This window comes from Pseudonaja textilis, chromosome 4 (assembly GCF_049901715.1).
Source record: "Pseudonaja textilis isolate UNSWEBS1 chromosome 4, rPseTex1.2, whole genome shotgun sequence".
Lineage (NCBI taxonomy): Eukaryota > Metazoa > Chordata > Lepidosauria > Squamata > Elapidae > Pseudonaja > Pseudonaja textilis.
The window spans coordinates 71,218,965-71,327,420 of NC_141993.1; the positions used below are offsets into that span (position 1 = coordinate 71,218,965).

Here is a 108,456-nt window from a genome sequence, read left to right on the forward strand (position 1 = left end):
GCTTTTGTGGTGGTCATAAAGCGAACATGGCAGTCATAAAGTGAACGCAGCAGTCTGCAGTGGGCATTTTTGCCAGAAACTGGAAATAAGCTCTGGTTTCCAGCAAAAAATGTGATGAATTATGGTCACATGACCATGGGATGCTGCAAAGGTCCATAAGCAGTTGCCAAGTGTCCACAATGCGACTATGTGGCTGCAGGGGTGTGTGGGTTTCCATTGAAATACGAATCCAGGTCCTAAGTAGCCCTGGGGAGGTCACTAAGCAACCAGTTCTAAGTCAAGGACTACCTGCATCCTTATAATAAGAGATCTATTATCTCTCCCAGGGCTGAGCCTATTCTGACCAAAGCTTCCTGAGACAGTAAAAATCACACACTGTTTCCAATATCCTTTTTTAAAAATTATTTCAATGGCTGTGAATTAAATGCATTCACAGCCTGTAATGAATCCCAAACAGTTTATGAATAGTCCAACAGAAGGCTGTCACAAGTCTGCCACAAGGCTGATAATCACCCACCTTTATCTCCCTTGAAATGTTGCCAATGACCAAAGGGAGCACAAAGTCAACACAGAGCGTCAGATTTTAAACCAACCAGAGCGAACAAAATTGCTTCCAGCAAAGGCTTATTTCCCCTTGCTCCTCCTTTATGTCATCATCTCCAAGCCTTACTCCTGAGTTGCCCCTTTTGTCTTAACTGTCTTGCCTTCTGACAGCTCTGCACAAGCACGTACTGGGAACCGGCTCCCCCTGTTCCTCTGCCTCGCTGATGTCAGGTTCTGGAGGCTCCGGAGTCAGCACATAACTCTCAGATGGCTCTGGCCCCAACTCTGTGTTGGACGCAGATCCCTCGTCCGAGCCCTCCCCAGACTCCAGAACTGACCCATGTTCCTTTCCACTATCCAACTCTGTTGCCAGCTCCACATGCCACCAGCAGACCACAACAGAGCTGTACTGAATGATTTCTTATATGACTCAGCTGTCCTGAATAATTCATACCCATGAGGAAGGTAGCTTATAATTCTTACATGAAGAAAAATTAATAACCCTCCTATGCCTTAATGTGCCTGCTTTTAGCCTAACATATGAGGGAATCCATTGGGCTTTTGAAACTATGCTTTTGACTTAGGGTGATGTTTATTTCAGTCATTCTGGCTAATTTAAAAATTGTGGCTTAGCATGATCAGTGATTCCAACAAGCATAAATGAAGATCGTTGAACTGAACTGATATCTCAGTAGTATTACATTTCATTTCTTTTTTTTTTTGTCGCATCATTATTTATCATGGTTGCCATGAAAAGCTTGGCAAAGGATGGACAATTTAAAAGTTGCATGCAGAGGCCCAGCAGCCTGCTCACTTCAGACAGAACTACCAGATCTGGCCTCCAGAAATCTGGATGATTGCTAGATGACAGAAATGAACTACAGAAAACTCTCACTCTCTGCTGCCATTTATGGATCTCTAGATTTTGCAGCCCATATCTACTTCAGCCCCAGAATCTCCCTGGAGCGGGCTGAAGTAGACTTTTTGTATGAGCTGGGAATTTCATTTACCCCAACCCCAAATATGATGGATTCTAAGGAACAATCCTTACATCTCAGCAATGATGAAAGAACTTCATTTGCCATTTAAACACTTCCAACCAAACACCAACCGTGCATGCACATGCTCAAAAAAATAATGCTAAAAATTATAACTCTGTCCATTATTTTCTTATGTTTCATCAGCTTCTATGTTTCTTAGCTAACTGTTTTGGATTTTTAATTAAATTTAACCTATTTAATAGAAATTAAAATCTTATAAAATTTAGTATTAAAAACAGTAAGATAGTTCACAATAGAGTATATTTATTTTTTATTTTTATTTTATTTGATTTGTCAATTGCTTACAAGATAATAGATATAAGTATAAATATAGTTATGAATACATGTATATATATAAGAAAAATAATAGAAACAATAGGACAGGGATGGTAGGCACGTTGGTGCGCTTATGCATGCCCCCTACAGACTTCTTAGGGATGAGGTCAATAGTAGATAGTCTAAGGTTAAAGTTTTTGAGGTTTGGGGAAGAAACCACAGAGTCAGGTAGAGTATTCCAGACATTGACCACTCTGTTGCAGAAATCGTATTTCCTGCAATCAAGTTTGGTGCGGTTAACCATGAATTTGCATCTATTGTGTGCTCTTGTATTGTTATGGCTGAAGCTGAAGTATCCTTTAACAGGTAGGACATTGCAATATATGATTTTATATACTATACTTAGATTGGACCGGAGGTGATGTAGTTCTAGGTTTTCTAGGTCTAGAATTTCAAGTCTGGTGGCATAAGGTATTCTGCAATGAGTAGAGGAATGGAGAACTGTTCTTGTGAAATATTCAGACAGAATAGATGGATTGCTTTTAAGAAGTCTTCTTTGAGCATGACTAAAACCCAATCAGAAACCTGCATGGTGGAATAAAAAAAAATCACAGTAAATCAACAGATATATAAAATGTGAGCTGCAAAATTCCAGATGACCACCAGATGGCCAGAAAGAGACAGAAAACTCTAGTTTTTTGCTCCTTTGCAGTAGTCCTTCAGTATTTTGCAGGACCAAAGTAGCATGCCTAAAATTAATACAGATAGAATAAACATATCAATCACAATTAAATCTCTGAAGTATAGAATTTAAATATACTTGTTTTGCAGAACTTGATTGCACATTTGTATTTCAATTTATTTAATGTGTGTCTTTTGCATGATGGCAGTTTGTAAATTCAGATCTGCTTTAATAAAAAGGATCTGTTCGGGAAGGTCAAAAAATGCCTGCATCAGCTAAGCCCTAAGAATGGACAGTCCTTTATCATGATGTCATTTATAGCAGAATAGCTGAGCTCGTCTAATGAATCAGATCATGTTTCTGCTGCTATTATGGGAACTCAATATTTAACTTTCACCAGGTTAATGGGAAGGGAAATTGTGTAACATGTCTTGGTTACAAAATGTTGGAATAACTTGAATAAATAGAAGACTGATAATCAGAGCTAGCTCTCTTTTCCAACAAATTTCGTTCTACTGACATATTGTCCTTTACTATAAAAGTTATATGCTGGGGCATGACAGTATAATATAAACACTTTGTGTTAAACACTTTGTTCCAATGAAAATAATATGAAGCAATTCAAGAGGGCTGCCACGAAGCAGGTAGGAACATGGCCTTTCTTTTAGACACAATGGTCCACTCTTTTTGAAGTAAAGACGTATGTGTTTCAATTATGTAGCTATGTTTAGAATAATTTTTTTTTTAAGTGATACAAGGCAGGAGAAAAGTGGAAAAGAACAGTTAGCATTCAGAAATTAGAATTGATTTTCTGTAAAGAAGGGGAGATAATTGGGTTTTTTCTGTTTATCAACAGCACGATAAGAGTACTTTAGACAAAAATGTCTGATGGAAAAGAATATTACTGTTGGATAATCCATCTGGTTCAGTTCCAAGCTGGGAGAAAGGTACTAGAGACAAAATGGTTGCTGGAAGCTGATTGGAAAGAGGATTTAATGAAGCAAAACCACCAAGCACATGATTCTGGTACAGCTGACCACATGGAGCTGAGAGTGGGTGGCTTTTATATCTTCTCTTGGGCTTTGCACTTGAACTTCCTGTTCTTATGCAAGGATATGTATTGTATTGGCTGTTACCAGACTCCCATGTGGCCCCTGTAGGGGTTATGTAGGGGTCATAGCTGGCTCTGTACGTTGTCTGAGCTCCCAGGTTTGGCTGAAGTTTCTGAGGGTGATGCAATGTCCTTAGGAGATGGAGCTCTGTGTCTTAATGGGTTAATCCTATTAGTCCTGAAGGGTCATGTCTTAATTCTTCACCCTGGAGCTGAAGATCTTTTGTTTTGTGGATAGGCTGGCCCAGTCTTTCTTAATGGGCACAAAATATCTGCTGGGGGCAGGGAGCTGGGGGTCTGAGTTTCTGTCTCTCTCAAGATTTTTTATTTCTCTTTTAGGGGAAATATTTTATCCTGCCTTTTAAAAATATTCCTCAAAATATTTCCTTCTTCTAGGGAGTGGGGAGGGGTGGCTTCCCACATTACAGAATAGGTATTTTGATTGTACTTCAGAGTATTAAACTGTCAAAGTAGTTTATCAATACAGTGTCAAAATTTAACTTATAACTTATCAAACAAATTTAAAATGGACATTGAAACAACTTTCACTGATATAATTTATTAAAACTCAGGGTAAAAAAAACAGTAACGATGAAAAGCAGAGTGAATATATTTTGCTTTTTCTTCTGTTGCGTCATGGTGACAAGTTCAAGATTTCTGGACAAGGCTTTTGTTACCATTATTATGTGTTAAGTGTTTTGTGTTTTCACTATTGGTTTTAAACACCTGAACATTGCTTTGAATGCTGTAATTGGAGAGAGAAAAGCCATACAGAAATGCTTTGAATGAACATACAGATAGATGTTTAGATGGGATCCCCCTGACACAACTATCAAATCACAGACCATGCTGCCAAAACATGGATTCCAGACAGGAATTTGTCTTAATTTTTACATTTTTACTCCAGAATGTCAGCACTATAATTATTATAACAGATTCTACAGCACACAGCCAAATTGGAGCCCACCTCTCAGTCTCAAGATGCTTTTATTAGCATCATAAAGTGCCCCCGATTATTGTCTTTATATTCATTGCAATTTAGTAACTTAATCGTAGTCGTAAATAGATCCCATCACATATCAAACCAAATCCAAACGTTCCGTTATTTTCAGAGAGAGAGAGATGGGCGACTCAATGAATTCCGTTTCATTGCGCACTTGCTATTTCTAACGTGGTTATCTAGCCGCAGTTGTGTTGGTGTCTTCTTTTAGAGATTGCGCAGAATGGCTTTTCTGGGAAGGTAAAAAGGGATAAAAAAATAAGGAATAATAAAGGGAGGCCAGCGGCCCCGAAGTACGGCTCCGCACACAAACCGACCCCCTCTGGCCAAAAAGCTCATCCAAGCCGGAGGACTTGCCTTGGAGCCAGTTGCCATGGTAGCAGCAGCTCTGTTCTATTATCGTCCGTCGCCATACTGCGTGCTCCCCGGAGCCAATGGGAAAAGCGAGGCGGGATTCCAAGGGGAAAGGGGCGGGGCGAGAGCGGGGTAGGAGGTTCGTTTCCAGAGGCGGTCGTCGGGCGGCCTCAACGGAAAGATCTGGCGGTCGAGCGGCGTTGAAGGAGGAAAGAGGAGGAGGAGGAGGAGGGCAGAGGCCTTTTCGGAGCAGAAAATCATGTTCGGGCTCTCCAGGGTATTCGAAGACGATCCCTTCTTCCGGTGAGCAGGCGCGGCCTGGGTTGACTTGCGGTGGGACTGAGCGGGGAAGGCGGGGGCCGCGATTAGAGCGCCGGATAATTTCCCTGAATGAAGCCTTCTGGGTTTCAGCGGAGGGGGAGCCGCTCTGCGGACTAAGAAGCCGGTGGCCCCTCCGAGGACGGCCGCACCTGCCTTCGTGGCCTTTTGAGAGCCGGGCGCATCGAACTATGTATCCGCCGTATACCTGGGATGCGGCGTGCGGAGGATGGGCTTGCAGGGGGCCGAGGAGGAGGAGCAGCAGGGACCGCCTTGCACAATGCGCCAGCGGAGATGCAACCGCTTTGCCCCTGATGCTCCATCTTCAGTCCCCCATATTATTCATATATTATGTCTGCATGTTAGCGGGATCTAAATAAAATAGAATATTTCAGGAAGGGACCTTGGAGGTCTTCTAGTCCAGCCCCCTGCTGAAGCAGGAGACCATTTCATACCATTTCAGACAAGTGACTGTTCAGTCTCTTCTTCAAAACCTCCAGTGATGAAGCACCCACAACTTTTGAAGGCAAGCTATCCCCACTGGTTAATTGTCCTTACTGACCCCTTGGTCCACAGGCCAGCTCCCAAAATGGAGAGGATTAGAATTCAGAGTGGTTTTCATTCTCCTTCCCACCATCGGAACTGACGAAGCTTCTTGGATGAGAAGCAAAACATTATCTTCTTCCTTAAGTAAAAAAAAACCAGTCCAGTTGCCTTTTGAAAAAGCACCTTTGAGACAACTATGACTTGAATGACTAAGAATCTCCACAGACATTTTCGTTCTGTTTTGAAGGATGCTGGAATTTACATAGGCTGAAATGGGCATTTGAAGCCCCTATGTTTAAGTATATATTTTGAGTCTTAAAATCCAGCTGCTGACCCTCCCAAGGCAAGCAAAACTGTAGGCTAAATTTCTCAGGATCCCATGAGGCTGCAAATTGAATGATGGTAGGCCAAGCGCAAACCTTACGTTTTGCATCTTTGGTGTAAGTCAGAAAGGGCTTTAGGCAATGAAGAGCCTACTAACTTTCTAGAGGCCTCTTCATGTCTGCTTTGAAGTAAGCATCTCTGAGGTACATAGTGCTTATTTGCATATAATTGTATATAGAATGTAACTTGGTTTGCTCTTCTGCAACCTTCCCAACATGAAACTGTCATTGACCTTCTTGTACGGAATGAGAGAAAGCTACTCTTGCTGCGGCATGTTGGAGTTCCCTTGGAGATGTTTTACTCTTGTGTTTAGATTTCTGGCTTATATTTTGGTGAGCAATGTTCTGAAACACTACCAAAATAATAACATTTAAAAAACAACAACAACTCCTTGTGGCTTAGATTTTGATTATTACATTCTGAAAATTCAAAGATAAAATTGAATTCTCATATATTGTGCAAAAAAGAGGCAATTTTTTTTTATATTTTAAAATAACTCCTTTTATTAAAATATTTCATTAATTTTGCTAAAAGTATTTGGAATTCTCAAAGTTTTTGCTGCTGCTTCATATATGTTGAATGATCTATTTTTAAAAGTCTGTTTTTAGCTCAAAATTTAAATTTTTACCCTGTAACAATAATCACTGACTCTTAATAGAGAGTTAGCCATTGTATGTTTCTGTAATGTTATATTCTGCTAAATGCTCACTATATACAGACCTACTGTAAGTATGAATCCCATTAGAAACTTTGTTTAGTATCAAATTGTAAAAGTAATATTTTAACATCTAAACTGCATTTAAATCTGTTTAAAACTAGATTCCACTAATTTATGTTCATGTAAGCTTTTTGCTTTCACAACAAAGCTTACATGAACATAAATTAGTAGAATCTAGTTTTACAACAATCTGTGGAATCTGCTTTCACAACAAATCATAGCATCAATGACAATCCATTGTCGTATTTCTGAATATGGGTTACTAATTGTTTACAAATATTCTTAAGTTGGGTATTTATAAGCAGTCCTGAAGACTTTTACCATACTTGGAATTGTATGGTGATGAAACTTTTTATCTGTATGACCTGCTTTAGCCAAAGATAATTTTCAGATGCCATTTTTGATTTATCATTTGAGTACTCAGTCAGAAAATAGTTTCTAGTTATTTGAGAAACTGCCTGTCCACTGTAGTTTCCTGCAGTTGTCCTGTTCTGAGTCCCATTGATCAGTGTCTTTTGTGGAACTCAAGAATTGGGCCTTCTCGTCCTAATACCTCCTTTTGGGAACAACATTCCCCTGAAATTCTTATTAGCTTCCCCACCCCACCCCCACGGGACTTTATTCAACATGCCCTCAAGACCAGCTATTCCCCCAGGCCCCAGATTACAGTAGATGCTGACTTTAAGTGCTTTGATTTTAGTTTGACTAGTTTCTCCAGTCTTTTTTAGGTTTTGTACCATTGTATATTTTATTTTTCTTTTGTTAGCTTCCAAAAGTTATAATAAATTCAATTATTGTATATTTCAAAGAAATAATACATACATGCACACACACACACATACACATGCATATTAAATTTTATGGATTAATGTAATATCTATACCCAAATCAGGCTTCTATATTAATCTGGCTCATTTCCAACTTTTTCTAGGAGCAGTATGTTTGGCTATTAATTTTGCAGTACTGTAATTTCTCTGCTTAAGGTACAATTTTACGTTAGTTACAGATTATATGTAAGCTACAATTACACAGTAGTTATACAACTTTTGAAATCAGAGGACAATTTTACTCAATGTCAGCAGCTGTTTTGATGGCTCTGACAGGGTGTTAAGACTTTATGTCAGTTTTGTTGCCAACTTCTAATGTAATAAAATCAGTGGCATTAATCCAGAGACTTGCATGCTCAGACAGGCTGTTTCCTTGGTATTCATCCTTTAAAAAAATTATTTAGTCAACATGTAGAAGTCAGAAAGTAACTTGGTTTTTTCTTTAAAAAGATTAGTAGACTGAAAATGAGCAAAGGCACATGTGACTCCACATTAAAGAAATGTAGGTTGTTGGGTTAACCCATCGTGCTGATCAAATCACTTTTGCAAGTGATATTGAAAAGGAGGACAATTTCCTGTCATTCTTGCTGTTGTCCATGCACCTTAAAGCTCTGCTCTAAAAGTTGGAGAACCACTAAACTCAGTTCCAAGAGGCCATGGAAAACATATAAAGGAGAAGAGACGGAAATTCCACTGGACAAATAGATGCCCTCATACACAATATTGAATTAACCCTACTGTTGTAGATTCATTGTGAATAAGGAATACAATACTGAGAAGAACCATTCTTATTGGAACTTCCATTGTGTGCCTCCTTTAAAAGAAATAGGGACCCCAACAATGGAGAAGGAAAGGTTTTCATAAAAGTTTGAGGTTTGAAATCCTAGAAATCTGATTTGCTACCGACTAGGCAGGTCCTTGTCGGTATACTTGGGATGAGTTCAATTGTTAGATAAAATGACCTTTTAGAAGAGCAGCATCTCTTGTTGTGGAAGGAGATGAAATTTTAAGGATGGAACTGATTGGGGATAAAACATTGGGGTTTCTTTAAGTTGCAATTCCCTTGTATGGGCTACTCTCTTAGCTAGTGAAGGGGCTTCTATTCTTTGATTCAGGGAACTTTATCTGAGGGCAGGAAGATTCAATATGGGTCTGATGGGATTAGGCAGCAATAAACTGAGTTTGACCCTGATCACATCTAAAAAAGGGAGGAAAAGGGTATAGCCTCCATTTTGTTTGTTAGGTTTATTTTCTCTACCACACTACATTAGCCCTTCCGGATTGTGTCCCCAAAGTTCTAAACCTCTAATTATACTACATCTGGTTTCCTTGTAGTATAATTATCATCCCATTCTTCTCCTTATTTCTTTGAATTTAAAAATACATAGCATGCATTCCCTTGAGCATTTTGGGAAAAATATAAGCATGGCATGGAGAAGCAAAGCAGGTGTTTATATTCGTATAAATGAATATGCTGGAAATTTGGTTAAATGTAACCAAGAGTTAGATATTGTTATAATAGGTAGTAGTGGGTATATATATATACACATATTTTTTAAAATAATAAAATATAGTGGGGTTTGCATGACATTAGTCATAGTGATTGTCAGAAAATGTTTAAATATAAATACTAATTCTCATTTTTGAGAAGTACTATTTTGCATTCTGTAGATCATGCAAATTGCTAAGCACTACTTCACTATGGGAGTAAGTTCTAAAAGGGTAAACTAGTATAAAAGCTTCCTCTGCCTCACAAGGAGAGGATTGGAATTGACAGTCCAGAAATACTGTCTAGGATAAAATTGGTTTTATAAATGTCTCCTTGATTACACAGCTGGGAAGCTTTACTAGATCTCAGACTGTTTTCTGGTCCTGCCAACTTTTTTCCTGAATAGTGTAGACAGCTGCAGAAGCAATTTCCCTTCTGCAAAAGGCTGCCCTATTTTTGTATAGTCCACTACTGGGACAGAAAGCTGTACCAAATCAATGTTCTAATAACTTTTTTTATAGAAAACACTATAATATAAAACTAAAATATCAAATGGCAGCTTTCTAATATATGTATAAGCGCCACCAATTAAAACAATGTTCTGTATTTCAATTTAAGTAATGAATTGGAATTCACTGATGTAACTTGTATGGTATTAGTATATTGCAAGGTAAATATACTCAATATATTGCAGCAAAATATACCTTTCATTCTGTTGATTTTGAGAAGTCAAATCTTCTGTCTTTGTAATTGAATGAACTTATGACAGTGGATACATAGATCATGCACACTCCCTGTTTTACTGATTTACTTGTTTTAAATATTCTGTCTTTTAATCTTTCTTGGGTATCATAATGTAATATGCACCAGTTAACTCTGAAAAACAATGTGATCAGTGAAAACTATGTAAACTCTCTGTAAATAGTTGCTTTTGTTATATGTTGTATTTGAGAACTTTGCATGTTCTCTAATGCAGAGATAAATATTTTCTAGCTATCCTATTTTATTTTCAGGGATACATTTACTGCCCATAATGAACATGTACAACATTTATTTTCTGAACCTTTTGGGCGAGATCCATTTCTTTCAATTGAAGACAGACAAGGGGGTATACATCACAGAGGACATCCCAATTCTCAAATGGCCTTGAGAGACAATGACAAGGTATGTCTTTTAGATAATGTCAATTTCAGCTTTACTTCGCCTGTGTGTGAGGGGGTGGTGGTCATGTTTTGATGGAAAATATGGAGATTACAAAATTCTTACTTGATTTTTAGTTCTGAAGGATTACATTGATTTAAACCATTATTTTAATTCTGAATCCTTTTCTTTTCTCACAAAGTGAGATAACTGAATCTTTGGAATTTATGTTCTACTTTAATACTACAGGGGTTGAAGGACAGTGCTAAGTTCTGTAATCTATGCACTGGAAACTGATATAGCTTACAGCAGCAGAAACTGTCACTTGCAAGTCAGAAGGGTAACTGCCAGATTTTTTTTTATTCTTACATTTGTACTCAGGGACATCCTTTGAAATAGAAATACCCCATCTGCCTTCTAGGCTAGAGTTACTCTTTTTTTTCCTAGATATAGAAAGACCACTATGCCTTTGGCCTTTTGCTGTTTTGTTCTAATTATAATTGTGGGATTATATACCTGTAAGAAAAGTAAATAAAAATACATGTGATGCTTCTCCAACTTGGTTTTTTTATATTATATTAAATAGCTGTTTAATTCCAGAAAAGACTATAAATATGATATATAAATGTGTCTTGAACAATACCTGCAATTTATCTGGCTTTTAGTTGTCATTAAATGACAATAACAAAAATCCAAATGTCTTGCTGGTATGCACTTAAATAATATTATTACATATGCATCACTGTCTGGGAATGAATGAAACAAATTATTTAGCAGTGAAGTCTACTTTTTCGGTGGATCAGAAATGTTGGAGCCTTCTAATCTAACTAAGTTGGGGAGGACAATACAATAATAACATCCATTTTGAATTGCTCTTAGTATGAATGGACTGTAAATCAGTTGCTAGGAGCACAGAGTTGCTTTTAATGAGTTATTTCTGATTAATCATCTCTGCTGACAGATTGACTTTGATCAGTTTAGCAGAGAGGCAACTTCACTCCTTCCTGAAACCATGTGCTCATCTTCAAAGGTCTATTCCAGAGAGATGCCCCAGCCCCAGGAGAAGATTTGAGGAATGGAGAAAAGGGCAAAGAAGCAAGAGGGATGTGTTGAGTCAAAGTCCATGATGTGTACGAGTATTAACGCTACCAAATTGGATTTTGCTCAGCATCCAGAAAGAAAAAATTCACAGATCTTTAATTGAGATAGAACATTGTTGGCACATGTTATCATTGTAACATTTTTACCTGCCTTTTCAGTTGGAAATGGCACAAATTTACTTTATATGTTTTCACAAGTCAACTCAGTTTCCTCTATAATTAAATTTAATTTTGGTAAGGCTTTAAAAAAGTATACATCAATTATCATTACATCAGCTCAAAGCATTTTATAGTCAAAGCCTTAATAACATGTTCCTGTAAACATTATATTAGTTTATAAGATTTGGGAGAATTGGCAAAATAGGCTAAACTGTCACCAGCATGGAACAGGCAGTTTTGGACAGTCTTGCCTAACATGTAACATGCATGTTTTGTCTGGACTGAAACCCAAAACATGCATGTTCTGGGCACAGGTGTTCCAAGGTGGGAAGAGTAGGAAAAAAGGGAAGGCTATTGATGGAAGAAATATGTGTGGCTAAAGGAAGCTAAGAGGTAGAAGAAAGATCTGACAGGAAGATTGGGAGATGTGCAGGGACACAACAATATGGAGAAAGTGACCTTGCCCAGAATATCCCCACCAAACTTCCTTGCCACAATGTGATAGATCATAGAGCTAACATAGAAAAAAACATTATTTTATGCCTATCCCTATAGATTCTGTGGGAATCTATATTTATCATTACTTTTAAAATGCATGTCATATGTTTAAAGTATCTTGGCATTTTGATTATTATATACATGATTTAATGCTCCCAGACAATTAATTTTTGTGACTGTGATATTTTGTGTTATGATAAGGCCACTGAAGAGCATCTCAACCTTTCATAAAATTATGACAGAATGCAAACATGAATGTGGCTATATTAAGAATGCTATTCTTTCTCAGGAACTAGGGGAGGGGATGAGATCTCCTATTGTTTTGATGAATACAGTCATTCAGAAGCTGAATGATAGATAGCATCATGCAGCCAAAAAGCTATCTATTATAGGAAGTAGAATTGTTCTAGTGATGATAGGCTATAAATCTAAATTTGCACAGTCTTTGCAGTACTACATTAATTTACCTAAAAAATTACAGGGTTCTATGTTGCTATACAGTTCTTTGCTTTCCCCCATTTTTGAACAAAGGAAGCCTGTTCTGTTTCCAGGGATTATGGTGCTTTTGTGCATTGTTTGGTTTTCTACATTTCTTTCCCTTAAATCAGCTCAACATTTTCACACACCTGCACAGCTGCCACTGGGCTCTGAGTCCAGTGCAGATGCCGATCTGTGCCAGGCTTGAAGCTGCCTCTGATGATGCTGATCTAGGTGCTGATCTGCGCCAGGCTCTGAGCCGCTGGTGGCATGGCAGCAGCGGTGGGAAGTGTGAAAATGGGAAGCCCCCAGCTGTCCTCCCTGACGCACTTTGCATTCTGCTCACCTCTTGCTCGTCCACCTATTTGGCTCTCCCTCTGGCCACTCATGGTGAGTTGTCCGTGCAGCACGTTGGCCATGTGGATTTGTCCTGTGGTGACTTGGCACCTGTGAGTTGGCAGAGGCATCTTGGCGGTAGTGAGTTGGCAGCAATGAGCTAGCCACGGTGAGTTATGCTAGACCCATGGAACAATCATTTCCTCATATTTGTTGCAGTAATATTCTCATTGGGCTTAATTACAGTAGTGTTTAAAATACCCTTTCATTAAGAAATTAGATATTAATATTCTCCCAAAAAGTATACACTGGCTTTGGCAAGTTGATTGCCTTCAGACATTGTTGAATACAGATTCCATACGTTCTAGTTAGCTACCATTAGAGTTACTGGAAACTGCTTATACTTTGACAGCAGATTATTGCTACTACTAAGTTCCTAGCCCATGTATTAATAAAAAAAATTAATATACCCCAATATTTCATAGGTACCTAGTAGAGTACCTGGAGTTATGCCTAGGCCTCAGTATATGCTCCATGTAAATTCTCCAGTTTGATTGTGTGTAAGGAAAAATTTTTCAATTGTATGACTAAAATTTGTATTTGCTTCAAATTTTAATTGTAGAAGTCAGTTATGCTGTGTAAAATGAGATTTTTTAAAAATATGGGATGAGGAGAATATAACATGAAAGTAGAAAGTAGAAAGGAGTAGAGGTAAGTAGTGTATGCTTTGCAAGGGAATAGGCGGAGATAAATGAGTCATGAGATAGAAAGAATAAGCCATAAATGAGTAGAATTGTTGAGTGATTCTGCTTGTGAACAGGGATCTTGTAAGCACGTTGTATATAAAGTACTGTAAATTTGCTGAAAACATGCGGAATGACCAGTATAAACACGTTTTTCATGTGATGCTTTTAGTATAACTGTATCCTTCACCCATGTTTTTGGACATTCTGATGTACTTCTAATTTATTTTTTAAAGGATTTATAGACAGCTTCAGTTGCATAACTCTAAGTGGCATACAGCATTCTCCTTACATAAATATGAAGATTGGCTGTGCTATCTCTATTCAACTTTCCACAACTACTCCTACTAATTTCTTCTGAAGTCTCAGTCTGTGCAGTCATTTAGTCTGACTGATAGTTTTTCCATTCAGTCATAGTTAAGTCTGTTCTCTGTGTTGTGAATGTACCTGCATTCAGTAGTATTTATAGCCTCATCTTTTTATATGTGTACTGGCAAGTAACTTATCCGTGGTGGATTTATAAGCCAAAATATTCTGTATATTGTGACAGATTTACTCAATATGTCTTTTCAATGACCTTTGAATCTGCTGACATTGTTAGGATTCCATGACTATTTTTGTATTTTACATAATCTTTGATTTTACAACATAATTTGCTTGCCTGCAGACTATTTCCCTTATTTATTTTAATTGTTGTGGTCGGCAATTTTTCTCAGCTTGCTATAATTTATTAATTAAAATTTATGCCTTGAAGAGGAACAAGTTTGTTGATGTATTCAAAGTTTCTTTTTGAACTGGATAATCTCCACTGAATCTACATGGAATTGAATATTTGGAAACATGAGTGATGTTTATAGTGCTTAACTTGATACTTCAAAGCTAGTTAAAAGTTTTTTTAATGATAGATATAGAAGCTTAAAGTATAATCATTCATTAAGCATGTCTATTTCAGTTTGAAATTAGATGTGGCAGAAGCTGCAATGTTTGTTCATATACCAAATGAAAGTATAGTGCAAGTTGTAACTATGATTTGAAAAGAAGCACAATGATGAGAGCTGGTAACTTTCCCTTCCTTCACACCTGGCACATAACAAACTGCCTGCATGAATGCCCTAGGAGTTGTTCTGTCCCAGGGTGTCTGAATTCAGATGAAAACAAAAATGAAACTTGGCTCCTGGATTATAAGAAGGCTGGGGAGATCTATTTGTTTGTTTGTTTGTTTCTTCAATTTCTATGGCTGCCCATTTTAATCAATGATTCTAGTCTAGGATGCTTACTATTCAAAACATATATGTTACTGTTAAAAATATTTGAAAACATTTGAAAACAATAAACAATAAAACCAATATAAACACCCAAAACATCCAAATTAAATACACATAGGAGCAAGATACTTGGTCAGTTAGCAGTATAGCCAGTAAATAGGATCCTTGACACATTTGAACACCCAGGCCTGGGAACATAGCCAGGTTTTTAGGACCTTACAGGTTTGGGGGCCATTCTGATCTTTGAAGGGAGAATGTTCCATAGTTTGGGCTACTGCAGAAAAAGCTCATCTTCTATCTCCACTAGCCAACATTCTTTGACTGACAGGATATGCACCATATCCATTCTACTCAATCTGGTTGGAAAGGTAGAGACTCTTGAAAAAAAATGTGATTCTATCAGGTACCCTGGGCACAAGCCATATAGTGCTTCCAGCATCCTGAATTGCATCCAGAAACACATCAGTAACCAGTGCAACTCACATATGTGTGCTACGTTATGTGTGCTATGTATTTGGCACCATCTGCACAGTTGCATTCTGCACCTGTTGAAGTTTCCAAACAGTCTTCAAGGGCAGCCCCATGTAAAGGGTGTTATTGTAGTCTAACTTGAAGGTTACACGGGCATGAGTTACTGTGAGCAGGGTCCTCCCAGTCCAGGTATGGGAGCAACTGGCACATATGAAGGTGTGCAAAAGCCCTCCTAGCCACTTTTCCACCTGTTCTTCAAGCAGGAGCCACAAGTCCTGGAGGACACCTAGATTTCACATTGGGTCTGTCTGGGATTGCTCAACCCATCTAGAATCAAAGTTGGAAGAACCTTGTTGGGAGGGGGGGGGTGTTGTCCAAATACTCACAACACTTGGTCTTGCTAGGATTGTCTCATCCAGTCCCCAAGACCCTGGAATAGTATGTCCACGGCTTCACTCAAGAGAGGCCTGGGGTAGAGATATAAAGCTGGGTGTCATCTGCATACTGATGACATCTCACCCCAAACCGATGGATCATCCTACCCAGCAGCCTCATATAAAAGTTGAATAGGAGAAAGAACAGAGTGCTGAGGCAGCCCACAAAATAAGGGCGCAGGCTAGATCTCTCTCCCTCTGTGAACATTGACTGGAACTGGCCCTGGAAAAAGGAAAGCCAGCACAGAAATTGTTCGCCCTCAGTTCCCTCAGCTGGCCCAGAAGGATTCCACGATCAAGGCTATTGAATGCTATTGAGAAGTCAAGAAGAACCAGGTTGGATGCACTGCCTCCACCCCACTCCGGCCAGAGGTCATCCATCCATGAGTGCGATCAATGCCATTTCAGTCCCAAACCCTGATCTGAACCACAAGAAAAGGGACCAAATAATAATCCTCATCCAGGGTTCTCAAAAGCTACTATGTGACCATATGCCATGAAACAATAATAGATTCATGATTTTCCTATCCCAGTTGTTACATTGTTCCCTATTGCCCCTTTTATTTAAAGAGGTTGTATGGATGATCTCTTTGCCCTCACATTTTTCATGTTTTAAGATTGATTTGGAGAATTTCTTGATTTTAATCTATGACATGTGTATCCTTCTGCAACAATTATTTTGCAGCAATTTACATAAATTGATATTTTTCTTACAGGCGATGAGCTGTTCCCTTATGCCTTTTAACAGTTTTGGTGGCATGGTTAGTATACAAATACAACACACATTTAATCTGAGCATGCCTTTGTTCCCCTTGAATTTTCTAAACCATAATAATTTTTAAACCAAGCAACAATTTTGAATGGACTGGTGCTTCTCTTTCAGGGATCAAGTTTTCCATGTATACCCTTTGGCACTTTTGGTGGCATGGTCAGTATACTAACAACAAAGATTGCTAAGATTTGGTGCTATGGGCATTGTGCATTAGCATTTTTGTTACTTTTCATTTTTTCTTTTTGTCCAGAAATAAACCTTACATTTATCTTATTTTTTTTCACTTTGCTAAGTGAATCCTTTTTTTAAAATAAAATGCTATATATATTTATATTATTATTATTATGAAAAATAGGATATAACCCTTCCAATTGTAGTATACTTCTCCCCCCAAGGGATCTTAAGAAAACTTTGGAGTGCATTGGGATTATGAAGTAGTAAACATAGTTTAAATTTAGTTTATGGTAAAATATATATGTAGGTGGAAATTTTTGAATGTTTGAAGCGAATAGATGATTCTTTAAAAAAAAAGAAAAGGTGAATAGGAAAATTAAGATTTCCATAAAAAAAAAGATGTAGAAATGAGGACTGCAAGATTCTTAGCTAGCTTAATAATACAAAACTTGCTTTTTTTTGTTGAAGGTAATAAGAAGTACACTTGATAGAAAATGTGTAGGCTTCTTAGTTATTTTAGTAGCAGATTTCAAGAAAGTTGAGTCCAGGTGCACTTCCATTCAGTTATATTTTAAGGCCATAATATTAATGCTGCAATTTATATGATCTACAATTTTTCTTTTAGGCCATGAGTTTTCCGCTTATGCCTTTTGGCTGTTTTGGTGGCATGGTTAGTATATTACACACACATATTTATTTATTTTTTTGGTGATGTGGACATGTCTATTTCACTTGTTCTAAAGCTAAGCATCTTGCATTTTGCTTTATACGTACATTTTAGTATGCTTGTTTCATTTTGTGAAACTGTTTTGTGTTTTTTTTTCCCCCTTTTGGGGAAATCATTGTTAAAATACCTATTTAGTGTCTGTGGAGATTAAAATGATGCTATAATTTCCAAAGGGGTCTCTTTTATTATCTTTTATTTTCCTTTCATATATAATAAAGCTATGAGAGGAATAAAAACTCAACTTCCAATGCCTTTCTTTGTATTAATCTATATTATATAGTGAGACTATATTAATAAATTCATAATATAGTTATTTATGTCATTCAGCCGTATCTTTCTAAATCATTTAAACAAATGTAAAACAAACAATATATACTGAACAGGTAGCAATTAAAATTGGGGTCAGTTATATACTGAGGTCATGAGCTCTTTGAACATATTTTGGCTCTTTTGTCACAGAACAATTCAAGCAAGTATATTTGCTGTAGGGAAAATATGCTTTTATTTGTCCTTTTTGAATCAAAGTAAGCTCCAACTTTTTCTGTCCAAGGCCATTATAAGAATGTGTGAATGATGCTGTACCATGATTGTGTTTGAAATATATTACTTGATCAGAAAGATCTTTGTGCCTCTTTCTTTTGGACCTGCTCAATGGCTTTTAGCATGGAGTTAAATATAGGATTTATATTGTTTGAAAAACAAAGCAGTGAAAAACTGGCAAAGTTCTGCATTTCCTATTACAATAATCTAATTTCTGTGAACATTCCTGGCATGTACATTACTGTACATGCTGTATTGTACTGTAGTTTCTTTCCAAAACTACTTTCTAAAAACACGTCATATTAGTCTGTTTTTTCCTCCATTGCAAATATCAAAATATTAATTTCTTCTTCCATAATTACTGTATGCAGTGTATATTGGCCTATACCTTTTAATGGAGACTGGGGGAAATTAATTAAAAATGGCCAAGATATCATTTGAATATCTCTGCAGGCCTTTTGCTTCCATCTTTAATTCTTAAATTCTTTTCTAATGAAAACATTTTGCTTCAGTTTCTATCAATGTTTTTTTCTTGGGCATACCATTCATATAAAAATGATCATGTATTCTTTATGTAGTATCCTATGAGGTTTGCTAATTGGGAAGTACAAGAAATATAGCACTTAGACACAACCAACATTATGAAAGCATTAATGCTCCGTTCATTAATTGGGTTTTCCCTCTAACTGTATTAAAGTTTCTCAAATTTTAGAGCAGGTTTAGAAGAAGGGACAATTTGTTGTCTCAGCAAAACCATTCTGCTGTCAGAGACACATCATTAGATGCAATTCCATCAATGGATTCCTAAATATAGCTTAACATTTATAATTGCAAATGATAATTTAAAAGGTAGAGACTTTATTGCCTAATGAAGGTTGGGAAGTCGGTTATAAATCAAAATTACTATTTATGATTTTTATATTTTCACTGTCAGGGGAAAAGGATTGTTAACATGTCTGCTGAGGTCCTGGAATAATTCGGCCAACCGAGCTATTGTATACCTATATTAGGAATGGGAGACATCATTTTTGTTCTAATAAAATAAAAATAAAAAATGACTTAAATGCTGTAGTCATGGTTTTTAAATTTCAGCCCTTTGTTACCTTTTGTAACTTCCTCTCATCCAATTTTGAGAACGTCCAAATTCTATGACACTCTAGCACTGGGTAAATATAGAAAGAGAGGGAAAGGGAGAGAAAGAGAGAAAGATCAAGAGCGCACATGTCAGATATTTCAATGAGTTGGATGTTCTTTGGTTTCATAGAATTAGAATTTAGAATAGAATAGGGTAGAATGGAATAGAATAGAATAGAACACAACAGAATAGAACAGAACAGAATAGAATAGAATAGAATTCTTTATTGGCCAAGTGTGATTGGACATACAAGGAATTTCATTCAGTTTTCTCCATTCTTGCTTTCTTGCTTGTTTCATTTTGTATGTGAGCCATACATTTACATGCTAATATTTTCGGTGAGTTTACTGGTATTCCTATAACATTTTGCCTGCTTCTATAGCCTTCTCTGTGGTCTGTAAAGGTGTTAATGCTCTGGCTGGAATGTTGGTAACGTGATAGCAGTCTAAACAGAAGTCATGGTTACTGCATTCCCATTATAGATGATGGAACTGAGTCAACAGTGTGCCATACAAGTGTTGTGTTCTGTCATTAGTCTGTATCTTTTTTCACATATAATTGTATTCCTAAATTGCATATTCCAAATCACAAAAGAGAACCTAGTTTATGGAGTGATTAATCAGCTTTTAAATTGACCCAGACGTAGATAGCCATTCAAGAAATCCACACAAAAAGAAACATTTTTTTTCTGCACATGGCTAATCATAGCCTAGTGAAGATTTCATTTTGTGCTTTTTAGCTTGATAGTAACAAGCATAATCAACAAGCTTTGCCACTCTATTCTAAATTTTCTTTTTCATAAAACAGATTACAGTGATATTTCAATTTACCTAATGATATAAACTTGTTTTTCATATGTTTGTGAACTAATTATTGTTGTAATAACTTGTTATTTCATTGAAAACTTAATGACTGAGAAATGAGTTTAAAATCTATGAAATCGTATTTTGATTCAATTTTACGTAAAGTTAATAAGGAAAGCCTTTCGGATACTTCTATAGATATGTATTTGTATGCCTGGTCCAACAATCTTCTCTAGGAACATATTTGACTAAGGGCCAAACTAGATGTGATGTTGGCTGTCCCACGGTTTGGAATTTCACCTACTGACAAAACTTGGAAGTGACACTTTAGGAGATGTGGTTTAACATATTCTGGCAGTCTATTCTTATACACTACCTTGTATATTAGCTTAGAGAAATTTCCGGCGGTTTGTCTTGTTTTACTACAGCTGAATTGAGAAGAGTATAATAGAAAAAGAGAAGTGTTTCATAAAACACCAAGCATCACCTTCATTTTCTATTTTTTTAAACTGTTGCTCTTAATTGCTATATCTTTGTCCTATCTTCTGATGTCTGAAAAAGTAAGCTTCTTCCCACCTGTGCGTGAATGAATTGTAATAAAATTTCTGAGTTTTGAAGCATTTCATTGTTTCTTTTTCTTCCCCTCTGTTGAAGCAGAACATGAATTTCAGAAATCCGTTCTTTGCAATGGACAGAATGATGTCAAACATGAGAACTGGTATGATGGAAATGCAAAGAAATTTTGTAAGTTGTTAAATTTTTATGTCAATTTTGTCATGAATATTATTCATTAAAATAATAGGTAAAAATAGATTTCGTTAGAGTAAAGGTCCCAATCCCAGTCTGTGGCCTGGTCTGGGGCCTAACCTGTTCTGAACAAAGCCATGGAAGTGGTGAGAGCACACATGCGCGCACAACCATCCCCTCTCTCCCCCCTCCCCCCACTGCTGCCTCCGCCAGTTTGAAAATGCTGCCTTAGAGAAAGAGGTTAGTAGTGCGTTATTATCAATTGATAGTTTTTAATTTCAATCTAAGTTGTGTGTTCTATAATGAAGGAACTGTAGAGCTTATCTACAGTTAGAATCATTTTCACAATGTAATGTGGTGCTTTCTTTGGTTTCATATCCCACCCCCTAATGCTGGCCTTAGATATATCTAATTGATGCATTTAAAAAGTGGATAGAAATGCCTGTCCTGCCATGAAGATACGTCTTTAAATGTGCCTAACTGATTGGTGCATATTTGTGTTAGCTTTTGACTGTTTGCCAGAAAGAAAGAAATTAGTTCGGAAAAACTTTCTTTCAAACTGCACGAGAGTAGACTTTTACTCATTTCCAGCATCTGACAGTTCCAAAATCAGTTCTTCTGTTAAATTAAGCCTGTTTGCCAAGTGAATGGGTAAGTTTGAATAATGCTTCAGAACGTTTTACAGGCCTGGGATATTAAGTTTTGTAGATGTGATTTCATTTCCTAAGATTCACTTTTTATTGTCTTAAGTGCAGCTTTAATGAAGTCAACTATGCCTCACATTTAGTTTGATGTGCATAGATACATGTTTCTCTTGGCAGTTACAGAAAAATAGGTTGCCATAGTATTCTCACAGGATCTTTCCACCCAGTGTAATCTATAGTCTTGTGGTAGAGGACTGCAAACATCCATTAAATATTGGCTTCCATTCTGGACTCTAATTGTGTAGTCTTTGCTTGTTTTTAAATTATTTTCTTCAGGATAAGATGGCACTTGATCCAAATGCTCACTCCTACAGTTCTTCCTCAGTGATGACCTATTCCAAGAAGGGTGACGAACCGCCAAAAGTTTTCCAAGCTTCAGCCCAGACACGGACTGCTCCAGGAGGGGTACGATAACATTTTGGGAATCCTCTCCTAACTAATAATAGTATTACTCTAATTTGGTATGTGCTTCTAAATGTATTATTATAAATGTATTATTATGCAATAGAACAAAGCATTGGAAAATTAGTATAAACGTTTGAAATTAAAACTTGAGTTTGAAGTGATGGCATGATGTTTAAAAAGCCCCTTCATTGCTGTGCTCATAGGTGCTGCCATCTAATTTTGAATTTGAACCTTAACGTCAAGTTCATGAAATAGAGCATGCAAGCAAGATAAAACTGTTGAAAATAGCCCACAGTAAATCTCTTTAGCGGCTCAGCCAGTACTTCTTTATCAAAAAGCTTCTAATAATATACTTAACGGGCATGCTGATAAGTAGTAGCCAAGATTGTCGAGATAGTTAGTGTTCCTTTCATGTGGCAAATAGCAGAACACTCTTTATCTCTGTAGCTGAAAAGTTCCATTCACTGGCTATATTTAGATAAGTTATGATAGTTTTTGAACCATTCTCATGAGACAATGTTGAAACCTTAAAATACTGGAATTCATGCCTAGTTTCTCTATATGTGAATCAACATACATGCCAAGGCCATAATTCAGAGACATGATTGTGCATGCAACTGAATTGTTTTATGTGTGGTTTTTGCTGCTAGAACTGCTCTCTTCCACCTCCGCCCTAAAGTATAACTTCCGCAGCATAGTGAGTGATATGTGCTCATAGTGTAGCCTTCTGCACTTGTCATGTTTATTCTGTGATTAATTTAGGCTTCATATATATGTTTCCATGATTTGTAGAAAGTTTACTTGAAAGGAGAAATCCAGAAAACTAATTAGGATGTTTTCTTCTTATTACATTTTTTATTTGTTTGTTTTTGCTTTAATTCAGATTAAAGAAATCAGAAAAGCTTGTAGAGATTCTGAAAGCGGGTTGGAAAAAATGGCCATTGGTCATCATATTCATGATCGTGCTCATGTAGTTCAGAAGGCAAAGAACAACAAAACTGGTGATGAAGAATTGAATCAAGAATTCATTAATTTAGATGAAGGTAATTAGCCATGCTGCTGGCTTCTATTTCTTCTATTTCCTCCTCCCTCCCTCCCCTCTTTCTTATATGATCAATGCTGTTTAGATGGCACCATAAGCATATACCTGCATACATATAAAATGGTGTATTGTGCATTTTGTAGATAATTATGTATTTTTTATTAGTGCAAAACATCGAGAGAGATATACACACTTTCAAATGAAGAAATTTATAATTTAAAATTGCAATTGTTTGCCAGGAGAAGCTCATGCATTTGATGAACAATGGCAAAAGGAGATTCTGAAGTTTAAGCCCTCTGGAGGAAGATACAATATAGATTCCCCAAAACATAGAAGCATTCATCATGTAAGCAAGGAGGATGCTCCAAGGAGGTATACAATGTAATCTTTCTTGTTTTGCCTTACACTATTTTAAGAGAGAGAGAGTCAGAATTCTTTTATGATGTCATATGTGTATAAGGATTCTATGCTTATTTTTCAGGAATGCATTCAACTACTGTGTACCTTAAGCATCCTAATATAAAAATACTGGCACTAATTGTCTGCTGGTTAGTTCAATTAAAACCTACAAAAGAAAAATATCAAAACAGAAAATCTGTGGGAAAACAGTACTGCCCAAGATGGGGATAAGGAACATGTCCCACAAACATTGATAAATTACAACCCTGGGTATCCCTTAGTATTTAATAGCTAAGACTTTAGCAACATGTTGTGTCTCACAAGTTTTCTACTCTTGTATTGGTGCAGTCCTGGTCCCCTGCATGTTTCTTTTCCCCAGCTCTGAAGGACTCCATCTTCATAGGATTACAGGTGACGCTAATTGAGGTGGGACGTTGCACTTTAGCTTTGCAAGCCATCTGAAAAACAGTTTCTAGATATAACAGTTGTTTCTTTATGCACAGGTGTCAAATTTGTGGCTTCACAAATTTTTCCCCCATTTGCAGAACTAGGGTGGGCGTGGCCTGCGTGTGACGCATCCGGCCCATAGGCCGCCAGTTTGACACCCCTGCTTTAATGAATGGTTAAAGGTTTTCCCCTGTATATTCTGTGTTTAGCTGATGTTACATTGTATAAAACAAACCTCAAAGTATTCCCTTTTTGTTATCCTTGTTTTTTCAGGGAGAAGATGCACCCAAGAACAGCAATAGAAGGACCGAGGAGACCCACATCTTCTCTTGAAAAACTCAGTGTCAAGGGATCACATGTTCCTCTCAAACCCAGCAAAAAATAATTGTGTTGCTTTTCTTGTTAATATGGTTGTCTGGAGAGAGGACACAATAATTCTGGATCAACAAATAAGACCAAGCTTTCTGTTCCTAGCATTAGTGACTCTTTTTTTTTCTCTTTTGACTACTGAATGTTTATGTCGGTTTCAGCTTCTTGGTAAGACTTGGCTCTGAACAGTAAATGAAAAACACTGATACCGAAATGTACTTTATGGCTTTTTAAAAGAAAATGTGGAATGTTACAGCTGTTTTCATTAACACCCAACTGTTCTAACAAATATGGGGACAAAGTTAGCATTACAAATATAGTACCAGGTTTCAAGGACTTTAAATTAAAGCATTGTTACAAGCATTGTAACTCAAGAAGCAATACTGGTGTGTATGCTTTTGGCAAAAGGCCAGTCTTTCAAAGTCTGGGTTATAGCTGAACTGCAAAATCATTAGCCATTATGTAATAAACATGTCAATTTTCTTATTATTACTGAAGTCTACCCAAAATTAGTTTCCCCAATATATTACATGAACAGAATTAGTACCTTAGTTATATTTTGGGTAGAGAAAAACAAAACAAAATAAAAACATGAATCCAAACTAAAGCATTTCACTAAGGGGGGGTTCTGCCATCTTTGCGTAAAATATTTAACCCAACCCATTTTATTTTCTTTAGATTTGTAAAAAAAAACACATTCTGCTTTGATTGAAAGTTGTGTTCTAAATGATTGAATTCCACATTCTAATTATTATTTTGATGGAAAAAGTAATAATTTTTACAAACAATGATTTATAATAGGAAAAATGTGGTTTTTTTAATTAGGATTGGGTCAGGTAAATAGCAATGTAACGTTCATAGGGCAAACAGGAATTCAAAGAAAGTGGTAACTGAAGCTCATTTCAGTTTTCGTATTCCGTACTGGAGCAAAAAGGGTGCACAGCTGACATCAAGTGATGAAGAATTTCTGAATTATCAATCCATTTTAAGACAGTTTTTAGTGCCACTCTCCTTCTTTCTCTTGAAGATATTTTCCTCTTGTTCATAATTATTTTGTTTGTTTACTGATTAATTAGTTCATTTTCATGAAGCTGAAGGGTAAGCTAGAGATGCAAGTTTTGCAGTAGGGAAAGTACAGATTTACTGAAAGTAGTTGTCAACATGACGTTTTAAGCAATTCAAATTGATAAAGCATCTTATAATGCAAAGTCACATTAAAACACGGATATTTGGATTCATTGTTTATCAAGGCTTGTCAGTTTAGATATTGCTGCTCTATAGGGATAACTGGGAAATATAGTTTTGATATCTGAGCTTCTGTGTTGAAAGTTCTAATATTGTGATATCTTATTAAACATTTACTAAGTAAAATATATGTACCTCTGCTCTTTCAAGGTATGTAACTTAAGGTATGTATATGTATGCCATTCCTCTTATTGAATAAACACTATGCTATATTAGATTGACAATTTTAACTTAAATCAATCTTTCAAATTTCAAATAGTTCTTCATTAACATGCACTTTTTTGATAATAAAGAACTATTCAACAAAATGTGTGTGTGTCTTGCAGAAGAAATGGTACAATGCTGTGCTGAAATTATAATCTATAGCCTACTTTCTTAACTAGCATTTATAAGCCTGTTAACCCTTTCTATTCTCAAAGATCTCTGGCCAGAGTACAAAATATAAAAGAACAAAATATTGTAAACATATTAATAAATTATTTAAGGTTTTTTAGCTTTTCAGATTTAATAGCTGTTGCTGAAAACATAAGTCTTTTCTATGGTTAGGGAATATTAAATTGCAGCACAGGTTTATTCAGACTTTAAGATTATGTACAGGGAGTCCTTAAAGCCAGTTTGTTTAGTGATGATTCAAAGTTACAACAGCCCTGAAAAAAATGATTTATGACTGTTTTTCAGACTTATAACTGTTGCAGCATCCCCCCCATGGTCACATGATCAAAATTCTGGCGCTTGGCAGTTGGCTCATATTTATGATGCTTGCACTGTCCCTGACCTTCTGCAATCTTCAAAGTCAGTGGGGAAGCCAGATTCATTTAACAACCGGATTATTAACTTAACAACTGCACTGATTCACTTAACAACTGTGGCAAAAACGGTAGTAAAATAGAGCAAAACTCACTTAACAAACATTTCTCTTAGCAACAGAAATTTTGGGCTCAATTATAAAGGACTACTTTATATCCTGGGGTCAAACCAAGAATTGCAATAGACAAAGTGAGATTGCCACTTATTTCATATTTTCCTGCTGTTATTATGGAACTCAGAAACTTGTGGTTCTCAGTAAGAAAAGTAGCAAATCATTTTACAAGTTTCTTTTAAGCAATTAGCTGAATAGTATGATACTAATATTAATGCTTGCCAGATATTTGTATGGTCATTTGGGAAAAAATGTTTAAAATTGTCTGACTTGAGAAATATTTCAATATATAGCAGGGAGTAAACTGTTGGCAAAAGTTTTAGATACATTTCTGTGTCTTTGGCAGCAGTTAAATATGAAAGATGCTCAAAAGGCCTATCAGTTATGTGTGCTGGTGGCATTCCACTTTCTCAGTTTAGAAGTTCCAAACATAGACTGGTGTGGCTGATGATTCTCTGCCTGAAAAAAAATATTTGGCTCCTGTTGCCTAGCTACACTGCTCTCTCTGAGTTAAAAAAAAAATCAAATATGAACAAACTCAAAATATAACCCTTTCTTCATTTTGAAGTCAACAGATGCAACATAGTCTACATCTATGTGGCTCTAAATCACATTGTGTCTTTGTCATTGTAAAGAAGAAAAATCTACCTTGGAATAAAATTAGAATTCTTCTTAGTTCGATTACAGTATATTCTCATGATTCGTTTTGTAATGGAGTCACTGATGGGAAGTCTTTGGAAAATTTCATTAAAATTTAATATGATCTTAATCCATCATCAAACAAGATTGCTGAGTTAATCCTCTTTTCTGAATACAGTGTGGCTGACTCATTTGCAGTGTACGCACCTGGATGACTAAAGTGGGCAAATCACCCACTTTTAACTTTCATCACATGTATATGGTTATTGGATAGATAAAACAAGATCCTTGGAGTTGTACTAGTGATTTGATAATATAAATAAGGACTGACTCAAGTCAAATTCAGTTTCTGTGACTTTGTGGATCTAGTAGTTTTCCTAGCAGTGGTATAATTTCCCATCACCTTTTTTCCAAGGCTCACTTCTTTTTATACATACAGGTAGTCTTTGACTTACAACAGTTCATTTAGTGACCATTTGAAGTTACATCATCACTGAAAAAAGTGACATGACTTATGACCGTTTTTCACACAAGCATTGTGGCATCCCCACGGTCATGTGATTTACATTGAGATGCTTGACAACTGACTCACATTTATGATGGTTGCAATGTCTCAGAGTCATGTGATTGCCTTTTGTGACCTTTTGACAAGTCAATGAGGAAACCAGATTCACTTAACAACCATATTACTGATTTAACAACTTCAGGGTTCACTTAAGAAATGAGGTAAGAAAAGTCATAAAATGGTGCAAAACTCACTTAACAAATTTCTCACAACCTAAATTTTGGGCTCAATTGTGGTCATAAGTTGAGGACTACCTATACTTGCCATTCATTTTAAATGTGATTTTCCAAACTGGGCTTTAACCAGGGATGGGATTCTTCCAGTTTGCACTGATTTGCTAGAACCTGTTGTTAACATTCTAAGCAGTTCAGAGAACTGGTTGTTAGAAGAAATTACTGGCCTAATCCTGTAAGGAAGGCAGGAAGGAAACATTCTGGTGTTGCTTACAGAAACTGCCTCTCCGTTAACCCTTATTACATTCTTGGCAGGGCTAGACTTGCTGCCTCAGGAACTTCTCTGGAGTTTTTTCCCCCTCCTTTGCTGGTACTTTGCTTGTGTGGAGTGACCATTCCAAGTTACAATGGCACTTTAAAAAGTGACTTATATCCATTTTTCACACGACTGTTGCAGCATTCCCACAGTCATGAGAGGCCAGGCGAGATGCGTGCCTCGATGTGAGTGATATTGAGTTGGCCACACCCAGCCAATAACATGACCAAGCCATGTCCACCCAGTCACATGACCATCAAGACACGCCCACCACCTAAGCCACGCCCACAGAACTGGTTGTTAAAAATTTGAATCCCACCCCTGGCTTTAACCCTGAGGTATGTTTAACTTGGAGGTATCTCAATCAGAGTCTAATCAGGTCTGCCCCCTGCTCAGCTTGTTTCTAGACCAGCCAAAACTACTAGGGCATAAGTAACATTGAGAGGATGTCTAGTAAGGGTGGGGTGTAAGGAAGCATCCTCGACCGATGCATCTGTCAGGTAGAATTCCCTGGATACTGAAAACAGATTTCGGGATTAAAACAAGAAAATCAGCCTCATGCTGTCCATTTTAGAAGCGCATCCAAGATCACAAATGGCCTTTTCTTCCATGCAAACTTGCTGTCTGGGGAAAGCAGAAATGATCAGCCTCACCTTTAGAAATTGTGTTTTAGTTCAGTAGAGATATAGTCCTCAACCATTTGTTTAGTGACATCTCTGATTTAGTGACATCTGTCAGTTACAGCGACACTGAAAAAGGTGACTTATGACCATTTTTCACACTTGTGATTGTTGCGCCATGGTTACCTGATCAAAATTCAAACACCTGGCACATGGCATGTATTTGTGACTGTTGCAGTGTCCTGGGGTCATGCAATCTCCCTTTGGCCATCCCCTGACAGACAGGGTCAATGTGGAAGCCAAATTCATTTAATAACTGTGTGGCTGGCTTGGCAACTGCAGCGATTCACTTGGGGGCCGGCCTGGGCAGGAAGGATTGTGGGGTGGGGCAAGACTTACTTGTCTTGCTTGGCAGTGGAAATTTTGGGATCAATTGTGGTTGTAAACCGCGGATGATCACTGGGTTTTTTAAAGAAAATACTGGACAGCCACTTGTCTGAAATGGTATAGTTTCTCTTGCTTGACCAGGGGGCTGGACTAGTAGACCTCCAAGGTCCTTTCGAGTTTTATTCTGCTTCTGCTTCTAATTAGCTCTTTCGAAGCGCTTCTTTCCTCCCAGATGTTTGGGGGCGCTGTAGAAGCTGGCTTCCGGTATGGGGAGGTGACTCTATGATCCGCTCCCATGCTCCGGAAGTATTTACTCGGCTCAGACCGGAAATGGAGTTGTAAGAGTCGTGCCCGGCGTGACTTTTGGAAGCAGAGGGAGCGGCGTTTTCACGATGTTGAGGTGTCGGCGACTCTTAGGTTTGGCGTTGCCTCGGCAACAGGTAGGACCAGGGAGCTTCCGTGGGGTCAGAGCGGCCCCAGCTATGCTGCAGGTTGAGTGGGAAGCGGTGTCTACATTTCTGCGCCTGGTTTGGCGGGGGTGGTTCAAAAGGCTCCGCGGGGAAGCTTGATTTGTCATTAAATGCAGAATCTCTTTGTTACGGGGAAGCTATTCGATAGGTTAAAAACCCGACAGCTGAAAACTTATGGTAATGCTCAGCTTGCTGTACGCCTCTTGAAATGAGATGGGTTATTGGAGAACAAAGTGGGTCAGTTTAGATTGATATTAAATCTTTTTCACCTGTATTTGGGAGGGATTAAAATGTGTGAGAGTGATCTGCTTTCAAGGCGTCCTGCGAGTTGATTGGAAAGATCTTAACATCGAGCAAACTTTAGGTAATCTTAAAGAAGTTAAAGCTAATTTGTTTCTTTTGGAAAAGATAGTTATTGATTCTGAATGGAAATGCGCATGTTATACACTGCTCAAAAAAATAAAGGGAACACTTAAACAACACAATGTAACTCCAAGTCAATCACACTTCTGCGAAATCAAACTGTCCACTTAGGTAGCAACACTGATTGACAATCAATTTCACATACTGTTTCGCAAATGGATTAGATAACAGGTGGAAAGCATAGGCAGTTAGCAAGACATCCCCAATAAAAGAGTGGTTCTGCAGGTGGTGACCACAGACCACTTCTCAGTTCCTATGCTTTCTGGCTGATGGTTTGGTCACTTGAATGCTGGCGGTGCTTTCACTCTAGTGGTAGCGTGAGAGGGAGTCTACAACCCACACAAGTGGCTCATGTAGTGCAGCTCATCCAGGATGACACATCAATGCGAGCTGTGGCAAGAAGGTTTGCTGTGTCTGTCAGCGTAGTGTCCAGAGCATGGAGGCGCTACCAGGAGACAGGCCAGTACATCAGGAGGCATGGAGGAGGCCGTAGGAGGGCAACAACCCAGCATCAGGACTGCTACCTCTGCCTTTGTGCAAGGAGGGACAGGAGGAGCCCTGCCAGAGTCCTGCAAAATGACCTTCAGCGGGCCACAAATGTGCATGTGGCTGCTCAAAAGGTCAGAAACAGACTCCATGAGGGTGGTATGAGGGCCCGACGTCCACAGGTGGGGCTGTGCTTACAGCTCAACACTGTGCAGGACGTTTGGCATTTGCCAGAGAACACCAAGATTGGCAAATTCGCCACTGGTGCCCTGTGCTCTTCACAGATGAAAGCAGGTTCACACTGAGCACATGTGACAGATGTGACAGGGTCTACAGATGCCATGGAGAACATTTTGCTGCCTGCAACATCCTCCAGCATGACCGGTTTGGCAGTGGGTCAGTAATGGTGTGGGGTGGCATCTTTTTAGGGGGCCGCACAGCCCTCCATGTGCTTGCCAGAGGTAGCCTGACTGCCATTAGGTACCGAGATGAGATCCTCAAACCCCTTGTGAGACCATATGCTGGTGCAATTGGCCCTGGGTTCCTCCTAATGCAAGACAATGCTAGACCTCATGTGGCTGGAGTGTGTCAGCAGTTCCTGCAAGACAACGGCATTGATGCTATGGACTGGCCTGCCCGTTCCCCAGACCTGAATCCAATTGAGCACATCTGGGACACATGTCTCGCTCCATCCACCAATGCCATGTTGCACCACAGACTGTCCAGGAGTTGGGGGATGCTTTAGTCCAAGTGTGGGAGGAGTCCCTCAGGAGACCATCCGCCACCTCATCAGGAGCATGCCCAGGCATTGTAGGGAGGTCATACAGGCACGTGGAGGCCACACACACTACTGAGCCTCATTTTGACTTGTTTTAAGGACATTTCATCAAAGTTGCATCAGCCTGTAGTGTTTTTTTCCACTTTAATTTTGAGTGTAACTCCAAATCCAGACCTCCATGGGTTGCTAAATTTGATTTCCATTGATAATTTTGTGTGATTTTGTTGTCAGCACATTCAACTATGTAATGAACAAAGTATTTAATAAGAATATTTCATTCATTCAGATCTAGGATGTCTTATTTTTGTATTCCCTTTATTTTTTTGAGCAGTGTATTTAATTATTCCACATCCTATGAAGTCCAGCCAACAGTTGTGCAAATTCAGAATGCTAAAAACTCATGATGGCATCCTGTTAGGATAAACTTTGGAATGATAACTGAGCAAATTATGGCTAAGTTCTATCATTTTAAGAGCCTTCAAGAAAATGTTTTTTTTTACATTATGAACACTAAGAGTACATACAAATATTGAGAAACATTCTTTTACAGATTTTGTAACTCTTCTGGCATTTAATCTGGCATTTATTTGTGCCAAATGAAGTAAATAGTATGAGAATATGAAATATGGCATTAATTCCTACATGGCTAAATGCACTATAGAAAATATAATTGGTTGCTGAAGCCCCAAATTGCAGTTAATGCTAATGATCATTTCTTACAGTTGCCATTCAAAATTATATATTTACTATATTTGATAAGCCATTCTAATCAAGGAGTTTCTCACTGGCTTATACAGCTGATACAAAAGAACAGTTAAAATAAAATAAAATCCTGTCCCTACAAAAATAGATCATAGTATCGATAGTCTTCCATCTCATCCCTAAATGCTTTCTTTGAAAGCTTAATTAAGGAAGAGGCAGTTTGAGTATCTGAAGGTAAGTTATTCTAGAAAAGGTAAACAGCATTTGATAACCATTAATAAAAATTAGTATAAAAAATATGCCACCCTGATATATTATTTAAAAGTATTCAAACATGTCAGTAACATGTTTGAATAAGAGATATACATACTGCCTAACTGAGTGGTTAAAATGAGAAAAAACAGGAATAGAACAATGTACAACTGTAGAAGGCCTAACAAGCACATTATTAAAGGATTCCCCTCCAGTTCTTTAGCAAGAATTGTTCCAAATTAACCAATGAATTGGCAACTTCATTTGAATGAATGTTTTAACCATTTCACCTTCTAAAACTCATCTGAAGTCTTAAATTATGATATTAATCTTTTTTCAATGGACTGCAACTTTGAACTTGCAACTTCAATTTTACTTTACAGTTATTTGCTAACATTTGTTGGCTTTTGTTTATTGTTGCAACATATCGTTCTTGCCTCACAGTGTATTTGATTTGTAAGGAATGGTTGTTACAGTATTGCCTGAAATGGTTGAAATGATATATTCAGATTGTTAAAATCAACTTTAATCTATTTTTTTCTGTCCAAAATTAATATGGAAGCATATTTGTAATTAAGAGGTTTAAATTTTGAATTTTTCTTTTTCCAGTAGCAATATTTTCTTAACAACAAATGCTGCTCAGCAGGAATTTTTCTTATACTATTAATATTTTTTTACTCGGGGTACATAATACATTATTAGATGTATTATGATAAGTAGGTCACAATTCCATAAAAGCTTTCATTATGGGAAATCTTTTATAATTTGTTTTCTAGGCTTTTATTATTTGTTAAATTCAGCAATCTCATCTGTCTCACTAAAATGCAGATTTTAAATTTATTTTCATTTTACCTGAAAAAATGTTAAATGTTTATAAAATGTATAAACTTTTACTTGATAATTAATTATGATTATTAAAAATAATTCCTGGATGCACTGCTAACAGGCTAAGTATCTTGTCCCAATATATATTTAATATGGATGTTTTTTTTGTTTTAAAATATTTTTACTATTTTTAATTATATATATTTTTTGAATTGTAAGCCATTCAGAATCATTGACTCAGATGGACAGCTATAGAAATTGATTGATTGAATGAATGAATGAATGAATGAATGAATGAATGAATGATAGTATATTGATTTCTTGCCCAACCCTAACCCCAGTGAAACTAATATTCATTGTAAGGGTGGAAGCTATCATACCAGAACTACTGAATAGACTATTACATTGAAAATGTATATGAATCCTATTATGTATTTAATATATATTACATTATTGTTACACTTCATGTTTTTTTCCCTAGCTGATGCTATACAGCTGTAGATGGTGTTCTTCAGGAATTTTTCCCAATGAAAAAATTCGGAACATAGGCATTTCTGCGCATATTGATTCAGGAAAGACTACATTAACTGAACGTATTCTATTTTACACAGGAAAGATAGCAGAAATGCATGAGGTATTTATGAATATATTGGTACCAATGGGGAAGATTGGCATTATATTGTTGTTGTTGTTGTTGTTATTTCATGGTTTCTGTTTATTGTCAACTTTTGGGAATACTGTTCCTGTAAATTTAAGATAACGTACATGCAGATGGCATAAAATAAACAGAACAGATAGGAATTTTGAAGATTATGGTTGACTCTATTTTGTTAAAAATATAACAAATTAATAAAGGTGGATTTTGAATAATATCTAAAGCTCTGAGGGTCTATCAATTGAGTCAGGGCTATAGTCTTAAATGGAGAAGATTTTAAACACTAATCTTTCCAAGCATGGTTGCCTATAGGAATCATTATAGGGATATAGTATAAGGCTATCCAGAGCAACATCCAAGAGTCTCTGTCCCTTTGGCTATAGTCAATATTCATGGCTCCATCTTCTCAAATTCCTGGGTGAAAATGAAACCTATGTGTGAAAAACATTGTTTGTGAACTTTGATGCTTGCTTCAGAAAGCACCTGTGTGGGTCTCTAGAGTGCTGGAGAAATTTTTCTTTGGACATATGAATCGGAAGTGGAATTTGAGAGAAGAGAAGCTGCATGGGATGTTGTTAAATCTAGCGGAAGCCAAACCTTAAATTCATGATTTCTTATCAAGTGACAAACATGGAGACAGCATTAATATGATATTGGGGTGCTGTGCTGTTTCAGTAGGTGATTTGCCATAGCTGAATAAACCATAAGTTCATATTTTTAACCAGATAACTTTATAGAAGATTATCAGCTCGTTTGTCCATCAGCTAAAACTAAAGTGTTGGTGGTACCTTTATAAGAAAATGGATGAAAAAAGTACAAACTCAATTTTTTTCTTTCAAAAGTCCCAGATCATAATTTCATAGAAGTGTAGCAGCACTTCAACACATACTGTATTTTATTTTAGAAAATTGCTGTTTTTTCAAGTTGCTGTTGAAGTGAAGCAGTTCAACATGGAGAACAGACAATATTGGGACAGGCTGCTCACCAAATATAGAGGTGATTTGCAGATTACATTTTGGATGGCTGCTTATGAAATAAATAAAATGGGCATCAAATTTTGATCCTGTTGTTCACATAGAATCCTTTCATATGTCAATTGGACCCACATAAAGCTTTGAATTCAGTGACAAGGGCAAAAATTCTAAAAATCCGAAAGAGTGAATATGTTTTATAATAATATAGAAAAATTGGTAGTATCTGAAAATATGAGAACGAAGTGCATTATTTGTGTCTGGGTATTCTTGTTTCATTTAAATCGAAGTTTCTACCCAAATTCAAGAATGAGCTGAAAAGATTGACTTTGTAGGAAAAAAATGTTTTTTCTGAAGGAGACCTGAACTTCAGGCAAGACTATCCAGGTTATCTAGAAATAGTTACACTAATGACCTGTTTACTTACAAGTCCAATTTAGTCTATAAAATCTTATGTGGCCTGAGTTATACTTCCATTCCTTATTAATAATCTGGCCATTATGAATAAATGTATAAAAGTCTTAGGCTTAATTGGCTTATTCCCCATTTGACATAAAGTATTTTGGGGTGTATCAAAGCTGATATAATAATCATTGCACCACATTTTCTTGATAGCTGAAAATCAGACATGAATTATTCATTAGTTTATGACATTTTAAAAAAATCATTTAAAAACATTTACCTTTTGTGATTTTTTAAAATATATATCTACTCCTTCCCTCCCTCCCTCCCTTCCTTTCTCTTGTATTTATTAGTTTTTGATCTGGAGAATTGAAGTAGGGCTAAATTAAGTTATTTTCAACAGCTTTATTCTATATAAAAGAACAGAAGTGCACATGCAGATATATTGATTTGTTTTCTTTCCTCTTAGGTCAAAGGGAAAGATGGAGTTGGTGCGGTGATGGATTCCATGGAATTGGAACGACAACGAGGAATCACTATTCAGTCTGCTGCTACATACACCATGTGGAAAGATACAAATATTAACATAATTGATACCCCAGGTAGCGTTGTCCTTGCATACCATATTTAGTTTTCCACATGTTTCATTTCTATTTGCTGTAAAAAAAGAATACCTATTTGATAACTTGCAGATCTAGTTTGTGATCTTTTTGTTCAACTGATTAGCAAATAATTGGCAACATGAAACTTCACACTAGTCTTGTTTTTAAGCAGAATTCTTTTAAATATATAAAGTGGAATTTCAATTAGCCATGTTCATTTCATTTTTGTATTGCCTGGCTCATCAGTCACAGAGAGCCTGATTGTGATAGACTTATATGGCCATCATATTATTCAGCAAACTTTCCCAATCTGATGTCCTCCAAACTACTGGCTGAGAATTTAAGAGTTGTGATCTAGACTAGGGGTCACCAACCTTTCAGACCTCAGGGACCACTAAATTCATAATTTTAAATCCCAGGGACTACTAATATGAATTTTTTAAAAAGAGAAATAGTATTTAGTGCAATATAAAAAATGCAATTTTCCTCAGACAGCCAAAATTTTCTTGTAGACCACCAGTTGTGATCGTTGGTCTAGACAATGTGTTGTAATGATTAAGGTATTGTTTAGGAACAGACAGGGCCAGGTTCTAGTCCATTCGTAGACCCAGAGTTCACTGGGTGACTTAGGGCCAGTCAGACACTCTCAGTCTAACCTACCCACAAAATTATTATGGGAAAAAACAAGAGGAGAAAATGCTATATATGTTTTCTTGAACTCTCAAATGCAAGGTGGGATAGAATAAATTCATTCTTATGTTTAAAGGGCATCAGTTTGGAGTAATTGTAAGATATTTGTGAAAGGGATTTTGAATGCATTCTTCTTAACTTTAGTGAATATGAATGAGCGTATGCTGGCATACAACTATGAATTTAGATTTAGGTCATTCTCTGTTTTATTCAATGTGTCTGTGCTCCCCTTTCCCAGCAGCACTAAGGCACTTATTACATTGAAAATTAGATATCAGAATTCATTGGTAGCATGCACACAATACTTCCTATAGAAATCTATTATGGTTGGTTGCATGACCATCCAGGTGGTTAGACTTGGTTTGGTATTTTTATGTCCATCCATTGAGGAACTGGGATAGGCAGATTTGATGGTGTTAAAGGTGAGGGGTACTTGGCGCTGTCTTAGTTGCTAGGGCTGATGATGTTAAAATGGCTGGTAAAATGAAACATCTGCAAGAAAACAACCAAGTTCAGAAAGCACCAAGGACCGCATTTCCATCCTGTACTCTATCAGTGTTAAATTGCAGGATATAATCTATTCCTGGATATAATCTATTGCAGGATATAATCTATTCCAAGAAAAGCTGTCTTTGCGTTTGATTGATGGTTTTGTCAGTTAGCCAATAGTGTTCGAGTTTCTCAGCCAGTTGAGAGATTAAAATCTCTCTATAGAGTATGGTTTTATGTAAGTTTTTTGGACATGCTTAATTAAATGTTGGTTTAGCTTGAATTTGTTGCTTGCCATTTCTGAAAACCATAAGAATTGGGAAATGTGTGAATTCAGTAACAGCAGTGAATCTTAAAACTTTTATATACAATTATTTCATTTATAGGGCATGTTGATTTCACAATTGAAGTGGAAAGGTCACTGAGAGTTCTTGATGGGGCCATTCTCGTGTTGTGTGCTGTTGGAGGGGTTCAGTGCCAGACAATGACAGTCAACAAACAAATGAAGCGATACAATGTTCCGTTCTTGACCTTTATCAATAAATTGGATCGCACGGGCGCAAATCCAAACAGAGCCATACAACAATTAAGGTAGGAACTTCTAAATTTAAATGCATCCCACCTACCTGTCACCTGACTTGTGAGTTGCCTTCTCAAAACTCTAGTAGATAAAATGATTAAATATCACTGCCATTTGTATCAAGGCTATTGTAAGTTGATACAGAAATGATTTCCTCATTCTATACAAATAATTTCACTATAAAATATGAAAAGACCCTTAAAGTCAGCTGCTTAATTTCACTGTCTAAATCTTGTAATTAAGATAAACTTTTTGAATTAATGATCACTAAATGCAATAATGTGTTCTTTTTATGAAGTCAACTGGACAAAATTGTGTCTCTGAGACCGTAACTATGAATATAAATATACAGTTTCTCTAGTTTTGCCAAGGCTGCATGAAATAAGATTGCTGATGATCACCTGATATAAATGCCATAAAATCATAATGAAAACATCCTAAATTTCTCATCCGTGATTTGACTTGTGATGGTTGCATTGTTTGAAACTTGTTGAGGATTGGGCACTGTACAAATTTAATAGTAATAGTAGTGTTTGCATATCTGACTCTTACAATTCCACTAACAGGTGATTATGTTTTTCTGAATAAAATACGTAAACATTTAGAATGTTCTATCAGTCAAGAATTTTGCAGATATTTACATTGAAGAATGTAAATATATCTTGTTTGTTTTAAAATAAAAGCCTAATATTTGTGCACATCTCTTCCTAGATGGTATATCTCAGATTCTTAATTCATGCCAAATATGCAGAATTTGTACCAAAGAGATTGCTCAGCTGCAGTCAAAAGCTAGAGAACAAGTCATGAAGATGAAGTCAGAGATTATCTCTACCGTTTTCATCTTCAACTTTATAATTTTTACAGAAATCCACAATCATTCTAGGCTCAATGGACTTCAAGTTGGAGAAGTATAGAAATTGTATATGTTTTTAATTTTTACAGAACCAAGCTAAAGCAGAATGCTGCTTTTATTCAGATTCCCATGGGACTGGAAGGGCAACTCAGAGGAATTATTGATTTAATTGAAGAAAAGGCTATATACTTCGATGGTGACTTTGGGTAAGGTGCTAAAATTTCCTAATGCAAACATGTTTCATGTCCCTGAGGTAGAGTTTTACTTCTAGAAGGAAACTTCAGTAATTTTGATTATTCAGGAAAGACAAGCTAGGAATAGAACAGCAATAATATTTCTTATCTCTTAACTATAATGTATTACCTGGGTTCACACTGTGTTGAGTTCTAATGTAATTTGTTGGCTTTGCCTAAGCAAGAATCCATATATAGTGATTTCTATTGTGATCGGGGTTTATAGATTAAGATAGAATTTGAAGCTTGCCATTCTGGTGATTACAACAAACTCTTCTGTTATATTGAATCTAGCTATCCTCCAGCCCACCTCTCATTGGGAATTTCTGATGTTGATTTTAACCAACACGGGAGGTTGCATTGGAACCTTCCATGGGTTACCAATATAAAGAAGGAGTCTTCTCTTAATCAGATTTTGAAGTCTGTTAGAAAGTCTGTTAGCAAGCTCTGTGTTTGTATTTGTTCTGACCCGGCCATCGCAAGTAGTGATAAGACATATATTTGTGAGTAAAACAAGCCCCTTTTTATAACAGGACAGTAACAGTCTTTTATTCACTTGGATAAACAAAAAATCAAATGTAAGTAGTCCCAACAAACCTGGGTTTAGCCAAGAAATCCGAATTGCTTACCGTAGACTAGAAACGAATGATTTTTCTGTAACAACCGGCCACTCCCAACCCCTTCCTATTTGTTTCCCAGCCAGGGAGGAGCTAGCTATTGTCTGTGTCTGCCTCTCCCTGATAGTTGGCCTACTGTTTTCCTTTGCTCCTCTCCTTTCCTCTCTGCGCATACACGCATCTGGGATGGGCCCCATTTGTTCCTCCCCCTCACTCAGCTCAGGCCCTGAAGACAGCTTCCTCTCCACCTGGGGAAGATGGAAGGCTCCCCTGTGTCTCTGATGCTGTTTCCTTAACAGAACCTTCCAAAGGCTCCAAAGCTGACCCAGACTCTCCCTCCACCACCTCCTCATCTGGCTCTATAGAAAAGCTAATGGATATGTGTCAATGAAGATTCTCAGTCATTCAGGATAAAGTTGTCTGTCATGGCAATTGGACTTATTTTCGTATTAGTTTGAGAAGTTTTTCGCAGCTTATCCAAGCAGTTTCATCAATTAGAACACATTACTTTGGGAAGGAAACCCCTGAGGTTGGGGTGGGAGGAGTTGGTGCATTTTAATGGATCTCTCTGCCTAACTAATTTGTTCTGATTGATGAAGCTGCTTGGATGAGCAGCAGAAAGTCTCAAATAAGGGGAAAAAATCAAGTTGCAATGACTCAACTTTCAGACATAGTTATGTGCTTCCCGGTTTCTTTTTCTATTGGGAAAGAAGAGTTAAAATATTTTGGTTACCTTGTTACATTGTTCATGCTAACTGATTAACTGTGGCTAGTTTTAAACAAATCAAAATTAATATTAAAAATCTCAACAACGCAGTAAACCTTGTTTAGCAAAAACAAATAATTCCTGATTCTTCATTTTAACAAGAGGGATATGGACCTAGTCATGGCTCATTATGTAGTTTGATGCTTTTTAATCTAAACCTTAATCCATTTATCTTTGGAAAAGTGAGAACTTGGAGGAAAAGGCAGACTACCCCATGTTCTAGATGTCTTAATTATAATAGTTTGGTGCATTGCATCCACATTGGCTTTAAGATCTGTGATGTCTTACTGATTAAATCCTGGATTTGGGTACTCAGTAATGATTTCTTTTTACTAGCTAACAAAAAAGCAGCAGGAAATCAGAAGAGCCGAGCAGCTGGAGCAGGCAGAAATTAGTTTGCAGATCTAAAGCTTCCTATTAATTTCCTTTAGATAAAATCACCAAAGGCTGTATAGCTGTAGATTTGAATAGTTGATAATTTATAAAATCACATTCATAGTTCTGGGGTTTCCTAAACTGGAAAAATTAAATGAAGATGAAAATTAAAACTTATCACTATGTGTGCTGCTAGGGACCATAAATCTTTTCAAGCCAGCTGTCCAAAACACCAGATCGTACAGCTGAAGCTGAATATTGATGAACTTTTCATTTTTCCTGTTTCTGCAGCCAGATTGTTAAATATGATGATATCCCTCCTGAGTTCAGAGCAGAGTCCTCAGATCGCCGCCAGGAACTGATTGAATGTGTTGCAAACAGTGATGAAAAACTTGGAGAGCTTTTTCTGGAAGAGAAAATCCCAACAGTGACTGATTTGAAAGTAAGAGAATTTAATCATTCTTTTTCTTTTTTGAAAACTTACTAAAGGCCTTTGAAGTAAGTATTTCTACTAGTAGTGTAGAGCTTCATTGTGCCTAGACAAAAGCAAAACAAAATGGATGCTTTCATAGGAATTAGTGAAGAATAAGGATAAAAATGATTTCATACTCTACAATTTACTTAAATTTAATGTTTAGTTTAGTTTATTGTCAACAACGAAATTAAATGCTATCTTCAGTATACATTATAACTATAAAAATAAAACACAAACACACATCCTTCACATTCTATACAATTGAATTGAAAACCCGATATTGCATTAATCTTGCACTATATAGTAGAATTCAATATAGTTACTACCCTGGGATAGAAGCTGTTTTTCAGTCTATTTGTCCTTGTTTCTGTATCGTGCTAGATGGTAATAGTACAAAGAGAGGGTGCCCAGAATAAGATGGATCTTTGAGAATGTTTTGAACTTTCTTAAGGCAGCGGGAGCTATAAAGCTCTTCCAAAGAGGGGAGAGGGCAACCAATGATCCTCTGGGCAATGACGTTAACCCTCTGGAGAGCTGTCCTATCTGCCACTGTGCAGTTGGCAAGCCATTCATAGGTGCAATAAGTTAAAATACTCGATGGTGCAGTGGTAAAAGGTCACCAGCATTCTATTCATAACACTTTCTAGAACAGTGATAACATAGAGCAATTTGAATATTTGAAGAATTTTTTATTTTCTCAATCTCAATAATTGAATCAATGCACAGGCACTCAAATAACTGTAGTGATAAAGTTTTTGGAAATTGTGATATATAAAACTAATAAGTTATTGCACTTAATGCTGGTGATACCCAGTGATTTTCCATATGGATCCTGTAGTTTATTTCTGTATTCTGTTGGGCATGCTTTGCCTGCCATTCGCAGTTTAATCTGCTTCACTTGTTTATATTGAGTGAATAATTATCTGTCTTAGTTTCAGCTATAAATTAAGGTTGCCAGTTGGACTGTGAATTGCCCAACCAGCAAGAGGAAGCATGACTGGATTGATGTTTGAAAGTTAAGCTTTCAAGTTTAACACTTCTTGCAGGTTAATTGTAAGGGAATATATATGAGAACTTTTCTTAAAATTCTGGAAAAATTTAGCAGAAAGTTACGACTACCGACTTTTAATACTGCAGTAAATAACAGAACAGAATAAAAGAGTTGGAAGGGACCTTGAAAGTGTCCTACTCCAACTCCTTACTCAGACAGAACACCCTCTACCATTTCAGACAAATGAATCTCTTCTTAAAAACTTAGTGTTGGAGCATCCACAACTTCTGGAGGCAAGTTGTTCCATTGGTTGATTGCTTGCACCATTAGGAAATTTCCACTTAGTTCTAGGTTGCTTCCCTTCTTGATTAGTTTCCATCCATGGTTGACTCTCTCTTCTTTGTGGCAACCCCTTTGATATTGGAACACTGCTCTCATGTCACCCCTAGTCCTTTTTCCCATTGATTTAGACATACCCAATTCCAGCAACCATTATTTTATATGTTTTAGCCTACAGTCCCCTAACTAATAATCATTGTTGCTCTTCTCTACACTCTTTCTAGAGTCTCAATATTTTTCTTACATTGTGGCGACCAAAACTGGATGCAGTATTCCAAGAGTGGTTTTACCAAAGCATTATAAAGTGGTATTAACACTTCACATGAAACTGTGGGAGGTTGATACAGCCAGCATTCGTTTGTTACTGCTTTGAATGTAGGAAGTATTGTATTTTATTACTTTTAAGAGGTGAACTAAATTGCAGCATTAGAAAGTATCTGTGTCTGCAATATCTTTCTCATGACACTTTGCTGCTATCCAGGGAAGCATTAAGCTTTTACAACCAGTAGTCATTAATAGCTAGAAATGACCGGAGGGTAAGAAAGCTGCCTGAAGGAAACCAGCTGTTTAGTGTGATAGACAAGGTTGTGACAGATCTTAGAGGTCATTTCCAGCCTTGCTTTCCTGTCTGAGTATGGGTGTGATATTGGAGCTTAACTATTTATTGATAGTTGTTTCCCAGAAAATAAGTACTGTTCCGCTGAAAGACTATTTTATTGCAGGTTTATCCTTGATAGACTCAGTTGCTTCCTCTAATGTATAAATTTAGTGTAAATGGAAACTGTGTCACCGCAGCTGAACTTGCTTAGTTTAGGACTGGGTTTGGCTTGAAGACTTGATGAGCCTGGAAAATACAGGCTCTGCATTTGGAAGTCATCTCATGTTATCCTTCTTAGAATTTGATGACTTATAGTCTGGGAAAATGCTGCATGCTGGTTATTCAGTTTGCTGCTTGATTCTGTCTCTTACATAATTAAAAGGTTACAATCCATGTTAAGTGCTCTTACATAATCATTTAGTCCCAAGGTCGTATTATACTCCAGGATTTCAGTTGGAGAATTAATTTGGAATCTCCACCTCAGTTGGGAAAAACTTCAATATTTGAATACTTTTAAAATCCAGCAGAAATATGTTCAAGCTGATCTTAAATATTTTAGTGTAAAAGTAACTATTTAAATTCAGTAAAATCTTCAGTGGAGTGAAGTCTTTTGTCTTAATTTAGAAAATGTCCACATGTTCACCCTACTCCCTAAATTACTTGTGCCTTTTCATCTATGTAAAACTAAAACTAGTGCAAAATAGGATGAATTCCCTTCAGCCTATTTCAATTTTAGACATGTTTTGGTTCTTCACATAATGCACAACTAGCTTATAGAATTCGTAACCACAAAGACAGAAATGGATGTTTTGCTTAGGTTACATTAAAAAGCTTAAAGGATTTTATGAAGACTGAAGGCCTTTGAATTTGGAAGGAAAATGGGTTCACTCAAGTATCCATTTTTCTACAAACTCCGGTAATTTCGTAAATTCTCAAGATTATATAAACTTGTGATCTGTATTATTTTAGTTCCAAGCATGGGATCCATAAATGCCTGTCAACTTTCACATTGCAAAGAATGTTGAACTGCCAGTTGAGAATGAAATAATTAAATAGGAAAACACCATGCCGATGCAAAAATGAAAAAATGAAATTGTCCTGAATTGGTTTAAAATAACATGTTCTACCATTCTTCAGTATGTAGACATTTTTCAGAAGGAAAGTAAGAAAAAAAAGATACAATTTTCTGTTTCCTACTTTCCAGCGTTGTCATTGCTGATTTGATGGTGGTAATCATAAACTTGAAACTTGACATTATATAATTAAAACGTATCTAGTCTATTTTCAGCTCTGACTAGTAATTGCTGTCCATTATTGAAATACAGTCTTTTCATCACCTGATCTTTGCTACTTTTAGCACAGCTATGGCCTGAATAGGACCATATGTCTCATCTTCCTTTCCATATGTAACCTTTAGCAGGATTGTTCCTCTTGGAGCTAGAGATAACAAACATTTTGCTATGGCTTCATGCTATTTGTGTCTATTCATGTTACCTGGGTGCTGTAAAGACCTCCACATTCACAAGTCTTACAATGCTTGCAACAAAATCTAAGCAAAATTATAGTCCTTTTGTGCTGTATTTATAAATTGCACCATCATAGAACTGTAGGATATAGGAAGGTAACGTAAGACTGTTGTTCGGAACAGAAGCATTTCTTATTTTAAGCAGATATTTCTTTCAGATCAGTTTATTAAAATAAAAGTACATTATTTTAGCCTGAGCTTTGAAGTAGTATAGTAATTATGTTTTCCTTCTTAGTAGATGAAAAATACTTGGGTCTCTCCCCCAGCCCAGCATATACAATAGCTAGCTGATTTTACATTGTTTAATAGATTTGAGAAAGACCAAAGATTGGGCTTGTTTGAGCTAGGTAATTTGTCCACAGTGATTAATGTTTACACTGTGGCAGCCAGCCAGGTAGTGATCTAGATTTTTTTTATGGAGAAACTTGCTGGATGTTTATTTTTAGCAAGCCTCACAGGAGGTGGCAGCACTAAAACAATTTTGGCTGATCTAAAAAAGCTGAGCAGGAATTTTCAGGGCTATAGACCAAATTTGGAAAATAAAAAATATGAGATGAAAGCAGTAGAAACAGTTCTGCATTATTGCCAGGAAAGTAACATGGCCACTTAGTCATCAAGAACCAAGCTCTCCTTGTTTATTAAAGGTCAAATGCTTAAATTACTGGCTTTTTGTTCATATTATATAATTTGCTGCTGAAATGAAAGTCTGGCTATTGTGCTACATCCTCAGAAGGAAAACAACAAAAGTAATTTGTCAGAATATAAGGGCAAGGTTGGGAAGTTGAAACTGATGGAACAGGAACATATTTTTCTAGTTGGGAGAACTGTCCTTTAGTAGATATCTTACACAAGGGGCAAAAAGAGTTTGAAATTTAAGAGCTTAACCTGGACAGTTTGAGAGTTAGCTCTCCTGGTAAAAGGAAAACAACTGATGTATCTGTTATCAGAACAAGAGACAGGTAGAAAATCAGGCCTCCTAGGACTGAGCAAGCCTATATTTAGTGGGTCAAATTTTGAGTTTCTGAACTGGCTCTTTTGTTTCAGTTCAGCCTCTTTTATATCACAGACCAAGGGTGTCAAACTTGCAGGCCAAATGTATCATGCGCTGGTCATGCCCACCCCAGTTTTAGTGAAGGGGGGGGGAATCATGCTATGTCACATGATGACAGTATGACTCGAGTTTGACACTCCTGTCATAGGCCATTAAGATAGGATATCTTGCTCTAAAACCCACATCCTCTCCGTTGATACATTCACGGGTCCAGCCATGTTCTGAGCTGAAGCTGAGCTCATTCTTCAACTTTTATTGTCTCCTTGGTCCTCTGTTCAACTTACTGAAGCCCAGGACTATCTGTACAACCCAAAGGCAATTCCATCAAGAAGAAGAAAGGGGTAATAAATGTATTCTGAATAGACTTAGCTACATCTTGAGAAATGGGAAAAAAAACAACTCAGAGAATTGTTTTTGTTTTTGAAATGAACAAACACCCAATTTAAAAGATAAAGAACTTATTGCCAACCATGGTGAATGAAGCAATGTTTCTGCTATATTTTTCATATGCCAAGATTCAGATGTTTGATTTGGTGGGACAAATGGATACAAGCAATTGTTAATAACGAAGTATAAATGTTGTGACACTTTCTAGCTTGCAGTAAGAAGAGCAACACTCAGTAAGACCTTCACACCTGTACTGCTTGGAAGTGCTCTGAAGAATAAAGGGGTGCAACCTCTATTGGATGCTGTTCTGGCATATCTCCCAAATCCATCAGAAGTGCAGAATTACGCATTATTGAACCAGAAGTAAGTACTAAGAATGAATAGAGGAGAAAACATATCGTATTTGATATGGTTCCACTTCAGATGGGATTTCATGGTTAGGAATCTGGGAATTTGTAATTCTAGTTCATCTGGGAGAGCACCAGATTATGGAAAGCTAATCTAGTTTTCATAGACCTTTTCCTGAACAAACAAACATCACCGTTTATATACCACTGTACCTGGGAGATGATAGAAACTACATAAAGCAGTGTGCTTTCTTCTAGGATTTGGACTATTAATATTGCTTAAATTAAAATATATTACTCCAGTTATCATTGACATTCATACATCTAAAACTATTTTCCTACTCATATTTTGGGGGAAGCTGCATTAAATTTCTAATCAGTGTTAGGGCATTTGATGAATAAGTGGGTTAACCATTTTTCTGATAATGAAGAAATATGCAGATGTTTGGATCTAGTAATGTTTTATAAAAACCACTGTTTATTTTCTCAGGCTCTAAGAAGTCCATGGCATAGAATCACTTATGCAATGCTTTGTTTCACAGAATCAGTTTCCTTGGCACAGAGACAATCATTTTATGATATCCCAGGCATCTTTATAGAACATCCTACCCTGCCTGCAAATTGACAGCATGGCATGATCTTGTTTCTACCAGCTGCTCAAAATAAGAAAAAAAAAAGTTAAGAGTCTGAAATTCCAGGCAGTACTGTAGTACCTATGGTTCTCTCTTTTCTGTTAAACATAAAACTAAACTATACATAAGAGATACCCTTACCATCTGTAGTACTGCAGAATTTCTTGCCTACAGATAGGTGATATGACCTGGATAGTTTAGCAGGAAATAAGAAAGGCTAGATTTGTCACCATCTTTTTTAAAAAGTAAATTTGAGGCCCATTAGCATTGTGGCAGATCCAGATTTAAAGCATGCTGTTGACTGAAATTTCAAACTGGTCCCAGTTTAAAACTGAAGTGCCTATTACCAAAACCTGGAAAACCCAGCCAAAATACCTATAAAATCATGTCCTGAGCTAGTAGATAATCAGTGTAGCCTATAGGTGGGGGCAAATAACAAAACTGAATTGCTGATGGTGATTGAGCTTAGTGATAAATTAATGAAGAGGGATATATGGAGCTTCGTATTGGATTCAGAATGTGCTGGAAGATAAATGCAACACCACCCTTGATTCATTAAAGCAACACATTGGACTTCTACTGAAGTCATACCCTCCTGGAAACAGATGCAGCTGCTTTAAGGAATGACAAGCAGGTGTTGTATTTATGACGCTGTATGGTTTGAAGCAGCCCTTCTGAATCAAATCAAAAGCATTGCACAACCCATTCAAACAGCCATATCATCTGCTGTTGCAATGGTAGCTAGTATAGATGAAGCTTTTTATAACAGTTCATTATTGGCCAAGAGAGTAGATTACATTGAACCTCCTGAGTTGATGTTCTTTCTGTGAGTTACAATGTAAGGCACTTGTAGATGTGTACAAAATGAAGACATTGTTTTGGGAAGGCATCTCCAGAACACCGGCTTTATAGTTTTTCATTGTTCTTTCATATGCAGGATCTGTCAGACGCTAGAATAATTGGTGTCTGTTGACAATACTTCTTCCATACCATTTCCAGCTCTCTTATGCTACCATCGTCCAACTCTACAGAACCTGATAGTCCAAGCTACATAGTGCTCAAATGCTAATTCTTTATCTTACATAGGTCTTTATAACTTGTGATAATGTGCATTAAGTTACTACGTACATTAAACCTCCACAACAATGATAAAATACTTTTAAAATACTGGCATTTAAACTAAATTTTATTTTGCTGAAGGGATAATCCGGAAAAATCCAGGATTTTGCTAGGTTATTCCCGAGATGATTCCCTGCCATTTTTGGGTCTGGCGTTTAAACTTGAGGTAAGTTTGTATTTTTATTTAATAAAATACTTGCCATGATCAGAAAGGTATTTCCTCTATGAAAATCAGTGTGGCTGTTATACCTACTACTGTAGATGTTTAAGGATACGTTATATTGTTTTGAGTGAAAGTCTTAACTTTTTTTTTTTTTTTTAACCCTCTGAGCTTTTGGTTTTTGCTACTTCCAGGCTGGACGTTTTGGGCAGCTGACATATGTTCGTGTTTATCAAGGGATGCTAAAGAAAGGAAGCTATATCTATAACACCAGGACTCAGAAAAAGACACGGGTACAAAGGTTTGCCCGCATGCATGCAGACAAGCTGGAGGTGAGTGAGGTGTTAGGACATGTCATTTCCAATTTATGCAGCCCTTTTTTTTTTTTTCAGAAAGTGAACGTTCCTCCTTAATAAGCAGAAGTAACTCGGGATGCTGTAGCACTGAGTCTGTTATCAAATCAAGGATATTGAAGGCAAAAGTCCCTTATCTGCACAGTGGGGACTCCATTCTTATAACACTCACCTTACATTTTCTTTTCTAACTATGTGGAATATTCTCAGTTTCTCCTCTGGTCACTTCTGTCCTAGAATAATAAACAGCCAATGCCCTGAAAGATGGGAACCACTTTACTTTCTCTTGGTTGTCTTCTTCATCCTTGTTTTGGTTCTGATCAAAAAGAAGGATACCTCTTTCTAAGCTATTCCCCGGTGTAAATAATATATATTATTTTACATATATATTGTAGGCAAAAGATATTCCAAAATGTAGAAACACAAAAGGAGCTGTATATTATGTTTGGGGTGTAAGATTCTTTTGCTCTGATTTGCATAGTTGCTTTTTTGGTGCCTCAGTTGTTCTCCATGGAGAGGAATGATCCAAATGCACTTTATTTCTCAGCTGAATAGAAGAGGAGGAGCAGGTGATTCATCAGAGAGTTGGCAAGAGTTTTTAGTTTGTTTATTTAACAGAGCTTCCTGCTGCTCTCGAAAATCAATAGATGCTTCCTCAGTGATCATCCTCTTTTTCTCAAGGGGAGTTCATCACTTTCCAAGAGAGTCTGTTCCACTGTCCAGTCTCCATTAAAAATATGGAGAACTTGCCTATCTAAGAGTGTGACCCCTTGAAGACCTAAGAATTATCTTCTCCTTGGCTTGTTCTGTTGTATCCTGTGCTTCTCCACCACCCCAACCCTGATCTGGGCCAATGCACTCTCCACATTCTCTTCTTTATGGCTCCTCCCCCCCCCTTTTTTTTTGCACATCAAATAAATGGAACAGCTTTCAAGAAATAGCAAAAGTCTGTTGGTATGCAAGACCATTTTCACCTAAATTGCTGGGCCTTTACAAGGAAAAAAAGGAGAGAGGAACAACATTTATGTGGATAGAAGAGTGTAAACATAAATTTAAGAAGTGCCTTGTACTTTGGAAAGTATAAATAGAAGAATCTATAATTCTTCCCCTTAATAGGGATCTCTGTTAACTTAGTTTAGCTTGAAGAGTTTGTTTCATGAACCCGGGATGGTAATTAACCTTTCCTTGAAATTGTTTTCCTTGTGTAAACTATCAGCTTTTCACGCTGTTGGGAATTTCTTGCCATTTTTTCAGTCTTACCAAATTTTCTGCTGATAAACAGATCATTTATGATGGGCTGAAGACTCTATGACAGCCAGTTTATGGATCAGGCGACCATCTCCACAAGGCAAATGCTTTCTAAGATGGCCCATAACAGGGTTTCAAAATGCACTAGCAAAATCATCCAGATTCTTTGATATAGTGGTACATTGTTTCATTGTTCTTGAGAAACAGTGCATTTACTTATGTAAATAAATTTAAAATTCTGAAATTTTATTTCATGCTTAATTATGTATGTTTTTCTATCTATCTATCTATCTATCTATCTATCTATCTATCTATCTATCTATCTATCTATCTATCTATCTATCTATCTATCTAGACACTAAAATTAGTGGAGCCAGTTTCTGTTTATTAAGGTCATAGTTTGTCAACAGCATCTCATGCCACATACCTAATATAATATCTAAAACATAGTTTTATTTTGCTAGGATGTGGATGAGGTTTACGCAGGGGATATCTGTGCGTTTTTTGGCATCGATTGTGCTAGTGGAGATACATTCACAGAGAAAGACAATATTGACCTTTCTATGGTAAGTTTATATATATATTATGTTTCACTCAGGTCTTATATTTCTATCATTTCTATCATGTGTCTCAAAATTTGGTATATGAAGTTCTTGTATTTTAGCTTTCATTTGAAGAAGTTGTCCTTCCTATTATACGTTGTGTTCAATTGATTGCAATAGAGTGATATAGCATTCTGCAGATGTACTTTTATAGGGTGAAAAAAACAGTCTCGTGAACTTTTATATATGTGATTTATTTTATACATTTTAATTAAGGCAGGACTGTGTGAAAAAGATTCAGTGACAAACGACTTTTTCATTGACAGTAGTAAAACTAATCAATAAGTTGCACAGCTGTAATTACAACAGAAGGTGGAGGCAAAAGAAAGAACATCATTTTCTATCTGCAAGCATTATTTCTATATTTAGTTCTTGAATATATATATAACAGTAATTCTATTATTAATTCATATATGCTGCAGATTTGCAACAACACTTACGGTTAGTCATGAATGTCCCAGATTCTGCAAATTGCCGTGTCCTATTTATTTCTCCAATGACTGCCACAGACTTGTTTTAAGATACAAGTTTTGTCCTTGTTAATGAGCAATCCTGACATAATTTTTTTTGGCTACTTTTACATTTGGTTGGTTGTTGGTGAATACAAACTGCGAACAAGCCTCAAATATCAGTAGCAGCCAGTGGTTAGGCATATTGGAGACATAGAAAAGACAATAGATCTGTTCAGGCACATTCATGGCCAACTGTAAAGTAGTAGCCTAAAAGCATCCAGTCTCTTTCATGCATGCCATAATTGAAAGGTTTTGGTGTCTATTTAATTAAATTTTCCCATTTCCCACTCCCTGAAATGCTCAGATTTGATCCTGTAGTACAAGTGGGGTAGAACCCCAAAGCAGACCCACCAAAATAGTTGAATTTCAGCAGTATGATTTCATGTTTTAAGGAGTTATGTAATATTTAGAGTTGGAGCAGTTTCCATCTTAGAAGCCTTTCCCCTTAACTTCCCCAAAGCACAGATAAAAATAATTAACCCTATTGTTTCTGGTAACAATATAAGCATCATCCAGTGGGCTCCAACTCTCCAACATTACATAATCTTGCAATAATAAGGATCTAACACTGGACATTTTGAATTATAGAAGATGCAGGAAGACAGTACAGCGATATTCCAAAACTGTAGTCTGTTAGAACAATATAATGGGTATGAAACATATTCAAGAAGATGCATGTTTATCTTATAATGCTTTTATCAATTTGTTTTTAATCTTTGGAAGAACTTGTCTAAAAGCAATGATGATTTCTAGAAAATTTATACTGAGAAATTGTTTCTGTGGATTCTCTTTATAGGAACCCATTCATGTGCCTGATCCTGTTGTTTCCATAACAATGAAGCCAGTCAATAAGGTTGGAATCTGAAGTTAAAAAAAACCTGATGGAATAAATAAATTATCTGACTGGGGCTTTTTGATAGTAGTAGGCAAGAGTCCGGTGGCATTTCTGCCATTAAAATGTAGTTGAAACATTTTAGCTGGAAACTGAACAATAATAACTGCAAGTGGAATTTCCATTGCTAAGCAGTGTAGTCATAAAACACAACCTTATATGACCACATTGCTTAGCAACATGAATCGTGGCAGTCCCTGTTGCTGTCATTATGCTGACTCTGTAAACTACTTAGAGAGGGCTGTAAAGCACTGTGAAGCAGAATATTAGTCTTAAGTGCTATTGCTATTATGTGAGGATTACAGTTCCTTAAGTGATGACCTCATGTGACTAGGACTAGGACAAGCAGTGGGGAAGCCAATAGGAAGCTACAAATCCTGCTCACAAGTCCCAGAGGTGCTTTTTCAGAAGGCAGCTGGATTTTCTTGGTTTTTTTTTTCCTTGAAGACTTTTTGCTTCTCGTCCAAGAAGCTTCAGCTCTGACTGGATGGTGGGGAATGGAAGGATTAATATTCCTTGCAGACAGCTAGTCATTTGCGTTCTTTTTGGAGTGTCGCTGAGACCACTTGTGTCCTCTGTGTCATCTGAATAGTGAATAAGAAGCATCCTGAAAAAGCACATTTGGGATAACCATGACCTGAATTAAAGAGTATGAGATCTCTGTACTCCATAGTAGAGTTTCTTAGTAGAAAAAACAGTTGGACCGACTTATGGGAGAACTTGCAACTTTTACTGTTAGCTTCCTTTTGATTTTGCTTGTGGGAAGTCAGCAGGGAAAGTTGCAAATGGCAATCACATGATGGCAATCACATGACTCCAGGATGCTGCAAGTCTCAAGTGTGACCCAGTTATCAAGCACCTAATTCGTGATCGTGTGACCACAAGGGTCCTGTGACCAGAACTTGGAGGATCAGTCAAAAGGACCACTTGTTCAGGGTCATAACTTCAGTGATGAGTGGTCATTTTGAGTACTGTCTATAAACTTTTGATAGGTTTGATATCTTAAGTGTCAGCATGAGATTTTTTTTTTTTTACATTCCTGATTGTGTTCCTAGTTAAGTTAATCTGACCCTGAGTAAGAAGTTCTCCATTTGTAGCAAGTATGTTGGTGTCCTCTTCCAGAATAAGCCTTGATTGAAACTCAGCTTTTTGAATTGTTAACTATTCCGTGAATGGAAAAATGTGAACTCTTTTGGATTTTGTATTGAAGAGGAATGCCTCACAGATAACCAGATTCTTTATCCGTTGAGATTGTTACTGCTGTGTTGGCTTTCCTGTTACGCAATGGCTTTTCTGCCTGAACTCCTTAACGCTGATGGTGATATTTGCCACACGCATGGAATTTGGAGACTTTTACTTGCCCACGTTTGGTCCTAAATTTGACATAATTTGGCTCTTCATGGCCAGCATGACAACTATGAACCTTCCACAGGCCTTCAAGATCTTGACATACTAGATGGGTTTGTTGTCATGATTTGGAATAAGCAGGTAATGATGGCCCTGAATTGGACTGCTCCTAGCCTATTGACTGATTTGGCCTACTTCAAATGGCTGAACCAGTGTCATGTTGTGGGATCTCTTGGGTGTGCCTTCTCTAGTGCTGCACCTAAATTTGGAACTCCCTCTGAGGTTTGTTTGGCCCTAACCCTGTTGACCTCAGCAAAGGATGATCGATTTTAATGTTTTCTCAGCAGGGCAATTTGTGAATCACCCAATTGTTTTTTATTTAACTTTTGTTGCATTACTGTTAGTGAATTTGGTCAAAGGACTTCTTAAATCATGTTTTTAATCCACTTTATAGTACTTTGAGTCACTTTAAGCAAGTAACCATATAAAAAAATGGAAAAAAATATTCTTTCTCCTTCTAGAATGATGACAGGTTTTCAAAAGGCATTAACCGTTTTGTAAGAGAAGATCCCACTTTCCGAGTCCATTTTGACACTGAGAGCAAAGAGACAATTGTTTCAGGAATGGGAGAGCTACATCTGGAAATCTATGCTCAGGTGAGTATTATGGTTACACTGGGAATGGTGCAATTGTACTGTCACTTGACAAAAACATTTCTTTAATCTGGCCTGTCGGAATCTAGTACAGTTACCAGTTCCATATCTCACCAAATAAATCATTCAGCTAGCACTTTCTTGTATTATGATAGCTGAAGTCCAGGTTTCCATTTTTGGAGTAATGCATATTTACTAAAGAAAAATATACTTACACATTAGGAGACAAGGTTGCATCTGTTACATAAAATATTCTATTTAGGGAGAAATTGGAGTATCTTCTTTCTGCCTCCCCAATTTTGGCTTGCATTTGTTTCAGTGGTAGCATTGTTGGGATTCTACTGTTTTAATGCATTAAATTAGGGTGTTTAGTCAAGATGTGGTTCGCTGGCAGCAAGTGCAGATGGCTGAGGAGAGCGAGGACTCAGATGAGGGGCCAGGGCCATTAGGGAGTGGACTGCTGCCTTCAGAGATTGTGGGGGCTGGCAGCAGCGATGAGGAGGTTCCCGAGGAGCCTGTGCCAAGTGTGCGTGCAGGGCAGGGCTGCTCGCAGGAAAGAGCAGTTGCAGTAGCATGGGCGACTCGGGAGTAAGGCTGAAAGGTAATGGCCCCTCCTTCAAGAAGATAAAAACCAGCTGTGAATCAGACATTCTTTGCAGGAAGCAAAGACATTTTGAAACATTGCAGTATCTTAGTTGGTATTTGAAAACTCTTGTGTTGTAAAATATCTCTAGGTAACCTTAGCTGTTATTCTTGGCAGCCTCGCATAGTTTTGGCGAGTCTCGTGCTTATCAAAGTTAATTAGTTTGCAGCAGCCTTTTAATCGGGGATTCGTTAGAATCATTAAAAGGTTTCTGTTCCCTTTGGTTCGTGTTGGTTTTATTGGAAAACGGTTTGGGTCAGAACAAGATGTATCTATTTGGCAGTGTGTTTAAATCAGTAAAAACTTTGTGTCCTTTGTGTTTAGAGAATGGAAAGAGAATACGGTTGTCCTTGTGTGACTGGGAAGCCTAAAGTTGCATTCAGAGAGAGCATTGAGGCCACTATACCGTAAGTACTCAGTCTAATGAGTAAGTGCTGCCAAACCAGGATCTGAGGATATTTACTTTACTTTATTGTCATTGCACCTCGTACAACGAAATCAAACACCATCTTCAGTGCACATCATGACCATGAAAATAAACACAAACACATTTGTTTCAGTGTGTAAATGTGTAACATTTTATTTAGGTTCTTGGAGGATATACAGAATTGGAAGTGTATCTAAAGCCTCCATATAATATTTTTATTAGCTGTATGTAGTTGCTATCACCTCACCAGTTTAAGAACAAGTAAGATTTAATTAATATCACTTTGACTGGCAACTATTCTGTGCTACTTTCACTCCATGCTGTGGATGCCATAGAACTTCCATGTGCCAAGGAATAATTTCCTGCAAATAAAAAACACCAAATATTAGAAATATTCAAGTTTTAGGGAAATCTGGGAAGTATTATTTTATTTCTAAGTATGGCACCAAAACAAGGTTCTGCTCCTTTTTTTCTTTTTGGTACTTTATGCCACGTTCCATTTCTTTCCTCTTTTCCTATCTCTTTTTCCTATTCATAAAGGTTATATCAGCTATAGACCTGGCAATTCAGAATGTGGATCACAGAAAAACATTCTAAAACATGGTCTGCTGTACTTTTATTTGAAAGCCAGATCTGTAATGCTTGTGAATTGTGAAACAAAAAGTTTGCAAGGCTGCTGAAATTGCTTCCAGTGTAGAAATAGAGAGGAACTTCAGAGCCCCAGTAAGTTGAACTTTGTGGATCATGAGATTCCAGTGAAAATGTGCACCTGTGTTTGCGTATGCATCTCCAACCTTGTCCTTTGTACTTCTGCTATTTCAGTTCCCCCACTGCCTTTCCTGTATGATACGCGGTACCACTGCTGAGTCTTCCCATATTTCAGATTTGCATGAAGATGGGTTTCCTGGCTAGCATTATCTTGTAGTGCTAGGGTGTTTTTAGGAAAAGTGTAGGAGGCAGACTTTGCTATAACCTTGCAATTAACTCACATCTTGCAAGAGGGGTCCACCTGCATATGATACTAAAACAGAGTGAGCGGCTAAAGCTTTAGAGAGCAAAGCCACATTTCAAAATGTCCTTGACAGGCTTGAACAGTGGGCTAAATCCAGCAGGATGATTGATTGTTCTGGCTTATGTACCACTCCAATATGTTCAGTTCTGAATAGCAGCACTCATTCTACAGTTCAGTTTTTAAGCTAGGGCCAAATGGTTATACTTAGATAAAATATATGAGCATATCCAGCTGGCAGGATTGTAATTAATATAACTAAGCCACTACCTGTACTTGGCTGAAGAGTCAGTCAAGCACAGGTAGTCCTCGACTTACAACAGTTTGTTTAGTGACCAAAGTTTTCGGCACTGAAAAAAGTGACTTATTACCAGTTTTCACAAAACCGTTGTAGCATCCCCATGGTCATGTGATCAGAATTCAGTTCTTTCCACCGCTCTGCTGTTGGGCCCACCCAGGCTCCCATACTCACCTTTATCCGCTGAATTTGAAGCGCAGCTGCTTTGCGCAGCACAGAATAGTGCTGCGCAGCAGCTCCTGAAGTGACCGAGGTCATGCGGGCTTGCAGGAGGTGAGTTAGAACGCCCCTGTGCCTGCGCAAAGTGTTCGTTTGGCACGCGGTTGCATGCAAAGTGAGTGCACGCGCGCAAAGTGTGCCCACCAAGCCACGCCCACCGAACTGGTGGCAAAAATATTTGAATCCTACCACTGGTGACGTGATGCCACGTGTTTCACACCCCAAATTATAGCATTAAGCCATATTCCCATTCTGGAAACAAAAGCTGGGGTCTGCTTTCGACTAATTTAATAGTGTTATTTGTTCTTCGGGCTACCTTGCTCTTAATGTTTTGCTGGACATGAATCAAAGCAGGCTGCACTTAAGAGTACAGGCTACAGGTTGTAGCCTTACGACCATTCAAAATTATAACAGCACTGAAAACTGAGCGATCCACACACTTATGACCGTTGCAACGTTCTCCACGGTCACATGATCAAAATTTGGATGTGTGGCAACTGGCGTATATTTTCAATGGTTGCAGCATCCCAGGGTCATGTGGTCACCGTTTGGGACTTTCCCTATTGACTTCCAACAAGCAAAGTCAATGGGGGAAGCTGGATTTGCTTAACAATTATGTGAGACTCCCTGCAGTGATTCAGTCCAGACCATGGCAACCAGGTTTTAAAACTGGGCATGACTCGCTTAACACCAGAAATTCTGCTTCCAGCTGTGGTTGTAGGAGTCGTGGTGGCACACTGGTTAGAATGCAGTATGGCAGATTTAACTCACTCTTCACTGCCAGGAGTTTGAGTTCTGGTTGACTCAGCCTTCCATCCTTCCGAGGTCGGTAAAAATGAGGACCCAGATTGTTGAAGGCAATAGGATGACTCTTTAAACCTCTTAGAGAGAGCTGTAAAGCAGTGGTGGGATTCAAAAATTTTTACTACCAGTTCTGTGGGCATGGTTTGGTGGGCATGGCTTGGCTTGGTGGGCATGGCAGGGGAAGGATAATGTAAAATCTCCATTCCTATCCCACCTCACTAACCTGCTTTCCAGTTCCGTTCTCCTGTGCAGGACAACAAAGAAGACCCAGCCGATCAGCTGGGACTTGGGAGGCAGAGAATAGATGGGGGCGGAGCCAGTCAGAGGTGGTATTTGCCGGTTCTCCAAATTAGTCAAAATTTCCGCTACCGGTTCTCCAGAACTGTCAGAACCTGCTGAATACCACCTCTGCTGTAAAGCACTGTGAAGTGGTATACAAGTCTAAGTGCTATTGCTATTTTAAGTCGAGGATTGTCTGTATAGCACTACTCCCTATTTTGGAACCATTTCTGATATATCCACTTTAGTGTCCTTGACTGTTGCCTGGACACACTCCAGTGTTGTCATTATATGAAAATAAGATGTAAAGCTTCCACTTTGCACTTAAAAAAACTGTTTTCAAAATATTGCTTACCTGGGAGGCAATATCATGCAATAAAACCTCATAGGAAAATTCAAGATAGTCATCATTTCTTTTCTGAAATCATAAAACGGAAAATCTTTCTGCAACTACAGTCCTTATTTAAGTACAGATAATTAATTTTATGTAATATACAGAATGTATATTTAAGAACTGAATAATCAGAAGAGATTTAGTTTCCCTTCCTTTTAATCATATTAGCTTAGATTCAAAGCCACCACATCAAAAAAAGAATTCTACTGGCTCAAGCAACTATAGTTTGCAACTTTTCTCTTTTAAAAAATCTAGAGGGTTATATTCTCTCCTGAGAAGAAACATTCTTGTCTTATCCCAGCAAATTGTTTGCTTATTTTATGACTCTTTCCTTCTTTTCCCATAATATTAAATCATTAGGAGGTGACTCCATAGCTTACTGGATTTTTGTGACCTCACATTCCTTATAACTTTCAGGGAAAAACAGAAGACAAGATTGTTGGTTTTTTTTAAAGGCAGCATACTGCAGGAACTGATTTATACTGTGCTATAATCTCATGTTTGCTTTTGGTATTATCCCAAAATTCAAATAACCTGTTACCAAATTGTAAAAAAGAATGTGCAACCATTAGTCCAGGAAATGTCTGGCTTAAGGCCTGGATCTGGTCTTCAAGATTTCTGCAACTAACCAGTAAAATAGACCTCTCTCTCCCTTTTCACCTTTCCCTCTCTGGCATTTGTGTTAGTCTTACCTGAGCTGATGGATCTTGTAATTTGTGGAGTCCTGATTTCTCAAGAGGGGAATGCCAAGTAACATGACTTCTATTATTCTTTGGCCCCTGTAGTTCTTTATTGCTTATTTTATTAAATTTATTATACCGCCCATCTCACTGTCAAGTTACTGGACAGTTGCATTATATAATTTTGCTCTGGGGAAATGAGTTAGCAATTTTTGAGTCATAAATAGTGAGGTTGGCGTTCTTAAAACAGTCATAACGTAGAAGTAGGAAGAAACTCTAATTGAAGTTGGTTAAGGCTTTTATTTACCACTTGTTTGACGTTTTGAATTTGAATCATATTGTACCAGGTGTTTTCTGTCGAATTCTGCCATATTATATATCCAGAGGCAACCTTGGCTAAGTTGAAAATGGGCTTCATTTCTGCTGGCATATTTCCATCATTATCTGATAATATAAGTAAAAGTTGTACTGAAATAAATCTTGAGACAGAGAAATGCAGGGCTAGGCACAGTATTATTAGTATGCATGCTTTAGTAAAATTTATCTAGGTATGCAACATCCATTCTTTCTTGTGTATCTGGAACTTGGACTTTGATCGAGGAGCTATGTAGCTGAAATAACTATTGAAAAAAAAGGAAAAAAAAGTCTGGATGGACAGAACTATGTGGGCAATACTGGGCATGTTTTAATCTATTGCAGGTACTTATATTTCTAATATGGTAGCTACAAACATCCTATAGCCAAATACGATTATTAGTTTGCATCATTGCTGGGACCATTAATAATTTCGATTGGTTTATATGGCTGCCCATCTTAAATGTATAACTCTGGGTGTTGAACACTTTACTAAAAATCCAATATTAGTAAAAAAAACATTGGAGAGAAAAAGATATCCTAAAATTTCATAATTCACAAAAAAAGACATTTAATGGGCACTCACACACATATCCTGGTCTAATGCATGATGTGGAAAAGGTTTTCTCAGCCTTCTGAAAGACTGAGAGGGTCAGGTCTCTCCAGATCTCAAGGGTAAGTTTGTTCTATAGGGCACCAATCATGACAAAGAAGGTCCTGTAAGATTATAGTGTTTAAGAGAAAGGATTTTGATCATTCCAATTCTATTAGATCTTGAACAGCCAGAAACCTTAAGACAGAGAGAGAGAGAGAGAGAGAGAGAGAGAGAGAGAGAGAGAGAGAAACAGCAGAAGCAAAAGAAGTCTTTCTTTCCCCCAAGCTCCTCCAGAAATGAGTTTGCGGGAGAGAAAGAAAGACTTTTGCTGCTTTCCTTGTGTGCAGCCAAAAGCAGAAAAAGAAGCAGAAAAAAAGCAGCCCGGTGGCCAGGCAAGGTGTGTGGGATGAGTGGGGCAAGTTCTCCCTCTCCGCTCTTTCCCCCCTCACCTCACTACCTCATGATGTTCGCAATGCAAGCAACGCAAGCCTTGTGTTCCCGCGAACCATGTGGACAGCGCAGCCTTGTGTTCCCGCACAGCCTGAATTAATTGCTTTGGGGTGGGGTGGGGGGGACATTTCTCTGCAGACCACCAAAACTTTCTCGTGGACCACCAGTGGTCCCCGGACCACTGGTTGGCAACCACTGCTTTAAGAGACCAGCAAGTAACCTGGCCCCATGGCAGCTTTAAGGGCAACTCAACGTAGAGCACAATGCAGTTATCCAATTGGGAAATGATTAGGGCAGGAATGACAGTGAGCAGAGCCCATTCCACCCTGGTCTAGGAAGTGGATTCAACTTGCACACAGGACAAATTCTTGCAAAGGGCCCTCTGGTTAACGCTGCCATTTGCTTTCAGAGGATGGCCCCAAGATACCGCACCAACTTTATCTGAGTGAGTGCTACCCCTTAGAAATGAAACATCCAACAAATCTGGGCAATATAGTGTATAGCCATGTTAATCTTCTGGAATTTAAACGAAATCTGGTATTTTATACTAAAGTAATAGACTTACCATGACATAAGTACGCATAGACTAGGATTCACTTTTTAAGACTCCTGGTTTGTTATCATTATGTGTTTCCAATTAAAAAAAATTAAAAAACTGTAGACAGAAATGCAAGTAATATATTTATCTATCTTTGCTTATTTATGGATTTTAAGAGAAGGATGAGATATGATATCACAGTGCAAACTTTACTTTTTCTGTGTTTCCATATATCAAAACACAGTTTTCAAAATATATCAAAACACAGTTTTCAAAATAACTGTATCATGATGACTCTGACTGGTTTTAAACAAAAGTCAGATCTTATTTTCACCTTATTTAGGTGGTGAATGACAGAAATGAAATAAAGCAGAACAATATTTTTTTAAAGGATGCAAAAATCTCATAAATATATTTAATATAGTTATTCGCCTGCAGGAAATGGTCACACATCCCAATGAATAGGAATATGGTCAGGCCTCTAGAACTTTTCCAACTTATGTTGGAAAAGAAAAATGGAAAATCTGCCATAAAAGGAAGGGAAGAATCTCTGGAGTTCCCTATCAGTTTTTAGGTGGGAAGATACACTGTAATAGATTAAGTTTAGGTCTCCTGTCACTGGTTATTTGAAAACACAAATAGATACATAGATGTTATTTAACTTCAGAATGCAACACTTTAAATGGCAACATTTAGTTTACCTGGTATATTTTTGGTCTCTAATGGTTCTGACAAGTGCTGAATTCTGTTGTAGAATAGGTTATCTGCTTCTTTGGAATGTGTCTCAAACTCCCCTTCCATAGTATAATGTATTTCAGGAGCAACAGGTGTGTCACCATGATGATAAAGTATGTCGGCTGTGCAGTTCAGGGAGCTGCCCTGTTGCAGAAATAATTGGACCAGTTTAAACTTCTGTAGGTATTGCTAGCAACATGGAATTACCATTTGGCTTTATTTTAATTCACAGTAAACCTGATGCCATCTGAACGAGATAGATCCAAATCTCACTTTACAGCAATGTTGCTCAACCTTGGCAACTTTTAAGGTTTGTGGGTAATAATAATGGCTGAAAGGTTTACAACTCCCTTCAATGATGTTCTATTTCTTTCTGCTCTGTCATGTCACCAGAACCGTTTACTTAGAAAAGATAGGCGTCATTTCGTATTTATCCTCCACGTTGTATTGTGGGATAATTCATTAGCAAGAACTTGATAGTATGTAAGGTCTCCATTAAAAAAAATTGAATGCAATATCACAATAAGTCCTTGTTTTTTAAAGTGGTTTTACATTTTATTTAAAGCTTTTTCTGGGAGTCAGTGTATGCTTTTTTCCTCTTCTTAGGTAACATAAACATACATACACACTAGCATCAGATGTGTATTAGATGGGAATAGAGATTTGGGAAGGGTGGAATGGCTTTAAGCCTTTACTTACTAGATTGTGAAGAACAATGAGCTTTGTTTTTGTTTTAATTGCCATTATATAATAAACCACAGTTGCTGGGTTCATAGTGAGCTTAAATCATAAAACATGACTAATAAATTACAATACCCTTGAATTTGTTCTCTCACTCGCAAACAATGTTTCATCACAATTATTGCTATCGGCAACCATGACAAGGTGGATGATCTGAGGATTCCTGCTCTAGACAGGTAGTTGGATTAGAAGATACTTCTAAGCTATGATTATGAGGAAATTGGCTTAGAAAAGAGGAAGGGTTTTAACCTCAGCCCCTACAGACATGCATCCATAAACACATAACCCAGCAGCTCTCCCTTTGCCTTTCTCAAAACAGCTTCCCTCATTCCTAATAATAGCCTCAAAAATAGTGATTTTGGGCAGGGCTGCCCACATTACGGATGTTTGTTTGGGGTGGAGATGCAGATTAAGGCCTCCAGATCTATGTCAGTCTCTAAATGCCATCCAGCTTATACTAAACAAAAAACAAAACCCAAACTTACATTCTGTATACTTTCTTTTACTTCAAACTTAAGGTGGTATTTATGCCCAGTATCTGGAATGTCCTAAAATAAAAAGAGAATTATTACATTGCCTGCTTTGAATATTCTGGTAGAAGTTGCTGTTGTTTGTCTGTAACGGGTTTGGTACTGCAAACAGGAAAGGTGTAAAAGCCTTAACTTAAGCTGTTTGCTGGAAAACATGGCGAACTGTCATATTGCCATAAAGTGATTCTTTCAAATTCTGTTGTCTTTATCAAATTCATGGTGTGGCAGCCTTGCAAGGGTAAACACAGGACACACTTATTCCATCCTTTCCAGCTTGTGTTCAGGTGTTTTGAGGACTACAAGTCCTATAACCCCAATAAGTATGATGAGGCTGTGAGAGTATATATAGTCCCAACTTTTTCAGTGATTTTCAGTTGCTATTTTGACCAGATCAGTATTGTTATTTATGGAATGCAAACAATTGTAACAATCTTTTTTTTTTAATGTTTCCCATTGATATTTCCACTTTTAAGAACCCTGGTGGAGCAGCTGTTAGAATGCAATATTGCAGACTAATTCTGCTAACTGCCAGCAGGTTGGGCAGTTCGAGTCTCTCCGGCTCTCCTGCTTGGGCAGGGGGTTGGACTAGATGACCTATAAAGTCCCTCCCAACTCAGATTATTTGTTATTTGTCTGGCTCCAGATTGACTCAGCTTTCCGTCCTTCCGAGGTCAGTGAAATGAGGACCCCGATTGTTGGGGGCAATAGGACGACTTTGTAAACCGCTTAGAGAGGGCTGTAAAGCGGTATATAAACGCTGTATGAATATAAATATAAGTGCTGTTACTATTGACCCTGTCTGGGAAATGCAAGGATCGAGAGCCCGGGAAATCCCACGAAGGGGTGACATCCTGAGTTGAAGCAGATGCAGTTCTTACGGTGGGCGAGGAGACCAGTTTGGACGAGGGGAAAGTCGTGTTTTGTTTTTAAGCAGGGGGGGGGGGGGCGCGCCTCGGGGTCCAAAATCCCAATGCACCCCCCCGCTTTTCTCCCCCCAGCTCTGCTCCCTCGAGACTCTTCCCGCCTGCTCTTGGCAAGGGCTGTAAGCTCTGCCAAACCAAACTGCTGGCTTCGGTGCTCGCGGTAGGTAGCCGGGAGGGAGGCGCGGTGCTGGCCTGCCTGAGCCCGCGCGCCCTTTGCCTGGAGCCTCCCTCCCTCCCTCCCTCCGGGGCTCACCTCCAGGCTGGCTTGGTGCACTCGCTCCATTTCGAACAGGCTGTGCGGGCTCCCGCGCTGATACGTGGCGTAGTGGAGCACCACGCCGGCGGCTCTGTTGGCCTGGTAATGGGACGGCGGGATCTCCATCGCGCTCGGGGGGAGTTGCTCGCCGCCGCCGCCGCCGCCAAACTTCTTGAGGAGCGGCTGGGCGGAGCCGGTTGCGGCGCGCAGTGGCCACCCCGGGTCCGCGAGCCCCAGGGAAGCCGGAAGCAGCAGCAGCAGCAGGAGCAGCAGCTGGAGGAGCCGAGCTGGGGCTCCTGGGCCGCCAAGCAGGCTCCGCATCTCCGCACGGGGCTGGAGGAAGGCGCCTGAGCCGAGCGCGGCTTGGAATCGGCCCCGGCTAGGAAAGAGGTTCAGAACCCATTGGAAACCCGTCTTTGAGGTCGGGTTCCCTCCCCAAACTTCTTGGGCGGCCTCGACTCTAGCAAGAAAAAGGCGGCGATCTGTTCCGGCTTTATGGACTCCTCGGTTCTTCCGGGCCATGAAAGCGCCTCCAGGGGGATTTGCAGCCAGAGGGCAAAGAATAACGTCCCATCCCGAAGAATGTTTGCTTAGGGGGCAGAGTTCGCTGGCAATCCAGAGAAAGGGTGGGCCGGTGCTGCTGCTGCTGCTGCTGGTGCTTCCTCCTTCCCTGTCGGTTCTGCAGCTACATTCGGCTATTTACCGAGCGGAGCTTGCAAGCCAACCTCGATCCAGGGGCTTTGTGGGTGGGTCGGGCTCCCCCTTAGCCCGATCCACCTCACAGAGCTGTCGTGGGAAGAAGTCATGAGCGGAAGGGGAGGATTGGCTGCTCTGCCTTGAGAAAAACAAATATTTGGCTTCTTCCTTTGAGGCAATCCCGGACGCAGGATTTGCCTTTTTTTAACCGAAGCTTCCCCAGAAAGTCATTGCAGTCTGTAGTCGCCCTTTCAGCGCATTCATTTAGCAAGAGCAAGAGCACTTCGACTTCTATACCGCTTTATAGTGCTTTACAGCCCTCTCTAAGAGCTTTTACAAAGTCATCCTATTGCCCCCAACAATCTGGGTCCTCATTTTACCCACCTTGGAAGGATGAGTCAGCCTTGAGCTTGGTGGGATTTGAACTGCCAAATTGCAGTTCACCCTTCCCTTCAATTCTACATTGTGTGCAAAGAGAGAAATTCTGCTTAATTCCCTATTCGCTTCTCACACAAACCAAAGGCATTGTAAAGCTATAGTATAGTTATTTACAGCTTATAATAACCTATATATATAAATATCTCCCTGGTGCCCCCATAAAACAATGTCTTTAAAATGAAATGTCTTAATATAAAAATACAAGAGTCCTTCAGTGCAACAGTCTCACATCCAGAGAGGGAACCTGGGCTGTTCACTTGTTAGTTGTGAAGTCGTGTCTGACCCATCCCCATGGACCTTCCTGCTCCGTACCATCATCTGGAGTCCATTTAAGCTCAGTTCACTTGTATAAAAAGTTTGTATTTGAAAATTGTCTGCAGGTTTGAAGTTCATTGCTGATCACACCCAAAGCTGCTTGTCATCCTAACCATGACACATAGTATTAAACAACAGGAACGGATGTGATTTACATGTGGCATAATATTTTCATTTTTTTTTTTTTGCAGGTTTGATTATACTCATAAAAAGCAGTCTGGTGGGGCAGGCCAGTATGGAAAAGTAATAGGGTATCTGGAACCTCTAGAACCAGAGAATTATACGAAAGTAGAATTTGTTGACAAAACAATTGGGACGAATATTCCAAAGCAGTTTCTGCCGTCTATTGAAAAGGTAATATATATTTATTTTAGTTTTATTACATTAAATATGAAGCAGACATGATTGTAGATAGGGCCCTGTACTATTATAATTTTACTTTTAAAGCACAATTACTTTGAGTTACCATTCTAGTGGATGGTGAGATTTCATTTCAAATCAGAATGATGAATTAGATCCCAAATTTTAAGGAAACACCAACACTTTTTGGAAGTTGTAGATATATGGGGGGACCATCATAAGGCTTGAGTTCATCCCTCACTGCTTAGGATTTTAAAACCATGCAAGGGCATCTTCAAATGCCTCATTTCTTTTTTTTGCCATAACCTAATTTTACAATACTTTATGTGGTCTCTAAGAGTCTGCAACCACTTGATGGCACATAATTATTTAATTTACAGTATGTCACTATCTCTAAGGTTTCTTTTTATTTTCAATGCTGGGTATGTCTAATTATGTTCTGATTGCAAATCACTGCTTTGAATCATATTTCCTGTATGTATATTTTCAGTAACATTCTGCCTGTTACAGTCTACAGTATCGTTTGGGTCAGAAACCACTAATGGCCAGTTATGTTCTTTAGGGATTCCGTGATGCATGTGAAAAAGGCCCATTGATAGGTCACAAGGTTTCAGGGATACGGTTTGTCTTGGAGGATGGAGCTTCTCACATGGTGGATTCTAATGAAATCTCTTTCATCCGAGCTGCTGAAGGTGCCATGAGACAAGGTACGAAGAATTTTTTTTTCGAATGCTTTCTCTCTTGCTTTTACTGTTCTTTATCATTTATCCATAATACTTATACAGGTAGACTTCAACTTATGACCACTCATGTAATGATTGTTCGACGTTACAAGGGTTCTGAAAAGAACACCTGATCCTTGCGCTTATGACTATCATAGCATCTCTACCATCATGCGATCAAAATTTGGGTTCTTGGCAACTGGCATATATTTATAATGGTTGTAGGATCTTAGAATTGCATGGTGGCCATTTGCAACTTCCCAGGCGATTTCCAACATGCAAAGCCAATGGGGGAAGCTGGATTTGCTTAATGACTATGATTCATTTAATGGCCAGGGTGTTTCACTTAGTGACTGTGAAAAAGGTCATAAAATTGGATGTGACTTTTACTTTTACTTAACAACCCTATCACTTAGCAATAATAGTTCCGATCCCAATTTGTATCTTTATATCAATATTTAAAAACAAGAATAGTTCTTTCTATCCAACCCACCCACACATCTTTCATTTTATTGCTGTCCACCACTTATGACTTTAGATGTTCTGAAGAAGTTCATTTATTTCCTATTTATATCTGCTTATCATGATTTTCCTCATCTTGTTGTAAACATATTTGGGCTTTATATTAAGAAGTGAATGCAACTTTCATGAAATGATTGAATGTTTGAATGATTGAATGTGTTAGAAAAGTTTGTAGATCAGCATCAGCCCTCTAAAGAAACAGGAATCCACTAAGCCACAGATGTCAAACTCGTGTCACATTGCCATCACATGACGTTTCACAACCTTTTTATCATTCGTGGAGCTGGGGTGGGCATGGCCTGCGCATAACGCATCTGACCCGCAGCTGCCAGTTTGACATCCCTGCGCTAAGCAGTGTTTAACAAGCTGTCACTTGATGCCCATTTCAAAATTTTCAGCAAGGGAAATCCCTCTTGATTCTAGATGGACAGTTTACTATTTATATTCTGCTTCCTCCAACTGGAGTGGCCATAAAACTGCCTGTCTTGGGGTATATCATGCAACTGTTTGTTTTTTTACAACTGATGTTTACACTGCAGTTCTATATAGATGTTCATTCATTCATTTATATTAAATTTACTTGCTTCCCATTTTATCACAAGATGACTCTCTGTGATGATGTGTGTTAAATAGTAAATATAAAAAAGCATACGTCTGTATAGGTGTTGTATCATCTCTTCCTTTTTAACTCAGCTCTGAGAGAGGCAAGTTCATGTATTCTTGAGCCCATTATGGATGTGGAAGTCTTAGCACCAGTTGAATTCCAAGGACCAGTCATGGCTGGAATTAATCGCCGTCATGGTGTTATCACAGGGCAAGAGGCAGCTGAAGACTATTTTATTCTAACTGCTGAGGTATGTGTATACTACTGTCATCTAAAGTTACTGTTCAAATAATGATTTTATTCATATCTATTTACCAAAACACTTTCTGTAACAAATCTGAACAGTTAAGTCATTAAAATATTAACTGTGGATTCTGCTATGGGTCATGGCTGACTGAAGACATCTCCATGAATAAGCAAAAACCACAATTGCTGTGAAGAATGAAAGACCAGTGAGTAAACTAGTCTTTTGAAGCTCTCCAGAGAGTAAGAGTGGGAGATCGGTTATGAGTGCTCTCATGGCAGCTTCTTGTGAAGAGACCATAAAGAGCAGTCTCTTGTGAGTTTGACTACCAAGAACCAAGGAATACAATGTCTTTTCTCTCATCAGTAGCCCAGCATTTACATAAAGACATTAAGCCGTACCAATTCACTTTCTAATCACATTTGGAAATGTTCAGTTTAACCACCTTATCAATATTAGAGACCTTCAAAATGTCAGGCTGTTTTTATCTTCTTTGGGTTTAAGAAATTTTAAACTGAGAATTTAAAATATAGTAATATGTTATTGGCAAAAAAGGAGGGAAATTAATTTTAAAAAGTTTTAAATGGATTGAGAGACCAGAGAATATACAGGAGCCTCTGTGGCACATTGGTTAGAGTGCAGTACTGTAAGCTACTTCTGCAGCCAGCTGCCTACAATTTGGCAGTTCAAATCCCACCAGGCTCCAGGTTGACTCAGCCTTCCATCCTTCCAAGGTGGGTAAAATGAGGACCCAGATTGTTGGGGGCAATAATGCTGATTCTGTAAACCACTTAGAGAGGGCTGTAAAGCACTATAAAGCTGTATATAAGTCTAAGTGCTCTTGCTAATATTGGTTATTTTTGCTGAAATATTTGAAAAGCATATGAAAAATCATGGTTTTAGGAAATTATTGAAATGGAACTAAACCCATATTAGGAACTGTGACTTAATAAAAGTTACAGATTGACCCTTGAGGGAACAAAAGGAGCAGGCAGAAAAGAATTAAAATGGCTAAGCCAGTTATAACTTTTTCTTATCTTGAAATTTTTTTTGATAACTGGACTGAGATACTGATAATTAATATTTCAGAATGAATACAGATTTCAATGGATTTTTTTTAGAAGATGATGAAAAAAGTTAAACTTTTATTTGATATAGATATTATAGAGTTTGAAGGTATGGAAGACAACAAAATTAAGTTCACCAAAATGTGAATTCAAAAGATAAATGAAGAAAAGGATCTAGATATGGAACAGTTGTGAAAAAAAATATTGGATGATGGCTCTTTACTTATTTTTCAAAGTAAGCTCATGAAAGCTTTGAAAATTCTACTTGAATATTAAAGATTGATGAAAGATCAAATCTTGTAATGCCAATGGAATGATTTAAAGATTAAGATTTGTGAAGAACAAAATGAAGGAATATACAGTTGGACTATTTAATCAGAGATAAATTATTTGTTTTGTATTTCTGATAACTCCTAGTAGATTTTTTTTTTACAGAATCAAGACTAAAAAGATGATTTCTGGGTTTCATATGGGTAAATATTAGGCTAGGAAGGGAAGTGTTGTTTTTTATTTGTAACTTTAAAAGGGTGAAAAGTTGTTAGCTTATACTCAGTGTAAGGAAAGTCCCGTATTTATTATTGGGGGAGGTGCCTTTTTCTTTCCTTTTATTTTTCTTTTCCTTTTTTCTACCTCTTCTAATTTTTTCTTTTTCCTTCTTGTTTATGTTAGTTTTTACTATGCTTATTAAAAAGTTTGATGAAATGGGTGTGGGGGCTCTATGGTTGGAGCTGAGGCTTAACAATCAGCAGGCCTGGTTTTAAGACCAGGGTACTTTAGTAGCTGGGTGAGCTCCGGCCACCTGCTCCAGCTCTTGTCCACCTAGCGGTTCAAAAGCATGAACAATGCAAGTAGATGAATACAGTGGTGGGATTCAAAAAATTTTTACTACCAGTTCTGTGGGTGTGGCTTGGTGGGCGTGGCAGGGGAAGGATAGTGTAAAATCCCAATTCCCTCCCCACTCCTAGGGAAGGTTATTGCAAAATCCCCATTCTCTCCCCACCCCACCTCACTAACCTGCTTTCCAGCTCCGTTCTCCTGTGCAGGGCAACAAAAGGAGACCCAGCCAATCAGCTGGGACTTGGGAGGCAGCAAATAGATGGGGATGTGGCCAACCAGAGGTGGTATTTGCCGGTTCTCCGAACCACTCAAAAGTTCCACTACTGGTTATCCAGATTTGGTCAGAACCTGCTGAATACCACCTCTGGATAAATAATTACCATTTTGGTGGGAACCTGGGCGGGGACGGAAGAGGGTAGCCCCCATTGGGCAATCCTCAGGCAATGGTGATTCGTTGGCTAATTTGTCTCAACCAAGAAGTATGCTGCTTGCGAGTGTCATTGGTTGCCGAACATCTACTGCTTTCAATGCAGAAGACTCCCAGCTTTCTCTACATTGCTATATGCTAAATAAACAAACTTCAGTAAAATTAGACATTAACTGTTCATTTTGGCACTTTTATTATTTAAAGTTCATTTGATAATACTTTCAAATGAATGATGTGTGGAAAAGAGCATCAGGTTGTAGTTTTATGACACAAGAAATTCAGATCTCCTGGATTGGTACATACATGGTTGAGTCTGAATCCTTGGAAGAGGAAACTATGGAATTGCATCTATATCTTACAGTTCATACAACAGGACATATAAATAACTTGATGTTTCAGGTGTCATAGGATTCTTTGTTGTTAAGTTAACAGATAACAGATAATCAGAGTTGGAAGGGACCTTGTAGGTCATCTAGTCCCTGCCCAAGAGGGAGACCCTACACCATTTCTGACAGATGGCAGTCCAATTTCTTCTTGAAAGTTTCAAGTGATGGCGCTCCCAGAACTTCTGAGAGCAAGGTGTTCCATTGGTTGATTGTTTTCACTGTCAGAAAGTTTCTCCTTATTTCCAGGTTAAATCTCTCCTTGTTCAGTTTCCATCCATTATTCCTTGTCTGGCCTATAGGCACTTTAGAAAATAGCTTGACCCCCTCCTCTCTGTGACAGCCCCTCAAATATTGGAAGACTGCTATCACGTCTCCCCTGGTCCTTCTCTTTATTAGACTAGCCAAGCCCAGTTCCTGCAACCGTTCTTCATATGCTTACAGGGAATGAAGAAGGTAAATTTTACTATGCATTTAAGGGTAGATGTGTAAGTGACTTGCAAACCCCGATTCGTAATTTTATGGATGCTTCTTAAATTAAGAGAAACAATTATTATCAATTCTCTCTCTATCACTTTTACCTTAGGTGCCATTGAACAATATGTTTGGATATGCTACAGAACTAAGGTCGTGTACAGAGGTTAGTGAGCAGATACTTTCTGAATTTGTTAAAGCAATGTTATAGTTTTCCAGCATTTATCATTATCTCATTCAGGTCATTTTTACTATAGGACATGCCATTTTTTCAATGTTTGTATAAATGCAACTTCTGAAAATAATTAATTTTGTTTAAACTAATAAAGTAGGAATAGAACTGGGAGGGGAGGGGAAGGGAAATGGAAATGGAAGGAAAGGAGAAAGGAGAAAGGAAAGGAAAATAAAAAAAGAAAACAAAAGATCCAGAACGTAACCTAGCAAAAAAAAAAAAATGAAGGAATATCTAGGAAATGAGACTGAATAATTTAGGGAAGAGTTGATGAGTCTTTACCCTAAGTTCTGTCTGCCTGAGATTTTCGTCTGTCTGTTAAGCAAACCCATTTGACTAATTGTGCTCCACATTACTGCCACTGTTAGCCGCTCCAAGCATATTTTTCCTTTGCCTCTTGCTTCCTCTTCAAGAGAGAAATATGGATTTGGGCAAAACTAGCATAAACAGATTTTATGTTCATGCAGAAGCTCTTGCTTTGCCTACAACTTTTTTTCCCTTCTGTGTTGACTCTTGGTGAAGAACAGTTTTGGTTGGTTCATTTAAAACACAGCTATTCTGTGCCAGATGATCCACCAGGGCAGATAAATGTTTGTAAGCAACCCAAGGTGGACTCTAGACAAGATGGGCAGCACATAAATAAATAAATATATAAATAATTAGGCTCTGCCTTTGGTTTAAATCTTTTTTTATCAACCTCATGAGAAGAGAAAGTGAAGGAAAAGGAGTACAGACAAAGACGTGAATAGAGAAAGGTTGCAAGCTGATTTTAAAATCTAGCTTTTTATCTCTAGGAGTGTATGTATTTCAAAGAATTGCTATGCCTTTTCAAATTGTGAAGTCAGTTGCTAGTCCAGTTATCAGTTATTTATTGTGTCAACTGTGCTTGTAACTTTCTCTTAACACCATGCAATGCATGTAAACTAGCACTGTACCATTTTGACAATTGATAAATGGTTTAAATTATTCATAACATGACAATGTTTTCTCTTCAGGGAAAAGGAGAATACACAATGGAATACACTAAATACCAAGTCTGTTCAGTCAATACACAGGAAGAATTAATTAACCAATACCTTGAAGCAACAGGACAACTTTCTGGGAAAAAGGGCAAGGTCAAAGGTTAAAGCATCTTCAGATCAGTCATGTACAAGAAACTGCCCACAGGCTGTATTTGTTTCAAGGCTTACAATTGAACAAATGAAAATTCAGAGCAATTTCATCCTGAATCAAACTTTTGACTTTATGAAGTCATAAAAAGACTGTTTGTACAGAAATTCCATGAATGAATCACCATCTTAATTTATATTAAAAAGTTTTATTTTAGGGGCTTGATATTAAATTAACCTGACAATGTTCTTTTCACCTTTCTGTCTTCTTCAACCTCACCATAATGCTCTCTGCGTACCTCTTTCCAATTTTTGAATACTTCCCCTAATTAATCAAGGAATCAAATGTAGGAGAATTAGCAGACCCCTACCTGAGTTTTTTGATAATTGCTCCCAAATCTGAACTAGAAGACTAAATAACCTTACCCTGAAGTTGGAGTATGCAAGGCATACCTGTAATGTAACAGGAACATTTGAGAGATATGTAGTAAGTTTTAACTTTCTTATATGTGAAGGTAGAGTGATTTCCCCCTTTCCCTTCTTCTAGACATGCAGCAAAGAATATATTTTAAAGTTATTGACTATTTTTCCATACCTTGGAATTCACTTGCAATAAGAATCCCGCTTATTTTGATGCCTGAGCAAAATTTGAGAAATGATTCTAGAGAACCAGACACCTCAATTACTGACTGAAATGAGCCCAAGGCAGCATAAGGGTATGTTATTGGCCATATATTGGATATTACTAAAATGTCTGAAATGTCCGATTTCTCAGAGGAACATCCACCCCAAAATGCAACCTACTTGTACTAAGAGAATGTTGTCCCTCCTCCATACCTCCCATATGAAGAGAGCCGTGAAATATTTACATCTACTTACGTATTCAATTATCAGGAATGGTGGACTGCACAGGCCTGCAGGGCCATTTGAATAAAACTTAAGTGTTCAGAATGGTATCTTATTTGCCTCTTTTAACGTCTTAAGAGCAAAAAGCTTTCTCATAACTATCCAAATGTGATGCAAGGAGACTGAATAATTTTGGCTTCCTATGAAGTAACTTGCATCCTGGAGGCCAGAAGGAGATGTCTGTATCGTTTCCTGGTAATAGTAGAGAAATGATTTGCCAGCACTACTTGTAGGATCTGATTTCAGTTTGACCATGGTACCTCACAGAGTGGTGGTTGTAGAGAAAATAGGATGAAAGTGTGTTGGATATGTTTGCTGCTTTGAGTTATTTGTGGAAAAAATAACGGCAGGATATAAATAAATGCTATCGTTTATGGGCTTGCAGATAGTTCTGATTGATCTCGCATATGCTGCAAGAACCGAGTACAGTTCTGGGTTTTGGTTTTTGCCACCTCATCAGTAAATTTTGAGTTGATTTGTCCGTCCTTATTGAATTATTTTTTTTCCCCTTTTGAATTTTCCTTATTCTCTCAGCTGTTGAAAGTAAAGACAAACTCCCCCCCCCCCCCCCCCCCAAAAAAAATCAATAGGATTGTCTAGGATATGAACTTGGGCACTTCTGGTTTAGATCCAGGCTCATCCTATCTCCTTTGGGTAATCATGTAAGCTGTGAGTGTCTGGATTAAGAAAATGGTCAAAATTTCCATATACTGCTTTGCCTGTCTGGAAGAAAGCGGTCGTACACTCTTTCTTAAGCCGCCGCCTGTGAAACCAACTGTTTTGACCACTTACCCAGTCTATTTCTGGGGAATATTGTTGAAAAGATTCTAGATATCCAACTATAACAATTGTATTAAGAATGGATTATCTGTGTCCCTTGTTTGGAACTGTTAATGAGATGGAAATGGCACTGGTCACTTTGGTAGTTTACTGCCTGAATCTAGATGTGAGTATTTGATACCATTGACCATAATAAATTGCAAAGATTGGAAGTCAGGGGTAGTGTTCTGCTTCTACCTGTGAGTGTGATTCCATAGATAATCAAGGGAAAACAGCGGTCAAGTATTATTCTGGGGTAAATTCGATGGAAATTAAAGTGTTAAAATCAGCTATTCGTTCTGATCTAAGAAACAAAGTGTATACAAATCCCCATTGCATGCATTAGGTTGCTTTCAGTCCAAGTAGGAATATAGTTTCTGCAACTAACAAATGTGTGTTTTTTTTATAAATTAACCAGCCTCAGACTTAGGGATTCAAATTGTAATGTATGTGTTTCAATGATCTCTACACCTTTTGTTCCAATAGAACTCCAAATTCAGTTGTAATTTGTCTTCAAAAAACAATATATTATATATTTGACACAGACATTTTATTTATTTGCTTTTTTCTATCTAGCGAAGGCACTCAACTCTGCAAAATTTACTTGTAAGTTCTTTTTTCCTGTACGTTTTAAAATATTAGATATGAATTTATGATAATTTTAGTTCAATTAGGTGAAGAGTGTATGGTAAATTTTAGTTTATTCTCCCTAAAATTACGTACTTAAAAGGCTGCTGGCAGAGGCTTGCAAACTCTTATATCTCAGAAAAACTTGAAGTAATCAAGCTTCATTTTCTACCCTGTTTAAACATCCTTATATAAAGCATCAAAAGGAAATTTTGAAATATTGTTGCTCAGGTGGTACAATATGAAGTGACACAGACAAAATATATTCTTTCCCTTTTATTGAAGCTAAGTTAAATCTCAGCATCAAATATTTTCCAAAATTTAAAAATATTTTAACAAATATTTATTTAAAATGGCAGTTTTTAAATTTCCAAAGATCCTTATTCATATATATTTAAAAATGCCTTATGAGTTACTTCTAATGCCAGAAACTTAGTGACACATCAGTTTTTTCATACAATAAAAAATCTGTAAAAATGAATTTCTATGAAATTAAGCAGCAAAGAGATATTTATGATCAGAAGTGACTAGTGCAAAACTTCCAGAAAGATTGCATTGATTTAGATGCAAGATTGTCAATACTGAATTTGGAATATTAACAAAAAATGTGCTACAACTTTGCAAAAATGTTTACAACTGCATCATATGGAAGGTTTTTCCTCCATACTTAAAAATTAGTTTGAAAAAATTCATAGGAACCTGACTCTTCCCCAGAGCCATCTGCGGATTCTGCAGAAGTGTCTTCTGAAAAACATGTATATTTCACTTTTATTGGCAGCTCCAAGTTCCAGGTAATACGCATATGACAGGAAAAATTCTGTAAAAATAATCAATGACAGGAGTAAGTCTACTTAGAGGAAATCCATTGATTCCAGTAATTTTTCAGAGTGTGTATGTATTGGCTGCAATCCTAAACTTAATTCCCTGAGTATTACTGCATTTAGCAGGATTAAGCATGTATTGAATTATGTAATAAATTATTTGAATACATTTCTTCCCTGATATTAATGTCCTTACAAAATAGATTGGAATTATTATTATATAGTCACTGGACTTAATTCACCTAATGAAAAAATACTTCTAAAATAAAATAAAAGGCTCATTATTTTATAAAAACAAAATGTTGAATACTGAAGCTTCCATACCTTTGAGACGTCACTATCAACCAAAATGGTGTAGTCAAATTCAAGTGTGTTGTCACGTACCTGGGCAGGAAGGGGGAAAAAAGGTTGGAATAAAGAAGGCTGGAGAAGATAATATTTTAAGGAGCATCTTGTTAGCATTCAGACACGTTATGCATGCTGAAATACTGTATTGAGAGTACAATATTATATTTGGATATTTCCTAACATTTTAGTAAAGCCATCTTTCTTTACAATGAATGGTGCGGTGGCCTAGAGGTGGAGCTCTTGCTTCACAACCAGGAGGCTGTGAGTTCAATCCTAGGTAGAGGCAGATATTTCTCTGGGTATCGTTGAGAATATATTTGCTGAGTGTAACTCCGCACTGGCGACAGGAAGGACATCCAGCCAGTAAACATATCCGCTCCATTTAGTTGCCCAGACCACCCCTCATGGGATTATGGGTTCATTCAAAGAAGATGATCTTTCTCTACAATGTCCCATACCATTGAAGTTGTCCTCCAGAAGTTCTGTCAAACCATCCCGATAGGGGTTTGGCAGTATTTGAACCATTTTGGTTTTTGCAGTTTGGGGCCAGAACAAAACCCAGAATTTCTTTAAGGAGAAAGTAGGGCTGGTATCTTCCCTCTTTTCCCACAGAGCCTGTGAACTTGCACCATCATTATCTTCAGGTCTTTCTAGCTCTGTCTTTACATTGTGTTTCAAGATAAAAACATTGGCAGCTAAAGAAGGCTGCCCTAGAGAGTTTGGGGAGCAGAAGAACATGTGGTGAGTGTGGTATACTATGCTTGAAGCCAAGGACATTAACAGTAGCTTTCTAACTGGCCCATCACCAACTCAAAACCCTTCCCAGTGTCTTCCTTACCTCACCCCTCCTCCTTCACTGTCCATGTCCTTAGCTTTCTTAAAATATGTGTTTCATAGAACATAGAATCATAGGGCTGGAAGGGACTAACTCCTTGCTCAAGATAGGAGGCCTTATAGCATCCTCGTCAAGTGGTTGTCCCATCTATTATTGAAAACCTTAGTATTAAATCTGAACCATGCCAGAGATTAAAATTATGAACTTAATAGGCCACCAGTGTCTTAGAAAATGAGGTGTCAAACTCAATTTAATTGAGGGTCAGATCAGGGTTGTGTTTGACCTCGGGGGGTGGGGGGGCTGGGATGGGTATGGCCATCTTGATGTCACTTGTGTCGGGGGTGCTTGTGGAGGCCTGGACACTCTGCCAGCAAAAACGGGCTCCTGAGATCCGTTTCCGGCTGCAACGGCCTCCTGTAACCCGCTGCCAGCAGTTTTTGTTGGCAGAGGCAGGTCCCGCAATGGCGCTGCAGGATCTAAGGATCCTTGAGTTTGACACCCCTCATTTAGGCATTTATTTAACAGGAGCATTCCCTGAAACACACTGAACCAAAAAGTAAACATACAGGTTCAGTTTAAAAATGGTAGGCTAATATGTGATTGTTGTTCAGTGTTACATACTGATTAAATTGGCTGGTGATAGCTTTTCTGGTCACTTACCCATCTCTTTGCATCTTTGATTTCCCTCGTGACGTAACCGTCATATTCACTTGATTCCTTCCACGCAATGTAACTGCTACCAACGTTGGCAAAATATTTTAATTCATCTGGTGATGATGTGGCTGCAGGAAGGGTGAACAAAAGAGGGAGAGAAAAGAATAAAGGAGTAATATTACTATAAAGAAGCCCACCTTAGTAGGAGTCGAGCTAGATTTGAAGGGGTTGTTAACCTGTTTTATGGAAGCGGAAGTTTTTCTCATACAGAGTCAAAAGATAAATTTTACCAGCAAACATTAATATGTTTTAAGAGGCAGAGGTGCTACACCGGATTTATAAACATCCACTCACCCCTTTGAAGAAGTTGGAGATACATCTTGGTTAGCATTTATATCATCTCCAGTAAGTGTCACCATTGCAAAACTCCAATGGAAAAAAAATCAGAACTGTTCATACTTTACAGAGTTAAAGTACTACACACATGGATGTGGTTGCATCATTATATATGTGTTGTTTTTAAAAGGCTAGACTGCTAATAATTAATAATCCAGTACAGGAAGTCCTTGACTTATAACCAGTCACTTAGCAACTGTTCAATCATACAACAGATCCTCTCCAAAGGTACTTATGTGACCCAATCCTGAAGTTATGTTCGTTGCAGTACCTTGTGGTTGTTCACTCTTACAACTGACTGCATAGATGCAGCATTCCCTCCTTCCCCCCTCTCCCCCCCCCATATTCCATAACCCCATCCTGGATCGCTGGGTCCCCCAAAATGCATTGGGCCTGCTTTGCTACCCCGTTGGTGCTGCTCCCAATTCTCCATCACTGATTACTCACCTTTTTGAAGATCTCCAGAGCTGAGGGAAGGAGGACAAGCCAACCCATTGCTGAGCCACTTGGCACAATCCCATTAAGTGGCCGGCTTTTTCCAAGTGAGGTTGGCAAAGCTAAGGTTACCGTTAGTGAAAGAAACCAAGGGTTTTGCCAGCATTATTTTTCCCTCAGAAAAAGATGATTTCTTGTGGGATTGTGCCATGGGGCCCAGGAACAGACTGGCCTGTCCTCCTTCCCCAGCCCAATCTTCTGAGCTCTGGAGATCTTTGAAAAATAACTGAGCAATAGGTGACAGAGGATGGGGAGGAGGCCCACATGGTTGTTGGAACCCTAAAGGGTGAGAAGTGGAGCATGGTTTATATCAAAGTGTAGGGAAAGGCCTTGGGAGACCACAAGTAGATGGGCTTATGCCAGCATTAGATTCCTCAGGGTCTTCCCCACACGAGGCACCTCAGGCTCTACTTAACACATGTGCACTTATTTAACAAATGCATTGGGGAGAACAGGGATTGGGGTCATTAAGTGAGACAGTTCGCTTAACGGACCTCCTGACCATAATGGGCAGGTTCCATTACAGTCATAGCTCAAGTGCTACCTGGGCTTTTGGATATTTACATTTGCCAGATCAACACTGAAAGTAAGGGAGCATCATAGATCGAGAACCTGTTGGCTGGTTTTACACAACACAAGTAAGTGAAAGACACAACATGCTAAGTTTGCTTAGTTTTAATGTTGCTTCAATTTTTTTTTTTTTTTGCAGTTTCGTGCATTCTGCAAAACCAGGTCATCGGGTAAATTCATTGCTCAATGTATCGTGCGAATCTAGAAATGGGTTCATTAAGGGAGAGGCACGCAGTCCTGGGTGGTTATGAAAAAGATTCCCTCCCCAGGACGTACCTTTAAGTTTTGTATATAGGCTGTAGTCATCCTTCATGATTTGGTCTGCATCTTTATTGTCTGTGCAACTGATATCAATCAGTGGTTTAGACATTTTCTTCTGGTAGCGTACCTTTGCATTGCATTTTCCTAAGTATTGCTTTAAAACAAAAGAAAATAACACGGGGTTGTTTCTTCCAAACTTCCTTGCTGTGTTGTCCTTACCTACAGTAGATCTAGCGGCAGACTGTGAAGAAGAAAAACTGTTTACAAAATGGACAATGCCACTTCTAAGGTGGAAAACCACTTGAGGGCAATGGAAGCGATTTTTGTGAACGTTGCAGAGAGAGAAAAAGACACACCTAGGATAAACATTTATCTGCTGTAGGTATAGAAGCTCTTGCCAGGAGTAACCGGGGGGTGTTATTTGCACTTTATCTCTTCCAAAAAAAATGTCAAAGAGGGGGAAATTCAAGCATTATGTAGTGAGAAAAACATTGCTTGGTCAGAGATAGATGTCAACTCTGAAGCTGACCTGACAGAGGCCAGTCTGAGACTTCAGCGTTGCCACACTGGAGATGAGCGATAGGGAGTGGGGAATAGAAATAGTTGGGGTTTGTAGCCAAAACAAAATACTTTCTCCTGGGAGAAAGGACATTCTCACAGGGAGTCAGGGGAGGAGTGAAGTCACCAGGCAACCGGGCGACATCTTGATTGGATCATGTGATGTGATGAGTGTGGGAGGGAGAAAACTTTTAATTAGGTGAAAATGGTGGGAACATTAAAAATTGGTTTTCACCAGCCTGTGCCAATATGATATATCCAAATAAAACTATTCTTTGAGGAATCTACTTGCCTTGGAGTTATGTTTGCTATAGGTATATTACTTGGAACCCTGACATGGAAGGGATGGGAAGCTTTCATAGAATTAAATCCTACAACTTCTTCTTTGCTATCCCATATTTCAGGGCAGCAAATACTGCTACAACAGTATCCCCACATGGAGAAATCTAACTAGGTGTAAATCACCTAGTGGATTGGCACGGACTGCACTCCTCCAACCGGTAGGGGCACAGAATGTGGGTAGACATATCTTCTGCCCCTTGGAGTGGGAGGGGAAGGGGGAAATGTGAAGTAGTTCCAGAGTCTTTATCTAGGCCACAGCTCCCGCTTTGCTGGGTATCTCAGAATCCAATGGAGTGCTAAGGATACCCTGCACCACATATCTGCCCTTGGCTGACCAAATGATTCATTGGAGGGCCTGCCTTGGTGTCTGGAGGCTATGGGGGTCTAGATAGGGAAAGACAGGTTCAAATCAATCCTAGCAAGACTCTGGTTCTGGATATTAAGGTCCCATGGAGCCAAGGATTTGCCATCTCTTGTTCTGGATGAGGTTCCACTACCCGAAACAGAACTGATTGCACATTCTGAGTATCCTCCTGAACTGGCAGATCCTGTTTAAAGAATACCTGGCAGCCATAGCCAGGTAGGTTCTTGCACAACTTCATCTTATGTATCCTTTCCTAGCCCCAGAGTTTCTGCTCAAAATCACCTCTCAAGTGGACAACTTCAGTGCCTTCCACATGGCTCTCCTGCAGTTGTGCAGATGCTATGATAGAGGCAGCTATGAATGTGCCTCTGCACGAACCTGTTCAAGCGCTCCTCCATGAGCTACATTGCTTGCCAATGTGTTTTGTGCCAGTGGTCATGAACAGAGCCTTTCAGGGTATAGAGTTAGGTTATTTTGGAACCACCTCTCCCCCACTTGTGTGTTCTCATCCCATTAGATCCAACAGAAGAGGCATTCTGCAGGTCCTGTCATTGAAGAATGTCATCTCTGGAATGTTTCTCTCACGTGGAACGCCATTCCTCTCAAGATTAGATTTTTCTCAACCTTGTCAGGTTTTCACTCGGCCCTTAAGACAGGGTTGCATTCCCAAGCATGGGATTGGAGTGGGGGTGAGAACCTGGGTTGTACTATATGGTTTACATTGATTTAGTTTCTGAGCTGCTGCCTGTGTTGTGCTTTATTTACAGTATTTATCAAGCTTGCATGGCGCCCATCTCACCAGAGGCAACTCTAGGCGGCTTACAGACATTGGATAAAATGCGGAATAAAACAATAAAGATCTTAAATTTAAAAATTGAATGAAAATAAAACTAAGCAGGGCGGAGAGGGAGGGCACAAGGGCACAGAGAGAAGATTGGGGGTTCTCTACTTCATTAGCCACCTCCAAAATGTCACATGCCCATTAGGGCCACAGACCAGCATTGTTTTTACATATTGTAAGCTGCCCAGAGTTGCTATATGAGATGTGTGGCTATATAAATTGAATCAACGGATGGATTTTGGTCAGACATACTATAAGGAACCCACTGTATCCAAGCACGCTATGGAATTTGTTAGATATGATGCTGAAGAAAGCAGATATCATAGCTGGTTTCTGGTGCATTGATGACAGGAAAGAAAAATTCTATTACAGAAGTTGTTCTACAGAAAGTAGAACAGTTCACTTACCCCAGTTTGAATGTGTTTTGTATAAAACTGCAAGGAGTACTCATGTCCAACTCCTGGGATGTTCTGCAAGACATACAAGCTAAAGTTACACTTCACAATATGCATGGCACACACAGCACAAACACCTTTTAAACCGACAGATCATTAAAATACTATATAGCATTTAAGCAGTACTGTTGGGTATGTCTTTTCTATCATTTCAGGAATGTTAGCAAAACTGTACGCGGTTGGGATGTAATGCGTCTTTTCTGCTTTGTCATTCTAGAAAAAAAGATATTTCAGTTTTCTCAAACAAGTCATGCATTAATCTTATAATGAAGTTCAAATGATGAGTATTTAATGTAAGCACTTACTTCTATGTAATGAATCCTACATTTGTTCCCTACTAGTTTTTCCTTCTGAAAAATTCCTGGGACTTTGTATTCAAGGAAGTGGTCTCATTTTTACAGTCTCATCTAATATTTAGGGTTGCTTTAGCATTAAAGTACACATAATCCTTGACTTAAAACCGCAATTAGACTTGTGTCCTGGTGACCACATTATGAAAGTTTTTTCATTTTTTTTAAGCTTGCCAATCTCATCTAAACCCTGGAACTCCTATATGGTTTCCTATGTATACCCACATATGTCTCTGCTTAACGTTAGAGAAAAGTGAAGGAAACTGTTAGTGGCAGTTCAGTGGGTTCGGCTTATGCAATCGGATTTCCTCCCAGTGGAAACAATTGAGGGAAACCCTGCCCAGATTAGATAGAAGCAGATTTAGTCTGTTGCAACAAAATCAGTCCAGGGCCTTGAGTCAACGTAATAGCAGTAGCACTTAGACTTGTGTACTGCTTTATAGTGCTTTACAGTCCTCTCTAGCGGTTTGCAGAGTCAGCATATTGCCCCCAACAATTTGGGTCTCATTTTACCTACCTTGGAAGGATGGAAGGCTGAATCAACCTTGAGTCTGGTGAGATTTGAACTACCAATTGCAGGCAGGCAGCCGGTAGGCAGCAGAAATAGCCTGCAGTACTGCACTCTAACTGCTGCACCACTGCAGCTGTTAAACATTAACACAGGGCTGTCCAACCTTTGGCTTGCCTGGGTTGCACTGAATGAACAGGAATTGTCTTGGGCAGCATATAAAATACATAATTAATGTCTATAAATATTGCTCGAAATCACATAATGATGTTAAAAGTTTACGGTCTTATGGAGGCTGCCTTACTAGCTGTGCAGGGCCACAGGTTGGAAACGCATATGTTAACATTTTTATTATTATGGCATGAGGTTTTTGATGTCGGCTACATACACTCCAGGTTGAAAGGATAAGCCACTGACATCATAGTTGCCTGGAGCAGGGGTCCCCAACCACCGGTCCGGGGACCGGTACCGGTCCATGGAACAATTTCTACCGGGCCGCCGGTTTGCTGGGCGCCGCCATCTTGTTTTGATGAAAAAGTGCTTCCGGTGAGCTTTTCCGGGTAGAAAGCGGCGTTTGGGTGCTGAAAGAATCCTTGCGCCTTAGTTTCATCGAGGGGGGGGGGCGGCTTTGAACAAAACTAAGGCACGAGGATTCTTTCAGCACGCATGACAAGACGAGCCGAGCGACCATCCCGAAGCCATCGCGAAGCCCATCGACACAGATACGAAGGAGGAGTTGAAGGTGGCGGGGAGAAGCGGGGGTCGGCTGGCTGGCCGGTCACTCAGCTCGCCTTGCCATGCGTGCTGATGCTGGTACCGGGCCGCAGATGATTTTGTGATGCCGGTACCGGGCCGTGGCACAAAAAAGGTTGGGGACCACTGGCCTGGAGGACACCCAGCTGGGGGTTTCTTTCTTGAACCTGGCAGAAGCTAGAGCGAAGGATAGGAGTTCACCCTGCCCCATGGCAGCACTCGGGTCTCGAACAAAGGCTTGCTGCTTGTTAACCCAGTGTCCTAACCACATGAGCCACTGGGCTCTTTGTTTGAAGTCAGTAAACGCACCAAAATGAATCTCAATAGTAACCAAAAACAACTTTTTTAAACAGATGAAATGAGTTGAATAGTATTGTGAATAATATTTTGGACAAATCCTTTCCTGGTGAGCCAAGAAATATAAAATAAAGCAAGGCTCAGCCAAAAAACGTCCACCAAGTTTTTTTGCACCCAGCAAATATTATACAGAACTTTTATACTTCCCAACAATTCATGCAGAACATGCATCAAAGAAGCAGCCGAAACTCAACAAGTATTTTGAACCCATAAAACTGTAATGCATTTACTTTTTGTTTTAAATCAAGAAATTGCATTTTCCTCAGAAGAATAACTTCAGTGCACATTGCATTCAAAAGCAATATTTTGGCCAGCCAGTTGGTTTATTTTGTAAAACATTTCAGAGATTGCTTTCTTTTATCTTTTGTTCTTCTGTAAAAGTAAAAGGTAAAAAGAAAATACCTCAAGGTATTTGCTGCCTACTTCAAAAATGTTTCTACAGAGAGTTTATATAATATTGTGTAGGTTATTGAAAAATAAAAAAGATACATAGGCAGAGATTACAATCTGAAAGTGATTTTAAATGCAGCATTTCTTAACCACCTGAGTAAGGTTGGCACCTAGACCTTATATGAAGGATGAAGCGATATGATTAAAATTCACAATTATTTTTCTGGTTATGGTCATACTGATTAACCCATAATGAAGTCTGCTTGTTTGGGGTTGGTGTATTTTTAAATCCAAGCAAGTAGCATTTTAAACCATAATTAAACAAACCATAGCTTAACACAATGTGTGAACCTATCTTTCTGCCCTCTGACTTTTAAATGACAACATTTTTGGAAAATTTAAGAAACACTAGGGACAATCTGCTTTCTGTTGACATCACAATATTGCTTTACTATAGTGTGTTGAATAAACACAATGTGTAAACCTAGATGACACCTTCATATGTGGTACAGATTTGCTGTCTCTTACTGGTAGGGATATCTGTTTATGGAATCCTACGAAGATAAGATTGCTGATTTATTCTGCTTCTAGAAAAACCTTTTTTTTCCTGGACAGAATGGAGATAGAATAAGTCTCTGCATTAATTACATCCCACAAATCAAGTTTAATGCTTAAAGTTTAATCTTTCCCTGTGTTCCAAGTATTGTTTAATCATCAAAGGAGATAAAAAAAACATGTGACTGACTGGCTGAAAGGCTAGTCACACTATTCAGTCTTCTAACTAGTCACTTTTAGATGAGTGTTTCTCAACCTCAGCAATTTTAAGATATGTAGGCTTTAACTCTCAAAATTCCCTAGCCAGCATTTCTGTTAGAATATGTTAGGCCAACTGTGTTAATTAGATTACAACTCCCTTTGGCCAGGGTAGCTGGGAATTCTGAAGTTACAATGGGTTGGAAGAGTTCAAATAGTGTGGCCAACCAGGAATGAACTCAGACTAAAGAACTTGGTGATCTAGCTTTTAATAAGCTGTGGGAACTGGTCCTAAGGTGGCTTCTAGAGCTTGTGGTGGCTCACCTAAAAACTAAAGTCCACCCATTTAGGATTAAAGTAAACATGGCCATAAGGATCCTTTATAGATCAGTAGTATTATCAATGCTTAGAAAAGAGTAGCGTTCTCAGAGTTGAAGCTCAGAATGAAGGGAATGCCATCAGTCTGTGTTTATTGCTTCTGGACCAAGGACAGAAGACCTTCTTTGAACCCATGAAGCAGTAAACCATCGTGGAGCAGTAAAGGATGCCAGCTAATTTTGATAGTCTTAAGATTTTATCCGAGTCTCCGGACTGTTTGGTGGGAATTTCAGCAAGAAATAATTACCTCACCTGCCTTCTTACCTCTAATCTGCTGAAAACAAGATAGGACTAAGATTTGAAGATTAAATACCTTCAAGAGAAAGACTTCACTTTTCCAGTGAAATGGGGAATGGTTATTTGTAAGAGTAATTATTTTATTTGAATTTATTGGTCACCTAACAGCAGTGGATTATGGGCAGGGTATAAAACTAGGGAAAACGTTTTTTAAAAATGCAGGTCTTAACATCACTGCACATGTTGATGGTAATTTATGCAGTAAATTTTTGCAATCACTGTCGTTAGCATGGTTATTCTACGTATTTTGATGTTGTTGTTTTTTAGTAATGTTAACCACTTAAAAGCCAAACACAGGACTCAGATTTAAACATGATTTTCATCAGGTGACAAAATCTCTAAGTTTCACAAAGTACTCTTTTCTGCCTTAGCCACCTCCATTTCCAAGCATATTGCTTGCAAAAGGGAGTTTAATGAAAGGACACTACAATGTTCTTTGTATAAGAACTCAGTTATTTGAATAAGCAGATGTGCTTCTCTCTCCCCATCACCCATGTCTACTTTCCACTTACAGAACTGTGTTGCTTAAGACTTGCAAATGAAAAGTCAAACAAGGGCATTTAAGCCCCCCACTGATGAGTGGATACAATTCTTCTCAAGGGCATTCTGCATTTTCTCAGTAATGAATTCTCTAAGGCAATCAACCCCATGGCTATTTTACATATTAAGGCAAACTGGGCTGGAAGAAGATAAACATGATTTTATAACTAAAGGAAGAAACAACCTGTGATAAATTGAAGAGACTGTCTGGATAGTTGTAATTGCAAAAGATCTGCAATAATAAAAGTAATAAAAGTCAAGGAGCATAGTAAAAAAATAGGACTAAAATGAAAGTTAAAGAATACCAAGCTAATGGCAACAGATGGAACAACCAGCCCAAGAACTGAAATGGAGATATCAAAGTGGTTGGCAGCTTTTGCTTTTTAGGATCAACCATCAACAGAAAACAGAATCTGAAGAACATCAACAGAGCCGAAAAAGCTTCTTGGATGAGAAGCGAAACATTTTCAAAGAAAAACCAGTTGCCTTTTGAAAAAGCATCTTTGGGACAACCCTGGCCTAGAGGATTTCCTTCCCCGCAGATATTAGCTCCAAGGCGGGAGCTTGGACTCATTTTTTGTTCTTACCTACCCTAACCGAAGTCTTCCCGAGCTGCACGACCTTCCGGAGCAAGCTGGGTGAGCCCTGTCCGTAGTTGAGATAGTTGACGGCCGCCCTGGCGACCCGCAAGAATTGCGACTTGGAGGCATGGAAGTTGCCCGCGGAAAGAGGCCGCAGGTACTCCGGGTAGCGGCCGATGCTCGGCCAAGCCGAGCAAAGCGCGGGCAACAGCAGCAGGAGAACGACCGCCGCCATCCGAGGCATCCTTAGCGACGAGACAGGCTGAGGGGCTGACACGGACTTGGACCGGCGCGGACGCCACCCAGATTCAAGTAGCGCCCCAGAGGCTCGGCCCCTCCCTGGCCAGCCTCCAGCCCCGGCGAGGAGGCGCCCTTGTGGGAAAGCGCCCACTCCTTCCGCTGGCCCTTCGCTGCCCTTTCGCTACTCCTACCCCGAGCCAAACCGAAGCCGGCTGTCCCCCGGCCCTCCCGCGGGCGATCGTCCCAATTTTTGTCTCCCCCACACACCGGGAACCGAGAAGAGCGGCTGAGGCAAGTGGGCTTAAGCTTGCTCAGCTCTACTTCCCCGGCCAGATGTTCTCCAGATGTGTGAGATTTGTGCAGCCACGGTTCATAGCCCGTGGGGGGTGGGGGGGTGGCGTCTTAACAGCGTTATGGGCCTCCAGCAAAGCAGTGTACTGGGGGCCCCTAGGACGTCTGCTCACAGGAATAAAAATGTAAAATGATGGATAAAATTAAACACATCTTTGCATGTTAGTATTAATTTAAAAATGCATTAAAATGTAATAAATATGTTGCTGTGTTTATATGATGCCAGGTGCATTGAAGGGTTAACACGTACAGATCTGTATGGTGCCCCTTCTGGTCGTGGGGCCCCTGGGCAAGTGCCCATCAGGCACAGGTGTTAAGACAGCCCTGGCAGGTGCCATTTATCACCCCCCCCACACTTGCCCCTGCTTGAACGTGCCACTAGCTGGGTGTCAAGAGGTTCACCTGCCTGGTTCTGCCAAAAGTGCTTTTTTTTTTCAAGAGGCAACTGGACTTTCTGGTTTTTTTCTTTTGAAGACGTTTTGCTTCTCATCCAAGAAGCTTCTTCAGCTCTGACAGGATAGTGGGGAATGGAAGGATCCCACTTGGAGAAGCTTCTTGGATGAGAAGCAAAATGTCTTCAAAGAAAAACCAAGGAAATCCAGTTGCTTCTTGAAAAAGCACTTTTGGGACAACCATGACTTGGATCACCGAGAATCTCCATAGACATTCTGCCTGGTTCTAATGCCATTTTTTTTTTCATTTTTTTCCCCCAAAGGAAAACTTTAGAACAGGGGTGTCCAACCTTGGCAACTTTAAGACTTGTGGACTTCAAAGCTGGCTGAGGAATTCTGGGAGTTGAAGTCCACAAGTCTTAAAGTTGCCAAGGTTGGACACCCCTGCTTTAGAACTTCAAATAGGCCTCCTTTTTCTCACATCTTTTCTGTTTTCCTCCTGGTTTATTAGAGGTAGTCCTTGAGTTACGACCACAATTTAGCCCCAAGTTTATGTTGCTAAGTGAAAGATCTGTTAAGTGAGTGTGCCCCAGACTCTTCTTGCCACAGTCGTTAAGAGAATCATTACATTTGTTAACTTAGTAAGATGGTTGTTAAGTGAATCTGGGTTCCTCATTGACTTTGCTGGTCAGAAGGCTGCAAAATAGCAGTAGCATTTAGACTGATGTACCGCTTCACAGTGCTTTTACAGCCCTCTCTAAGCGGTTTACAGAATCAGCCTATTGCCCCCAACAATCTGGGCCCTCATTTTACCCACCTTGGATGGAAGGCTGATTCAACTTTCAACCTGGTGAGACTCGAACTGACAAACTGTTGGCATCCGGCAGTCAGCAGAAGTAGTCTGCGGTACGGCATTCTAACCACTGTGCTTAAAATTGATCACATAATCCTGGGACACTGCAGCCATCATAAATATGAACCATCTGAATTTTGATCATGTGACCGTAGGGATGCAGCTACGGTCATAAGTGTGAAAAATGTCCATAACTCACTTTTTTCAAAACATTTGTGACTTTGAATGGGTCACTAAATAAACTATTGTAAGCCGAGGACTACCTGTATTGATTTGTGTCCCACAGACAACCACATGTTCAGACTAGATTTGGTATTTTTATCCACCTATTCTGTCCTTCTCATGATGATGATGATTTAAAATCCAGTTTGAAATAAAACCCAGTTGAGGTTCTCTAGTGTACCTAACACACTATAGATTTATACAAGATTACTGGTGTTGTGGCCCGCCAGTGGAGATGGTGGTAGACTTGGACAGTGAGGAGGTTGGGGGGAGGAACATGGGCCAGTCCTGGAGTCTGGGGAAGGCTCTGATGAATGCTCTGTGTCAGAGGCAAAGATGGGGGCAGGGCCACCCGACAGTTATTATCTGCCTTCGGAGTCGGAGATCAGTGGGGCAGAAGAACAGCTGGAGCCTGTTCCTGATGTGCGCATGCACAGAGCTGCCAGGAGAAGGGGACAGTTAAGAAACAAGTAAAGCCACAGGTGGATGGTGGATGGTATCAAAAGCTGTTTTCTGTTTGACCAAAATTCGTAACTATTCTATCCTGAAAGTGCCTCAGTCTCATTATAGCTGGTCTTTGAAGACTTCAACAATTACTTTTCTGGCTGATTATAAGTGTGTAAAAGGAGCTGTTGGATGAGGATACAATTATCTTCATGCAAGAATCTGGAAATTGAGTCAATTGAGCAACTTGACTTTTTTTCTTGTTGGGTCTGAAGTAGCTTTTTCAATGTTGGATAAGCAATGAAATGCTTTGAACCAACAACTACCATGACAACTTTACCTGGATGACTGACAATCCTTATCGACTCCATGCAAGAGATACAGTTGTGTCTCAAAGATCTTCCATATTTGCCCTCTGGCTGTTTCCTGCCTATATAGACTAGATCTCCAGAAAACCAATGAGGAAAGTGAAGCTTTACATGACCAGCAAGATGAATCCGGTCAATGGCCCATTTAATAAGTTCCTTATTCCATGGGTCAACAAATGCCTATACAAGATCAGCAGCTTTGGCTTCTGGAAATTATTTTATGAAGTTCTTTTGCACATGGTTCCATACTTACGTATTTTTTTTTACCAATGATTTAATTAAGTTTAAGTTTTGATTCTGTTTTTTCACTCCCTTTCCTTCCTGCTCAGAAAAATATTTAACAATATTATGACAAGCAGCTTACCTCATAATGATTAGCACATGTTTTTCTAATTCCGCAGAAATTATTTGGACAAAATCCAACATTTGCATACTTTCTTTGTCATTTCATAACTGGATTCTGTGGAATAATGTTTTTTTCAATGTCTTCCCTGCCATTCATGACTTCTTTCCAAGATACCTGCTTTTCTTTCTACTGGTTACAAACAGAATCAAACTTTTCTTCTTATTTGCTAAAGAAGAATAGACACTAATCCATCTTTGAAGGACAGCTTACATATTTTAAACATAAAATATGTTATAACTAAAGAGACCTTTCATTTTCAAAATGACTACACTTTTGAATAGCAAATGCTGGAATTAAAAGAACAGAGAGCAATGGTGTTACATATATAGTATGTTTGTGGACATTCCAACTCTATTTGGATTGTTACATTTAAAAAGAAAGACTTCGATAAGAATAGAATTTGGAATGGGATGGGATAGGATAGAATACAGAATTTACTTACTCATGCTGTTCCTCAAACAATCATGTAAACAGCCAGTTCTTATGAGACAACTTGTACAAATTCCAGTCCAAGAACAAAAATATTTCTGAATTTAGTGTGATTTTTATGATGCAACACTTCAACTGCTGATGTGGATTATAAGAACATCCATTCTAAAATATGTTGGCTTCTACATGCAAAGAGACTCATAAAATAGAAAGATCTTGGGTACAGAAAGAATCCTAGCATTGATTAGAACACCACTTGATGAGAAGCACATATACAAAAAAGATTACTCAGTATTCCAGGAAGGTCTTTTTAAACTGAATGAATCAGCTTTCAAATGGCATTTATTATTTTAAGTAATGTGCCTCTGATGAGAACTCTGGACTGATTTATGCAATGATCCATTGGTTAGTTTTCCACAGTGTTCTTAGGAATGTCCTCCAACACCAAAGTTCAAAGTTCAATGCTATTCCTATGCTGTTTTCTTTTAAGTTCACATTTTGATTCCGTAGTGAGTCACAGAGAATATTTTGAAAACAATTTTTGACAGGGAGATTTTATTCAGCTGAGTGTGGGCAATGTCCCTTTGCAAACTGCACTTATTTATCTAAAATTAGGCACATTCCATGTACATCATTGGAGCAGACACATATTGAAGATTGTATAATGTTGAGCCATAGGAGTTTAAAGAAAATCTGATAGCCCCACCCCACTTTTTAATATTGTCATTGCATAATTTAATACATTAGAAGAAAAGAAAACCAAGTTCTCATTTCAGGATGCCTCATTAAGATTTTGAAATCACTAAAAAAAGGTACCAGTAGAAAGAAGGTAAGTGGAAACTAAGGGAAAGGGAAGGATCAGAGAATCTTTTAACATACATGGCTTAAGATCAGTGAGAGACAGGAACTCACAAAGATTATCCTCTTTACTGAGTTATCAGATAAACTAGACTTTCAGAAGTAAAAAAACTTCTGGTGTGTCAAGATTCTTTCAAATTCAGCACCGGAAGAATCAGGAAAGATTAGTTGTGTCGGTGTACATACATCTGTGCAGCATAATTAACTGATAACGTATCAGTTATCAGTAGCACAGAGAGCACTTGGTGATTATGAGTCAGTGTTGACTCTTGACTCTTGCAATTGTCTGGACAAGTCCCTGCAGTTTTCTTGACAAGATTACAAAAGTGGTTTTCCACTACCTCCTTCCATAGGCTAAGAAAGAGTGACTGCTCCAAGGTTACCCAGCCTGGGTTGATGCCTAAGATGGAACTCAAACTCACGGTCTTCTGGTTCTAGGCTGATACCTTAACCATAACACCAAACTGGGTGTCTCTGTTCCCCTTGTGTAAGCAGTGGAGAAGGATGGTACTGGTGCAAGAGACAATAAAGCTCACTTTACCTACTCCTTCGCTTGAAGTTTGTCTTGCCTGAATTTCAGTAGCAAAGGAGCTTCTCCTGTGATTTTCTCAAGCTGGTATGAAGACTTTTCTTTTAACTGCCTAATTTGTTAGATATGAACTTTCTTTGTGAACACCTCAATTGGCATGGGACAATCTAGCTCCAAAACAGCTGTTCCTTTTTCTCCAAACCCAGCCTTTAATCTCATTCTCAACTGATGATGTTATTGGTTTATGTTCTTAATAGGTTTTTAAATGCTTTACAGTAAATATTGCACTTCCTGCTTAATTTTGACTCTGTTGACCAGTTGGATGGTCAGAGTTGTATTTGCTGTGATCTTTCCTTCTCCTCACTAATAATCAGCTTTCAAAATACAGTAGTCATTCCTCTGTCAGCTTTTGCTCTCTCCATCAGCACTTCACTCATTTCATGAGTTTTGTACCCATCACCTATTTTTATTCTTTTAGACACCAAGGAAGCTCCACTCTTTTATTTGAGAAAGAAAAGAGATGTGCTTGTGCTTATTTGCTAATTTCCTTGTATTCACCATTTTCAATAAAGTTCTGTTCCTTAAGTAAGAGTGGTGGTTGATTGCTTAGCAGATGGTCAGTTTCAGTTCTCCCTTTGTGCAACTTCACGGGTTGCACAATCAAGGAGGATCTGCCTCTTCTTTCTCCAGCTATTTTTGCCATGGTGTGTCTCCATACACTTCCTTATTTCACAACTTCATATTTGAAGTTGGGAAGTCAATCAAAAAACAGTTCTGTGAACATCTAGAAACAAATAAAATTATAACTAGTAGCCCACACGAGTTTGTTAAAAAATAGTTCATGCCAAACCAATCTTATTTCATTCTATGACAAAGTGACTAAATTAATAGACCAGTGAAATGCTGTGGGCGTAGTATATTTAGACTTCACCAATGTGTTTGACAAAGTAGACCACAACTTACTTCTTGGTAAGCTATGGGGAATAGACAGTATCATCACCAGATGTATTTGTAACTGGTTAACAAACCCTACTCAACAAGATGGCATTACATGTACATGTAGGGGGAATAAGCAAGTGAGTTACCACAAGGTTCTGTCTTAGGCCCAGTACACTTCAATATCTTCATAAATGACTTAGATAATGGAATAGAAGGGGAACTCATCAAATTTGCAGATGACACTAAGCTGGCAGGAATAATCATCACCCCAGAAGACAAGCTCAGGATCCATAAATCTTGACAGATTTAAACAATGAACCCTATCCAACAAAATGAAATTTAATATGGAGAAAAGCAAGGTTTTACACCCGGGCAGGAAAAACCAAAGATATAAGTACAGATTAGGCAAAACTTGGCTCAAAAACAGTAATTGTGAGAGGGACCTTGGAGTAGATGATGACTTAAACATGAATCGGCAATGTGTGGCAGCAGCCAAAAAAGCTAATACAATCCTTGGTTGTATAAACAGAGGCAAAGAATCAAAATCACGTGAAGTATTGGTACTGCTTTATAAAGTAAGACTACACCTGGAATAGTGCATCCAGGTTTGGCCACCATATTACAAAAAAGTTGTTGAGATTTTGGAAAAAGTGCAGAGAAGAGCAACTAGGATGATTAGGATGAAGGTTTGGAAACTAAAACATATGAAGAACAGTTGCAGGATTTGGGTTTGGCTGGTCTAGAGAAAAGAAGGACAAGGGGGGACATGATAGTAGTATTCCAGTATTTGAGAGGCTGCCACAGTTTATTTTCCAAAGCACCAGAGGACAGGATAAGAAACAACGAATGAAAACTAATCCAGGAAAGAAGCAACCTGGAATTAAGGAGAAACTGTGAGGACAATTAACCAGCGGAAAAGCTTGCCTTCAGGTGTTACGTGTGGGTGTGGGAGTAAGGCAAACAAAATGGCTTAGAAGAGGCCATTTCAGATTCCGAAACAGATTCTCATCCCATTTGTCCTGCAGTACCCTGATTGATGAATGTTTCCCCTGCTGGTAGCAACAGGATGGAAGGGGATAGCAGAGGAGAAAGCCAACAATCTATCTGCTATATTTGACACAGGACACAAATCAGGAGAACACCATTCACCCTCTGACTTGCAACAGATGCTGTAGGGGCCATGCTAGAGATTTGCAATGGAGACAGCACAGTTTTATGCCAGTATTATTTTGTACTGACTGAAGGACAGTGCATGATATTTTAACTCTATAGTTAACAGACATTATCTGGATGAGGATTCTTTAGATGCGAAAGATCAGGGTAGAAAAGAAAACAGAGTTTAATTAAGCACTGACTGGGGATTTTTGGGAGTTGATACATCTTTAAGTGACCAATTTGAGAAACAGAGACCTACATGAGATATACATGTCTTCTCTCTGAAATTATTGAAGACATTTACAAGAGTAACCCAAAGGCACTTTTCAAAAGGCAACAGGACTTCCCTAGTTTCTTTTTTTCTTGAAAAAGTTTCACTTCTTTTCTGAATAAGCTACTTGGATGAGAAGTGAAACACTTTCAAGAAAAAGACTAAGGAAGTCCAGTTTCATTTTGAAAAAAGACATGACCTGGACGATTGAGAATATCCATAGACATTTACTAGAATAACAGGATTTTCCTCAGGAAGCATGTTTTTAAATAGAAATACCACGTACAATCCAGTAATGGTTTTTTGTTTTGTTTTATTTATTTATTGAATTTTTGTGCTGCTATATCCCCTGCAGGGGTGTCAGGGCAGTTTAAGACAAAGATTAACAGTCATTAAATCAGTTTGTGGGTAAAGAAGTTTAAATGTAAAACTTATTTACAGATGGAGATATAACTGACTCTTACATATATTAATTTTGTATTTGGGAAGTGGTGTAATTTACAGTGTGGGTTACATTTATGTTTGGATGTGCAAAATCCAAACTTAGCCATACATCAAAAACTGTGGTTTTTTGGAGTAATACCATGCCTCTCTTTAATTCACAGGGTTATGATAAGACACATACACACACACAAAAAAAAACCCACCCCACCCTGCAATCGCAGTTTTGATATATAGTGGAACACAACTGTAATTAAAAAATGTTTTCATTATCTTATTTCAAATCTGTTGTCTGCTGTACGAAGGTTCTTGGAATCCAGCATAATTGAGAGGGGATTATAGGTTTTACAGCCTATTGTACTAAAATATTGATTTAATGGACAATTCTACAGAACAGTTTTTGGATGCCACAGATAACATTTGAAGCTAAGTATCCTCCTATGTGCACATAAAGGACAAGGTTTGTTGAACCAGGATTTTTCTGGGGAGATTGGGGAATCATCAGACCAACAAAAAGATTGTTGGGAAGAACCTGGGAGTATCAAACTGGGCATGGTGGTGACAATATTGGAGTGAAAAGGATCTCCTTAGAGAGTGAGGTTTAGAGAGAGAGGCTGTATATTTTTACAGATGTGCAAAATGGAAAACTTTTTTTATGCAAGTTCAAAACATTCTTTCCAATTTAATAACATCCTAGTTTAAATAGATGCCTCTTCTTCTCTGCCCAATATCTGTTTTATCAAGGTCTTACTGTCCTTTATCAGCCTTTCTTTCCTTTTTATTATAGTTTTGATTACTCAGCTTTGGTTACTTTGGTATAAGCTATCACAATTCCTTCCCCAATATTTCACACAATTGCAAAGTCATGCAGTGATGAGCTGAGCTTCCTTGTTTCTTCTCCTTAAGTTGCTGACTTTCTTCTTTATGCTATACACTGTAGATAGATGATAGAGATAGATAGATAGAGAGATAGATAGAGATAGATAGATAGATAGATAGATAGATAGATAGATAGATAGATAGATATAGCAACATCACTTAGACTTATATACCTCTTCATTGTGCTTTATTGCACTCTCTTAGCAGTTTACAGAGTCAGCATATTGCCCCAACAGCCTTGGTCCTATTTTACCAACTTCAGAAGAATGAAAGGTTGAGTCAATCTTGAGTTGGTGAGGACTGAACTCCTGGAAATGAGCTGAATTAGACTGCAATACTGCATTCTCACCATTGTGCCTCCATGGCAGATAGATAGATGATAGATAGATGATAGATAGATGATAGATTGATAGAAGATAGATAGATAGATAGATAGATAGATAGATAGATAGATAGATAGATAGATAGATAGATGATAGATAGAATGGAGAGAGAGAGGGAGGGAGGGAGAGAGAGGGAGGGAGGGAGAGAGAGGGGGGCAGACAGAAAATTTCTTACTGGATCAAATTATGTCCACTATTCCTTATTATTATTTCTAGAATACTGAGGTGATCTTGAAGAAGGCATAGACAATCAGCCTAACCTATCTGGCAGAATTAAGGCACAATTAAAAAGCTGGATATGTGCTATTTAGAGGAAGACTAAGAGTCTAAGGCTACTTTTTCCAACTTGATGTCCTTTAGATGTGTTAGACTTTAAACTCATGATTCCCAACCAGCAGAGCCAAAGCTGAAGTCCAATTCAGTGCATGGGAAAAACTTGATAACTGGACTCATCTGAGAGATGAGACATAGCAGTGGAACAATGGACGTTTCCTTCTCAGTCTCCTGTTATAGAGAAGATGCTGAATAAAAAATAAGAATTGCTAGACTACTGTCATTGTGTTCTTTTTGATATTACAGATACTTTAAAACAAAGCTCTGCATGACTAAAGTTCATTTCCACCAACACAGAAATATGTTGAAAAGGAGCAGGATTTCAAGCATTGCAAATAAAGATTGTTTGGCAAACCTTCCAATCAAAAACATCATGCCCACAACAAGATACAAATGTTCATTGTACAATATATTCACATTTGCCTGGGAAGTACAAATCCCCAACATCAAATTTGCATCTCTACCCTCTTAAATATTAATTTGGTGCTCCCTGGCATTTCCTCTTTTTTTCCTTTAAAAACTCTGGATGGTAGCAAACCTGAGCCTTTGACATTTCAATTTATTTACAGACATGGCAATAACAATCTGTCAAGGGCCATTGTAGTCAGTTCTGAAAAGCATTTGTCTAATGAATGGCTTGTGTGGTGCTGTTGATAAGACACATGAAATTTGGAAAGGGCCGAATGCCAAGTAGAAGAGAAAAGATTCTGTGGAGTGAAAAAAGAACCTGGTGACAACACATTCACGCAGTCTGTGAGGCACAGTGTTGCTTGCCAGAAGAAGAGGGGAAGCAACTGTCAACAAGTTTTGTGGTGATGTATCCACTGAGACAGCAATAGAGGAAAAGAGTAGGAACTTTGTGATTGACTTTGAAGTTTGGCATAAACAAGATCTTTCCCTTAGCAACTGTTTGAAAATTTCCAGAGTAGATGTTTCATTTTAATATATTGGTTCTCAGACATTTTATAAAATACCTCTATTTATCTCAGAGATGAGGGTCTTCAAAGATATTTCTGTTCCCTTCCCACTCTCAAATTACATATACAAATACAAAGATATTTATAATTTCTTTATGGACATTTATTAGAATTTAAATTGGAGGAAGAAAAAGTTAAAGAAAGGATGATTGCTTGGGGGAAAATTTTTGGATACGGGATTGACTTAGAGAAATGGAAAAAATTGTGGTCTCAAAATTATAAAATGACAATGTCAACTGCATATAAAGAAAATTTGTATAAGACATTTTACAGGTGGCATCTACCCCCAACGAGACTCATGAGAATGTTTAAGAACAAATTGGATAAATGTTGGAAATGTCATCAGATACCTAGTTCATATCACCATATGTAGTAGACATGCTCGGATGCAAAAAAATTGGACTAAAATCCACACATGGTTGGAAAAAATGATAAAACAACACATTGACTTTAAACCAGAGATCTTTTTACTGGGAATTATACCAGAAATATACAATAAAGAGCTGAAATATTTGATTGTAAATGTTTTAACAGCGGCTAGAATTGTATTTGCTAAGAATTGGAAAAATGATAAAATACCTATGCAGGAGGAAGTTATTAAGAAAATTATGGACTGTGCTGAAATGAGTAAATTGACATTTGAAATTAGAGAACAAGAAGATAAACAATTTTATATGATATGGGATTTGTTTTATCAATGGTTGGATAAAAAGACATGGTAATGTAATAGAATAGATAATTTTGTGATATAAATCTAATAGATTGATATAAAATATAATATAGACATATATAACCATTGGATGAAAGTACAATATAAATTTCAAAACAAAATTTGGAATATCTCATATAAAATGATGGAATAAATAGTTTAGTCATGGATGACTAATAACTGATAACTATATAAGCATACGTTAATTTGACAATGTGAAAATTTATATAAACTGTGATGACTACGAAAGGATAGCACAAAAGATTTGTAACCAACTGACACACTGTATGTATATAAAATGGAAGATGGTTTTATGTTTTAATGTTTTGTTTGTATATGTTTGTCTTAAAAAATAAAAACTTTAAAAAATAAAAAAAAGATATTTATCATCTGTATTTCTTTATGTGTAACTCAAGATGGTATACATATACTTTATGCATAATACTCTTTTCTTCTCCTGTTTTCCCCACAATATTAAAAGAGAGAGCGGGGGTGGGGGGAGGAGAGAGAGAGAGAGACAGACAGACAGAGACGAGCTCAAAGTCACCTTGCTGGCTTTCATGTTTAAGCTGGGACTAGAACTCACAATCTCCTGCTTTCAGGCCAGCACCTTAACTACTGCACCAACCTGGCTCATTTCATATTTGGAGAAGTGTGCATGGATTAGTAAGCAGTTTTCTGAGCATGAGGATATCAAGAAAAGACACAGTACCCACTGATGTATTATTTTGCTCTTACTACATTCATAGATATGTCTGCATGTTTCATTTAAAAAACAGACTGGCCCTTCTTCCAGCGAGTGCTAGTTGAAAAATTCAGATGAATAACATAAATGGATAAACAAGTAAGCAAGGTCTCCTTCTAGCTGAATTTGAAAGTGCTACTATTTTGTAGACCCATCCATGTAATTTTCTTGGCAACAACATAGAAGGACACTTTCTTGGATTGAGGTACAAGTAGTCCTCAATTTTCAACCACAACCACAGTTGGACCCAAAAGGAGTTAAGTGACTCCTGCCTGCCTTTATGATCTGTTCTGCCACAGTTGCTGAGCAAATCAGTGCAGTTGTTACGTGAAACCCATAGTTCTTAAGCAAATCCAGCATCCCCCATTGACTTTGCTTGTCAGAAGCTGGCTGGGAAGGTTGCAAATGGTGATGATGACATAATCCAGGATACTACAATCAACATACAGTAAATACAAGCTGGTTGCCAAGCATCTGAATTTTGATCACATGACTATGGGATGCTGAGATTGTTGTAATATAAAGACTGGACGTAAGTCCCTTTTTACAGTCCTGTTATAACTTTGAACTGTCAGTAAACAAATGTTTGTAAATCAAGGATTAGTTGGGCTATGACAAAAGTGGATAAAGGCAGATTTCTTTCCCTTTGCATCTTATGTTTAGAAAGTTTGGGTGAGGTGAAATTAAGCTGGCAGTGCAATTCGGGAGTACAAAATTGGCTGACAAATTGCTACAGATTTTCCATTCACACACATCATTGCCTCTCTTGCTCCTTACAAAAGAATTCCCCAAATTGTGTTGTCCAAAATTGAAGGATACTCCAAACATACCATACGTGAAGAATGGTACCAACTGGGGCAGGCTACTCTTAAGAAAGGATTATACCCCAATTTTTTTCCCTAAAATAAATTTGTGAAATCTCTGTTCATTTCTGCAAAGCCCCAAATTAGTAAATTTCCAGTAAAATTGAAACAACAGCTTTGGCTCCTTTTGAATGACCAGAGCACAATTTCTGCTTATTTATATTTTCCACTTTGTTTTCTAATAACATTTCCTGAAAACAGTGACTAATCATTCAAATGACATTGTGAAATCTTCTTACTCACTACTCCTTTAAGACAATTCAATCTGGCCAAAATGTTCTTAAGAAACAAGCAAACCTTGTGAAATAACACTTTTGATTTAAAGCAACCACTTATTTAGAGGCAAAGACAGAACTGCAACATCCAAAAAAGTGCAAGAAAAAAATAAAACTCAGAACTCCAGTTTACCTTTAGAGAAGTCAAAGGAGATGTTAAAACTGAGCTATCTTAAGTACAGAAATGATTTTTAAAAAACTTTGGTTTATTAAAAAAAATAACTTCTATGTTTCATTTTTATTTGTTGTTTTTTTTTGCATTGTGGCTCTGATTGTTTTAAATGTGAATTGTAATGCTTTAATTTCTGGTATATTATAAAAAGTTGACCACAATCATAAACATTTTCATTTGATATTGGAGATGTTCCATTCATCCTAACAATGATTAAATTATGAAAATGTATGAAAAAAGATGAATGAGTAGGGGGTGACAGATGTAGTACATCTCAGACCTATAGGGGTTTTTTTTGTAACTCTGTATAATTTTTATGATGTCACTGATTGTCTGTGCTCAAATGTATAGAGCATAACTCTGTCCTCTAATATGGCAAGTCTAATGCCAGACAGATGGGGCAGGCTGGGTGAGCTGCTGCCTTTTCTAATAGAAGTGCAGTCTCAGTATATGTTCAGATGCATTTTTTTTAAAAAAAAAAAAATCCTACAAAAGCCAAACATTTGTCAGATGGGGAATGTCTATGAAGATTCCCTATCATTCCGGTTATGGTTGTCCCAAGAGTGCTTCTTTTCAAAAGGCAACTGGGCTTTCTAAGTTTTTCCTTGAAGATGTTTCACTCCTTGGATGAGAAGCAAAACATCTTCAATGAAAAACAATGAAAGTCCAGTTGCCTTTTCAAAAAGCACCAAAAAGATAGCTATGTGTTTAAGGTCAGATGGGAAAGATCTTCCCTGTCACATTGAAGGTCTAATGAAGAACTAAGGCTGTTTCTACCACATTGTCTTCAGGACCTTTCCATCATGGGAGCAGATGGCCACTAGGCTTTCACATTAGAGGTGCAGAGGGTTGCCATTATGGCCTGAGTGGCATGCTACATTTCAGAGAACTGTTTGCAGCTGAAACAACATTCTTGATTGGGTAAGGAGAATTTTTTGCTCCCTGCCAAGGAAACTCCCACCTTTCCTCTTAGATTGAGACCAAGGCATGTGCAGTCAAAACTTCGTCTGTTTTTCTAAGTTTTTGTATCAGCTTTTTGGAAACTATATTAGTCCGCGGTCAAAACATCTATCACCTCAGCCTGTTTCCAGCCCTGTTAGGAAATTAATGAACTGAGCAAAATAAGGGTGAAAAAATTTATTTACTTTAACTATTAAAGGTTAATGGTTTTAATTAGTTTTTCACTTTCCCCTTTTAATATGCCACTTTTTAAAAATCTGTTATCTCTGCCTTTGACTTCACCGAGGAGTCTAGCCCTAGGGAAGCAGTGTTGATGTTTGTGAGCTACTAGTTAATATTCTGTGTTATATTGTGATAGCTATGTGTTTAGTTAAGATTTAGGAGACAGTCACTCGGGGACAGCGTACATGCTCCACGTTCATATATTCTACATGAAAGATATCCTTGAGTTTAACAATCTACTTAGAATAAATAGATTGCTTTTCAACAATTGCTTTTGATCAGGAATTGGGATTTTCATTTCCGAATTGGCCCTAGAATTCTGAAATATTATTTTATATGATAAAAGCATACTTGTACTTTGTCCATCCAGTGAAGTATATATTGTAAGACAGATTTTTCAGAGCTATGATAAATGCTGAATCTGAAAAGGTGTTTACTGTAATTTATGAAGTTGTTCAAAAACACAAATAGTTTTATTCTGTCATCTAAAGGACTTCAAGTTTAAATTTCATAAATAATAATCATATAACAAAGTGTTCAATTTATTACCAAGCTCGTTAGATTGAGGCGAACAGCTCTTCAGACAATAAAGCTGCTAGTATTGAAGAAACTGGAGATTGATGGTTGCAGCTTACGACCATTTCATCTTTCCCTATGACATCTCCCGCTACTTTTTTCACAATTCTTCATACATTACTAAGGAAGTATATGAAACCCATTCATGTGAATGCAGGCATAATATAGCTAAGAGGGATTTTTAGACCATGTAATTCAATCTAAATGAAATAGGAAATCTACCACTATAACAACCCCCAACAAATGACTGTCCAACTTTTTCTAACAAAGGATTCTCATTATTCATATAATGATGTATCTGTTTTTCTTCAAATCATTTCCATTTGATTAGTTGCCCTCCTATAGAATACCATCTTCACAATAGCTCTACAAATCCAAGATTGACATGCAGTGATGGATTAAGGCTCACTGGTGGCCTAAGCACTGACAATCTTGGTGCCCCCCCCTTCCTTTGTACATACTGTACAAATGAAGCCATATTCTCAACTTTGTGGTGCCCCCTTTGGGCCTGGTGCCCTAGGCACGTGCTTAGTCTGCTTAATGGTTAATACGCGACTGTTGACAAAGTAAGAATAAGGTTGAAAGTAGAAGGAGATCACTTACACATACACACACACACACATATATATGTGTAAGAAAAGAAACAGACATCTTGCAATCTCTGGAACTAAAATGATATTTATTATACTTACTAAACTTTCGTCAGCCTCTGCTGACATTGTCAGAGTATTAAGCTACCATTACAGAGATCTATGCCTTTATATATCATTAATCAATTTATCTCTTCCACGCATAATAGGCTCTTCCAACCTCCTTAAAGAATATGGAATGTTCACAAATAAATTTGGAAGTGGCAGTGTGAAAACTACAGGACCTATTTGGTTAGTGATGGTGCTAGTATTGAAAAGTAAGCCCTTTGATTTATAAGGATGCCCACAATGGAACATTCCACATGGAATATGAAAAGCAGAATAAAGGAAAATTTGAATTAGTCAAAGCATAAATGAATAAAATTGGTATTTTAAGAATAAGACAATACAGGGCATGGGCATCTTAAGAAGCTTCCTACTTTAATTTAAATCATAAAGAAGCATTGTGTTGTCAAGACATAAGCTCTATCTCTTTTGTATGTGCTAGCTATTGCAACACATCTACAAAAGGAAATCAGTTTGCATCACAATTTACTGCAGCGGTGTTTCAACATTTTGGCCCATTCCTTGCTTCCCCTATCACTAGGTGCTCTGAGATGGCCCTTTCGTTTAAGAGAATGCATGACATATTATTCATTACATGACTCTATATAAAGGAATGGAGTGTTATTATGCATGTAACACATACATATATAACATACATACATATATACATACCGTGTTTCTCACAAAATAAGGCCGGGCCTTATTTTTTTGGGGGGGGGGGTTGACTTAATTCCCCCTCCTTGCATCCTCGGGTGGGCAGGCAACGATGGCTTGGATGTTGACCTTGGCGTTCGTAGGGCACTTTGTATCAGGAGACCTTCCGCCACCGTTGCTTTCCCTTCTCCACATGCTGCTGCAGCATTTAGAGCAACACCGTGGCATTTGGCGCAGCCATGTGCGGCCAGCCAGGGCTCCTCCCTGCAACTGGAGCCCAGAGGAGACACTTGGCTTCAGGCGCTCCTGTCACTACCTTCCCTTCACCTTCGAAAGAAAAGCCAATTCTTTTAAAATGATGCCCTACTACCGGCATGACAAAGCCTTCCCTGGCCTAGAGGGCAGCCCAACCCCACCTGGGGAGGCGAATCTCCTGGGGCCACAGTGCAGGATTGGCCCACCCTGGGAGAAGCGCCCAGCTACCATCCCTGCCTGGTGCCGGGCAGAACACGAAGAGCTTCGCCTGGGGTGCCCAGTGAAGCTGACAGGCAGGCCCTCCTGCCCAGCGGCAGAGCTCTCGCCAAGGCAGTGAGTGCCTCCCTGCCGGACCCTCCGCTTATCCCGCCAGGGCTGCACCAGAGCCCTGTGGGCTGGGCAGAGCCGGGAAAGTGGGCCACAGGTGTGCACCTGCCTGCCGAGCAAAAGAGCCGGGGCGACCTGAGCTTGGCTTCCTTCCCAGCCCGAACCTGAAGGGGCCACTGGGAGAGGCTGCCCGAGGCAGTGATAGCACCCACCCATCCGTGGACAGGGAGGCAAGGCAACGGCAGCACTGCTTCCCTGGTCGACGGGTCCGGCGGAGAGAGCCTGAAGCCGCCCATCCTTTCCACCTCTCACCCAGCCCGTTCCCATCCCCAGACATCTCCAAATGTGCCGGCAGCTCCAAACACTGCAACGGCACGGGCATCGGGCAGAGGCGCTGACTTGGCGGGGCTCAGCTCAGAGGAGGACGTGGTGCAGGCCGTCACCTTGACTCTCTGTCCACAGATGGGTGGATGCTATCACTGCTTCGGGCGGCCTCTCCCAGTGGCCCCTTCGGATTTGGGCTGGAGGGACTTGGGAAGGAAGCCAAGCTTGGGTCGGCCTGGCTCTTTCGCTTGGCAGGCAGGTGTACTCCCACGGCTCGCTTTCCTGGCTCTGCTCAGCCCGCACAGCTCTGGTGTGTCCCTGGCAGGATGAGTGGAGGGCCTGGCGGGGAGGCACTGACTGCCTTGGTGACAGGTCCGCTGCCGGGCAGGAGGTCCCACCTGTCAGCTGCGCTTGGCGCCCCAGGCAAAGCTCTTCGTGCTCTGCCCAGTGCCAGGTGGGGATGGTGGCTGGGTGCTTTTCCCGGGGTGGGCAGATCCTGCGCTGCAGCCCTGGGAGATTTGCCTCCTCATCTGGGGTTGGGTTGCCCTCTCGGGCAGGGGAGGATTTGTCATACCGATAGTAGGGCATCGTTTTTAAAAGAATTGACTTTGCTTTTGAAGGCAAAGGGAAGGCGGTGACAGGAGCGCCTGAAGCCGAGTGTCTCCGCTGGGCTCCAGGTGCAGGGAGGACTCCGGGCTGGCTGAGCATGGCTGTGCCAAATGCCATGGCGTTGCTCTAAATGCCGCAGCAGCATGGGGAGAAGGGAAAGCAACGGTGGTGGAAGGTATCCTGATACGAAGTGCCCCACCAATGCCAAAGTCAACGCAGGCAGCACCATATCCGGGTATGCAACAAAAGTACTTCCTAAGTACATGACATGAGATTGGACATGAGATTGACTTTAAAAATACCAGAACTATCGCCAAAACCGAACACTTCAACAACAGAATAATCAGAGAAGCCATAGAGATAGAAAAACGCCCACACAGCATGAATAAACGAGATGACACCTCCCGCCTACCAGCCATTTGGAAACCCGCCCTCATGAACAGACGAGTACCTAACATGAAGAATGATACCAGACCCACACCCACAAGGGCCACACAAGATGCCACCACCACACTTCCACATAGAAAGCAGACTCACACCCACACAGAAGATGAGACACGACCACAGACCAGAAGCCTCACTGCAGCTGCATCACTACCCACTTCAAACCCCTCCGAGCCATACATGAAGTGAACTGACACCCACCATGAAGATGCGGCGCGACCATGAACTCAAAGCCAAACAGCAGGATCACAGCTCACCAGCTCAAATCCCCCAGCAATTAAGACTAACCTGAGCACAACCAAGCCCCCACCTGAACAGAACACACCTCCAGCCAATCAGAACACGGCCAACACGGCCAACCCCCCAACCAATCAGAACACAGCCAAATATGTGTGGCATTCAGCTTTGTTCAGGTATTTTCCCACATCATTGTAGTTGTGCTTTTAAAGTTATAGCAACGTTTTGGCAGAATCTCATCTACCATCAACAGGCTTCTGTATAGTGTTCATCTGTGAGTGCAACTACAATAGCACAACTACAATGACGTGGGAAAATATCCGAACAAAGCTGAATGCCATACATGTAAGTATCCACGAAAACTTAAGAAAACACACACACACACACACACATATGCATGCATGCTAAGTTCTAATTCAATAAACAATAAGATCATATCTATAAGAATAGATATGAGTATGGATGGATGAGTATCCAGTAAACATCAAAGCTATTAGTGTATAGATCTACAATAGACTCAAAGAAGGAAAACAACGAAAGATTTGATACCAAATTGCAAAAAAATCTAAATGCAATATCAAAAGAGGACTCTATTGGTGGAATACAAAGGTTGGGCACCTGAAGGAACCTGGAATCACAGGGAGATTCCACAGGGAAATTTAAATTGGGTAACTGCAATGAAAGATTGCCAAAACCTATTTGAAGAATAAAAAGACAGATCTAGCATCTAGACATCAGCAGATGGACAGCACTGGAATTGAAGTCAGAAACTATTAGTTTATTCTGTGGGAAACAGAAAATGGGAGTACTATAATTTAATCAGCCAGGACACTTCTATATGCAGCTTTGTGAATAAACCATGAATTATTTCTATCAAAATATTAAACTTAAAAACCTAAAGTCAAAATATAAGATCAAAGTAAGGAATTGGTTTAAAAAACTTAATGCAGAAAAAAATGGAATCTGAGTTGGTATGAGAAAGGGTAAGAAACATTGTGAAAATTAAAGCAGAAAAAAGGATATTCCTAAGATTTTAAAGTAGAAAAAAATCTCAAAGGCTTTCTAAACAAGCTGTAAAGATAGCTATGACTGAAAGCCTGGGCAATAGGAAAGAAGTATAGTGTATACAGGGGAAGCGGTAGCTAAGACACGGAGCTTGTCAATCGGCAGTTCGGCAGTTTGAATCCTTAGCGCACGTAACAGAGTGAGCTCCCGTTACTTGTCCCAGCTTCTGCCAACCTAGCAAGTCGAAAGCATGTAAAAATGCAACTAGACAAATAGGGACCACTTTGGTGGGAAGGTACTGCGTTCCGTGTGACTTCGGCATTTAGTCATGCTGGCCACATGACCATGGAGATGTCTTCGGACAGCGCTGGCTCTTCGGCTTTGTAACAGAGATGAGCACCGTCCCCTAGAGCCAGAAATGACTAGCACGTATGTGCAAGGGGAACCTTTACCTTATAGTATATACAAACTTTCAGTATCAAGCAAGAAACAACAAGAATGTCAATAAATTTAGGAAGGGCAATAAGAAGAGGAAAATTAGAGTTCTTTTAAAGAAGAAAAATAAAAGGGAAATGTACAGCTCAGCTAGGAATAGTCAAAAATAATTATGGAAGAAATCTAACAAGGCAAATACAATTAAAGGAAATGAAAAAGAATATATTGAAACCCTTTACTAATGTGATTATAAAATCATAGAAACATAGGAAGAGAGGCAATACATTCATGTTTATATTCATCTTGGAGTGATGATAATAAAACAGAAACTCGCATACTGGGGAATGTAATATGAACAGATGATGGATTAGGAAAAAAAATGTCTGCTTGGCATGGTTGAAGAAAGTAGAAAAAGAGAAGAACTGGAAAAGGTTGGAAAGTAGAAATCAAAAAGCCACAAGGCATTGCTAGAAATGGGTTATAATTTATCTATGTAATCAGCAGGAATTCAACCTGACTTGGCGATGACTAACTTATGAACATGACATAGTCATCCACATTCACTTCAATTCTTCTGCATGTATGATTAATTAAGGGTGGTCCGGGTGAAGTATTATTCTGATTAGCAATAAAACCATTTGTCCATGGATAGTTGTTTTGTTCTGTGATACATTATCTACCAAATTAAATTTGGCTATATGACACTATGAAAAACCACTCATTATGGATTCCCAGAAAGGCTGGGATTAAAAATGAAGACTACTTCCAAAACTGAAAATAGCTGAGGAAACAAAAAATATACAGAAGAAAAGAATATTATCTTTTTTAAAAATCTTCCACATCCATTTGAAATAGCAATCTTTGCTTAAGTAAATTTCAGAAGTTCAGTCCTTGACTTTCTTGTGATAGGATAGGTTACATTTTTTCTTTCTTTCTTTCTAAAAAAGCAGATCTGAAAGTTCATCATCTCTATATAAATTTCCTCTGACTCATTCTCAGATTACTACTGGATGTATTCTCCAGCTCTGCATTAGAGTTCACATCCCACCACAAAAATCACACAAAATTACACAAGAGGCACACTTTTGTTCTGACCAGCAGAAATAATAATTTAATAAATAATAAGGAACATCCATACAGTACATCATTCAGTTATTAAAATACTGAGTTCCCAATGTCATCAGTTCTTGTTCTTAGTTTTGGCCAGTCACTCTGCAATAATGCTCCCTTAGTCATTTTTAACTCTCAAGATTTGTTTTTATTGACCTGACATTTAACAGTGTACATACTATACAACTTAATTAATGACTAAAATGTATGAAATTGTGGAAAGGACGTTCATCCACATTTCAGATTCTGTTTTAATCTGACTGTATATCAGTATGTAGCATTTATACTCTAGTTGGGTGAGAAGCAGGCAGCACAATATAACTTAGCAAGGTAAGTTTTAGATGAAAGATGCTGTCCTGCACAGAACAGTATATACATCCTTGGAGTCAAACTGGTTGCACTTGTAGGGTACTGGTCAAAATGGACTTGTGTTAATTTAGCAGGAAATGCTGCATGCATTTTCTCCAGGTTAGTAAAATTGGAGATTATAGAAAAAATATTGGGCCATTCAGAACCTGAAAATGAATGAAATCATGTTTGGTGAGTCTCTATAGTAGTTACTTGGTTTCAAGTCTTGTTTAATCATTAGTTTATTCACAGGTGCACGTGGCAAAGTAATGAATATAAATTTAAAAATACGCCTCTCTTTGAACACATAATTTCAGGGCAGTCATTCTGCCTCAGCCCAACCCATCTCACAGTTGTGGGAAAATAGGAAGCAAGAGTATTAAGTATGTTCACCATTGTGAGTTAACACCTTGAGTTAACCATCTCTCTCTCTAATATAACTACAGTATAATGGTTTTTATAGATTTATTGTAGTGAGCTGTCAAGAGTTATTTTAAGATGGGCAACCCTATAAATCTTTTAAATTAAATAAACATCATTTTGTTGAATGTTATATACCTAATGTCTATCAAATTGAATCTTGAACTTGTCTTCTGAGGTATTAGCAATTCCCTCACTTTTTTGTTATCTGCAAATATGGTGAGCATTATTTATATTCCCTCATTGAAAACATATATAAAATGTTGAGGAGCACCAGACTCAGATAGAAGCCTAATGTATCCCACTGCATACCTTCCTTCATATAGACATAGGTCCATTGATAACCATGCATTGGGTCCAATGGTTTTACCAACTGCAAATCTACATGGTAATGAGACCATCTATCCCACATGTGTCCTTTTTGTCAAGAATATCATTATCATCAACCTTAACAAATGACTTTCTGAAATCTAGGTGCACTATATTCACAATATCCACTTGATCTATTAATGTATTCATTTCTTGAAAAAAGCTATGAGATTAATCTGGTAATTAGACCACTTTTTAAAAAACAAAACAGAAGCAAAATGGGATTTCAAGTTTGGCCTTCTTCCTAGATGACCATCACCATTGAAATATCTTAGACATGAACCCCTTG

General features: G+C 38.5%; 4 protein-coding genes across 10 annotated transcripts; 2 read left to right on the top strand and 2 right to left on the bottom strand.

Annotated features, from left to right (window-relative positions):
- Positions 1 to 5,134: 5,134 nt before the first annotated feature.
- MLF1 (myeloid leukemia factor 1) lies at positions 5,135 to 25,728 on the top strand. 7 transcript variants are annotated; one of them, XM_026705850.2, is made up of 10 exons: positions 5,142 to 5,309; positions 10,302 to 10,452; positions 16,628 to 16,672; positions 16,795 to 16,839; positions 17,483 to 17,527; positions 20,717 to 20,806; positions 21,790 to 21,918; positions 22,802 to 22,961; positions 23,200 to 23,332; positions 24,080 to 25,728. In XM_026705850.2, the coding sequence occupies exons 1-10, from the start codon at positions 5,266 to 5,268 to the stop codon at positions 24,189 to 24,191; spliced, it is 954 nt and encodes a 317-aa protein (XP_026561635.1). In that variant the 5' UTR covers positions 5,142 to 5,265; the 3' UTR covers positions 24,192 to 25,728. The 7 variants fall into 7 exon arrangements, with proteins under 7 accessions (XP_026561641.1, XP_026561635.1, XP_026561636.1 ...); XM_026705851.2 differs by having other exon boundaries at positions 5,143 to 5,309; positions 20,720 to 20,806; XM_026705852.2 differs by lacking the exon at positions 16,795 to 16,839 and having other exon boundaries at positions 5,143 to 5,309.
- Positions 25,729 to 29,353: 3,625 nt separating this feature from the next.
- Positions 29,354 to 73,216, top strand: GFM1 (G elongation factor mitochondrial 1). The gene is made up of 18 exons (XM_026705844.2): positions 29,354 to 29,479; positions 33,457 to 33,609; positions 35,473 to 35,605; positions 37,171 to 37,375; positions 38,307 to 38,423; positions 40,500 to 40,650; positions 45,783 to 45,937; positions 47,754 to 47,838; positions 48,027 to 48,164; positions 49,898 to 49,999; positions 51,344 to 51,400; positions 53,308 to 53,442; positions 54,407 to 54,489; positions 64,955 to 65,117; positions 65,686 to 65,830; positions 67,061 to 67,221; positions 70,516 to 70,569; positions 71,631 to 73,216. The coding sequence occupies exons 1-18, from the start codon at positions 29,432 to 29,434 to the stop codon at positions 71,760 to 71,762; spliced, it is 2,217 nt and encodes a 738-aa protein (XP_026561629.1). The 5' UTR covers positions 29,354 to 29,431; the 3' UTR covers positions 71,763 to 73,216.
- LOC113439809 (latexin-like) lies at positions 54,633 to 64,192 on the bottom strand. Its single transcript, XM_087933344.1, has 6 exons — positions 63,312 to 64,192; positions 62,091 to 62,153; positions 60,831 to 61,008; positions 58,500 to 58,636; positions 57,474 to 57,536; positions 54,633 to 54,871 (listed from the first exon to the last, which is right to left on the bottom strand). Exons 1-6 carry the CDS (start codon positions 63,834 to 63,836, stop codon positions 54,788 to 54,790), a joined length of 1,050 nt encoding a protein of 349 aa, XP_087789470.1. The 5' UTR covers positions 63,837 to 64,192; the 3' UTR covers positions 54,633 to 54,787.
- Positions 73,217 to 74,359: 1,143 nt separating the features above from the next.
- On the bottom strand, positions 74,360 to 86,533 carry LOC113439810 (ovocalyxin-32). Its single transcript, XM_026705848.2, has 6 exons — positions 85,954 to 86,533; positions 80,989 to 81,051; positions 78,492 to 78,630; positions 76,761 to 76,882; positions 75,242 to 75,301; positions 74,360 to 74,913 (listed from the first exon to the last, which is right to left on the bottom strand). The coding sequence occupies exons 1-6, from the start codon at positions 86,185 to 86,187 to the stop codon at positions 74,764 to 74,766; spliced, it is 768 nt and encodes a 255-aa protein (XP_026561633.1). The 5' UTR covers positions 86,188 to 86,533; the 3' UTR covers positions 74,360 to 74,763.
- Positions 86,534 to 108,456: the final 21,923 nt, after the last annotated feature.

What these genes read in the sequence shown, in the direction of transcription:
- LOC113439809 (XM_087933344.1), bottom strand. Translation starts at nt 63,836, where the DNA reads ATGGCCCGGAAGAACCGAGGAGTCCATAAAGCCGGAACAGATCGCCGC. An exon ending in TGCACCAAGCCAGCCTGGAG is followed by an intron (nt 62,154 to 63,311) that starts GTGAGCCCCGGA and finishes TTTTTATTTTAG; the next exon opens with GACATTCCAGATACTGGGCA. An exon ending in TAAAAGAAAGTATACAGAAT is followed by an intron (nt 61,009 to 62,090) that starts GTAAGTTTGGGT and finishes TTTCTGCAACAG; the next exon opens with GGCAGCTCCCTGAACTGCAC.
- MLF1 (XM_026705850.2), top strand. Translation starts at nt 5,266, where the DNA reads ATGTTCGGGCTCTCCAGGGTATTCGAAGACGATCCCTTCTTCCG. An exon ending in GAAGACGATCCCTTCTTCCG is followed by an intron (nt 5,310 to 10,301) that starts GTGAGCAGGCGC and finishes TTTTATTTTCAG; the next exon opens with GGATACATTTACTGCCCATA. An exon ending in ATTCATTAATTTAGATGAAG is followed by an intron (nt 22,962 to 23,199) that starts GTAATTAGCCAT and finishes ATTGTTTGCCAG; the next exon opens with GAGAAGCTCATGCATTTGAT.
- GFM1 (XM_026705844.2), top strand. Translation starts at nt 29,432, where the DNA reads ATGTTGAGGTGTCGGCGACTCTTAGGTTTGGCGTTGCCTCGGCAACAG. An exon ending in AGATAGCAGAAATGCATGAG is followed by an intron (nt 33,610 to 35,472) that starts GTATTTATGAAT and finishes CTTTCCTCTTAG; the next exon opens with GTCAAAGGGAAAGATGGAGT. An exon ending in TACGCATTATTGAACCAGAA is followed by an intron (nt 45,938 to 47,753) that starts GTAAGTACTAAG and finishes ATTTTGCTGAAG; the next exon opens with GGATAATCCGGAAAAATCCA.
- LOC113439810 (XM_026705848.2), bottom strand. Translation starts at nt 86,187, where the DNA reads ATGCCTCGGATGGCGGCGGTCGTTCTCCTGCTGCTGTTGCCCGCGCTT. An exon ending in TCGGGAAGACTTCGGTTAGG is followed by an intron (nt 81,052 to 85,953) that starts GTAGGTAAGAAC and finishes TATGTCTTGCAG; the next exon opens with AACATCCCAGGAGTTGGACA. An exon ending in TTGATAGTGACGTCTCAAAG is followed by an intron (nt 74,914 to 75,241) that starts GTATGGAAGCTT and finishes TTATTTTTACAG; the next exon opens with AATTTTTCCTGTCATATGCG.